Raw genomic sequence first — 131,396 nt, 5'->3', positions numbered from 1 at the left:
ATTTCATTTTCTAACTTACATGCTTTTCTGTAGCCTGGTTTAAAGAAATACGGTCATGCTGAAATTATATATTAATGCAGGTGTTAGGAGATCTTTTTTTAAATAGAAACAGATAAGATTGTTGAAAGTGAAAGTTTTTTAAAAGTCTAATGTACTTTCTTTACCATTTATCTCTTCTGCTTACTTCCCCCTCACTCCTCTTATATTGGGACAATGAAAGCAAACCAGTAGCTGTTGGTTTCAATTTCTAATCTTTTAAACTTTTTACTTGTTCTCATATATTTACAGGATGCTGCAATATTTGGATTGTAAACTCTGGAGGGGATTATCACTGCTGAGAACAAGCTACGGCCATTGTCATAAACATACAGCTAAGGGTAGCATAAAATCTTTACTTTACCTGTAAAGGGTTAAGAAGCTCAAATAACTTGTTTGGCACTTGATCAAAAGGACCAAATAATGGGAGAAGATACTTTCTGATCTGTGGGGGAAAGTTTTTGTTTTGTGCTTTCTTTGTGTGTTTTCTCCAGGACAGGAAGGAACCAGGGCAGGGAAAATACATCTCCTAAAGCCATACCTGAACTAAGCATCTAAGATTACAAATTGTAAGTAATAGGAAGGAAACACATTAGATTATGTTTTGGTTTAGCTTGTGAATTTTCTCTAGGCTAAGAGGGAGGTTTATTCCTGTTTTTTTTTGTTTGTAACTTTTAAGTTTTGCCTAGAGGAGAATCCTCTGTGTTTTGAATCTGATTACCCTGTAAAATAACCTTCCATCCTGATTTTAAAGAGGTGCTTTTTAAAATTTTTTCTTTATAATAAAGTTCTGCTTTTAAGAACCTGATTGGTTTTTAGTGTCCTAAAAACTCAAGAGGCTGGTCTGTGCTCACCTTGTTTGCTCTCAAACCTCCCCAGGAAAGGAAGTGAAGGAGGTTGGAGGGATATTTTGTAGAAACAGGAATGCCAAGACATCCTTTTCCTAAATCTTTGTCTAACTCACTTGGTGGCGGCAGCAGTACCCATCCAAGGACAAGGAAGAATTTGTGCTTTGGGGAAGTTTATAACCTAAGCTTGTAGAGATAATCTTAGGGGAGTCTTTCATGTGAGTTCCCATGTACCCCAGAGTTCAGAGTAGGGAGGGAACCCTGACAGCCATTATGCTAAAATTAGACTTTATATATATTGTGATAGACCTAGACCAGTTGGGTATAGCAGAAGGCAGATATACTGGCCAGTGGATTAACAGTTTTCTGTTCCCTGACTGATCAGAGCAGGGGCTACTTCAGGCTAATGAGAACACCTGACTCTAATTAACCTGCAAAGACTCAGGTGAGGCCATTAAGCTAATGTGACCACCTAACTCTAATTAAGGCCCTGCTGATACTATAAAAAGGGCTCACTCCAGTCAGGCAGAGGGGAGCCAGAGGACAGGAAGTGTGGCTGAAGGGCTGGTTAATGAAGATACCCTCAAACCATCATTAAGGGAGCCCTAAGGTAAGGGTGAAGAAGGGAGAAGCAGGAGAGCTATGGGGAAGTGGCCCAGGGAAATGTAGCAACTCTGGCAGTGAAAGGTTGGCTGCCAACAGCTGCTACCATTAGGGTCCCTGGGCTGGAACCTGGAGTAGAAGGTGGGCCCAGGTTCCCCCCAACCCACTATTACAGGAACATCTCCTGGGAGGGGAAGTCAGGCCCCTGTCAGGACAGGAGGCTAAACTGTTCTGAAATAAGCCCCCAGAGACAACAGGAGGAGATTTTAGAGACTTTGGTCATGGGCCACTACATACGGGGACTGCCGCCAGATCTCTGCAAATGGGTCTGCCAGAATGATCCATCCACCTACGATGAAATGCTCACATTGGTGAAAAGATGGATGACAGCCAGGGAATTGACCCAAATACCCAAGGAAGGCCCCTCATGAATCAAACATTCGACCCCGACCGTGGAGGGTCGGACGGCCAAACCCCCAGGAAGTCCTAGGTGGAAAAAGAAGGAGGTCGAAAACCAGTCGGGAACTCAGAAGGAAGGGGAAGGCCTGAGTGGGGGAAACCCTAGGACTAAACTCCCTAATCCACTTGATAAGGGAGTGACTAGAAGCAGTTATAGGTGTTATGGGTGCGGGGAGTTGGGGCACATAGCTGCCCAGTGCCCCAATGTTGTAAAGCCAATGTAGTGTAACCTAGGGAATGGGGCAGACCCATGCAGCCTACTCAATATTGTTGAGGTTGCAGTCATCCCACATATATATAAAGGCAGGTAAAGTTGAATGGGGTATAAACCATAGCACTCGTAGACTCGGGGAGTGCTATCACCCTAATTTCGGGTAAATTAGTGAAGCGCAGCCAGTTAATGCAGGCCAAGCGTACAGGGGTAACCTGTGTCCATGGGACTGTTAGCTACTACCTCATCATACCAGTAAAAATTGAAATTCAGGGAAATGTCACTGGGGTGAAAGCAGGGGTAGTCCCAAACCTCCCATACCCTGTGCTCATAGGTAGAGATTTCCCCAGGTTTGGAAACTTGCTCCCACAGGAGGAATTGGAGGGAGAAGAGCTCCCCGAACTTCAGGAGACTTCCACGGCAGAATGTCACCTCCCATTTTTTGCAGAAATGTCCCAGGAGCTATTCCCTGTCCCGGGGAAAGGCAGTGTCGGAGAAAAACTCAGTTCTCACTTTTTGTTTGGGTGCAGCAGAGTCAGATACTTTATTCTGTTTAACAGCTACAACAGGGAGAGAGTGCACTAGGACATAGGGTCTCCCCTTCCTAGACAGGTCTCTCAATAGGTAAACAATTACAACAAGAATTTATACTTTTGTTACAGATTATAATAAGCAACAGCTGCATTTTGTTTATACATAGGTCATCCTGATATCTTGTTTTTCTCACTTAAGAGACACCAGTCTACATATTGTATTATCTACACAAGGTCGAAAAACAACTTCTCACATAGTTCTTTTCCACTCACCTCACACAATCCTTGCTTCTACAAATCTCACATTACTAGGGTTACAGTTAGCCTAACTCTTGCTAACAGAGACTGTCATGCATTAAGATCCCCTACAAATCCCTGTCAGTTCTTTCTGTCCTTCCACAGCAGGAAGACCAAAAGAGAAAGAAGGGCGGCCAAGGCCTTGGGTATTCGAATCCTGATACAAGGACGAGGGTTGCCTGTGCAGGCAGACATACATGGGCAACTGAAGGGGAGGGACCTGAGACAGAGGAGGGGTCAGAGACCACTTCCAACCCCATCCTCATGGAGCCAGCCGAGAGGGCAGAGACAGATCCCTCAGAGTTCGGGCTGTTAAGCCCAGAGAGAGAGACTTTTGGACGGGACAAGGTGGAAGACCCAAGGTACGAGAATGCCAGGAAGGAGGTGGCTGAGATAGATGAGATACCCACAGAGGGAAAGGCCTGGGGGCCAGGGCCTTATTTTGTGATCAAGAGGAATCTCCTATACCAGGTCATGCAAATGCAGGAGCAAGAGGTACACCAGCTCCTAGTCCCCCCGAAACACCAGAAGGCAATATTAAGCCTCGCTCACAGTCACCTTTTTGGAGGACACTTGGGAGTGGAGAAAACCCAGGTGCGAATCTTATGCAGGTTCTTCTGGCTGTGGGTACATGAAGATGTCTGGTGGTACTGTGCCTCTTGCCCCGAATGTCAACTACACAGTCCTTATCCACATCTAAGAGCTCCTCTGGTACACCTGCCAATCATCGAAGTTCCATTCGAGTGGATCGCCATGGATCTTGTGGGACCGCCAAAGGTCACCAGTATGTGCTTGTCATCCTAGACTATGCAACCAGGTACCCAGAAGCTGTCCCCTTATGAAACACAGCTTCCAAGAGCATTGCCAAAGAATTAGTGGCAATCTTTGCCTAGGTAGGGCTACCAAAAGAAATCCTCACAGACCAGGGAACACCATTCATGTCCAAGTCGATAAAGGACTTGTGTTCCCTGCTCCATGTCCAGACCCTGCGGACCTCAGTTTACACAAACAGATGGTCTGGTGGAAAAATTTAACTGAACCCTCAAGGCCATGACAAGAAAGGTGGTAAGCAAGGATGGGAAAGATTGGGACAACCTACTACCGTATCTCATGTTCGCCATCTGTGTGGTCCCCCAAGCTTCCACTGGATTCTCCCTCTTTGAGCTGTTGTATAGATGCAACACCCGAGGCATCCTGGATATAGCCAAGGAAATTTGGGAAGAGGAACCCAGTGAGGGGAAGAACGTAATAGAACATGTACTACAGATGAGGGACCGGATAGCCCGGGTCACTCCCATAGTGAGGGAGCACCTAGAGAAGGCCCAAGAGACCCAGAGAACTTACTACGACTGTCAAGCCAAGCTTAGTCAGTTTCAACCCGGTGACCGAGTAATGGTACTGGTACCCACAGCCGAAAGTAAGCTGTTGGCCCAGTGGCAAGGGTCCTACGAAATAGTTGAACCTGTAGGGAAAGTAAATTTCAAGGTGCGACAACCAGGATGTCGAAAAGTAGAGCAGATATATCACGTCAACCTTCTGAAACCATGGCATGCGTGAAAGGCATGCACAGTGATTCGAGAAGAGCTGCACCCAAGGAACAAAAATCCTGAACAGGTGAGGGTGTCTCCTGATCTAATGACAGTCCAGAAGAAAGAGCTAACTGAGATGATTGCCCAATATCAAGACGTATTCTTGACAAAGCCAGGTTGCACAACTGGGACATATCACCACATCATCACAAACCGTGGGGCCAGAGGAACTATGATGCCCTACCAGCTGCAAGAAGCCAAAAAGGAGGAAATAAAAGTGGAAGTCAGGAAAATGCTGGAGATGGTGGTCATCGAAGAATCCCACAGTCAGTGGTCCAGCCCAATAGTGTTGGTGCCCAAACCTGATGGCACCACAAGGTTCTGCAATGACTTCCATCGACTAAACGAGATATCCCAGTTTGATGCCTACCCTATACCCTGCATAGACGAGCTAGTCTGGGGAATGCCCGGTACTTGACAACCTTAGACTTGACAAAAGGGTACTGGCAGATTCCCCTAGCTGAAGATGCAAAGGAAAAGAGAGTGTTTTCTACACCAGAGGGTCTCTTCCAATATACTGTCCCTCCCTTTGGACTACATGGGGCTCCAGCTACTTTCCAGCACCTCATGGACAAGTTATTACGCCCCCATACCAGTTATGCTGCAGCCTACTTGGATGACGTGGCGATTCATACCCCAGACTGGGAGACCCACTTGGAAAAAGTGGGGGTGGTCCTTGATATCTTTCGGCAAGTTGGCCTTCCGGCGAACCCTGTTAAGTGCGCTGTAGGGTTCATGGCGGCCAAATATCTTAGCTATGTGGTAGGAAAAGGCCTGGTAAAACTCCAGCTGAATAAGTTAGAGGCCATCCAAAGTTGGCCTCGGCAGAGTCGTAAGAAGAAGGTCCAAGTATTCCTAGGGATAGTAGGGTATTACCGGCATTTCATCCCCCATTTTGCTACAAGGGAAAGTCCCCTAATGGACACAGTGAAGGCCCGTGGTCCTGATCCAGTCAGATGGTCCAATGCAGCAGAGAGGGCATTCGCGGACCTATAGACTGCCCTCTGCAATAACCCCATATTGATAGCCCCAGATTTAAACAAGGACTTCATTCTACAGACAGATGCATCCGAGGTAGGGTTAGAGGCTGTCCTTTCCCAGATGTTTGAGGAGGAGGAACATCCAGTTCTCTACCTCAGTAGGAAACTCCTTCTGAGGGAACAAAAAACATGCAGTAGTAGAGAGAGTGCCTCGCCGTAAAATGGGCCATGGAAACGTTGCGTTATTACCTGCTGGGGCTCGGATTTGTCCTTGTGACTGACCATGCCCCTCTTCAGAGACTGTGGAAGTCTCTCACCAAATTCCTTGCTGGCCTATGATGAAAAGGGCTCAGTAGACTGTAACCCTGGCCCTAGAGAGAGAAGGGCTACATGGAGGGTCACAGTGAGCCACTGAGGCTAGCATAAACCGCCTAGAAGAGCAGGAGCCACAAAGGCAAGGTCAGAGCTCTGCCATAATATATATGGTTAAGCCCCAGATCTTGACTTTTAAGGGGTTATATCTATATATAATATAGATATATTTATATATAATATAAAACCCCTTAAAAGTCAAGGTCTGGGGCTTAACCTGAGCTGACATTTCCCTGAAACAGTTACAGATTGGACACTCTGTGTGCCTAAAGTTGATCCCATGAATTTGCCAATATGTTAATTAGATTTTTAAAGTTCAAATTCAAACAAACTAGATTGGCCAATTTGATAAGTGTTCTGGCCAATATTGGAATGGAATCTAGTTAGGTTAACTCCTTTTTTTTATTGAGTCCAGGGAGTGTTATCTTAATAATTTTAACATTAGGTCAGTTCAACTTTTACCTTGGACAGTAAAGAAATATCTTAAATTGGGACACTTAGTGCTCTTAATCAATTAACAGTTGATTAATCAATTGATACGACTAATCTTCTAGGCACGTACTGAAAACAAAGTTTTGCAAGCAATTGTCAGACTAGGACTGATATGCAGCAATTATAAGCTAACACACTACAAGTCAATAAATATATAACATTACATTTATGATCGATCCTCAGTGCCTTAGTATATCTAATACATTTGCAATACTTTTCTAAGGAGTAAGGAGAACTGACTTATGCAGGTCCTATCTTAAAGGCTATTGTAAGAGTGTGGTTCCTGAATGGTTTTGTATGAAAGGGACAAGGTTAGAAAATATCAAAAGCAAATTGCTTAAAGTGATTTGTTTTAAGTCTCTTGGGTTAATTTGCCTGGGCTTACAAAGGGGAGCATGCTCCTAGCATTAGTTAAAGTCCAAAATGTGGCTACTTGAGGCCTCACTAAAGAGAGTAGGCTCCGTAAGATATCCTACAGTAAGTGATGTTCAAGTACAGAAAGCAATACAATCTCCAAAATGAAATCTCCCTACTTCTTCTTAGTCCTGCAACACTAGAGGAAGGAGAGCTGCTCAGGCTGGTCTGAGTGTCTGACAGCTAGAGCCCTGTGAAGTTATTTTTTGTAATTTTTCATTTTGTGTGTTGGGAATTTCTTTTCTTTTTTGCATTCTCCCTCACAGCTGGAGGTCCTCTTGGGTGCCAGGAGGGTAGGGGTGGGGTGTCAGCGTTTACAGAGCAAGCCCTTCCCATACTCACCCCACAGCTGTGGCTTCTGCAGTTCCCGTCCTGTGAGTCTGGGCCTGGCTCTGGACATTGCAACTTGGTGCATGGAGTTATAAGGGTGGCTGGGCCAAACTTGAGTTATGAGGCCAGGCAGACAGGGTTATAGCAACACCCAGAGTGGTGAGTCGGGTCCCCACCTCACATGACAGCAGCTGCAAGAGCCACAGCTGCAGGGATTTTTGTTTTGTGTCTTTTGTTTTATTTGTGTTATTTTGCATTTTTGAACAACATGGGGCTCTACCAACAGCATTTCTGGATTCAACAGCCTACTCATAGATTCTGCCAACTCGTCTACTCCTGTAACCCTGAATGGAGGAAAGGCCATCCAAAGGGGTCCAGCAAAATTCTGAAGTCTACATGGTGGCCACAAGTTTATATAGGCTGTTTCAGGGCCTGGGGGAAGGCCATCCTCTTATTTTCTATTGGGCGCTGTTCAATTAGTGCTCAGATTTCAGCAGCCTTTGTTTTTCTGCTGCTTCTATCAATGGCCAGTAGATGGCACCAGTGTACAGGTTTCTTTGAGGTTTCCAGTATTTTGTTTACGTTGGGTTCATTTCAGCATTAGCCCAACTATTTGGAATTTCCCCCCTTTAAAGCAATTTCTTTTACTATTCCAAAGTTCTGCCCCAGTTAAGTGCTTTCAGCTTTCTGCACTCTTTTCCTTCTTGTGCTGTACAATTCCTGTCTCTTTTAGAGTGCAACAATCACTTACAATGAAGTCAAAAATCCCTTTTGGTTCCTCTAAATCTAATTGGATGCAATAAAGAAACTGAAACTCAGTGGGAGTGGGATCACTTAGTTGTCTAACCCAGGTAATGTTTAGTTTTGTCAGAAGTTTGAAAGCCTGCTTTAAAGAAATAAATCTTTCCAGAGAAGTGATCTAAAAGGAGCAAAATTTGGGCTCATCCTGATTGCTGGTAGAAAGAAATTACATAGCTTAGTGTCCACTCTCCCTGGCTCCACCAATGCAGCGGTGGCTGTGTTTGATCATTTGTGTTAATTTTTTATTCACTTATATTATCTTATGACTAAGAAGGTAATAAGGCGGGAGGGGGAAGTAATTGACATTTCTACAACTGACATATCCCTTTAACTGCTTTGAACAGTTGTTGAAAAATGGAAGCTGCTTTTATGAAGCAGCCAAACAGAGCTTTGTTTGGGTGATTTGGAGAATCCTGTGTGACTTGGAAAAATATGGGTGGCTAGGTCTGGAACTAAGCTGGATATGGTCCTATTTCCCTCCCCTGTTCTGTCCATTTCACTAGTGCACTGTTATGTCAACTCTCCCCTTTTGCAGATCAGTCTCCCACTTAGGTGCCAAGTAATAAAATAATTAACATCTAACCCTATCCATAAGGAATGAGGGCAGATTATCCCCTCACTTCACTCCCTTTGTGCCACTCAGGTGTTACGAAGAGAGGAAACCTCGCCTAAATTCCTCTCTGATATTCCACTATAGTACATAGCTCCTATAGGGTCATACAGAGGCGTGGTAACTGTAAACATGCGTACACATGGTATCTCTATGCTGCATTTTAAAACCTGTTGAAGAGAGTCTCAGAGCCCAGGTCTACACTCACACTTTACAGCGCTGCAACTGGGGTGTGAAAAAACACCCCCCTGAGCGCTGCAAGATACAGCGCTGTAAAGCATCAGTGTAATCAGGGCAGCAGCGCTGGGAGCGCGGCTCCCAGCGCTGCACGCTACACCCGTAAGGGATGTGGTTTACATGCAGCGCTGGGAGAGCTCTCTCCCAGCGCTGCCACTCTGACTACACTCACACTTCAAAGCGCTGCCGTGGCAGCGCTTTGAAATTCCAAATGTAGCCATACCCTTGGCTCACGCTATGGTGCTAAAAACAGCTGTGTAGACATTGTGGCTTGGTCTGGAGCTTGGTCTGGAGCTTGGGCTCTGAAGCCCACCCCTCATCCTTGAGCTTCAGTGCACAGAACATGGCCAGATCCTTCTTGCATGGAGCTCTTTCTGGCCCCTGGGTCTGACCTGGCTCCTGCAGCAAGGTGTTCTCACAGAGGCAGACCCATTTTACATGCCCCTCTTGCCTGCATTCAGTGCACACAATTAGGTGTAGGGCCCCTCTTCTTCCCTTTCAACATGTGCAGCAACCAATTATTTCTAGTTGCTATACCTCCTGCTGTGGCTGTGCAGGAACTTCCACAAATGGGAACTGGAACCCCTGAAGTCATTATAAGCCCTCCATATGTTGATTTGGGAGGGTGGACACCTCACAACCAAGGAAAGAGTTTGTGCCTAGCTGCTCGGTCACCCCTTCTTGACTGTAGAGGGTTTCAGATCCCACTTCTAGTACCAGTGACAGTGGGACTGCCCTAGGGTAGTTCTGTTGGTACACTCAGCACCTGCTCAGGTTCTTCCAATCAGTGACCCACAGACTGATTACTTCAAACAAGATGTCCCCTTCATGGGGTCTGGGTTATTAACTTTTTTTTTTTTTACAGTTACAGAATCCAAACCACTGATTTTAGGGTACGTCTATACTATGGGATTATTCAGATTTTACAGAAACTGCTTTTTGGAAACAGATTGTATAAAGTCGAGGGCACGCAGCCACACTAAGCACACTAATTCAGCAGTCTGCGTGCATGTACCGAGGCTAGCATCGACTTTCGGAGCGTTGCACTATGGGTAGCTATCCCATAGCTATCCCATAGTTCCTGCAATCCTCCCCGCCCATTGGAATTCTGGGTTGAGATCCCAATGCCTGATGGGACCAAAAATTTGTCATGGGTGTTTATGGGTAAATGTCACCAGTCAATCCTGCCTCCGTGAAAGCAACGGCAGACAATCATTTCATGCCCTTTTCCCTGGATTGCCTGGGCAGATGCCATAGCACAGCAACCATGGAGCCAGTTCAGCCTTTTTTCACTGTCACCATATATCTACTGGATGTTGCTAACAGACACAGTACTGCAGTGCTACACAGCAGCATCCTCTTGCCTTTGCAAGTTTGCAAAGACAGTTACCAGCTCTACTGTACCATCTGCTGCTTTGTAAATTGACAATGACAGTTACCAGTCATACTGTACCTTCTGCTGCTGTCATGGGTGCTCCTGGCCGGCCTTGGTGAGGTCGGTCAGGGGTGCATGGACAAAAATAGGAATGACTCCCCAGGTCATTCTCTTCTCTAAGTTTTGTCTAAAGGGAGAGTCAGTCCTGCCTAGAATATCAGGCAAGCCTACTAAAGAACCAGAGAGGCAAACAGCCGATCCAGGTCAGAGCCCCAGACATCCGCAGAAATGATGAGCCGCATGCCATTCTAGGGAGTGCCCCTGCAACAACCCCACTCGTTGCTTCCCTTCTCCCCCATCCCTTCTGGGCTACCACGGCAGTTATCCCCCCATTTGTGTGATGAAGTAATAAAGAATGCAGGAATAAGAAACAACACTGACTTTATTGCCTTCTGCACTTACTCAGCCTATAGCTGAAAATAGGAATCTGTGACAAGCACTGGGATAGAAGCACAGGCAGGACTGAATCTCCATTTGTGTGTAGGTCTTTGGCTGACACTGGTAAAATACAAAATGTCCCAGGATATGTATGTTGGGGGACAGTTCTAAACGGCAGCTTAATTATTTTATTTGCAGCAAAATGTAGAGGTCTAAGTATCTGATTGTGAGCCCTAGTAGCAAGGGGTAGGCTGGGGTAGGCGTGACCGCGTGGTGCTGCTGATTGGGGAGAAGCCTCTAGCTGCCATGATATTCCAGGCAGGACTGAATCTCCCTAAGACAAAACTTAAAGAAGAGAATGACCTGGAGTCATTCCCATTTTTGCCCAGGTGTCCCCAGCTGATCTCACCGAGGCCAGCCAGGAGCACCCATGGGACGACGATGACAGATACCAGTCACACTGTACCATCTGCCATCCGCAAGGGAAGGGAAGGGGATGCTGCCATGTAGCGCTGCAGCACTGCGTCTGCCAGCAGCATCCAGTAGACATACGGTGACATTGAAAAAAGGCGAGAAACTATTTTTCCCCTTTCCTTTCACGGGGGAGGAGGGAGCTGCCTGATGACATATACCCTGAATCACCGTGACAATGTTTTTGACCCTTCAGTCTTTGGGAGCTCAGCCAAGAATTCACATGATTTTCAGAGAGTGCGGGAACTGCGGGATAGCTACAGTCATCAGTCGCCTCTCCCTCTGTGAGCATCCATTTGATTCCTTGGCTTTCTGGTACACTTGTCTCAGTTCCTTAAGTTTCACGCAGCACTGTGTTGAGTCCCTGTTGTGGCCTCTGTCCATCATGGCCTTGGCGATTTTTTCAAATGCTTTGGCATTTTGTCTATTGGAACGGAGTTCTGATAGAACAGATTCATCTCCCCATACAGAGATCAGATTCAGTATCTCCCGTACAGTCCATGCTGAAGCTCTTTTTTGATTCTGGGACTGCATAGTCACCTGTGCTGATTAGCGCTCCACGCTGGGCAAACAGGAAATGAAATTCAAAAGTTCATGAGGCTTTTCCTGTCTACCTGGCCAGTGCATCCGAGTTCAGATTGCTGTCCAGAGTGGTCACAATGGTGCACTGTGGGATAGCTCCCCGAGGCCAATACCATCAAATTGCAGCCACACTAACCCTAATTCGAAATGGCAATACCAATTTCAGCGCTACTCCCCTCGTCGGGGAGGAGTACAGATATCGATATTAAGAGCCCTTTATATCAAAATAAAGGCCTTCGTTGTGTGGACAGGTGCAGGGTTAATTTGGTTTAACGTTGCTAAATTCAAGATAAACTCATCGTATAGACCAGGCCTGTGTCTCAAGTTCATGCATGCTCTCAGTCCATACAAGACTCCTGGTAGCTCTCCTTCTCTGTTCAGAAGACCCATTTGTCCTCCTGGAGCTGGGTTCAACTTTGAACAGTCAGCTATTCTCCCCTCTCAAGAACAAAAGGCCCTCAGCCCTTCTTGTGGAGCTGGGTTGTATTTCAAGCCATCTGCAGGGACTCAGCCAGCTTCTCCAGCCCAAGTGAGTTCCTCTACCTTGAGACTTGGAAGGTTCAGCCGTCAGAAATTTTCCTGTTGGTGTCTCCCTTGCTAGGATGAAGGGGGCAGAATATATGTTGGTCCTCTTTCAAGAGCTCATCCTGATTGGCTGGAAGTGAGGGGAGCCTTTCCCTACCTACTTTGCAAGGCTCTTCTGGCCCCAGGCCCTTAGAGTAGTAGTAATGAGTTTATCCCTAAAATAAAACTTATTCCTGGAACTGCATCTCTTCACCAATAGCTCCTGTTTCCTAGGTCCTTGCATCCATAAGACCTCCAAAAATCTTAGAACAGGGTGGACTGACCCCAGATCCTATCAGTCTTAACCTGTTATATTAGCCTTTGCACTCTATTTGGCCTTGGAATACCAGAGATTCCCAAAGAGATAGGAACAGAGGATTTAAGGGTTTATCCTTACTCCTCTTCTTGGGTTAGCTGATTTCATTAAGTGTTTAAACCAATCAATAAACATGGGGGGAGGGAAGGGGGAGAAGGGGAGATTCTAGCCAACTTTCTCCAAAACAGATGAATTGCAAGAATATAAACTGCTTGTGGTAAATTAGTTTCACCTAAAAAGATAGACTCTAGCTCAACAGAAATAATTTTTGGGAGGTCTATTGACTGTTTTATACAGAATGTCAGAATAAATTATCACAATGATCTCCTCTGACCTTGGAATCAGTGAATCTATAATGAAAATAGAGCCTGCATATTTAAGACCATAAGTTCAGCTCCTTCCTATAGAAGTTTTCATACAGCTTGGACTTATGTCTGGATCTCACTGGTCTGCAGGGATTAGTTCCCAGAGTTGTATTCTACTTTAAGTTGTTAAATACTATTATTTGACAGACTGCTAGTTAGACTGCTAAACACATTCATGTTATTGATGATACATCTAAAAATTACTCTAGACATTTTAAACAGAAAAAAACAAGTGCAGGGTACCTTCTTGAACCATTAGAGGTCACTGTTGTGTATGGAATGCCAACCTGCTTACACATTTCTTGCAAACACTACAGCATGGTTGTGCTCAGAAAAGTGACTATATAATGGGCCCCATTTTTACACTACAGATCTGGCTCCTGTAGCTCCAGCTACTCTTACTGCAACAGAGCTACCCAACACAACATTAGGAATGCGAGTTGGATGGTCTTCAGACTTATGCACAACCTACAGAATTGTTAATCCAGTCCCACATTTCAGATAGTGCTAAAAACAAAACAAAACAAAAAAAAACAGCTGGACCCTTGATCTCAGTTTTAATTTGTGAAGCTGGTAGCTAGAAAAAACCTTAATTGTAAACTGGTGATCTGATATTACTGAAAAACAATAGCCCCCACAGTGTCAATGTTAGACTCACTTACCATAGTATGGGCACACTCCACTACCTCAATTATAAATGAGCCGAGGTATCCTTCACGGGACAGATTTCTGCTTACATCCACTGAGGCCAATAGGGTTGCATGTAGATAACTGAGAGCCACATTTAGCACAGAGCATTTGGCAAGGCCACCAAACAAAGCTATCAGCAATACCCTCTGTCACAGCTGTTTTAGTAACCAGAGGGGAAACATCTGATTGTGTGGAGAAACAGCAAATCCTTCTATAGAGAGAGCTGGTATTTCTAACAAAAGATTGATAGCTACTTTAATTTCTGGCTGATATGCTCTGACCAGCTCATTTCAAAACATACACTTTCCTCTGGCCCTGGTTACAGGGCAGGGGGCTTTCAGAAATAGAAACTGCTACTACCATTAACTTCTTGTTACTAGTCCTGCCCTCCTTGTTCTCTCATTCTTTTCTAGTGGATCACCCACTTTTTATTCCTGGAATGAAAATGCCTTAATACTTTTCTTCCAACCTTTTTCTTTTTATTTATGCCAAACATGCTTCCAGTAAAGCTGATAGGTAGAACACAAGACAGATTTTGATTCCACCAGTGCATCCAGTATTTGTATCACAGGATGTTGTTCATAAGATCCCAGAGATTTTTGGGGGGTTCTGAATTCCCTGCATCTCATTAGGTTATTGTCCATTCTACAGCTGTAACAATCTGGATCCAAGACTATCAGAAGCAGACTTACGGCACACCATTAGGGCACTCCTTGTGTCAGGAGGTGATGTTTCAGGAATCTTAGCCACCTGCAGGCTTTCTGTTTGTACACAATCCAGCCCTCCAACTGGGAAGCATCTAAATCCAATCCCTTTCAGGACAACACAAACTCAGACCAGCATCCAAAGTTTCTCAACAAATCTACCCTTTTTTGGACTCTGTCTTCAATCGCCTTCCTCCAATACCAGAGGATACTTTCTAAGATTTGCGGCTTTTCTACACACTCAACTTCTTTACAGGAGTCCCTCTTTTCTCTGTGGTTCTTCCCTTCACAGTGAACTTTCTCCCCCTTTTATGAGGGCCAGGTGTCCATAAGCATCACTTACTGCCTCTTAGTTCTTTTCTTCTGGCTGAGAACCAATTAGCTAATTATTGTTTGCAGTACTGAAGAATAACCCTGTGTAGCTCATAAACTTGTCTCTTTTACCAACAGAAGTTGGTCCAATAAAAATATTACCTCACCCACCTTGTCTCTCTGTTAATTAATTATGGCACAGGTGTAACAGATATGACTAATAACTCCTTCCCATCACATTGACTCATTAAAACTCCTCATCATGCCTGCCAAATCATTTCATCTTGAATCCTCCCATTCTCTACACAAACCAAATACTGGTTTGCATGCTGAGTATTTCCATGGGGGCCTGAGGGAGGTGGATTCTTTCTCACCAGATGATGAAGTTACTCTGGAGATGCTAAGCCTGGAGGGTGCCGTAGCCTCTATGTCCCTAAAGAGTCTCTTTCTCTCTGAAGACTGGAGAAGAAAATCTGTGTAAATAGGTCACTGACATGAGGAAATCACAATTTAAATTCACCATGATAGAACAACTGGTGATTAATTCTGTCTTGTAACTAGCCCTGCAATTTTATTATTGAATAAAAATAATGTCAAAATATTTGTGATGTTGCTTTGTTTTGTGGGGGTTTTTTTGGTAATAAAGTTAATGATTTGATATAGGGTTAAAGTGTTTTTAATCTATTTCTCAGTTACTAAGTAGAACAAACTTCTAGTAAGCTATTGCAAAGCTGGTAGCTTTAAATAAATGAATAGTTAAATATATTTCAAAAGTCAGAATATCTCAGGCTGGAGCAGCTGGCATTAAAGTGTCCTAAATTAATTAATTAATACTTTTGAACTCTTAGTTGATAATTGGTTTCCTCACAATAACAAAATGTGGAGTTACAAAATTGCAGAATATCCTCCACTGTAGTTCTTCTCTTTCCTCAGGAATCTTGGACATTTCCTGGATTGGGGATGCCTGGGGAGTTCTCAGGAAAGCACCGCTCTCATTTATTTTGACTAAAAACATCTCCTTGATTTATGGCAACTTTAAAATATTTTCAGCTGTCCGCTGGAGAATTAAAAAGCAGTGAGAGGTTTGTGGGTTTTCTTTAGGAGGTGGGTAAGAGTGGAGTTTTATTTAATACTAGCTGCTAATCTCCTGCTGCCTTTTTTTAAATGATGAAAATAGGATTTAGACAACCTCTGGGAGGGGATGCAATCCGGCACCACTAACTCTGGTTCTTGCTAGAATACTAGCTTTGCTTCCTGATTTATATATGTTAGTGCAGGGCTGATTCAAGCACATCCATGGTCCCCTGAGAATCACCGCAGGTTTATCCCCTCCTCCCTATGTAATAATTTTTTCCTCCAACATCTGGGATTATAATTAAAACTGTATGTTGGCTGAAATAAAAAGCTACTATTTTGGGTGCGGAAGTGGGCTGGCGGTGGGAGGCTGAGAGAAGGCCAGCCGAGGGAAACGTACATTAGCGCAGCTTTGAGCAAGTTGTGGTGTTCAAGATGCAGAGAAACATTGTGGAGAGAAGGGAGGAAGCAGCAGGAAAACAAAGCAGCAGGCAGCTCTAAGTGGCAGGGCAGTGCCAGAATTGAGGGAAAGGAACTGCCACAATAAGGCAACAGGTGCCATCAGGTGGAGAGGGTAAAAGTGACAGGGGACCCAGAAGGAATCTTCTCACCTGAGCAGCAGGAGCCACTTGGGCAGAGGTTGTCTCAAATCAAGAAGTTCTTGAGGTCTGCAGCTGACAGGAAGGTGGGTGTGTGTGTGTTACAGAAAACCCCAGTGGAGGCAGGAGGTGGACAGCAGGTGGGGCGGGGGAGGGGAGTGCAAAGGAAGCCCTGGTAGTGGATCAGCCTTGCAAAGGTGCCAGAGGAAGCCCCATTTGGGGACAGGAAAGCAGCTCCATGAAAAAGATGAGAGCAGCTCAGGGGAGTAACCTGCTGTGAAGGAGCAGAGCAGTATCCTCAAAGGAGGAGGGGCCCTAGATCAAGCCCAACCAGGGGCTGCAGACCCCTGTCAGAAAGGGTCTGGTAAAAGGCTCTGATTAGGCAGGAACAGCCACCAGGAGGGGGTGGAAAAACTCCTCAGCCAAGGGCTACAATAGGAGCATCAGGTAAGGCACCTGGGAGGCAGGAGCAACAGCCTCTTCCTAGATAGTATTTTAATGCCTTTCTCCTTGACCCCCTTTTTTAACTCTTAAATCTTCCTTTTCATTTATATCCCACCAGTTGCGTGCGTGTGGCTGGGCTGGTGCCCCAGTGCTGGTGAGTGGCAAAATCTAGCCAGAAGGGTTTTGAGTCTTCAAGATACAGTGAGAGGTTCAGCTCAGCTTGCTCACACTGTCCCTTTGCATGCAGTACAGAGGGGGGGAAATGAGGAGCAGGAGCAGAACACTCTTTCTCACTGCCTCCCTGTGAGGGATCCCTCCCACCCCAGGTGCAGCCTGTCACCAGTGGATCTGCAGCTTCTGACACATAGTCTTGTACAGATCCTGCAAGATCTAACAAAATAACCAGGTCTTCAACCTATGTTAATCTCCCTGTTGATCCGCTATGACTCACTTGTTAATGGCATTTGTACAATTTCCTGTAGAGACTAAATGAAGGTCAAGGGGAACTTTATGAAAAAGGCTGACACACTGTGATGCTTCTGGAAGCTGGAACCGAACTAACACATTGCTCACCTCTGCTGTTGTTGAATGGAGAAACTGCCAGCCACGTGATCCAAAGAGAACAAGGCTTCTTACTAATGTGCAGCCTTCTGACATCTCTCTTCCTAGTCATTGGGTGACCAACAATTCCCATCAGCGATTTTCTCTCTTTTTTTCAATCTTTCCCCCATAAAGCTTTTCCCAAAGATCATTATTCACTGCATGTGGAAATGCCGGGAAGAATTTTGTCAATCTCTTTTAGCTGCAGGACTTGGTTAACCTGGATGCTTTATCATTAATAATAATAATAATAATAATAGTTTGTGTTGTGCAAGCGTCTAAAGGCTCCAGTCAGGATTGAAACTGCATTGTGCTAGGTACTGTACAAACACATACAAAGACTGTTCCTATCCCAAACAGCCAAGATGTGGAAAATGGGTGTGACAGACAAGAGGAGGGAAATGGACATAGAGGATACATGGTTATAAAAAAATGGAATCTAGGACAAAAGGAACTAGGACAGATTACAAAGGATGAATATAGGCAAACAACACAGGAATGCAGGGGCAAGATTAGAAAGGCAAAGCACAAAATGAGCTCAAACTAGCTATGAGAATAAAGGAAAACAAGAAGACTTTTTAATCAATACATTAGAAGCAAGAGGATGACCAAGGACAGGGTAGGCCCACTGTTCAGTGAGGAGGGAGAAACAGTAAAAGGAGACTTGGAAATGGCAGAGATGCTTAATGACTTCTTTGTTTTGGTCTTCACTGAGAAGTCTGAAGGAATGCCTAACATAGTGAATGCTAATCGTAAGGGGGGTAGGTTTAGAAGATAAAATAAAAAAAGAACAAGTTAAAAAGTTAGATGCCTGCAACTCACCAGGGCCTGATGAAATGCATCCTAGAATACTCAAGGAGCTAATAGAGGAGGTATCTGATCCTCTAGCTATTATCTTTGGAAAATCATGGGAGGCGGGAGAGATTCCAGAAGACTGGAAAAGGGCAAATATAGCACCCATCTATAAAAAGGGAAATAAAAACAACCCAGGAAACTACAGACCCGTTAGTTTAACTTCTGTGCCAGGGAAGATAATGGAGTATGTAACTAAGGAAATCATCTGTAAACACTTGGAAGGTGGTAAGGTGATAGGGAATAGCCAGCATGAATGTGTAATGAACAAATCATGACAAAGCAAGCTGATCGCTTTCTTTGATAGGATAAAGAGTCTTGTGGATAAGGAAGAAGCAGTGGATGTGGTGTACCTAGACTTTAGTAAGGCATTTGATACGGTCTCACATGATATTATTATAGATAAACTAGGCAAATACAACTTAGATGGGGCTACTATAAGATGAGTGCATAACTGGCTGGATAACCATACCATGGAAGTATCAGAGGAGTAGCCATGTTAGTCTGGATCTGTAAAAGCAGCAAAGAGTCCTGTGGCACCTTATAGACTAATAGACATATAAGAGCATGGCCAGCCAGGAGCACTCACACGATGATGACAACAGCTACCAGTCCTATTGCACCGTCTGCCATTGTGGAGGGGTGGGCAGGAGATGCTGCTGTTCAGCGCTGCAGCACCGCATCTGCCAGCAGCATCCAGTAGACATAGGGTGACATTGAAAAAAGTCAAGAAACGATTTTTTTCCCTTTTCTTTCATGGGGGGGCGGGAGGTGGGAGATTGACGACATATACCCTGAACCAGCTGCAACAATGTTTTTGACCCTTCAGGCATTGGGAGCTCAGCCAAGAATGCAAAGGTTTTCAGAGACTGCGGGAACTGTGGGATAGCTCCAGTCCTGAGTCCCGCCTCCCTCCCTCCATGAGCATCCATTTGATTCTTTGGCTTTCCGTTAAGCTTGTCAGGCAGCACTGTGTTGAGTCCCTGCTGTGGCTTCTGTATATCATAGCCTTGGAGTTTTTTTCAAATGCTTTGGCATTTCGTCTTTTGGAACAGAGTTCTGATAAAACAGATTCATCTCCCCATACAGAGATCAGATTCAGTATCTTCCGTATGGTCCATACTGGAGCTCTTTTTGGATTCTGGGACTGCATGGTCACTCGTGCTAATCAGTGCTCCACGCTGGGAAAACAGGAAATTAAATTCAAAAGTTCACGGGGCTTTTCCTATCTACCTGGCCAGTGCATCCGAGTTCAGATTGCTGTCCAGAGCGGTCACAATGGTGCACTGTGGGATAGCGCCCGGAGGCCAATACCATCGAATTGGGCCACACTAACCCTAATTCAAAATGGCAATACCTATTTCAGCGCTACTCCCCTCATCGGGAAGGATTACAGATACCAGTATTAAGAGTCCTTGATATCGATATAAAGGGCTTCGTTTTGCGGACGGGTGCAGGGTTAATGCAGTTTAATGCTGCTAAATTCAATATAAACTCGTAGTGTAGATCAGGCCTAAAGATAGAACAAGAAGCAATGGGCTTAAACTTCAGCAAGGGAGATTTAGATTGGACATTAGGAAAAAGTTCTTAACTGTCAGGGTGGTTAAACACTGGAATAAATTGCCTAAGGAGGTTGTGGAATTTCCATCTCTGGAGATATTTAAGAGTAAGTTAGATACATGTCTATCAGGGATGGTCTAAACAGTATTTGGTCCTGCTATGAGAATAGGGGACTGGACTTGATGACCTCTCGAGGTCCTTTCCAGTCCATGAATCTATGAATTTATACCATTAGTGCCCTACACAACTTCCAAATTATCTCAAGTAGTTTTGTTCCCCCGTTGAACCTTGCATCATTCAACTAAGTCATCAATGATTGGATAATTTTTTATTAAAGGTTTACAGCAGAAGTAAATTTTGAGAAAATATTTGGAAACACTTCTATTTGTGTATGTTCATTTTATTATGTTTCTCATGTATCTGTCTTTTTAGATTGATTATTCTTTGGGCTCAAACTCTGTTTTTGGAAAGAGACTAGCATATTTTTGATGCAACCATAATCTAAATAATAATAATAGTAATACTGGCTGTAAATTAATCACAGTTAACTCATGCGATTAACTCAAAAAATTAATTGTGATTAATCATACTTATAACAATAGAATACCAATTGACATTTATTAAATATTTGTGAATGTTTTCCTACAATACCATACCATTTTGTTAATTTTTGTTGATGTTTTCCACATTTTCAAATGTATTCATTTCAATACAACACAGACTACAAAGTGCACAGTGCTCAGTTTATACTATTATTTTCAATACAAATATATGCACTGCAAAAATGATAAACAAGAGAAATAGCATTTTTCAATTCACCTCATACAACTACTGAAGTGCAATCTCTTTATCATGAAAGTGTAACTTAGAAATTCAGATTTTTTTTGGTTATGTAGCTGCACTCAAAACAAAACATTGTAAAACTTCAGAGCCTACAAGTTCACTCAGTCCTACTTCTTATTCTGCCAATTGCTAAGACAAACAAGTTTGTTTACAATGATGGGAGATACCGCTGCCCTCTTCTTATTTACAATGTCACCTGAAAGTGAGAACAGGCATACACATGGCACTTTTGCAGCTGGTGTTGCAAGATATTTAAATGACAGATATGCTAAACATTCCTATGTCATAAATTAAAAGAATTTATATGAACTGAATTTTTCTGTTTTTTTATACTTGCGTAGTCTGTTAATAATTCAGTGAAATCTAAATTTTTTGCAATGGTACTTTCAATTGAAATTAATGTGAGTCCTGACAAACGATTTTGAGAAATGGTGGACCTCAAATAATTTTTTAGTAATTTCGGTTTTGAGAAACTGCGTTCACCAGAAGCCACTGATACTGGTAATGTTAAAATAATGTGTAATGCTATAGCAGAGTTTGGAATGAAAAAAATAATTTCTTGCTATACATTGTAATACTTTTAGAGGACAGGTTTTAGGACTTATTAGCTCAGATAAAGTTATTAATTCATCATACAATTCTACTCCATCAATGTCAGCAGCGTTATCAGTACTGAGCCCTAAATGTAGCTCTTGGCAGTGCTTCATGAGGCCTTCTTTGGAAAACTGATTTTTAATATTTCCAATATGGTAAAAAAAATTCAGAAGTTTCAAAATGACCATGCAACTGATAAAATCTTTCTTCAAGGGAAGTTTATAGCTATATCTAAAATACAGTAGATTATTCATCAACTGATGAAGACCAATCACTTTCAATGCATTGCTTAGAGCTTTCTTCCTGATTCTTGACTTTTTAAAAATACTTATTTGAAGTACGAGATAGTTTTTCTAATTCTTTTTGCCATTTCTCTCTCTGTTGCTGGTAGGCAGCACCGGAAAGTTGTTTTCATTTTTGTTCTGGCATTTTAGCCCTATAATCACTGGCACCAACACAACATGGAAATTGGCATGAATGGCGCTGATAGGGCAGCACAGTACATACAAGTAATCGTGATTCCTGATTTAATTAATCAATAACCATTAACATTTACACATTTATGCACATTCACCTTATGAGTGACTGTGTCAAGATGTGACATGATATTTTTCATGTTACGCTCCTATCACACTGCTGGAGATCTTTTGATGTTCATGTATTATATTTTTTTGTACATTGGTGGATTTTTCTGAAAAAAAAAAAAAAAAAGGATGGCCGAAATGCTGCCCCTGGAAATGCACCGCCCCAGACACGTCCTTGCTTTGCTGGTGCCTAGAGCTGGTCCTGGTCACATTTCCATGTCATGAAATTGAATGCATGAATGAAAAACAATTGCAAATGTTATTTAAAAGGAGCAGGGGGCAGGAAGGAAAAACATAACAATGGAAGCCCTCCAAAAGGATTGGCACAAAGACATGGAAAAAGTTGCTTCAAGTCTCAATGTATGCGTGAAATAAGAAAGTGGGGAAAAAATAGGAGCGCGAGTCTTAATAGGGAACCCTGGTTATTTCAACTAAAACTACTTTACCAAGTATTAAAAGTAAATCACTCTTTACCAAGTATTAAAAGTCTTTTCACTCTTGCATCATAAAAGTGACTCATTACATTTTTGTTTTTGTGCTCATTGTTGCCGATGTGATATGCACTTCAGTTATAGTAAATAAAACACTTAAGCCCATTAATGGTGCATAAAGTGATAGTGGTTTGATCCAATTTCCTCTGAAGCAACAAAAAAACTAAATTGCCAGGTGTGTTCATATGAATAGCAGATATGAAAATGAGAATTCTACTTATCACCTGAGGGGAAGGTTCATAAGAACAGGCAAGGTGTGGGTAAGAACTCTCACAGAAGCTGTTTCTTTTAAACAAAAGTTTTACTTAAAATTGTTCAGAAATCAAAATAACATCCCACCACCCCATCCCAGAAAAAAAATAAAACAGGCTCTCTGGTTATTCACTCAGTCATTCTTGTAAAATGTTCTGGGTGCTACTGCTGCTGTAATCTACAAATAACTTTCCCATTTTATATACTCAACAATAACCCTGCTTTTCAGAACTTTACTCTTGCATCTACCACTCCAAAAACCAGGGAATGGATTTCTCCTCATCCTAGAAATACTCACCAACAACATGTCTGTAAAATGTGTGAAACCATTTATTCCCTATTGCACTTGGGGTCTGTGCCCCTCCCCCCCTTTTTTTTTGGTGCCAAGGTGGACCCTAAAGATTATTACTAGGGGCCAATACTCTGACCCAGCAATCCCTTACTGGCATACCAGACATTCAGCACCTGCTCCCCTTTTAATGTACTGCTTCCTCTCATAATTACAGACAGGTACAAAACTTTGTCACCTGACTACCTACCTTCTTTTCCAGATCATTTATGAATATGTTGAACTGCACTGGTACCAGTATAGATCTTTGGGGAACTCTGCTATTTACCTCTCCATTGTGAAAACTGACCATTTTCCCAAGCCTTTGCTTCCTATCTTTTAACTGATCCATAAGAGGACTGTCTTTCTTATCCCATGACTTCCTATTTTGCTTAAAACCCTTTGCTAAGGGACCTCGTCAAAGGCTTTCTGAAAGTCCAGGTACACTATATCCACTGGATCAACCTTATCCCTCAAAGAATTCTAATAGATCGGTGAGACATGATTTCCTTAAAAATGCTGTTTTGTCTCTTCCCCAACAAATCATGTTCATCTAGGTGTCTGATACTTCTGTTCTTTACTATAATTTCAACTAATTTGCATGGTACTGAAGTTAAGCTAACTGGCCTGTAATTGCCAGGATCATCTCTGGAGCCTTTTTAAAAAAAAAAATCAGTGCTACAGTAGGTGTCTGCCAGTCACCGAGGACAGAGACTGATTTAAGTGACAGGTTACATACCACAGTTAGTAGGTCTGCAACATCATATTTGAGTTCCTTTGGGACTTTTCGGTGAATACCATTTGGCCCTGGTGACTTATTAATTTAGCAATGTCTTCCAAAACCTCCTCTACTGATACCTCAATGTGGGACAGTACCTCAGATCTGTCACCTAAAAAGAATAGCTCAGGTGTGGGAATCTCCTGCACAGCCTCTGCACAGAAGATCAATGCAAAGAATTCATTTAGTTTCTTTGCAATGACTTAGTCTTCCATGAGTGCTCCTTTAGCACCTCAATCATCCAGTGGCCCCACTGATTTTCTGGCAGGCTTCCTCCTAAAATTGCTGTTAGTTTTTGGGTCTTTTGCTAATTGTGCTTGAAAATCTTTTTTAGAGCACACTCATCCCTGCAGCACCTCCTGCTGGTCATCCTCGGGAATTAGCTCTTTGACCCAGAAGTGCCCTCTGCGGGCCAGTGATCCACTTGCTGTTGGCCCCTGTGTCCTTCCCAGGACCCCAGTGCCCTTATCTCAGGGTTCTGCCTCCCACAGTACCTCACAGTCTTACTGGGTTTCCCCACCTCCAGGGAAACCCCACCCCCTATCCCCACGTTGCCTCAGTCGTGGCTACTGCCAGTCTCTGTTTAGCTCCCGCGCCCTGGGGCGGACTGCAATCTATCAGCCGATTATCACAGGAAACAAGGGGTTTGGACTGGCTGCCTTTACCCACCCTCCGGCTGCCCCTCTGCAAGCCCAATATCTAGGAGGCCTAGAAGTAGGCCCTGCAGGCTAGGGAGTTGCTGGTCAGACTTCCCAGCTTCTAAGGCCTTCCCCAGCCCTGCCTCCCTCTCGGTCCCCTGGGTGAGTTCTGCAGCAGCCAGGCCTGTCTCCCTCTCAAGTAAGAGTGAGACTCCTCCCGCTGGCTTCCCTGGCGTTTTCATAAGACCCAGTTGCTTAATTTGGGGCATGGCCCAAGCTGCAGCCACTTCCCCCAATCAGCTGGGTTTTACTCCCTTGCCCAGCCCCAGCCCTCTGCAGGGCTTTTCCAACCGCTTCCAGATTGGAGCGGGTGTTCACCCCGCTACAGGTCTTCTAATTACACTTTTATACTTGACTTGCCAGATTTTATGCTCGGTTCTATTTTCCTCAGTAGGAGTTGACTTCCATTTTTTAAAAGATGTCTTTTTGTCTCAGATAGCTGCCAGGGACACTCAGAAGGTGGACTTCATCTTTCTATCCTTGGGATCCTTAGGGTAGAACTTCCTTCTGAGGGAATAACCATATCTCTGGCGAGGGATGCTACGGTGGCACCAACCTTTGGTGTCTCAGCAATAGACGCCCTTTGGTTTCTGAATGTTTAGAGAACCTGAAGTCACTCTTGTTAATGTGTGTGCTCTGATCCAGCTTGTTCCATTCATCCCTAATCACTCTCTTAAAGGAGGAGTGAAGGGGTCTCGCAGCCTCAGGTTAGGAAATTGAGGGGATGAATTTACTCTGAGGCTTACTCTCAGGAGCCTGGTCAAGCTGGATGTGAATCGTGGCAGCAACATTGTTGCACAGAGCTTGGAATTTCAAAGGTGAGGAAAAAATTGCTGCATTCTCACCCTTTCTGTTTAGATTCAGAACCAGACAGCTCATCTTCCTCAGTGGAGGAGGAGAGTCAGAGGACTCTGTCTCGTGGATTTTGTGTGTGCTTTTTCTTTCCTTCTTTGGAACCTTTTTAGGGTGCTTTGGGAACATAAACGCTCTGCTGAAGCTTTGGTGAGGCCTTTTGCTGCTTGCCTTTCATAGGGTCTTCAGCACTTTTGAGAGGTCTGTCTCAGAATCCTCTCCTGCTGGAACCCATTCCTCCTGGGAGTTGTCCGAGTCCTCCTGGTCAGCTTGGGAGGGAGTGGGAGCTGAATAGAAGCCCTGGTTCTTTCCCCAGGACTCTGAGGACCCATTTTAGACTTGGGGAGGGATTTGTGGCCCTCCAAGTTTCCCGTCTTCGTTCTCATCTTTGTTCTGTTGGGGCCTCTGAGACTTACCCCCTGACAATCTATGATCCAACCTGGTTTCCAGGCACCCCTTTCCTGTCCTTCCTTCTCTTAAGGGGGCAATGTCTTTTTATTTATATGGCCCCACTCATGGCATCAAAAGCAAGCTCCTTGTCTCTTTTTGGCCACAGGCATCACATAGTCATTCCCTTGTTCACCCCATCCCCTGGGCTAGCCAGAACCCTGCAACTTATGAAAGGGCACTCCCACAGGCCCAACATGCCCATCTCCTGATGGGTGAACTCTCTTGGGCTCTTGCTCCTTCTCACTCTCTGGTTGAGGCTTCAGTCCCCCATCCTAGTAGGGGCAATTGCTTTTCCAGTGTCCTTGCCACCCACAGGCATAACAATCAGTCAGCCCAGCCACCGGTCTCCTGGTCCTGGTACTGGCTTCTCCTCAAGCTCTTTGTGGCTTCTATTCAACTTTCTCCACAGGAGCTTTACCAGGGCCTACTGTTGCTTAACTAGCTTTCCCAAATAAGCCTGGAGGTACCACTGTGTCTCCCATTCCCTCTGTTCGTTCTCCAGGATTTCATGCAGCAGGGTCTTGAAACTTCCATGCTGTCTGTCAGTCCCCTTCTGCCGGTATACTGACCCCAGAGTCCAGCCTGGGATGGCACAACAATCATCTGGAAAGAAGACCTCTGCATACTCTGGATTCATTGTCCCCACCTTCAATATCTCTCCTTTACTCTCTCAAACACCTGTGTACCTGGGCAATCATCCCCACAGTCCTCTCTCCTCCCCTTATCTCAGGTGTGACCATGTGCCCACATTCTCCACCACGTTTAATGGGGTTCACTCACCACTCTGGCACATCCTGCTGGAGGTCTTTTGAATTAGCTCTGCATGGTAGTGCACACTCTTTGGGTGGTGCCTAGCTGACGTCACTCCTGCTCTAGGACCCACATCGCTCCAAGGACCGTGGCTTCCTCTTCAGTGGCACAGTCCTCCGGCCTTGCCACACACTGGGTTTCCCCCTTCGGTGGGACCTGCAGTCTGCTTTTCAGTCACTTCCCTTAGTGGCAACTGTAAATTGTCTGGCCACTTACTCGTGGGCCCACCATCCTCTTTGCCCTTGCCTCAGGGCCTCAGCCTGTAAACCCCAGCAGCCAGCCAGGAGCTGTCTCTTGCTCCCCAGTCCCTGCTTGCAGCACTTCTCTGTCCAGGGTGCTGGCAATTCTCTCAGCCCTCCAGAGACAGTCTTTCCTCCCTGAGCTCCCAGGAGAGAACTGCCCTCCTCTCTCCTACAGCTGAATTTTTATATGGGCCTGCTTGGCCCTGCTTGGCTGCTCCCTTCAGCCCTTCTCTGATTGGTTGCCTTCTGCACAGCCTTCCTTGGGCTCTATTAACCCCTCAGAGCCCAGTATGGGGCAGGCACCCAACCACAGTGGATAAAGGAATGCACCTGCCTGTCTGACTCCTAGCTTCAGGACCTAACAGAGTCAGGGAGGGAGGGAAAGGCTGGAAGCAGGCAGCCTCACCTATAGAGCACTTCTTGGATTAAATCCTGTGCTTTCTTGGCTACTCTGCCATGCCTGCAAAGGGCAGACAAGCTGGCAGGGCGATAGTGCAGCAGAGCTCAGGGATGGTTACTCCCCCAAGCAGTTAACTGACCCAGGAAGGAGAGGAAACTTGAAGAGGGAGAATGCTGCTCCCCACTGCCCAAAAGCTGGGTAGAAACAGCTGAAATTGCAAAATACAGGCAGGAGCAACAGAAACTGCCCTAGTCTGGTGCAGTGGAGGCAGAGAATCTGGCCGCAAGCAGGAGCAGAGGAGGTATGGCCAGAGCATGTGGAGCTGATCTGCCTCCACAAAGCTGCATAGAGAGAGCAGCCTGGATGCCCAGAATTGTGGGAGACACTGGGCTGCAGAAAGTACTCCATCCAAGCCCCTTAACCACTGACTTGTACAGTGTGTGTGTTAGTAGTGAACGGACTATTTCTACGATTATGGTTACTATGGCAATGAGTTCCAAATACACTGGCATTTAATTGGCAGGTGCTGGAACAGTGGCAATCATGCAACAGTTAACTCTGCTTGAAATAAGTCTAACTGAAATGGTAGCTGTAGTGCCTGTGCCCGGTGGGAGTACTTATATGGGTGGACATGAAGTATGTTACAGTTGTGCGAGGCTAGAGGGAGAGCAGCCTGATAAATTTCTCCAGTGTAAGCAAAGCCTTTTGAAAAGTTTCTGCTCTGTCATTATGTCCCTTTTTTCTCCAGGTGTAGGAGAATGAAGCAAGACACTGCCAGATCTCTGTATGTGTCATTTGACCCCCTTTCTCCTTTAGGACCAGAAAAATTAGTATCTGTATGATAGCACCTGGCACTAACAATGCAGCAGCATTAGTGGTTGTAACAATGTTGTAAGCACTAGTGTAGATGAGTTTGGGCATTTTTATCACAACACCATGAAAACCTTCTCTGAACAGGTGGTAAAAAAGTTCCCAATCCCAGTCTACAGTAGCGGCTTAGCACTGGTGCAGCAGCACTGTTATTGTAACACATTTACTAAAGTATTTAGTGTAGATGCACTGGGGTATTTTGTAGCTGTTTTTCAGCACCATTGCATCTATTATCCATGGCATAAATTCCAAGGTAGATCAAGAACAGACATTTTTGTGTCACAAGGATAGCTATTGTGACAGATTTTCATTACCAATCTGCCTGGGCCACAGCTGATCAGGCTGAGCCACCAGATCTTTTCAGGGAGGAGATGACGAAGCACACCAAAGGTCTAAGTTTTAAAGTTTTATTAATAAAATAATGAAATACAGCAGAGTGTGCTGGGAACGCTCCCATGTCACTCAGGGGAAGAAAGAAAGCATTAGAACCCCAAGCCCTAACCCACTTTCATACTCACACACACACTACCCACGACTGGCCAGGCCTGGGTATAAAGTAAGAAGAAGAGGGGGAGGGTGGACGGGAGTTCTTGCCCTGGGCCCAGGTCGTCTAGGGAATCCACTGTAATCTCCAAATTGCTCCAGATCTTGGGAGGGTTTTTAAGTCTTGGGTTGCTCTGGGGGTGTCATTGTCCAGGACCCTCTGTGCCTAATGCTCTTTGTACCACTCCCAATTGGCTTGCTGTGGCCTTCTCGCCTGCCCAAAACACATGGGCTCTGGAGAATTTGTTTTCCCTTCTGTTAGCCTTCACCATTGCTACCTTATTCGCTCTGTTTTTGCTGCTATCTTTGAAGCTTTGCTTCACTTAGTTCTCCTCTTCTCATGACTGGGCAGCTGTAGATTTCTCGTCGAGCCCATGACCTTGGGCTGGGGCCAGAGTCTTATCTTCACACAGAGCTAGCTAAAGTGCTGAGTTAACCTGTTCTCTGCTTTTTTCTTTCTTCCTCCCCCGGCCCCCCCCATCTCTTGGCCTCTCATACTCCTGCAAAGGAATCTTCCATTCCCTACTCACACAAATTTGACCCTCCCCAAAATGCTTTGCGATGGTGGCAACAGTATTAGCCAAATACAGTGCTCATCTGCCTTCCCCAGGGACTTCCTGAGAGATGGGGCCATTGGGATGTGATACTATTTTCTTAGTGTAGATAAGGTCTTTGAGAGAGACAAGGTGAGTGAGATAATCGCTCTTATTGGACCATTTTCTGGTGGTGAAAGGGACAAGTTTTTGAGGTTATGCAGTTCTTACATAGAGATCTTCTTCCTCCTGAAGAAGAGCTCTGTCAAAGCTTGAAAGCTTGTCTCTCTCACCAAGAGAAGCTAGTCCAATAAGAGAGATTTTTCTCATCTTCCTTGTGTCTCTAACGCTATGTCTACACAGCAACTAGACACCCTTGGCTGGCCTACACCAGCCAACTCAGGCTTGCAGGACATGGGCTTCAGGGCTGTTTCATTGCTGTGTGCACTGTGCTGAAGCCTGAGCTCTGGGACCTTCCCATCTCACAGGGTCATAGAGCCCGAGCTCCAGCCCAAGCCCAGAAGTCTACACAGCAATGAAACATCTCCGCAGCCTGATCCCTGCAATCCTGAGTCGGCTGACATGGGCCAGCTTAGGGTGTCTAGTTGCTGTGTAGACATATCCTAATATCCTGGGACCAACACGGCTACAACAACATGGCATACAAGGTCTTTGAGAGCACTTTCACTTCACACCCTCCAGCAACATCAGGTGAACAGACCTTAATGATTCTGCAGAATATTCTCATGGTTCCCCCTAAGTGGTAAATTCATATCCCATTAACATTTAAACAGGCCAGCTCTTGAGTGACGGGAATTTTCCTAACTACTGGTATGACATAAGACCAAAAAGCTCTTAATTAGCCCGACATATTCACAATTATAAACACATAAGTAAAAAAGTCATTGGTACAATATATGTCGATTACAACCAAAAATGGAAAGATTATTTATTGCCTGTCATGGATTGTGTCACAGAATTTCATAAAGTCACTCAGAATTTAAATTAGACTCATAAAGCTAATCCCTGGAAAATAAAGACACGGATTTAGCATTTCAGCTGAATTGATTAAACTCATTATTTTTTCATTTCTCTAAATTATAGCAAATCTGTTTTTCAAAGGGAAAAAGTTTCTAAGGATCTGAGAGTTGTTCCAATGAAATTCTTTCTTATCCCATAAGGCCGCCACAAAGTAGCTTCTTTATGGAGTTATACAATCCTCTGCAGTTTTGAGATTGGTGTGAATAGGAGTTTTATAGACTGTAGAGGTGAAACATTTGGGAAGGAAATGATGCTACATGTCAAACTCAGCTACCGCTCTGGAAATTGTTTGGTTGACAACCTGGTGACAGGTAATCCAAAAGTATGGATATCAGAGGAATGGGGAACTTCAGCACCCATTGGGATTGTCCTACACTCATGCAAATAAGAATACAAGGACATTTAACTCCTTAACACCAGCGGAATTGGGATCTCCTACTGTCAGTTTGTCTAAGTATTTATACTATGCTCCTCACCGTGGCTGAAGTTTGAATTCACATGTATCAGTGTAAATTTGATTCCTGACCCCAAAGAGTTAATAATTTGACATCAATTTATGCTGAATTTACAGGTGAGTTGAATGGTTAATTATGTTGTGGCTGCTCTCCAAAATCTTGGCACACGTTTGCTCTCTCAGGACTTCATACATTAGCAATAACCTAGTATGCTTAGATAAGCACTAACTAGGGTGACCAGCTGTCCCGATTTTATAGGGACAGTCCCGATTTTTGGGTCTTTTTCTTATATAGGCTCCTATTACCCCCCACCCCCATCTCGATTTTTCACATTTGCTGTCTGGTCATCCTAGAACTAACCTAACATATGCTGTGACATACATGTTTATGCCTCCTCCCCCTTCTTCAGTGGGTTTGAGATGTCATTAGAGTCAGTGAGTAGATGTGGGCTGGTGTTTTTTTCCAGAATGCTGATGACACCCAGCATTGTCGGCCAGGCTCTTGGCCACACTGGCTGAAACTGGCCACATTAGGCAGGGGAGGAATCCCCTTAAGTAGGGGAACCCTCTGGCTGTGCAGCCCAGATAGCCTGCAAACTGGCCAAGATGCTATCTAGTGCTGCAGAGCGGCAAAGATGCTGCCCAGTGTAGCAGCTGTGGCCAGGCAGAAGCGGGTGAGGCTAAAATACCATTTTTAGCCTACAGGTCCTCCGGTGTGGCTCCTCAGTCTTGTACCAGTTGTTGCATTGTGGTTCCAGAATTTGACAGCTGCAAAGGTGGCAAATACCACATTTGCCTCTTCACTGCTGGCCAGTATCTCAGCCAGTTTGCAGGCTGTCTGAGCCTGTCTCTTCAGCTGATCTGGACTGAAAAATGCAGGTGGGTATCTTTAGTGGTGGGGTAAGACTGGCGTAAAAATGAGAGCAGGCTGGTGGGGGGTGATCATGGTGTATTGAGAGAAGCTACCAGAGAATATGGCTGATTATGGGATTCCCCACATGAGTGGGAGTGTTTGGCCATCATTTGTTACCAAAGCTTGCAACACAGAGATCTGGTTAGATTTATGCAGCACAGCCCACATACCTGAACAGGCATTTGATTGTGTGAGGTTCCTGTTGGAAACCTGAAGAAGTGAAGTTTGTTCTGTTTTCTTGGTAACTGGCTGTTTTATGTTGTCTGGGATTTGCTTTTGTTGTGTTGTGTTTTATTGCTCTGGTTTGTAATTATAATGGGAGACTGATATTGGTGTGTTTTATTATGTTTACATTGAAAATAAATAAATATTGCTTCTTTTAAGTAGTGGGGGTGTAGAAGTGTGGAAGACCAAGTGAACCAACCCATGTTACCTTCATCGTATTTGCCATTTTCCTGTTAAATTTCCTCCTTTGAAATACAAGTGAAGAGGCCAGATGTATACAGTGGGAGGTTTTCCAGATTCATTTTTTAAGAAGTGAGGTGCAGCCACAGAGCCGTGTCCTTTCTCCACACATAAGATCAGCATCACCATTGAAAACACACTCCCAGCATAGACTAAAATACACTAACTAGCAAGAGCTGGTTGTTCTGGCCCCAGCAACTTCTAATCCCACAATATTTTAAAGAATGATCTGACACTTGACACCTCCAGGCCTTTTATTTCAAAATGATTTTTCCAGCAGTATAGACTTGATTGAATTTGGCTGGCTATTGCCACAGAAGAATGCACTGATGAGCAATGTTAAGCAACATGCCAAGAATGATGTACATACAATCATCTTCCTGTATTTCATATGTAATGCTGACACCTTTCTCTAAGATGGCAAAATGATGGGACCACATGTCTAATGGATGTGGCAGCTCATATGTAATGTTGGTGACCGAAGCAGAGACCTTTTCTAAACCTTTAATGTCCAATTGTGCACGTCTCCTCAAATGTTTTGGCCAGCTCTATTAAAACAAGTTCAAAGTTATCAGACTGGAAGCAGATTGAGCAGTGAAGAATTATGGCCTCTACTCTACATTATCTGTGTTGATGTGACTATGAGATCCCATTAACTAGCTACAGATGTTCTATAGTTCATACATTATGTGGCCTTAAAATAAACTGTTTGGCAATCCTCTCCATGTGATATCTGACTGATTTTCCACATTCTTTATTATAGGCTTCTCCTTTACAGTAACCAGACTTAACAATTGGTTTCAGTGTAAAAACAAAGCCAGACAAAGGACACATTTGATTCCGGTTTGGATAATGGGGAAATACTGTGAGAACAGCCATTGATTTCTCTATAACCAGAAGTGAAAAGTCACTTTCCTGCACATGTCATGATGGTGCCAGCAGAAACTGACTAGCCCTTCCCAACGTGTCTAAAAGGTTTCAATGGCCCATAGTGGGCATAGCCCTTCCTGGTAGCTGCTGAGAAAAGCTGACTGGGGATGAAGGTGAATGGGGAAGAGTGACCACATGTATTTTGGCGAGGTTGAGAGCAAAGTTTGTATGTTTTTATATTTTGTTTCCCTCATAGACCTAGAAGCCGGGAAACAAAGAGGCAAAAGACATTATAATTATTTTTAATTTCTGTCTGTCACAAGTAAGCAGAGACATCTGAAAGTGTGAAATAGTCCAAGTTCCTGTAGGGTGTAAATACTAAACAAAAACCAAAGGTGGTTTTGATTTTGTCCTTGGCAAATCAAAAGGTGAGTTTGCCAAAAGCAAACCCAAAATAGGGCTGCCCGAGTCTGTCTGTCTGTCTCTCTCTAATAAGTAGATGAGATATGTTCCTCAACTGTTGTTTAAGGTTGACTATATTAAGGGAAAACACTCTGATAATAAAATATAACAGAGCTGTGTAAACAATTATGACTATAGATAGATCGATCAATGTTTCTAAAGCTCCATTTAAAAAGCTGAAAAAAATGTTTAAATATAGCTTCATATGATCAACCCCCTCCCCCACAGTTTTGTGTTAAATAGCTATTTACATGGTTGACATTAATCAGCTCCAAAAGGAGCCATCATGGTCATTGGGCCAATGATAATTATTTTTAAGTCTTTTTGAAATAGCCTTAATGGTTTCAAAAGAACCAGAAAGTTCTCTTAGGTCAATAATACAGGTTTTAACAATACTTTATAAACAAACAGTTTGCGATCTATTTTGTCAATATATATTTCCATGAAAGGCTTGTAATCACTAGTATAAAAGCAGTTTAAAATTAACCAACATACCCCAAAGGATTTTACCAATGGGATTAAGTAACACTAAAGCTGTGAGACAAGGAAAAAATAAATGTCTCTTCTCTGTTTTTTACTACGTGCCTGTGTTTTGAACCTGGAGACATCTCATTAATGAGCTACATCCTTAGTATGACTTAGCTGTGGGTTGTGTGTGTATTTATACAAATAGATTAGTTTGTAACATTAATGTTAATGAGAAACTTGTGCATTTACAAGTGCATAGTAATGTCCTTCCTTTGCCAGCAGCTGGCTGTGCGTCCCTTGTTCCACTAGTTTTCCATTATTAATCACTGCTATGACATCAGCATTCTGGACAGTCGTCAAGCGGTGAGCAATAATAATGCAGGTTCGACCCTTCCTGGCGTCGTCCAAGGCTTTCTGGACAATCTGAAGACAAATGCAGTGAAAAACTTGTTATTACTTGGAGAATCTTCCCTTTCATAGGTAACACCTTTGCCTTTGAGCGTTCCTCACTGGGGTTTAGGAGTCAGGACTTCCCATGCATGAAGGAGGCCTCAAGCAGAGGGGCCTGATATTACAACTTTTATTTGTGTGAGTAATTCCACTGAAGTCATTGAGACTACTCTCATGAACAAAGGCTAGCAGAATGAGGTCCAAAAGGATGTAGTGTGGACCAACATAAAATTTAGATTTACCATGCAACACAACTAATTTGCAGAGGTGTAATCAGTTGTCTGTGATAGTGGCTGCTTACCAAATGTGTGTTATATTTGACACTGCATGCTGTCTGTTTCCAACTACATGCCAAATTTAGAGAAACTAACAACCTCTGTCCTCCCCGCCATATGCCCTTGTCCAGGTGTTTGTCAGTTAGACATGCACAATACTTAGATCAGTTTGGAGAAAGCAGACCAGCTAAATACATAGACATGACTAAAACTTGCATGTTCATTGATAGTATCAGCAATGCCAGACACTTCTTGTTAGCCATAAAAATCCAAAATTCAGGATCCTGACATCTGGCTCACAACTGGATGGTGGTTTGCATGGTGGCATTTTTCACTTCTACTGCATCCCCATCCAAATGAACTGTTTATTCATCCCTGTGGAATCTGCCCCCTCTCCTGGAGATGGTGGATGCAATGAGGAAGCTCAGCCAGCTGAGCAGCAGAGGATAGCTGAATTACTCTCTCTTCATTGCACAACATCTCCGGAGAGGTAGGAGGTGTTGCTGAAGCCTTTTTTCCAAGGCAGCTGCTCCTGTGTGTCACCTCTTACCCTCTGAATGCAGGTTGATCAAAGGGCTGGGAAGTGGACAGAGGCAGGATAACATTAAATTTCTTCATTGTTCCATTCTGTCCTGACAGCCAGCAGTTCTACTGGCAGAGCAGATCCCTCTTGCTCTCTGTAGCAACACCTGTTCACCCAGATAGAGCAGGAAATAGTGCAGAAAGAGACCACTTTGCTGCTAGTGCTGCTGGCTGAAGGGAAGAGGAAGGAGCCTTCTCTAGTAGATCACAGTCTACTGTTTGAAGACACCTGTCTCAAACTCAAAGTTGCTAATTGTGAATGGGATTTTCCAAAGTGCTCAGCATTGGTCTAACTGTGAACCCATTCAAAAAGTGCCATTGACTTCATAACTGACTTTGAAGAAACTGAGTCAGGCCATGTCATAAACAGATAGCTAAGGTTAATGTCTCTTTCACCTGGAAAGGAGTAACCTGAAACACCTGACCAGAGGACCAATCAGGAAACAAGACTTTTTCAAATCTGGGTGGAGGGAAATTTTGGGGTGTGAGTTCTTTGTTCTTTGTCTTGTGTCTGACCCTCTCGGCTCTGAGAGTGATTTTTCTATCTCCAGGCTTTCTAATCTTCTAATTGCAAGTTGTAAGTACAAGGATAGTAAGACAATAGGTTTATATTGTTTTTCTTTTGTATTTACATGTGTGTAGTTGCTGGAGTGTTTTGAATTGTATTCTTTTTGGATAAGGCTGTTTATTCATTTTTTTCCTTTAAGCAATTGACCCTGTATATTGTCATCTTATTACAGAGACCATTTTATGTCCTTTTTTCATTCTTTTTATATAAAGCTTTCTTTTTAAGACCTGTTGGAGTTTTTCTTTAGTGGGGACTCCACAGAATTGAGTCTGCAGCTCACCAGGGAATTGGTGGGAGGAAGAAGTCAGGGGGAAAATCTCTTTGTGTTAGATTTACTAAGCCTGACTTTGCATACCCTCTGGGTAAGGGGGAAGAGAGATTAGCTCTCTCGGTACTTGTGTTTCCAGGACTGGAAGCAGGGAATCTCCTAGAGTCGTCCAGGGAGGGGAGCCTGGGAGGAAGTAACAAGGAAACAAGGGGAGGGGGCTATTTCCCTTTGTTGTAAGACTCAAGGCATCTGAGTCTTGGGGTCCCCCAGGGAAGGTTTTGGGGAGACCACAGTGAGCTAGGCACTGTATAATTCCTGGATGGTGGCAGCATTACCAGGTCCAAGCTGGTACCTAAGCTTGGAGGTTTTCATGCTAACACCCATATTTTGGACGCTAAGGTCCAGATCTGGGAAAAAATGTTATGACAGGCCAAAACTGAGGAGTTCTGAAAATCCCATTTTGTCTCAAGCCCCAAGTGTTGCTGGCTACCATGAGCTCCCAATTTAGACACCAGGAATAGAAGGCAATCTACACCTTGCAAAAGCAGGCCATAGACAGAGAGTGAGCTAAGGATTGTTCTGTGGAACTTTCAAAATTGTATTGTAGATGGAGTGCCTGTGTTCTTGCAGTGAAGTGTTCGAACCCTGTAATTTTGTGTGTATTGCAAATGGTAGAATTCATATTACTAACCTTTTCACTTTCTGTGTCAAGAGCAGATGTGGCTTCATCCAGAAGTAGTACTGCTGGCTTACGAACTAGAGCACGAGCAATTGCTATTCTTTGTTTCTGACCTCCAGAAAGTCGTGCTCCTTTATCACTCACTCGGGTATTATACTTCTGTATAAGTAAATATTCATTGTGAATGAAAGTTAGAAACAGAAAGTTATATTTTAATAGTAGATAATGTACTATATTAAGCATTTCCACCGTGAAAGAAAAAAGAATAATGTAATTGTTTTTAATAAAAAATAAAATTTAATAAGATTTTATTAACTGTTTGAATCAAAATGCATATCTACAGCTACATGTATTGATAACTACTCTGTAATGAAAATACTTTTCAGCATTAGAAACAGACTAACTCCCAGGTGGTGCAACCATTCATGTGTCTAGTCAAAGACATCTGTACTTCAACATATAGATCTCAAAAGACTTTTATAATTTCAAGGCCCTAGAGACACACACTCAGGAGGTGACCCTTTATTTCTTACACATCCAAAACTTTCTTCTAAGTATATTTTCAAAAACTAGGTGGTAAAGAAAAAGAAATATTGTTTTTTTTTAATTTTCAATTCCATTTTCAATTCCATGCAACTTTACAGGAAGCCCGATTTCTTTGGGCTTTTCCAAGGTCTTTCTCCACTTTGAGAACTAAGTCCGTGGCAAACATGAAGGTTAAAATGTACTTGAAACATTTTACCTTTCAGATAAGATTAGAACTAGAGAAAGTTTCAGCCAAAAAAGGAAAAAGAATTGACAAAGTTTATGAGGAAATGAAAATAAAGGTTTAGAATCAAATGTCTCTTTTATAGTTGTTATATAACATCACTGTGGTAGAGGAAAACAAGAAAACTGGAACTCAGATTTTGCCTTTGAATTAGCTAATTATGACTGCGTCTGTGTTAATACATATTGCAAGTTACATTTTTAAACATCAGCTTCCTATTTTCCTCTTTGAGAATTGTATCTACAAGAAAATAAGCTTTTCTGAAAAAAAGTAAAAGCATATTGTTTTGCATTAAGGGGAGTTGCTTCGATAGGTCACAGTGACTATTTACCCTACACTGAGAATGGAAAGACATTTTCATTTACCTCTGGGAGATTTTCTATGAAGGTGTGAATATTTGCTGCTTTAGCTGCCTCTTCAACTTCCTCCTGACTGACAACCCTACTGTTGTCTCCGTACTGGATATTTTCAGCAATGCTGCAGTCAAACAAAAAAGGCTCCTGTGACACAATACCCAGTTTGGACCTTAACCATTGCAAATGCAAAGTCTCGGTATCGAATCCATCTGCAAACTAGAAACAGAAAAAGGGAAAAATCATTCCCTGCAGAATGCAATACTCCTCCTCAGGATACAATGTAAATGTGAAACACGAATCTGTAAAAATCCTCTGACCTGTGTTAGAGTTACAGTAAAAGTAAAGTGGTCAGTGAACCACTTCTGATCAAATAATAGATGACTAGATCTTTCATCCAAAATTGAACTGAACCAAAACTCTTTGAAAATTCAAAAGAAGATCAGATAACCTTTTCCTCTCAGAAGTATTTTTTTTTGTGGACATCTGCTCTGCTAGCTTCCGTAATAGATGTGGAATTGCCAATCTATAATGAGATGTGCCAGAGAATGTCCATCTTTACTGATGATGACAGGGACCAGAGATCTCATGAGAAAGTCTGTTCATGAGCTTCTTCGACCGAGACGGTTGAAGAGCTCCAATAAGAATCCACATCTTTGGGCATTTATTCAAACATCCTTCGACTCACCATCTCTAGATTATTCTTCTTGGAGCTCCCATCATCATTAATAGGACTTTCATCAAAAGTCTCATCAAGTGATGAATTAGACCTCAAACTGTGTCATGTTAACATGACTACAGGACTAGTGACAAGAGTTACATTATGGGACGTATATTCTAATGCCCCCTCCAATATATCAAGTCTATCAACAAAGAGATGCAATCTAGTGATCTAAAGCCTGGACGGGGAGTCAGAAGATCCAAAGTTCTACTCCCAGCTCTACCTTAAGCAAGTCCCAAGTCTTCTCTGCAGTACCTGGACCTGTAACAATACTCATCCACCTCAAAGGGGTGTTGTGCGGATGATTTAATGTTTGTAAAATACTTTGAAGAACAGTTCTATAAACTCTAAGCGTTAACAGCTTCACAAATCTCTTCTTACCACTTGTCCTGCCATAGGGTCATAAAATCTCTCCAGTAGCTGAATGGATGTGCTTTTGCCACAACCACTGCTCCCCACCAAGGCTAGCATCTGTCCTTTATTAACCTTCACGCTTAGTCCTTGCAAAACATGAGCTTCTGGTCTTGTAGGGTATACAAAATGGATGTCCCTGAATTCAATATTGCCATCAAACTGACTCTGGAAATGGTAGAAAATATAAATGTATGACAGAAGACCTGTCTATCCTGTACAGAAGCATCAAACACAACTCAGTATGGTCATTTAAATAAAGGCGTTGACAAGTCAGTTGGAAATGGTATGGCATTTTCAAACCCAGAGCATTTTTGTCAGTTTATTATTGCTTAAATATGCAGTGACATGGATTGGTATCTTCTGTGTAAAGGGCCTCCTTGTTGAGTGGCTCTTTTCTGCATCTCTCTCATTTATATCATTCCTTTTCAGCCTGGTTCGCAAGGGCTATCATTACTTTAGGTAAGTAAACAACCCTAATACCTCTCTTTTATGTCATCAATACATATGATCCAGACACTATCACTGGGTGTGGAAAACATAGTTCCTGTCCCTGGGAGTTCACTGTCTAAATAATGTAATTTAAACACACAGTACACAGGATGAACATAGTACAAAGTGAACATCAGATCTCAGATTGGGTTAAACATTTTTACTTTGGTGGATTATTCACAGTTTTCAAGGACAACTATGTTTTAAGTGTAGGTTTGAATAGGGAAAGGGTAGCTGATGTGCTCTTTTATGTAGGAAGGGAGCTCTGAGTAGAAGAGGTAGCAAGGAAGAAGATTTGAAGACAAGGGTGAGTGAAGGAGATGTTAAGAGAGACTATGGGAGCCTTCTCTGATGCCTGGGGGATGGACAGCTCCAGGACCACAATACCAGCACTGTGAGTACAATGGACTCTTACAGCACCGAGAGAACTTCCAAGGTTTAAACTCTTTGAGCCAAATCTTAGCTTCACTAAAGTCAAAGGCAGCTGCTTCACTGGCATCAGGATTTGGCCCAGAGTGGTTTCACTTTCAATTAAAGCCTTTATCCGCAAGAAGATATTTCCCTGGGAGCATTAGCAGTCTGGGCATGTGGAGCTGATTCAGGAAAGTAGTCAAGCACATGTGTGACTTAAAGTTGTGCACATGAATTACTGGCATGCTTACAGTATGTGCCCGAGTCCTTTTCTGAACCAAGGCCACTATCCAAAAGCTAGAATTCAAAAGCAATTTCAAGTTCCTAAAAGGCTGGCTCTGCTTGTAAAAGCGTTTATGGAAAGCACTGAGAGACAATATGAAATGTGTTCAGTTTACAAATACAAAGATGAGTTTCCAACTGTAAACACTGGACTTTGAGAGACAAGCTGGGTTCTTTCCATCTCATGTATAATCACCAGGAACAAAAGGTTCTACAGGCCAACTTACATCCTCATTAATACTTGGGCAACCTCTTTGACTTGAATGAGGTTACACAAGTGTTGTATGCAGTGTTGTTAGAGCCACGTCGGTCCCAGGATATTAGAGAGTCAAGGTGGGTGAAGTAATATCTTTTATTAGACCAACTTCTGTTGGTGAGAGAGAGAAGCTTTCGAGCTTATACAGAACTGAAGAAGAGCTCTGTGTAAGCTTGACAGCTTGTCTCTCTCACCAACAGAAGTTGGTCCAATGAAAGATAGTAACTCACCCACCTTGACTCTGTTACACAGATGTAACTGACTGGAACTTAGCAAACGCGTCTGCTGATAATGCACAAGAAGGGACAGGATCTAACTCACACTCTCCCCAGATGCATAGTTTACAGGACTAAAAAGCAGTGAAAACACACTTGTATTGCTAAAGAAAGCAGTTATAACTCTGGGCTTGTCTTCGCTACCTGGGAGATCGACACTGCTGCAACTGATTCAGTGGGTGTCGATAGCAGAGTGCTCTCTGATCGACTCTGGTACTCCACTGGAATGAGAAGAGTAAGTAAGTCGATGGGAGAGCATATCCCATCAACACAGCACAGTGAAGACACTGCGGTAAGTCGACCTAAGCTACATCAAACCCAGTAACATTGTTCACGTAGCTGGAGTAGCGTAACTTAGGTCGACTTATCCCAGTAGTGTAGACAAGGCCTCAGAATACACCCAACGGACAGAACCGGTGAATGAAATGTCATTCTTCCAGTCATTTTTTCAGAACAGAACTGTACTTAAAAGTATTCTGTTAATTTCTCAAGCCAAAAGAGAATATAAAATTATTAAATTATTGCTGTTAAATTTTACCCTACCTGTCTGATCCTGTCTTCTGTGACATTGCAAAAGGCAATTTAACAAGATTAATACAATTAAGGACAATATAGTACCACTAGGTTTATTAGTTTTAAGGACTTTCTGAATTGCCTTACCAGTTTTGTACCCTCTTCACTATAACTGTCAACTAAGGGTTTCCGATCCAAAAGCTGAAAGATTCGTTGGGCAGAAACTTTAGCTTTGCCAAAATCTGGTGCCAAAGAAGTGGACTGCCCAACATTCATAGCACCAAATAGAATTGAAAGAAAGGCTCTGAAAACCAAACACAAAACATCTTTCAGTTCATCTAAAGAGAGACTTTATTATTGTTCATAAATTATATTGTTTTCCTTATTTAAAACGAACAGACAACACTATATATAAATCTGAGAATTGTGACTTTTTAGAACTTTATGGCTTAGAAAAATTACACACAAAGGTTTAGAAACAGAGGTTTACAGCTACAAATATTTTTATGGGTGACTAATGGTATGTAATTTCTCCACTCAGAAGCATTTCACAAAGCCCGTTTGAAGTGTCAGCAGTAAAAGTTTCTCCACAGTAAATAAACTGAGCCAGGCTCTATACATGCCAACACACCTCTTGCACTATTGCCTCAGTAACTAGACTATACACAATAACCATGTGTTGAAATCACTGCCTTTGGACCGATGTGTACTCACATAAATACATTTTCAAAGTTTGTATAACAATTAGCAATGAGCCATGTCCCGAATCTGAAGATTGCTGCATCAAGAAAGTAGTTTGCACATTGGGCTATTCCATAGATAAGTCCATATAGGGGGGCTTTTGTTAGAGAGTCCCTGATAAAAGAAAAGATTCATGTTAAAGGAAAAAATTGTCATGAAATGCCAAGAGCAGAGACTGGCTGGGAGAAGGTCAGATCTTTGGACTAGGGGTGACAAACCCTATACCTCACTCACTCAAAATATAAATAATAATAATTAATAAAGCTGCTTGCTCGAGGGTCCATGAAAGTGCCTCCAGAGAGAACTTATGGCAAATGAGATCCCTTCATCCCAACTAGCTGTTTGTTGGATAGGATCTTATGATAAAATTATCTTTAATACTCAAAACATTTTAACACTTGAATGCTGGTTCCCAGAATAAATATTTATGGATGGCCAAAGCAATGTGATACAAAGCAAATTGATACTTTTGGTAAGTCTCTTAAGATCTTTGAATGCTTGAATTTTTGGACACTTTGGATAAATATAGTAGTCATGATGGAAAAGTCAATGTCTACAACACAGCATAACTGAAGCACTGCAGATATTGCCTGCTCTGAGTACAGGAGGAGAAAAAGTAGCAACTCAGACCCCACTGAACAGTGGTGACTTTTAAATGGTGGCCAATGTTGTTGTGTAGGATGGTAAAACTGGATCACCTTAATTATATGCAGACCTTGCTGTGACAAAGAATCTGGTCCTAGTTCTGACAAAATGATTTTTCAACAGAAAATGCAATGTCTGCACATTTGAAATTTTCCATTGGGAAAAAAGTAACAAAATATTTTATTCTGGATTGGTTTGACCTGAATTGAAATATTTCTGCTTTGCACCCATAGCCATGTGACTCCGATAATGTATTATACCACTTAGTCAGAGGGGAGACCACACTGCATCCTGGGAGATGTAGTCCAACCAAGGAGCCTGGCCTATAAGAGAGGCAATGTTCCAAAACAGGGAAATGCAGTTTGATGTTGAACTAGATAGAAACAAAATGTTTCAGATCAGTTAAACAAAAGAAAAATTAAATATTTCAATTATTTGGGAATATAAAAATATTTTGTTTGGAGAAAAATGCAAAAATGGAATGATTTGCCATTTCTAAATAGAATTTTTTCTAAAAAAACTTTTCTTTCTGTGAAAAAATTTGATATATTTTCACATTTTATCCCACTTCAGAGCAAACAGAGGTTGAAATATTAGAAATTCCACAGGATAAAAATTCAGATTTTTACTCATCTCTAGTGCTCATATATTTTTAAAATGTTTTCCAAAATTATTTCTCTATAAATCATAATATTGTGATACAATGACCTGCCAGGACTAGAGACAAGTGCTAAAGCTGAGAATCCCATTTCTCCAATGAAATATACATTTTTTTTCTCATACTGATGATGGTTTATAGAATATCGAAACATAAAACTGTCATTGGCAGAGGACTATCATTTTCAATCCCTGCTTTTACTTAAAACATATTGTTAGGCCTGAATAAAAATATAGCAGACAAAATTAGGTATGCCAACCTAACCAAAGTCAGGCTAACAAAGGTTTGTGGGTAATTTCTGAGTGGAAAACACTAAGAAGCAGCAGCATGTTTTACAAGCGCTGGGAAAAAGTAAAATAAAAAAAAAGCTGCATTTTTGGCATAGTACCAAATGTGCTGTGTTCGGGCAGCTCCTTTAAAAAACTAATAAAAGCCCTAGTTTCCCAGCCTCCTTGTTTTCACTCCCTGGTTTTGTTCTTTGTTTGTTTTTAACTTTTTTACATTTTTAACTTTAGGCATGCATGTATACTAAAGGTGTCTAGTTTCTAGTTGTTAAAAAAAGGGAGTGGGTTGCTCCAGTGAATAATTTATGATGCAATGAAACTGTCTATATAGGCTTATACTAAAATGTAAAAAGGGGGCTGGTTCTCTCTAAAAACGAGCTGCTTTTTATTGATGCGTGCACTTGTCAATAAAGAGCTTTTAATCGAACCTTGCTGGTGTTGCCTGTCTCTCTCGCGGTTAGACAACAAACTTTGCCGTCGGGGTTAAAGTCCCTGACATCTTTGGCGACTCCGCCGGGACCCGTCTGACTCTCCGGCGGGAGATCGAACCCTGAGGCAATGCAGCGCGCATCCTCCAGTTTAAAGAAGCCTTGCCTGCTAATCTAATCTCTGCATTGGCAATAAGGCGTGTTCTGTAAACCAGCTAAAGCTCGTAAAAATCCAGCAACGTGTACCTACCCTTTAAGTAGGGTCCAGGTTGTCGGGGTTAGAGTCCCTGACAATATTTAAGGGGAAAGAAACAAAATGGATGGTAGATCATTTCATTTAAATAAAATGGAGACTAGAAAACTGTCGGACATATTTGAATATTAGAAATTAGCCCCTGCAGGGGTTAGCTTGTAGAGAGTGACTGAAAAGGCCAAAGGGGGAAAAGAAATGCACCTTATTTCAAGACCAGCAAGTTCTTACTTGTAGTACAAATCATAATACACGGTGACATTATGCAGTATAAAGTCTTTGCCACTTGACTTATGAAGCTCATTTTGCTGCAGTGCTTGTGAAGAAGTAAACATCCCATATTTATGTTAATAAAAACTTTATACCAGGTCATTACATTCTCTCTCACTCACAAATATTACGTCACTCACAACAGTATCTAAGTATGTATTTTAAAGAAACTGAGTAAATACTTTTTACCCTGCAAAAATCTTTTCAAATCAGGTATGTGTTTAATATTTTCATTCTGCAAATGAATGTAATATGACTAAATCTTGAGTTGCTTTAAATTAAGAAAATATGTATTCATTGCTTTTAAAAAACAGAATTGCTTGAGAGCAAAGCCTACCTGTATGGACTATTCAAACTTGCATTATATCTCTCATAGAATGTATCTTCACTAGTTAATGAAGCCACAGTTCTTATATTTTCAATCACTTCCGTTGAAATCTAAATCGGGAGACAAGACAGATATGAAGTATTCTCTTCTGCTTGAGTCTACTCCTACCACTACGTATTTAGCACATCTATAGCACTTTTCATTTTTTGCTCTCCAAGTGTTTTTCTTTTAATAAAAGGAGATTAAGTATCGTTCTCAGGGAAACTGAGGCACAACCATTAAATTATTTGCCTATGGTCACACAGTGGTCTTTCTACTAAGCCAGCATGGCTGCTATGTGATTCCTAAGTACTCCTTCCGGACCTGTACATTTTGTTGTACAGCAGCATTAGCTGGCACTACAGAAGCCATTAAAAGGTAAGAAGTTATCCCAGGCAGCAGCTCACTGGAGGGCTGCATGCTACCTTGGTTATGCAGCCTGAGCAGCACATTGAACTGGGTGAGACTCACACTCCTACTACACACCCCCAGTGGGGACTCCTGCTCCTGCTTCTGCCAGGCTTCCCCAGCCATGTGCCAGGCCCACCCAGTCCACCCCTCCTTCAAACCAGGCCCTTCCCCCACATACTTTGGCCAGGAGTGACTTGTATCTTAACTTTTCATTTTCTGGATTTCAGATGTTTAAATGTGCATGATCTTTAGCCCCCCACCCCCACCTCCCCGATCCTGGCTTCACTGGAGGGCAAGGCTCATCTGAGAGGCTCAGATGCTTCAAGAAGAGCAGAGTCCCTAGATCCCAGCTCATATGGAGGAGCAGCGCTCCCCAAGACCCAAGCAACACAGAAGGAGGGAATTCAGGGCTGACAGCCCACCCCCAAATCCTCAACTTCCTCTGCCACCCCTCACACTCCCCCAATCCCCACCCTCCCCCTTATTTGAGCCCCCAACACTTCTTCCCACCCATCCTCATTTATCCCCCTCCTCATGTACCAGCTTCCTCCTTTCCCCAGCTCCAGGCCCCACCCCCACTCCTACTCCACCCCTTCCCCCAAAGCCCTCCCCATCCCCAGTCTTCCCACCCTGCTTTTTCACACCCAGTTCCTCCCCCTCCCCCGAGTGCACCTCATCCCCACTGCTTCCCCTTTCCCCCCAGCACCTCCTGCACACTGCGGAATAGCAGATTGTGGTGGGCAGGAAGCACTGGGAGGAAGGGGGAAGAGTTGATCTGCGGGGCCACCGGTGGGCTGGAATAGCTGGGGGAGAAGGGAGGGAGCTGGCTGTCAGTGGGTGCTAAGCATCCATCAATTTTTTTCCACTTGCAGAGTCAGCACCTATGCCCCCATCCCTTGCTCCAGACCCAAAACAGTGCCCTTCTTCCCATTTACTCTTACACTGCAATCACCCCTTGTAATTAATTTTCTTTTCAAACACAGTTTAAGAGCCTGTGCTCAGAGTCCATTTCTCCAAATTAAAACAAAAGTTTACATTTTGTTTTCAGATTTCTGCTCAGGGTGGGCTTAGAACTTCAAAGCTGCTAGAATCTGTGAAGTTAATTTTTCCCCCTCGAGGCTGTGGGGAACCCCATACTCAAATGATCCCATCTTTGGATCACTCACCCTACGCTTTCATGACACATAGCTAATTTCAAGACAATCTGTGTAAACACACAGATTTTAGCATACTAAGGCCTTGGCTACACTGGCGCTTTGCAGCGCTGCAACTTTCTCACTCAGGGGTATGAAAAAACACCCCCTGAGCACAGCAAGTTACAGCGCTGTAAAGCACCAGTGTAAACAGTGCCCCAGCTCTGGGAGGGAGGCTTCCAGCACTGTAAGTTAATCCCCACAGGGAGGTGGAGTACCTGCAGCGCTGGGAGAGCTCTCTCCCAGCACTGGCGCCGCGACCACACTCGCACTTCAAAGCACTGCCGTGGGAGCGCTCTCACGGCAGCGCTGTACAGCTGCAAGTGTAGCCATACCTTTCGTAGTCAACCTTTAAACAGGAAGCGCTTCCCCACCTTAACCAGAGCAGAGCTGGTGCTCAGTTATAATGCTGTATAAAATTAGAAGGCCAGTGGAGCAGAGGTGCTCCACACATACATCAGCATCATAATAGTCTCAGAGAGCTGTGAAGTGGCCCATTCATCTCAATAAGATGTTCTCAGCTCAAAGTGAACACCCAGCCTGAATTCAGACAGAATCTAGCTCTGAGGAGGGTGACCAGACAGCAAGTGTGAAAAATCAGGAAAGGGGTGGGGAGTAATAGGTACCTATATAAGACAAAGCCCCGAATATCGGGACAGTCCCTATAAAATTGAGACACCTGGTCACCTAGCTCTGAGATATATGAACTGCTCCATTCATGCCAGTGGGTTTTCCCCTTCCCCCTTCCCAGGACTATAGAGTTTCTGACATGCCTATTCTCAACTCCTCACCCCTCTCTCAGCAGTGTGTTCTTGGGGCATGCTCTGAGCATGCCTGTTCTAAGCTTCCCACACAGAGGACCCGGACTTCCCTGATCCAAGCTCACCTAGGGAGAGGTAGAGAGAGGGGGCCAGACTCCTTTAGAGGGACAAAACATCCCAGATTCCAATGCATGTGAGGAGGTAGGGAGAGGGGCTTAGATGTCCCCAGAAAGCAATGCCTACTGCAGACCCTGGCTCACATGTGAGGGGACATGAAAGGCAGATAGATCCCCATGGCTGGGCAAGGCAACTTCAGAGCCTGGCAAACAGAGGGGAGTCAGGTGCAGGGCTCAGACACCTCCAGAGAGGCCCCCCCCAAATTCCACCTCACATGCAAGGGGTGGCTAAGACTCCCCTAGAGAGTTAGGGGGACCCCAAGTTCAAGCACACACACAAAAGAGACAGAAAGGGAGAATGTGGAGCTGCCCCTATTCCCGCCAGATCCTCTGCAACAAACCCCCATGTCTGCCTCCCAGTATCCATTCCCCAAACCCAACCTCTTCTACCACCCATCCCCATTTATCTCCCTCCCCATAATCTCTTCTACTCCACGCAGCCTCAAACCCCTCTCACCCTATTCCCCTAACTCCTCCATCCCATAAAATGCTCCTCTCTTGCCAGCAAGAATTTGCACACCTATTTTTTTAAACAAAAATACTTTGATGACATTACACCTCCCTCCAAAATAGAAGCCTGATAGTAACAGATTTTAGTAACATGCCAGCCAAGCTTTCCCAGGTTTTCAGCAAAGGGGGGCTGTGAACTGTCACTAGCTAGGGGAGTTCAGGAACAAACACTTACTGTGCATCTCTTCAGTCTATCCAGCCGCTTTGACCATATTCTATCTGTAAATCCTTTGGGGTTCGCTTTACATATGTGCTCAATAAAAGCAGCAAAGAGTCCTGTGGCACCTTATAGACTAACAGACGTTTTGGAGCATGAGCTTTCGTGGGTGAATACCCACTTGGTCAGATGCAAGGTATTCACCCACGAAAGCTCATGCTCCAAAACGTCTGTTAGTCTATAAGGTGCCACAGGACTCTTTGCTGCTTTTACAAATCCAGACTAACACGGCTACCCCTCTGATACGTGCTCAATGTAACTTATAGAGTGCTTGACCTTTACTCAAGAGCCTAAGTGGATGGCCAAACTCTCTTGCTAATAATGCTCTGAATCCTGCTTCCCCCAAGTGGCTAGTGGATGCCATGCATTGTCTGGGGGTAACCCTCAAGTGAGTGAGACCCTTGTGTCAGGATCAGACCCATGGTCTGATCTCTAGATGTGGGCAAAAAAACATTACTAGAACGAACCTTTAGAAAAGTGGATTATTGGATGGGAAATGGTATCTTGTGAACCTCTTGGTCAAATGACCCAAATTTGGATCACTACATGTATCTTGTATCCCCATAAGGTTCACCAGTTTATAGTGGTGCACCTCAGGAGATGGCAGGGCAGAGTTAGTGACCCAAACTTGACATCTGTTGAGCCAGACGTTCTGGAGATATAAGACCTAAAGCCAGCCATTTTAAAAAAGGGTTTCTAGGTGGTGGGTGCATGCTCCAATACATCTGTTAGTCAATAAGGTGCCATAGGACTCTTTGCTGCTTTTACAGATCCAGACTAACATGGCTACCCCTCTGATACTAAAGATAAGTTAATTACCCCCCCTCACCTAAGACAAAAGGAATTTTGAACTGAGTGGCTGGAGATTGCTACAATGTGCGAGTCATAGGAGGTAATTTCATTTTGGGAGAAATGCAATCAAAGCATTTGGATGAAAAATTGGATGCGTAAACTTTCTTGGAATGAAGATTGTCAAACCTCCAGGATTGTCCTGGAGTTTCCAGGAAGTAAAGTGTGTTGGTGATGTGAGGACATGTGGATCACTCTGAGGTACGTGAGAGAGCAGAGCAGAGCTTAGGACAGGAGGAACACTGTGTTTGCCACCCTCCAATGTCTGAACAAATGGAGGAGCTAGGTGTGTACCTTCAGGATCCTGTGTGCATCAGTACAGTGCAGAATTGTGTCCCTTATATCCTTAGCATGGGCTGCATTAGAAAGGGTATTTTCAGTAGTGAGCTGTCATATGAGCAATCTAAGCATTTATTATCTGTGCACACTCCAGGCAAAGTGAGTGTGCTCAGTGGCAGATGGAGCTGTACTGAAGAGTGGAGGAAGTAGTTAGCTCTGCTTGGTAGGTGTGTTAGCGAGATCTGTGGATGACTTGGAGATGTGTGACAGAGCTGTGACTGGTATATGAAGAGATCTATGTGTGTGTGTGGAAAGGCAGGAGATGCATGTGTACCTTCAGGATGAAGTATGTCTCAGTTCTATGTGGAATTGTGTAGGTTATGTTAGTAACAGGGCTCGGGGCTTTAATTACAAAGGATATTGCCAGCTGTGAGGTGTGAGCCTTACACTTAAACTGGGAGGTGCAAGTCCCAGCTCGCATAGATGTACCCACTGTGCATAGCTAGGGTGGCATGAGCAGTGGCTTGAGCTAGCTGCATTGAATTTCAAGGCAATATGAGTAACTATGTGGATTTTAAAGCAGTAAGAAAAGTCATCCTCAACCTTAACTAGAGTGGAGCTAGCATCCCACTATAATAGAATGTCTCTCTTTATCACTGCTTTATTTAATATATTTTCAGAGTAATTTCTGTAGAAAATCATCACTGACAATGTTGTCCTTAAAACGATATAACATTATACTCATTTAGTTTATATTGGAGATCTTACTCGTCCAGCCTCTTCCAAAGCTTTTTGATCTTTTGATGCATGACCAGCTACAGAGCTCAGCCGAATAGCATTTGCAGCAATAATGAAAGGAATGCAGGCCAGGATAAGCAAAGTTAATCGCCAGTCATATACAAAAGCAATAATGATGGCGGTCAGAAGAATACAGGCAGTCTTAGTCAACAAGCCAAGTCGGCTTCCAGTAGCCTATTAAAAGCAAAAGAGTCCAAAATTAGAGTTAATTCCTGACACACTAAATATAGATCAAATGTATGAAATCATTGTTCATTTAGGATCAAATATTCAGAGGGAGAACAATCATAAAAATGTTGTGCATTTAAAATGGACAATTGTATATGCAAAACCCCATGTGGACAATTAAATATGCAAATACCCCTAGCTGTGGGTGAGGTTCAGGAAGCCTGATGAAAATGTGGCCACCTGGGCTCAATTCAACAAAAAATATCAGGTTCCTCCTGTGCTACAACAAGGCACAGAAATCATGAAGAGCCAACAGCCTCTAATTTGGGGCATTTCAGTTATTGGGTGCCCAGCTTAAGGCATCTAGGGCTTGATTTTCATAGGTTCTGTATATCAGCTGAAGATAATGGCAGCTGCAGGTTCCTTTAAATAGGCACTTTGTTTTCAGCAGTGTTAGCAGCAGGAAATGAGCTTTCACACCAAAGAGCTCTTCTCTCCCTGAGGATCTGCACATCCATGTAATCAAGAAATATAAAAGTGATGATTGGCACATGGGATCTGTGTAAACTGTGACAATACTCATGGCTCAGCTGAGCAAATAGTGGATTTTCCAGCTGGGGGCCAAACTGGAAAACTGGGTGAGGGGGAATTGATTTGATTAGATCTGAAACAATTTAAAAAAAATTTTTTTTGTTGAATAAAAAATAATAATTTCAAATTGACCAAAACATTTTGATTGACTAAAAACTCCCCCCACTCCTCCCCACACAATTTTTTTGTATTGATTGGCCATTTTTCAGTATTTTTCTCCCCTTTTTTATTTGGTCAAATTTGAAAATGAAAGGCCATTTCAAAACAAAAGTAGAAATGGCATATTTTAAATGGTCAAAATGAAACATTTAGACTTAAAATAAAAAAAATTAGTGGGCAGCTCCCTGCATCCTCTGCTCCAGCTTACGTCCGCCTCCTCTGTGAGCGCGCCGCCTGCTTCTCCCCTATCCCTCCCAGCACTTGTGTCACGAAAGAGCTGATTTGCGGGGCAGGAAGGGAGAGGGGAGGAGGAAGAGCGCGGCGCACTGGGGAAAGAGGCGGGGCTGGAGAATGGATTTGGAGAAGGGATCCAATAAGGACAGGGAGGGGCGGAGTTAGGGCAGGGACTTTGGAGATGGGGTTGGAATAGGGGCGGGGCCAGAGTGGGGAAAGGTTGGAGTTGGGGAGGGGAGGAGCGGGCACCCGCTGGCACCCAAGAATGTTGGCGCCTATGCTTTGAGACTTCAGCTAGCACAACATATGGCTCCCCACTTACTTAACAGTAGCCGTGTTGGTTCCAGGCTATTAGAGAGACAAGGTAGGTGAGATAATATCTTGTATTGGACCAACTTCTCTTGGTGAAGAAGACCTAAAGAAGAGCTCTGTGTAAGCTCGGAAGCCTCTCTGTCTCACCAACAGAAGTTTGCCCAATACAAGATATTACCTTACTCACCTTGTCTCTCATGCCCTGATTTTCCTTGGTTCTCCAGAGCAGGGGTTCTCACCCTTTTTCTTTCTGAGCCTCCCCCCCCTCCAACATGCTATAAAAACTTCATGGCCCATCTGTGCCACAATAACTGGTTTTCTGCATATAAAAGCCAGGGCCAGCATTACGGGATAGCAAGCAGAGCAACTGCTTGGGGCCCCATGTCACAGGGCCCCCCACGAAGCTACATTGTTCAGGATTTGGCTTCATTCCCATGTGGTAGGGCTCAGGGCCCTGGGTGTCAGCTCCATGAGATGGGGCTTTGGCTTTCTGCCCTTGGCCTCAGCGAGTCTAATGTTGGCTCTGCTTGGCGGACCCCCTGAAACCTGTTCGCAGCCAGTTGAGAACCACTGCTCTGGAGAATGCAATGTTCTGATGTTCATTTTGATCTATTAAGTTGTTTTATAGTTAGGATCCCATGCATCACCTTCTTCCTGTTTTACCTTGACAGCTGGGATGATGGACCTTATCTTCAAGAATTAAGATGCAGTTTTTAAAGATTCAAGTAATTGTACGTTCAGTCAAATCTTTGATTGATTCTCACTCTGTGCTGGCCAGTAAAGAGGAGATGGGAGGGAGTATGAAATCTAGTGAGTCTGAGGATCTAGTGAATCTGGGAGTTGAGGAAGGATTTTTCTTTTTTAAGACAAGTGAAGTAGAAATTTAATGTTATTTTAAACTAGTGAATAAATCAGGAAACTTATTACTTTTTCTCATGAGTGAATTTATTTTAAAAAAGTATGGCTGATTCTTTTTCTTCAGAATTTTTTTGATGGGGTCATGTGGTAAGGAGGAAAGAGGAGACTGGCAAATTCTGCAGAATTTGCCACTTACCTGCAGGATTTGCAGTGGCTCCTATACTATCCCACTCTCCAAAGTCACACAGTCCCTTGTGCTTCTGCCATCACTGATACTCTGTATTAATGACAATTCACTTCACCATAAAGCCCACATGAACAGGCTTCCTGTGTATGAAATGCAGTGGACAGAGCTGGGAAAAAGAAATCTACCCATGTCAACATGAGGCCAGGGCATTGGCTGCAATGCAATTCTCCCACACTACAGCCCCTCCAAGCAACCTAAGTGGGGCTTTAGGGCCGCTTGGTACACTGAAGACTTTCCTCCATCATGTGGTTTAAGTGGTGCAGAAGTGCTTACACTGGCCCTTGGACATGGCTTACTTTTAAAGTTAGTAAGGTGTTTACTTAGCCGCTTACAGCAAGGAAATGGAAGGTGTAAGAACATCTGCCGAAGCTTTGATAATCGTTATAATTTGGACTAGTAAAACTGTTTCCAAGACGTTGATAGTGTGCTATTTAAATGTGTCAGCCAGTCTCCAGAGTAGATTTAACAACTCATTTTCCAAAATAACTTCATCATCCCTTGCCAACACTGCAATTCCTTTTTGCAAGCAAAACGTAAAAACAAAAACAAACATATCCCTTTAACTTGTGAAGCATCTGTAGCTAATCTGGTTAACAAAACCCCTATGGCATTTTTATGATCGTCGTACCACCCAATCTCCTGCAAGGGAATAGATGGTTTAGTTATTTTTGCTTTTGCAAGTGAAATGTTCTTACCGTAACTAAGACTTGTCAGGGTCATTAGTACAGAGTATGGACATTTAAAGCTTGACTAGCATATGTATGTGGGGAAGAGAGAGAGACAAAATAAGCACTAAGATACTCTTCTTTTGTGATGAATAACATTTGTCAGATAAACTGAAAACAATCTTAAAATAAACTATTCTTACCCTCAGAAGATTAAACTGTTAACAATCCATGTGCTAACAACTGCAAAGATTTTAGAATTTAGAGTCAAGTATGTGTCATGTACCATAAGGACAGGTTTCAGAGTGGTAACCCTGTTAGCCTGTATCAGCAAAAAGAACGAGGAGTACTTGTTTTATATTACACTGACTTCTGTAGAGCTATTTCTGATCGATATGAGTGCATGTGGGAGGAGAATCAGCTTTATTATCCTTAAAGGTAGTAGAAAAGAAGGAGAGGTTTGGGGGTTTTGCAATTTTCCCTCTCCTCCTCATCCCCTTAGAATGTTCCTATGCATATGCAGAACCCTGTGATACCAAGCGCTACCAATGGGTATGCAGGGTGCCTAATCGTTCACCCACAGAGAATCCTCTGCAAGGAACAAATAGAGGTGTGTCCTTTCCCAGGGATCCATCAGGAGGGAATATCCAAGGACATGTTGCAATAGTATTACTGTAAATCATTCCTGATCCGGATAGTTATCTTGAGTAGAGAAACCACTGTAGTGAACAAAGATAATGCTTTGAGAACCTTTACCTGTTATGATATGGTCTGTTTGCTATGGAGTTGAATGCAAACAGACCTAAACCTATTTATCTAAACATTTATATCATGACCATCAGGGTAAGATAGAGATTTAACTTCTGTTTTGTTAATGTTTGCAAATATACCAATGCACTCAGATACATGCATGCTTTATACACTCTTCAGCATGGTCGACATTGAAAGAGATGGCATCAAAATTAGACAGCTCTCCTACCAGCACTGAGTTAATTCATACATGCTTTTGCTTTATTTTGTTTCGCATGTGTGCTCAGAGACTTGCCACTTGTGCAGTATTGAAGTGTCACTAAAATGATGGGTTCTCTCGAAGCTGTCTTGGAGGGAGACTCTACACAGGCCACATGGAACCAGGAATTTTCATGGTGTTATACAAACATCAGCCCACAAAAGCCACCTGGCTCACATGGCAGGAATGCTGCATATTTGCTGTCTATCGCTCTTACCCAGAAACGAGGCCCGTACCTGCTGAAGCAATGCTTTGAATGACAAAGTTCGCAATCTCTTGGTCAGAACTTCCCCAGACTTTCCAAACATGAATCCCTGAAAAGAGAGAATGGGAAATACAACAGTTGAATTGTATGTGCTGGGCTGTACAGTCATATTTAGAACAACCTGCTGTAAATATGATGATATTTCAACTGTTCAGCCACACATTTTACAGAACCTACACAGTGTTTTGGGATAGGTTTCAGATGTTAGTTTAAAGCTAGTGAAAGGTATCACACACATTCCTGGAAACTGAAGTTTCATCATACTGCCCCACCCACATGCTTCTGCAGCCAGCTGCAGAGGTCAGCAGTGGAGCCATCTTCCCTGCTTACTCATTCCTTAGCCTCACTACTCACACTGCTATCTAACACTGCCAACTGGGACGGTGTTTTTTGTAACATACACCCCAATGCAGTGGAACTGGGCTGTGCCCAAATGCATTCTCCCTAGGACACACAATGGTCAGCAGCATCTTTCAGGCATTGCTGCCCTGGGCTGCTTTGTAACTGGCATTCAGGAATAGTAAGGTTCTGAATTCCATACCAGCCATTTGAGCCATTCAGTGGCTTGGCTCTGGAACAGTTTCTAAGAAACATAGTGAATACAAAGTTGCATTATGTTCGGCGGTGAAAGTAACTTGCAGGACTTACCGGTACTGCCAGGGTCCTGAGGGGGGCGTGGCCTCATCCAGAAAAGGCATGGCCTCAACCGGAAGAGGCGGGGCCTCTCAAGATTTAAAGGCCCTGGGGCACCGGCTGTGGCTGGGAGCCCCAAGGCCTTTAAATCAACCCGGCTCCCAGCTGCAGAGGTGGCTGGAAGCCCCCAGGACTCACGGGAAAATTAAAGGGCCCGGGGCTCCGGCTGCCACAGAGTTCCGGGCCCTTTAAATCCCCACAGCAGCTCCAGCTGGGATTTAAAGGGCTCGGAGCTCCCATGGCTGCGGGGAGCCCCGAGCCCTTTATATCCTGGCCCTAGCCCAGCCGCTGAACCTGTGGGTGGGATTTAAAGGGCTATGGGCTCTCTACAGCGGCGGGAAACCCAGAGCCCTTTTAATCCCAGCTGTGGAAGCAGTGCGGTCCGGCACAGCATACTGGCTCTTGCTGGTATGCCGTACCAGACCATACCAGCTTACTTTCACCTCTGATTATGTCCCCAACATACCTCTCAACGAGATCTGAAAATCTTGACCATAATGTATGTGACCAGATACTCAGCTTTCACTTTTCAATGTAGTGAAGTTTACCTGGATGATGTGTGTTACTAAGCTGATCACTGCCAGTACAAGAAACATTAGAGAAAGCAATGTGGTGTTTTTGCTCCTTTTTTCAGGATCTGTTTCTTGAAAAGCCTATGTAAGAAAAGCACAAAGTGACCACCAGTTACAATAGCTCAGAAACACTGTAGAAACTATTGAACTTCACCTTCTCTCAGCTCTTCCTCAGCACCTGAACTCTGCCACCTCTCAGCTTTCTGTTGCTGGCCAGGAGGTCACTCCACCTCTCCCAGCTGACCTGCCTCTCATCAGCTGCTCCTTCTCCAACCCTCCACCAGACCCTCTTCTCATTTGCCAGTGAGCTTCAGTTCCACTAAAGTGCCTCCAGGCCAGTACTGGGTTTACAATGGCACCTGTGGTGCCATAGAACCAGGCCCATGCTCAGAAAGGGTCCCAGACTGCTCTGCTTGCACTGTACCCTGAGATATCCCCAGCCCGCAGGCTCCTGCTCCCACCCAACCCACCACTTGCTCCTCTCGGTTTGCCTGCCAGCTGGCCAAGAGCTCCTCTCCACTCCCTGCCCTCACTCGCTGGCTTCTCTCTGCCTCCTGGTTGGACCTCAGTGCACCTCTGGCTCTGGGCAATCTCTGCTTCCCACTTTCTCTCTGAGCTGCCTGGGACTGATGCAGAAGCCTGGCCCATCTCGTCCAGTTCGGGGGGAAGAAGAAACAGTGTTGGAGGCTTGGCTGGGCCCTTCCAGGCACATGGGTCCTGAGGGAGCCCAGGTGGGGCAGACCCTGGCCTGGCTGATCGTGTCACTCCCGAGGGGCCGGAGTGATTCCCCGCCCCAGGACAATGGTGTCTTAACCTGGCAGATACAGCTGTCTCCCAGCAGGGCCAGTGCGTGGGGCCAGGAGGCAGTGCATGGGGGAGTGGGTCTCTGGAAGGCCTGGGGACGTGCTGGGCTGTGAGGGGGTGGGAAAGATCTCTGTGTGTTGGGGCACTAGGGAGGGGGGTTCTGTGGGGGTGCCGGGCAGTTGTGGTGTTGTGCAGGCGCTATGCATTTGTGACACGGTCTGGGGGAGGCACTGGTCATAGTGGGTCCGGGGGGGCTTTGGCCATAAGGAATCAGTGTGTGTTCCAGGGTTGGGCAGGGAGGGCTGTGTGACGTGGCAAGGGCCCACCCCCGAGGGAAGAGGCTTGGTGCCAGCACAAGGGCGGGCAGACCATTGTGCATCTGGCAACTGCTGGTTTGTAAGTAATGCCTTCACACTGGGCTGGGCCGAGCGGGGCCACCTCTGCCATGCCAAACCCCATTGCCCCTCGCTGGCTCCTCGCTCGGGGACTGTGTGACAGATTTCTTCCTCCCCACATCCCTCCCCCCCGGCCTCTCGTACTCCTGCAAAGGAATCTTCCATTCCCCACTCACACACCTTTGACCCTCCCCAAAATGCTTTGAGATGCTTGCAACAGCGTTAGCCACACACAATGCTGACCTGTCTTCCCCGGGGACTCCCTGAGGGAGGAGGCCATCGGGGTGTGACAACTGAATCCCCTGCACCATGCTCCATTGCCCCCATATGTTTGGCGCTGGGCCCAGAAAAAGTTAATCCAGCCCTGATTCAGACTGCCACTTCACCAGTGCCTATCTGCCTTTCACTGAATGCTGTCACTCCGTCAGACCATCCACCACACCTCCAGCTGACTACAACACCCCTCTTCTCTTGCCTGAAGATAAAAGATTCCCTCAACATCTTGCTCCAACCATTCTCCCTGCCTGCTGCTCCAACTCCCAGCAGCTTTCAACAATCATATACTGGAATCCACAGGAAGACTCCATTTCTTTCCAGCAATGATTCAGGAATCAAGGGGTTAATTATTCAGACAGTCTCATGGATGTCCCTGGTACTTACAAACACGTTGGAATGCAAGGTACCTTGAAGGAGCTTACTGTCCGAAGAGAACAGGTACAATGCAAAGAGCAGGGTCAGGTACAAGGCAGGGAGCCTGCGCAACAGTGGAGCAGGGTAAACGAAAACTGAGTTTGATAAGGGAAGGTGATTTGCTTCTCTGGAAAGGTGAAGTCACTCCAAATACGGGGCTGGAAAATAGTCAAGAAGTCCCAAGTGGGGAGAGGAGATCAATGGCTTGAGCAAGTTCCTGCTGAAGTCAATGGAAAGATTCCTGTAGAGTTCAGTGACAGTGGGAGTAGAAGGAGGCTCTAAGGCATCTCCAGAGAGGACTAGCTGGAGGGTCAGGCAGGATTTAAAGTTCTGCATTTGTGCCTGGTTCAAGTTAGTTTACCATACAGTTCTGAACTTACCCCAATGATTTTTCCAAATATAACTGCAAATGCAGGGTAGACACCACCAGAGAAGGCAGCAGCAATCACGCCAAAGAATATATGCAGCCACTCAGGTTTGTTCAGAGCCAGGATTCTGGAATAAGGCACAGCAGGGAGATTTTCCTCCTACATAAGAGATAAAATTCAACTCTTCATTGAAAGTTGTGGAACATGACAATTTCCTCAGCTAGGGGGTAAATTGGTAAACTGTCCTAGCAACTGTTCATAGATAACTCGCCCCAGCCTCCAATGTACACACTGAATGAGCAAACGTATTGAAGATTTGCCACTCTGTAATTTAAGGTCTTAAAACTGCTATTGCAAAGAAGAAAATCTGCAAGTATAAATTTAACAAAAGGCTAACAGGGGTGAGTAGGTGGGATGGGGTCTATATAGTTCAGTGAAATGTCAAATAGGGTCAGTGACCTGGATTGCAACTTTAACACATGAATCATTATAACAACCTAAAAGTCTCACTGTTCTTTTTATGCTCAGATCAATCTAGTTCTGCCTCTGTTAAATGCTAGTGGGTTGGCAGTAATACAATTGGGTCAACTTATGTCAGTTAGTCTTTGTCTTTTAAAAATCACAGACTATGATTCATTATCAGATGCATGGACAAGGCATATGAAACAGTGATTTAGGCTTCATCTCCCTTGAAAAATACTTGGCAGCTCAATTCAACTTCACTGAACTATTCAAAATGCCCATACATTTGTTGAGGAAGTTGTGGAAAATGAAATGAAAACATAGGAACTGGTACAAATTATTAGATGAGGTTCTGAGCCAGTTGTGATGGCCTCACCTGGTTATCTTTGCCTGTGTTGCAGATACTGGAAAAGCCTGTCCAAACTTCAACCATACAAGCCTGCTGAATTTTGTGACATCAATAATTTCATGTCTTCCCATCTGATTTCTTCACTTTACTGAATGTATTTAAGGATCACAGGGCTGGCTGGGCTCAGCTTCGCCCTCCAGGCTTTGTGACCTGGTGCACATGATTGCAATGCCACTCTCATAAATTCAGCCCGGTTGGCCCTCTCATCAGGCCAAACCTGAGCAATGCTGCAATCTCTGAGGTTGCAACACCCAGAGTAAGGAGCCAAGCCCAGCTAGCCATGCGTGACAGGAGCTGCGAAAGAGCAGCTGGTGTCAAAATCTGCGGTAGACACTCGCCCTCTGATGTAACCCCCACCTCACAGCTGGGCAACACTCCCTCTTCCATAATCCTTGTCCTGAACCCCATTTTGGATCCCCTAATGTAGCCTTCCCCTACAGCCAAGCAATTCTCCCTCTGTCATACCACCTATCCTGGCCCCTACCCCCCTCAACTCCTTCTGATAAAGCCCTCTCTGTAACTCTTGGACCCCAAATCCCCCCACTTTTTTACCCTCTTCTCTCCAGGGGCTGCATGATGTGGCTGTGATTTTTGGGGAGCTATCAGTTTGCCACCCCTCCCCTGGACCTGTCTGCCCTCATATCCTTCCCTCAGCCCCAAACTGCACCTCTACACTCCTCTGCCCCCATTTCCTTCCCCAGACCCTCCAACTCCTTCTTATTACATCCCCAGACTCCTAACCTCTCCATTTTACCTCCAGCCCCCAAACCTCTTCACCCCATGGGTTGTGTGTAGGAGGGTTGTGCGTTTTTGGAGGGGGTGTCTTGGTTTACCACTCCTCCCCCTCCAGTTGCTGGTGAGGGGAGTTCCCCAGCTGTTTACATCTGGCTAGAATATATGGAATCTTAGCTCTGAGCTCCACCAAACCCCTGATGGAGCCCAGCGGCAGGGGAGAGCATTGGGTCTAGGAGTGTCTTACGAAGTCTCTGGGTCATAACAGATAATTACAAATAGGGTCTGAGCTGAGAAAAGTTGAGAAACAAACACAAACATCTAGCAAGGTTAGGTACGTTATGGATTCTGATACTGTATTCAATAAATCAAACATTTTATTATTATTATTTGAACATCTTAATAAAAAGATAACTAACAAGCATAAGCTCCTTAACACAATATTGTGTAGCAGGTTAATTCTGTCTCAAGAGGTCAGACTGATTTGTTTAAACCTGTGTTTTCTCTGAAGATTCCCAATTCAAGTATTCACCCAGGTCAAAGCTGCATATGACAGGATCATAGCAAATGTGGCATGGCTTAAAGCCTTTTTAAAAAAGAAAATATAATGACCTTTGTTCCTATTCTCACAAGCCATCACTAAACTTTAGGATTAAAGTGAATTTTAACTCTAACCTCTTTCTCCTTCATTTTCTTCTTCTTTTCAGACGACTTTTTCTTAGAAGAGGTCTTTCTGCTTTTACACCTTCTGGATCTCTTAGGAATGCTTCCCAGCTCAATGATTCCTAGTTCTTCAAAACCACCAAGATCAGTCAGGTTCTCCATCTTGAGATCTTCTAGATCCTCTTCCTCATAGTCTTCATCTTCTGTCTCTTCATTGCTTTCTGACATCTCATTTTGAATGCTTCCACCATGACCCTAGTGACAAGCAAGGAACAGTGATACACAGTCACAAGACAGTTTGCAGCAAGGGGAAGGAACAGTATACTTGGTATGGAAACAAACAAAATAACAACACTTTGGTTATGTGGTCACTTTCACATTGTAATTTGTATAGGCCAAGTTCTCTGCCAGTATAAGTTGGTGCAGTTGCAAAATACACCAGCAAAGAATTTGGTTCTGTATGTTTTCCACCCCCCACTATCTATATAGCTCAGTCAAATCCAGGATCTAACAGTTCTATGATGATGTCATCCAACTCTTTTGCTCAGTTATGTTTTTGACTCATTACATTGGGTAAATGTGAAGCACTGCTACCGGTGAAAAACAACCACTTCCAACTCAGAAACAAGATTGACTGATCAACTTTCACTAAACTAGAAAACATGCAGAAACTGCAAAGTGAAAATGGCCCAGCTGTATGAGTGCAGAACTTGCATGTGTCAGCAATAGTCTCAGTGAGATCATAGGCGCCAACACTGTGGGTGCTCTGTGGCTCAAGCAGCCACCCAAAAAAAATAGGGAGTGTTCAGCACTTGCACGGCAGGATAAATCTTTTGTGGGTCCCAGGGCCTGGATTGTGCCCCCACCCCAATGCCCTGTCCATCACTCCGCCCCAAGGCCCCTACCCCAATTGGCCTCTTCCTCCCCAAGGTCCCATCCACACTTGACCCAGAGGCCCCACTCTTGCTCAGCCTCAACCTCTTCTCCCTGAGGCCCACCTGTGCTCTGCCCCTGCTCAGCCTCCCTGTCCCCACCCCAAGCCCTGCCCACAGGTCACATAGGAGGAGATGGAGAGGAGCACCTACCAGGAAATACAAAAATCAGCACCTGTGAGTGAAATATACAGATAATGGTCTGGAGTAGAGAGATGACCAGTAAATCTGAAGCATTTAGTCAGGAGTGCTCTATCACATCTCATTTCCTGCTGCAGCACAAGAGAATAGTAGACACCCTTCTGTGTCATGAGTTGACTGTGTGTTCCCTGTTCAACAACAACACCGTTTTGAAATCCAGTAATAATGTCAGCTGTCCGGATTGTGGAGAGCCGGTGAGCTATCACAATGGTGGTACGTCCAGACTTAGCCTTACAGGGGGAAAAAAACCAGAGAGATTTACTTTAAAATGTGGTGAAAAAACTCCAGAAACTCCCTACCTAACAGCACAGTGATAGTGTGGAAAATACAAGTGTAAAAGCCCTGCTGAATCTTTATAGCTGATCATTATTTCCATGCCTGCTGTCTGATTTAACAACCAAAGGACACTTCTGATTATAAAATCCACATTTATAATAATGACTGGGGAAAGTGGATTAATTTTATAGGCTGTGCATGTACCCATTGCCTATAGCTAAGGTTCCCTGACACTTCCAGTTGTAAGACCTGTTGTTAGATGCTTATAACCTTGCCAAGATTTAATTATTTGGGCTGAAACTTTCCATGCTGGTATCTGCCTCAGGTTGTGGTTTTTTTTTTCTAATTTCAGCAAAAATGGTTCAATGATTTCTCAGAATGAGGTTTGAGCAAAATATTGTTGTTTTGCCCATATTAAAAAATACTTACAACTGTTTAACTGAGACGTTTTATCACCTAAATGCTTGAGAGCAGGGATTTGAAATTTGGAGGAGATGGGCATGTCTCACTGGTATCAGGGATGTGCCTTTTACCATTCCCATGAAAATCTGCCCATATTTGGCCCAGTTATGAGGCTCTGAAAAATCTCAATTTGCATGTGCTCAGTAGAGACTTAATAGAGTTCAGCAGCTAAATTCCCCAAAGAAACAGTCTGCTTTGAACACGCTGCATTGTATGACAGAAGTGGTGACCAGATCACAACACTAAAATATCAGGACACATTGGGGTGCCGTCAACCCACCCACAGTCCACCCCAGCTCCTACCACGCTCTGCTCCCACTCTGCACCAGCTCTGCCCCCTCCCCACTCTGCCCCCCCCTTTCTCATTCACCCTAATGACAGGAGTGCACATGTGCCATTCCCACAGAGTGACTAAGCATGTTCACTCCAAGATTGTAAGGGCTGAGCAGGACTTTGCCTGCAATTTCTCCTCCCTATAGTCAGGGGGAATTGTGGCCCCCGGCACAGAAAACAAGAGTAGGGAGAGCAGAAAGAACAGTGATTACGGAAGGAATTGAAGTTATGCAGTAAAGGATGCTCTTGTCTGCAGGAAACCAGGCTTATTTGTTGGAGAATTTGTAAGGTGTGTAGTGAATGAGGCAGGGGATTGCAGGAAAAGAAAGGGTGGTCTCATTATTGTTATAGCAGCTGAATACTGACCTAGAGAATTGGATTCTAGTCCTTTCTCTGTGCTGAGCATTCACTGAAGTCAATGGGAGATGTGCTTTTAACATATCTAGTGCTGTATAATGCAAAATTCTCTGAAATATTGAGTCCTGGGCATCACAGATCGTGCACCCAAAAGTAGTATGCACTTTCAACAATAACATCTCCGTGCCTTAGTTTCCCTTCTGTAATATGCGAGTAATACTACCACCTTACCTGTCAGGGGTGTTGTGAAGAAAAATTCATTAGTGTTTATGAAGCACTCAGATACTAGAGTGATGAGAGGTATAGTAAAGCCCATGAGGAAGTTAATAATTTTGTTTTCATAGGGTTTAAATGGCATGGTGGCATACATTGAGTGCTGAGGATAAAAAGAAATATTGACTAGCACTGAATTGTGATGTGAGGCAGGATGGGTGCAGACCAACATTAAAGCAGATGACTTCTGTCTACATACAAATATCTTGGCAATCAGGAATGACGCTAACAGAAATAGAGCCTGTGATTGCTTTAGGGTTGCCACCTGTCTGGGTTTTATCCAGATAGTCTGGTTTTTGGCTTCTGTGTCCAGGTGCCATTTAGGGTTTCCAGGTGCCCAGTTTTTGGTGACCTGGCAACCCTATGGCACCTGAACCAAAAGCTCAGTTACTGCAGGGTGGGGAGAAGTGCCGGTCATTAACGCACTAACCAGCCTCTGCTCAGCCTGGCTGCTTCCTACATGCAGGCAAGCTCCTTGATTCAGTCCAGCGAGCAATGGGGTGTGTGGGTGGGAGAGAAGCGAATGATGGAGGCAGGGCCTCAGGGGAAGAGGTGGAAGGGGGGTGGAGCATTAGAGGTTTTGGAATTTTGATTAATATCATGACACCAAAATTTTGAGCATGCATCCCTATTGATTTCAGTGCTCTCCTTGAAACCAGTGGAGAGCTGTGCTTAAAAATGGATGGCATGCTATAGCCTTTAATGTCAAGCTTGGCATATGGTTGTTGTGCTTCTTAATACTGATTGATAACTCTAGCAATAGGATTCCTACCTTATCAAGAGTTGCTTGCACAATAGATTCACTCTGAGTGTCCAGAGCAGACGTGGCTTCATCCAGCAACAGAATCCTGGGATTCCTTGCCAGGGCACGGGAAATAGCAATTCGTTGTTTCTGCCCTCCGCTCAGCTGAGCTCCCCTTTCCCCCACGATGGTGTTAAATTTCTGAGAAAACCAGAAGAGCATCGAGATTGCAGAAAGGGTCAGTTGAAATCCTTTTACACTTCCACCCCCATCTTATTGTTACTATCACAAACAGAAATTCCCTCTTTTAAAAGTTTTATGATGGATGCTCCACCAAACGCTTTAAGAATAATTACTTCTAAAAGAAGTTTCTTGACCAATTACATTCAGTGTTTTTTTCCCCTTGAGGCAGAGGGCAGTTTAAAATTTCTAATGATCGATTTACACTTTTTTCTGTGTCTCACCTTGTAGTTGGCCAGGAATTAGTATGTGATGTGACGGTTTTCTATTAGCTTAAAGAATGTACTCTAAAATTAGATTTTTCAATTATTATAAAATAGAAGCAATTGAAGTGAAGAAACAGACAAACTAGACCTGGCTGAAGGAATCCAGCCATTTGATTGGCTAACAATAACAACCAGTGACTACTCAGGACCACATCAAAGCAATTTTGTTTGCCAATGTCAACCCAGTTTAAAAAACAAATAAGGACAGGAATATTGAAAATGGGAAAAGATAGATAATACCTAGCAGAAGAAAACAGAATAAAAACAATCTGGTAAATTGAAAAATCTCTCATTGTCCATAGAAATTCCTTATCCACCCTATTAAAAAATGTTGCCACATAACATACAGTTAGTATTGTAAAATAAGAACATTGTGGGCCAAATTGTCAATTGGAATAAATGACAAAACAGCAGTGAAAAGCTAGTGAAGCAGCATCAATTTGCACCAGCAGAGAATTTGGGCCACAAAAATTCAGAAGAACTGAGAGAGAAACCAAAGAATTTGTCATAGTTACAACGTGCTCAGAAGTACGTCAACTCACATCAGGCAGTCTGGATATAAAATCAAAAGCATTGGCTTCTTTAGCTGCTTTCTCAATTTCAGAATCAGTAATACCCTCTCTGCCCAGCGAATGTTCTCAGCTATTGTTGTAGCAAACAAAATAGGCTCCTGGCATACAAGGCCAATACGTTCTCTTAGCCACTTTATATTAAGTGTCCGAATATCTCGTCCATCTAAGGTAATCTGAGTGGAAAGGCATAAATGAAGAGTTTAAGGAAATGTATTATGTTTAAAATAATTAGTTGTTATAATGGTATAATAATAATAATTGACTTAAGTATTTGTTTAGCAGCTTCTCACATGGAACAAAGCGATAACATTTAAACAAAATGACCAGGAAAAATTAAAAATATATCTTCACAATCACCTCAAACTAGAGGAATGGAACGAGCAGGATAAACAAAAAGGATATCCCCAAATATTTAAATCCAAATTTTGACTTCCCTTAATATCAGTAAAGTCATATCTAGGTTTTTACAATATTCTCATCATTATGGCATACAAGTAATGAAAAATCAGATTCAGAATTTCTTTGGATGCTACATGTCTTTTGCTCTTTTAAGAATCCAATTTTTTGTAATGTCCTTTTAAAGTATAGGTGTAATCTAGTCAGGAAATTAATCTTCATCCTAGTAGCCAGGAATATCCACAGTTCATCCAAACTAACCTCTCCTTGGACTGGATCATAGAACCTCTGTAGCAGCTGAATAGCAGTACTTTTGCCACAGCTACTGGAGCCAACCAGAGCGATGGTCTTCCCCGATTGAACTTTCAGGTTCAGACCCTTGAGAATCTGGAAATATAATCTTTATATGTTAGTCCAATAAATATAGAGCTACTTAAATAAATGGTTTGTTTAGAAAAACATCATGATCAAGTCAATAATGACAGGTCTGGTCTAACAGTGTACTGAACTCCCAGGCCTGCTTTCAGTCCTTTGTTCCAAGCCGGGTTGGAAAGCACCTTGAAGATGACAAGAAAAATTTTTTATTACTAATAACAATTTTGCTTTGTTCTATTCTTATTCTATAAAGACTGCCCTAAGAAAAACCCTTTTGCTCTGAAAACAAAGTGGGTGTTTTAATATCCCCAATGGAATGAAGAGTCAGGGTTTGACAATCTCTAGAATTTACTAGGGAGGAATTAGTTATGGAGTAATGACACTTTTGTTGCAATGTTCACATTTAGGAACATTTTACCTCAGTCTGTTTATCCCATCTTATAAATGTCTAGTATTACTAGTGGTCAAAATATTTGTCTCCTATGGGAACTCTTATGTATATTGATATTTAGGATGATTTATGACTACACATTTTTTTTCAATAGAAGATCAAACCAATAGTAATATTGTTCTCCTCTCCTTATGCTATACCAGAAGAGCTCCAGTTTTCCCGTAAGCTAATAGCAGATAAGCTTTGGTATTTGCTTGACCAAGGAAGAGCATCATTCTCCACCCCTTTAACATCATTTCTCATCAGGATCATCCCAGCTCTAACCTCCCTTTTTAGGTAAGGCAAGAAAGGGCATGTCAAGGTAACGCTGACAATAACCAGAGTCTTCAGCTCTCTGTGACCCTGTTCATTCCAAATTTAGGTACCAAATAGACATTGCCTTGATCTAGTCTGTTGATCATCTTTGGCTGGTGATTGATGAGAACCAGGTATCCAGGATGATTCTTTTAGCTTTGCCAGCTACCTCTGATATCATTGATAATGAGCCACTGCTCACACAGGGTGAACTCTGGAAGGGATGGATGGAATCATTCTTGAATGTCTCCATCCCATTCCAGCCACAGGCCCAAAATGTGGCTCATCTGGCCCAGGGTTTCTCTTGTGATGTGAGATTCTGTCTTGTCACCCTCCTGCTCAGTTTGTATGCAAGACCATTAGGGGAAGACAGTGAGAAAGTACAGACTACACTGACTTCAGTATTCAGATAACATAGCTCTAGGTCTCTGATTCATCAGACCCAGCTGGGAGAAATTGACTGGCTTAGCCAGCAAGTTACAGGGTGGGTTTGATGCAGGCAAGTCAGCTGTGACTCACCTCAGAGATGATTGAGTTTACGCTTGCAGGTTGGAGGAACCCATCAGAAGAAATGGCAGAGCTAACAGCAGCACACTCAGGTGAGTTTGTAACCTGTTCGATCCACAGCTGCTTTTGCACGCAGGAAGCAGTAGCGGCTAATAGCATTTTGTTTGTCTCTTGCACTTGGCCAGAAGGTTCTGAACTTTCAATTCTGGTACAGGTGTCAATCCAGAGAGAAATATTAGATTACTGCAAAGTACCATACATGGGACTGTACAATAAGATGACTCTCCTCACAAACTTCAGCCGGTGGAGAGTATGGCAGTCTGTTTCTTAGAGGGCATTTTCTGTAGGGAGAATCTTGCCTCCATGCTCTGTGATCTGCACTGGCTTCCATTTCATTGTTAGGAGTGATTTAGAATAATGGCTTTAACCAACAGGCCTTAAAATAGGTTGAGTCCTGGCTATCTCCAAGATTACCTCTCCCCACATGGGATATCACAGCAGCTGAGATCTTCTGAAGCACGGACACAAACAGCTTTCTGGGTTTAACCACATGAGGGCTGGAGGTGAGGCATTCTTGGTGAGAGAGCTTGAACGAAGAATTTGCTTCTGATTCAATTCACCAGAGGCCAAATTTACTCACCTTCATGTTACGCTATAAGCCCCATTTGTTCTCCCTTGCTTTTTCCAGCAGGTGAAAATGAAGAAAAGGTGGATGATGGTGATGAAAACAAAGCTTTAGTTTTGGGAGGACATTCATCCTGCATTGTTGTTGTATTTTTGTAACTAATATAATAACATTTAGCTCTTACATAGTACATTTCATCCATATATCTCAAAGCACTTTAAAAAGGAGGTCAGTATTACTATCCTCATTTTACAGATGGGGAAACTGAGGAAGTGACTTGCCAAGTGTTACTTTGCAGGCCAGTGGCAGAGCAGGGAATAGAATCCTGGTCTCCTGAGTCCTCACCCAATGTTCTTTCAACTAGACCACACTGTGGTACATAAATACCCAGAGTACAGGATGGGGACTTTAAAAAAAACTGAATTAAAATAAACACATTACATTGATAAAATATCAGTTTTCTTTTAGGTCACACAGATAATGACAGCAGCTTTTCACTGCAAAGATGAATTTAAAAAGATCACTTACTTTAACATCAGGTCTAGATGGGTAACTGAAATGGATGTTTTTGAATTCAATCTCTCCTTTGAGCTTATCTGGTCTGTATCCTTCCTTGGCACTGCTATCTATAAGACGGTGCTGGAGAGAGATTTTGAAAAGGTATCACACATTTGTGTGATTTTACAATTATGGGTTTAGATGGATAAGTTGTTTAGGACAGTAAAATAAACATTGCAGCACTACATAGCAGTTTAATTGATCAACGGTTGCTGTATTTCACCCCAGACAAGTCTGCCTACCAGTGGAATGCAATCCTCGTGTATACCCTGCAAAGCATTTTGGGATAGGAGACAAGGAAAGAACAGGAGTAACTAGAATAATAAAACCTCAACTATACCCTAAATCATCCATCTCCCAACATTTACAATGGGCCCAAATCCCTCAGCTCCCTCTCAGAATCCGCCTAGGCAGAATGTGGGTTGAGAATCAGTTCTTAGAGGAGTGATGCAGCCTGTAATTGTTGGTTGGCTTAAAATGCACAAGAAAAATAAACAAATTGGGGATTTATTACAAAGTCTTCACCCCTAAAAAGATACCATCATCCTGAGGCTCCCTGGTCTGAAGTCCAATGGAAAATTAGCCTGGCGCTAAATATCCTGACCTGGAATTGCTCCTTCACTTCCCATGTTGCTGATCTCTGTTGGACTAACACTTTTCAATGACCCAGTAATCTCCAGCAGAGTTCAAATCTTCTCTTAGAGTAGGAATGGGAAGTTTAAAGAGGACCTCTTAGGCTCTCTCTGCTCCCAGCAAAACCAAAAATAAAACCAAACCCTTTTCTCTGAGTTCTGGTTTCTGATTGGTTCTGGTAGTAGCTTCCAGCTTGTTCTATCTCCATTCAGGACTCTAGGCAATCTGGGAAGCAGAGTTCTGAGCCTCTGTAGCCATCATTGCTGTAGTTCAGGGCGAGTCCCCTAAAGACTTGCTTAGTGTAATAGGTCAGGAACAACCAACTCCAGAGGTGGTTACACAGAGTTTGATCACCCTTAATTTAGATTATGTGGGCAAAATTCCGCCCTTTGTTATATCCACACAACCTCACTGAAACCGATCGGCATTTATGGCCATAACAGAGGACAAAACTCAGCCCTTTGTTCTAACCTAATATGAACCTGGGACTGCAGATATATAACAAACTACTGTACAAAATTCTAAGAGTTAGTCACTGAAAGTGTGGCATCCCTATTCCCCAGCAACAGTATCACCAAAGCTTTCAACAGCACTGTTAATCTCCAGATCAAAAGCAGTTGAACTGAAATCATGTCCACTTCATATACTTGTATTTTAAAGAGCAATGTCATTTCACTTAGCTCTTCACCACTTACTTTAAAAAATAAATGAATGAGGGAGTGATAAACCTAACAGGAACGAGGGCCCCAACCTATAAAGTTGAGCTATAGATCTCAATTTCCCCCAAGTTTGCAATAAGCTCATTTAGGACTTCGGTTAAGGCTCGTGTCTCCTCAATATGAGGAGAAATGTCGTCTTATTTTTGTTTTCAGTGGTCTGAGTCTATGGAGTTCATCCACTTTTTGAATTTTTTGAGAAATAAATCAGAAATTTGATACTGCTAGAAAAAAGACATTAAGTACCTTACTGATAACCTTGTACACTTCATAGGCAGCACCTCGAGCATTGGCAAGACTCTCCAAGTGTGGGGAGCCCTGGCCAAGAGAGAATGTGCCAAGGAGCACAGAGAAGAATAACTACAGGGAACAAAAACAGGAGCTATCGTATACTGGTTCCAGACCTGCAGTTTCTCTAGTGTCATGATAATCCTGGTAGTTCTGTAAGAGCTTTTCCAGAAAAAAAATATATATAAAAAAAGAAAATCAAAACTAAAATTTCAGGCTGCATTTTTCCAGCTCCTCCAGTTTTTATACATTCCCTGGATTTGACACAGGAAGTGGTGAATGTAGCTATTGTGTGCATCACATGCCCTTTAACAGTTGGATTAGCTTTTTTTGTTGCCCATGCATTCATTATCTCCCATTAAGAGAACAAATAGTGAAATTAGACATCTCTCCATCTCTTTGCAACATTAAAAACCTCAGCATCCTGAGAGAGAGTTAATCCACAGTTTCCTGAGGCCCCAATCCTTCAAAGTGCATGCTTAACATTATGCCTTGTGACTAGTTCCACTGAAGTCATGTTCTCATCAGAAGTCAATGGGGCTACTCACAGTGCATAAAGCACGTACCTAAATCTTTGCAGGATCAGGGCCTTATTCCTTTCCAAAGGAAAAATAATCTAAAAGTGTTGGTGAAGTACAATAATCCCTTGCAGGGATTTAAAAAAAGAAAGAAAGATGGTCTCATGGCTGTGACACTGGCAGACCAGGTGCCAGCTCATGCCAAAACTCCAGTCCTCCCAGAATGCTTACAGATGCATAGCTGGAAGCCAGATCAATTCACTTGTGTATTATCATAGAGCAAAGTGATTCTTAAATGTATAAGAATGTATTTGGTGTTTAAACTTCATGAAAACTAATGGGATGTTAATGCATTGTTTTAACTAATGCATTGTTTTCACTTATCTGGATCCTGTTATAATGCTGTAGCAAACATTCACATAGTGTATGCCCCTGTCAGCAAATAACCCATCAAATGAGAAAGAAGTCTTGTTGAATGCAAATGAAAAATTTAACAGAAGGTCAGAGACTCCAAATGCATTCCTCACTCTCCGCCATCAAAGGAAAAGCCCACAGGGGTACTGACCCTGTCAGCTTGTTTTCTGTGGGAAGAAAACTATGAGTATGGATTCTGGGAAAAATCCTTCATCTCTGCACTGTTTGGATTCTTACAGGGCAGAATAAATGAACATGGAGATGGAGATTCCCTGAGGGTATGGCTACATTTGGAATTTCAAAGCACTGCCCCGGCAGCGCTGCGGGAGTGCTGCCGCGGCAGCGCTTTGAAGTGTGAGTGTAGTCAGAGCGGCAGCGCTGGGAGAGAGCTCTCCCAGCGCTGCATGTAAACCACATCCCTTATGGGTGTAGCGTGCAGTGCTGAGAGCCGCGCTCCCAGCGCTGCTGCCCTGATTACACTGACACTTTACAGCGCTGTATCTTGCAGCGCTCAGGGAGGTGTTTTTTCACACCCCAGTTGCAGCGCTGTAAAGTGTGAGTGTAGCCAAGGCCTGAGTTATTCTGGGTAGCCTTGAGAGACTTTTGGGAAACTGGCACATCACTACATCTCTGCTACCATTTGGAATTATAGACTGACTCATCTGTACATATATTTTATCTACTTTAATCTCTCAATAACTCTTACCTTTTCTTAGCTAATAAACCTTTAGTTAATTTACTATAGAATTGTCTACCAGCATTGTCTTTGGTATAAAATCTAGGATACCAATTGATCTGGGGTAAGTGATTAGTCTCTGGAACTGGAAACAACCTGAATGTGGTGTGATTTTTGGTGTAAATGACCTTTTATCATGAAGTCAAGTTTGTCTGGCTGGCAAGATAGACTGGAGAGTCTGTCCGTGACTCCATGGTAAGACTGGTATAGTGATTCAGGAATTCACATTTGTTACTGGCTTGGTGAAATCTAATTATAGAACACACTGCCAGTTTGGAGTGTCTGCCCTGTTTTCTGACTGCCTGCCCTGAGGCAGGCACTCATGGTCGTGAACCACTCCAGACAGTATGACAGTGACCAAATGAGATATTTGTTATGGAACTTTAAGGTCTTAAATATGTAGATTCAACATCTCTGTTGATTTACATTAAACATATTTTAACATTTAATCTGATGGGTACTTTGCGCCCGAGTAGAAATTATGGATCCTTTGATGCAGTACTTAAACAACAAAGCATTTTCTCTAATTTATAGACCATTTTAAAAAAGTTTGCCTCAGTGGATCGACTATACTGTGCTGCACTTATAATTAACACACGTCCTATGTCATAATTTTCTTTCTCCTCCACTGTGAGTTTGGTTCCGTACCAAAATGCAAGACCATAGGCTCCAAATAAAACAAACTCTGTGAAACCCAAAGATGTGTAGGTGGTAATGGATTTTTTGACTCCAACTTTCCTAGCATTCTCTAGGTTAACATCATATCTGAAAACAGATGATAAATGTTAAATTTGGTATGTACCCAGATGACATTCAGTTCCTAGCTTCCTCTCATGCTTCCAGGGCTTTCTGCCATAAAAATCAATTATCCAGATTCTTAGATGGTGTGAATCAACACAGCTTCATTGATTTTACATCAACAGAGGATCTGGTTCAATAATTGTCAACAGTAGGTCTGCCTTCTGGTGTTATTTCACTGAATGTGGCTGCTCTGAGTAAATTATCAGGCACACAGATAAATATGATATGCTGGGGAACAGTTAACACAGCTTTTGTAAATGGAAATTGTGCCTCACCAATCTATTAAAATTCTTTGAGAGTTTCAGCAAGCGTGTGGACAAGGGTAATCCAGTTGATATAGTGTACTTGGACTTTCAGAAAGCCTTTGACAAGGTCCCACACCAAAGGCTCTTAAGCAAAGACTTGGGATAAGAGTGATAGGAAACAAAGGGTAGGAATAAATGGTCAGTTTTCACAGCGGGGAGGGATAAATAGCAGGGTCCCCCAAGGATCTGTACAAAGACCTGTGCTGTTCACATATTCATAAATTATATGAAAAAGAGAGTGAACAATGAGGTGGCAAAAACTGCAGATGATACAAAACTATTCAACATAGTTAAGTCCAGAACTGACTACAAAGAGCTACAAAGGCATCTCACAAAACTGGGTGACTGGGCAACAAAATGGCAGATGAAATTCAATGTTGATAAATGCAAAGTAAGACACACTGGAAAACAATCCCAACTATAAATGAAAAATGAAAGGGTCTAATTTAACTGCTACCACTTAAGAAAGAGATCTTATAGACATCATGGACAATTCTCCAAAAATATTTGCTCAATGTGCAGCAGCTGTCAAAAAAGCTAAACAAAATGTTAGGAACCAGTAGGAAAGGGATAGCTAATAAGAGAGGAAATATCATAATGCCACTGAGTAAATCCATGATATGCCCACACCTCAGATAATGTGTGCAGTCCTGGTTGCCCCATCTCAAATAAGATATATTAGAATTAGAAAAGGTACAGAGAAGGGCAACAAAAATTATTAGTGGTTTGGAACAACTTCCACCTGAGGAGAGATTAAAAAGACTGGACTGTTCATCTTAGAAAAGAGATGACTAAGGGAGGATATGATAGATGTCTAGAAAATAATGAAGATAAAATGAATAGGGAACTGTTATTTACCCCTTCATGTAACATAAGAACCAGGGTCACCCAATGAAATTAATGGGTAGTAGGTTTAAAACTTACAAAATGAAGTACTTCTTGACATAATGCAATCAACACCTCATTGCCAGGCCAAAAGTATAACTGAGTTCAAAAAAGAATTAGATAAGGTCATGGAGGCTAGGTCCATCAATGGCTATTAGCCAAGATGGTCAGGGGTGGAACCCTATGCTGTGGATGCCCCTAAACATCTGAGTGCCAGAATCTGGGACTGGATGACGGGTTTGATCATTCAAAAATTGCCCTGTTCTGTTCATTTACTCTGAAGTATCTGGCACTGTTACTTGGAGTTCTTTCAACCCAAAGCTCTTGGTAACTTTACTGTGTGCGAGGAGGTGTCAGGAAATAAGTAAGGGGAGACATGGTCATCTGACTAACAGATGGCTGGCACAAACAGGACAACACAAGAGTGCTTTCACTTAAAGCTAAACTTTTCTAGTCTCAAGCACTTACATACATCTGCAACAAGTTAGTAAAACACCCCCCAACCCTTGATAATTACCAAAGCTGAGTGTGGCTTTCGAGTGATACAGTGGCAGCCCATCTGCTGCTGGGGAACAGAAGATGCATCCAGAGGGAGAGACCAGTCCCGAAGAGTCCCCAACGAGTCCTCTTATTTATACATTAGTAATAGAATGATATGTCCCTTAAAGAAACCTTGTTAAGTAAGCAGTTTCAAGCAAGAGGTTCCTTCTGATTATTGATTAACCAGGTGTGGGTCTTTCCAGAGCTTGCAGCCTTGAGACCCCAATAGATATTCCTGAGGGTACATCCTGCTCTTCTAACATGTATCAGCAACTTCAATACAATTCTTATCAGGAAGGACATGGGGTCAAGCTGCCCCTTCCGTGGCACCCCAAAACCCTCTCCCCTCCTGCCTTGGTCAAACTGAGTTTGCTGAATGGCCAATTTACAGCTTGCTGACTAGGTCTCTTTTTAACAATAAACCATAGTGGTTTTAGGCACTTTACTGGTTTGCCAAAGCCTCCCCGTACAGTTCTGGACACTGCCAGAAGACAGGATTCTGGACTAGATAGACCATTGGTCTGACCCAATATGGCCATTCTTATGTAATATTGGAAAAATTGGCCTGAAATCAACAACATGAAAGTCAATAAAGACAAGTGCAAAGTACTACACTTAGGAAGGAAAAATCAAATGCACAAATACAAAATGGGGAATAACTGGCTAGGCAGTAGTACTGCAGAAAAGGATCTGGGAATTCAAGTATATCACAAATTGAATATGAACCAACAATGTGATGTAGTTGTGAAAAAAAGATAATATTCTGGAGTGCACTCAGGAGTATCATATTTAAGACATGGGAGGCAATTGTTCCACTCTACTTGTGTCATAAACAGATAGTTAAGGGTTAATAGAACAGGAGTACTTCATGTCTCTTTTGCCTGTTGTCATAAACAGATAAATAAGAGTTAATAGAACAGAAGTACTTCATATCTCTTTTGCCTGTAAAGGGTTAACAAGATCTGTGAGCCTGGCTGTCACCTGACCAGAGGACCAATCAGGGAACAGGAATATAAGAATATATAATATAGCAAATACTTTCAAATCTTGAGGGAGGGAAGTTTTTGTGTGTGCTGTTAGTGTTTGGTTGTTGTTCACTCTGGGGCCTCAGAGGGACCAGACGTGCAACCAGGTTTCTCTCCAATCTCTCCGATACAGGCTCTTATAAGTTCAGAATAGTGAGTACTAGGTAGATAAGGCGAGTTAGGCTTATGTTTGTTTTCTTTATTTGCAAATGTGTATTTGGCTGGGAGAAGTTCAAATTTGTATTTTGCTGAAAGGATTTTAATTTGTACTAGTATACTTAGGCTGGGAGGGTATTCCCAGTGTCTATAGCTGAAAGACCCTGTAACATATTCCATTTTAAATTTACAAAGATAATTTTTACTGTTTTTCTTTCTTTAATTAAAAGCTTTTCTTGTTTAAGAACCTGATTGTTTTTTTATTCTGGTGAGACCCCAGGGGACTGGGTCTGGATCCACCAGGGAATTGGTGGGGAGAAAGGATGGAAGGGGGAGAGAAAGGTTAATTTTCTCTCTGTGTTAGGATTACTTTCTCTCTCAGGGAGAGTCTGGGATGGGAAGAGAGAAGGAGGGAGGAAGGTGAATTTTCCTCTCTGTTTCAAGATTTAAGGAGTTTGAATCACAGTGATCTTCCAGGGTAACCCAGGGAGGGGAAGTCTGGGAGAGGCAACGGTGAGGGAAAGGGTTTAATTTCCTTGTGTTAAGATCCAGAGGGACTGGGTCTTGGGGGTCCCCGGGCAAGGTTTTTGGGGACCAGAGTGTATCAGGCACTGGAATTCTTGGCTGATGGCTGCGCTACAGGTTCTAAGTTGGTAACTGAGCTTAGAGGAATTCATGCTGGTACCCCATCTTTTGGATGCTAAGGTTCAGAGTGGGGAATTATACCATGACAACTTGTCTCTGGGGAGGCCTCTGCCAGAGTAGTGTATTGGCTTAGGAAAGGTGTGGACAAACTAGAGAAAGTCTAGAAGAGAGCAACAAAAATGATAAAAAGTTTAGAAAACCTGAGGAAAGGTTAAAAGAACTGGGCATGTTGGTCCTGAAAATTGAAGACTAAGCAAGGACTTGGCTAACAGTCTTCAAATATGCTAAGGAGTGTTACAAAGAGGATGGTGATCGGTTGTTCTCCATATCCACAGAAGACAGGACAAGAAATAAACAGGGTAATGGGCAGCAAGGGAGGTTTAGGTTAGATATTAGGAAAAACTGTGTAACTATTAGGATAGTTAAATACTGGAATGTGTTACCGAGGAAGGCTGTGGAATCCCCATTATTGGAGGTTTTTCAGAACTGGTTAGACAAACACCTGTCAGAGATGGCCTAGGTATACTTGACCCTGCCTCAGTGTAGGGGGCTCGAATTGATGATTTCTGAAGGTTCCTTCCAGACCTACATTTCTAGGATTCTATGAATATCAGTTCGCAAAGGGAAGAGTTAGTGCTCACTCAGTTTTTGAAGAAAAAGTGGTTTAGATAAAACTAAACAAGTAAACAGAAGCCAGAATCTTCTTTGACTCCACAACTTGGCAGTAGTTCTCTCCTGCTGAAAGCTGTTGGAAGCCAGGAACTATTCTCATAAGCTAAATTACCAAGACATATGCCAATAGCAAGCAATCAAATACAAATTAAGTACCATATTATGCAAGTAAACACCTGTGAGACAAGGACAAGGATTAACAGTTAGCTAATGAAAAAAAATCATTCTCTTTTTGCTTGTGATTCCTTTACAAGCTTATGGTTTACCATCAATCAATAACAGCTTCTGTTCACTCATTAGCTATTTAAGCCCCTTTAGCATCTCAAGGGCATTACAGAAAGCACCGCTCAGCCCAGCAATGTTCTCATAACGTTTCAGGAGGACATTCTTGTTCAATGACATGCTCAGAAGCTTTGTAAGAACCTCTTGACACGTACATTATGTACAAAAATGCCCTGACCAAAAGTAGGAATGCCCAAAATGAATGGCAGTGTTTACGCAGTAGTGAAGATATCCTAAAATGATGTGCAATTAATTTCTTCCACATAAACTGCTCAGATATCATTGGTGCTGTTCAGATTAGAGCAAGAAGAGGATTATTTTCAAAGCACTAAGCATTTAACTTTAAGCATGTGGGTAGCCCCTTTCAAATAGATGACACAAGAAAGTGATAGGCAATCTTACTTAATGTCATGATCCAGTAAAACATGAGCTTAACTGTAAACACTTCAATCAATGATTTCAGTGGGAGTGCGCATGTGCTTAAAGTATTTGCAGAAATGCTTTGTTGAACTGGAGCCTAAGAGAAGATTGCATTTTCTATAGCTTCAGCTTCCAAATTTGACTTCAGGTTAGTGTCAGAGGGAAATTGGGCCTTACAATGCCCCTCCATGATGTAGGTTAACTGAGTGATTGCAAATGTTCATGAGTGACAGAAAACATCTCCTTCCATATGATCATAATTATCTTCATCTGAACTTCTCAGCTGTCTGGGGGATAAACTGATCATCTTGGATTTTTTTAAAATAACCACATCACTTTCTCTAATATTATGTACAATCAATAATTAGTTAAAAAAAACTCACTTTGCTAATGCCTTCATCTGTCCATTGAAAGCAACAACTGTTCTGATAGAAGTCAAAATTTCCTCTGCCACAGATCCTGCTCTAGCATAAGCAGACAGCTCTTTTGTAGTGAATGATGCCAGGAACTGGAAAATTCAGAGGGTAGGGGAAAGGGAAAAGTATTTAATGGAAATCTATTTAAGTGGTGTAAATTATGTACTGATACAAAGAGTGATCAAACACTTAGGGAAAAAGCCTAGAATTTAGGAGACCTGGGTTCGAGTCCCCACTCCAACACAGTTTTCCTGGGCAACTTCAGGTAAATAACTTCTCTCCATGTTTTACTTCTCCTTGTATAAAATGGGAATCTGCTATCTTGCATGGTGTTGTGAGGCTAAACACAATGAAGCTTGCGAGGCACTCAGAAACTAGAGCAATGGAGGCCATGTAGTCAAATATCAGAGGGGTAGCGGTGTTAGTCTGGATCTGTAAAAGCAGAAAAGAATCCTGTGGCACCTTATAGACTAGCAGTTAGTCTATAAGGTGCCACAGGATTTTTTGCTGCTTTTACAGATCCAGACTAACACGGCTACCCCTCTGATACTTGACACCATGCAAGGCACTGCATTTAGCCGTAGGGAGTGGAAATCCATCAACCTCATGAAGAAACTTGCACAAATACAGACAGTTATCTTCCTTTCCAAATGCAAATGGATGGACATCATACCAAATGGACTAAAGGTAAAAAATCCACTGCTATCTACATACTACACAGAGAGAGATTATGCCACATTCTATCAAAGAAACTGAGGAACCATCTGATCAGCATCCTATACAGCAAACAGGAAAACATCAAAAAAGAGCTCTCCAACCTGGAGACTCTCATTAATAACCAAACTTCCATACAAACGGACTTCAATAAAATAAGACAGGAGATCTACATTTCTCACTTCACCTTTCTACAAAGTAATAAGGACTGTAAGCTGTTTAAACTCCTACCTGCCACCTGGGGCCACAACCATGGTACCCCTAACTCACCCAGCAATATCGTCAATCTGTCCAACCACACACTCAGCCCAGAAGAAAAATCTGTCCTATCCCGGGGACTCTCTTTCTGCCCTGCCACCTCCACCAACATGATACAGTTCTGCGGCAATCTGGAAGCCTACTTTTGCCATCTCCGACTCAAAGAATACTTTCAGGACAACACTGAACAGCGCACTGATACACAGTTACCCTCCCACCAACAGCACAAGAAGAAGAACTCCACATGGACTCCTCCTGAGGGTCAAAATGACAGTCTGGACCTATACGTTGAATGCTTCCGCCAACACGCACAGGCAGAAATTGTGGAAAAACAACATCACTTGCCTCAGAACCTAAGCTGTGCAGAACGCAATGCCATCCACAGCCTCAGAAACCACCCTGACATTATCATCAAAGAGGCTGATAAAGGAGGTGCTGTTGTCATCATGAACAGGTCTGACTACCAAAAGGAGGCAGCCAAACAACTCTCCAGTACCAAATTCTACAGGCCACTTCCCTCAGATTCCACTGAGGAATACACTAAGAAACTGCACCATCTACTCAGGACACTCCCTACACTAACACCGGAACAAATCAACATACCCTTAGAACCCCGACCAGGATTATTCTATCTACTACCCAAGATCCACAAACCCGGAAATCCTGGATGCCCCATCATCTCGGGCATTGGCACTCTCACTGAAGGACTGTCTGGATATGTGGACTCTCTACTCAGACCCTAAGCCACCAGCTATCTCCGTGACACCACTGATTTCCTGAGGAAACTACAATGCATTGGTGACCTTCCAGAAAACACCATCCTAGCCACCATGGATGTAGAGGCTCTCTATACAAACATCCTACACACAGATGGAATACAAGCTGTCAGGAACTGTATCCCCGATGATGCCACAGCTCAACTGGTTGCTGAGCTCTGTGCCTTTATCCTCACACACAACTATTTCAAATTTGATGACAATATATATCTCCAGATCAGTGGCACCGCATGGCCACACAATATGCCAATATTTTTATGGCTGACCTGGAACAACGCTTCCTCAGTTCTCGTGCACTCACGCCCCTTCTCTACCTACGCTACATTGATGACATCTTCATCATCTGGACCCATGGGAAAGAGACCCTGGACAAATTCCACCACGATTTCAACAGCTTCCACCCCACCATCAACCTCAGCCTGAACCAATCTACATGGGAGGTCCACTTCCTAGACACCACAGTGCAAATAAGTGATGGTCACATTAACACCACCCTACACCGAAAACCTACCGAACGCTGTGCCTACCTTCATGCCTCCAGCTTCCATCCCAGGCACACCACATGATCCTTTGTCTACAGCCAAGCACTGAGGTACAACCGCATCTGCTCTAACCCCTCAGACAGAGACCAACACCTACAAAATCTCCACCAAGCATTCTCAAAGCTACAATACCCGCACGAGGAAATAAGGAAACAGATCAACAGAGCCAGACGTGTACCCAGAAGCCTCCTACTGCAAGACAAACCCAAGAAAGAAACCAACAGGACTCCACTGGCCATCACATACAATCCTCAGCTAAAACTCCTCCAACGCATCATCAAGGATCTACAACCCATCCTGGACAATGTTCCCACACTTTCACAGGCCTTGGGTGGCAGGCCAGTCCTTGCCCACAGACAACCTGCCAACCTGAAGTATATTCTCACCAGTAACTGCACATCGCACCATAGTAACTCTAGCTCAGGAACCAATCCATGCAACAAACCTCAATGCCAACTCTGCCCACATACCTACACCAGTGACACCATCACAGGATCTAACCAGATCAGCCACTCCATCACCAGTTCATTCACCTGAACATCCAGCAATGTAATATACGCCATCATATGCCAGCAATGCCCCTCTGCTATGTACATCGGCCAAACTGGACAGTCTCTATGGAAAAGGATAAATGGACACAAATCAGATAATAGAATTGGCAATATACATAAACGTGTAGGAGAACACTTCACCCTCCCTGGCCACACAATAGCAGATCTTAAGGTGGCCATACTGCAGCAAAAAAACTTCAGGGCCAGACTTCAAAGAGAAACTTCTGAGCTTCAGTTTATCTGCAAATTTGACACCACCAGCTCAGGATTAAACAAAGACTGTGAATAGCTTGCCAACTACAAAACCAGTTTCTCCTCCCTTGGTTTTCACACCTCAACTGCTAGAACAGGGCCTTATCCTCCCTGATTGAACTAACCTCGTTATCTCTTGCTTGCTTCTTGCTTGCATATATATACCTGCCCCTGGAAATTTCCACTACATGCATGCGACGAAGTGGGTATTCACCCACGAAAGCTCATGCTCCAAAACGTCTGTTAGTCTATAAGGTGCCACAGGATTCTTTGCTGCTTTTGGAGGCCATGTAAATAACTTAGCTATCTTATACTATAGGTCACATGATTTGAGGACTTCAATGGCTCAGACATAGGTTTGATACAGGAGTGAGTGGGTGAGATTCTGTAGCCTGCATTGTGCAGGAGGTCAGACTAGATGATCATATTGGTTCCTTCTGACCTTAAAGTCTATGATTCTATGAGTCTTCCTCCACCATTTTCAGTGGTTGGGTGGGGGAAAAGGGGAGAGAAAACAAAATACAACCTATAAATGGAAACACTTTGTAATTTTTTCTGTGCATTATAAGCAATATCTACTAATGTGGTCACAGCTGATGAATGCTGATCATCCTCTTCCCATGTGGTGACTGGTGGTGACCAGAAGGAGTCCAGACCTCCATGGCATGCCAATGGCTGCCTGCCAATGCTCAGTATAGACAGAGCCCTGCAAATTTTGGGGCAGGAGCCAGTGGAATAGGAGAGGGGCTACTCTCCATGCTCTCCAAACTTTAGGCTCATGTTGCTTTGGGGTTCACTCCCTCTCAATCTGTTTTTAGAGGTAGAATTCTTATTTGTTTTTCCCCAGCACTTACGATTGATCCAACTGCTGCTGCTGCAGCTAGGAGAGGGCTAACTGACAAAATTACCAAACTCAGTTTCCACCCGTAGATGAATTCTATAACAATCCCTGTCAGAAACGTGGCAAAGAATTGTACAAATATACAGATCTTGTCTCCGATGCCTTCGTGGATGGTGTTAATGTCACTGTTAATTAAAAACAGATTTGTTAACTTCGATGAATACCTCCTCCTCACACATTTTTCTCTTTTGCTGGAGAGAAGCTTGTCAGAAGTTCAACTGTTCAAATCATTGGGTAGTACGAATTTTGGACATGGATACTGAACAGCAGTAATGGGTCTTTGTGGGGCTAGGAACTAGCAGATCACAACTCATTTTCTGTGATGTAAGCTCTGGACAGACTTCTGCCATTGCTACTCCTGCTCATTCACATGTGACCCACTTCATTTATGCAATATACAAAAGGAATAATCCATACAAAAACAAAAATTCACCCCCAAAACCTTTACATTACTTTTTCCTCTAAGTTCCTCTAAATATCCTATTGTCTTCAATTTTGTTATTAGATTTTAACATCTTTGAGACAAGAAATATTTCCATTTTGCATTATATATAGTGACAAGCTCAGTGTTAGTAAATTATTATTTGGAAAATCATTGTGTGTCACGCTAATTCTCTCTTGCTATTTACATATATGGGAGCTAGGATTGGTGAAATTCAAGCCTTTCTCATTCCCTTCAGGATTCAGATCTTCCAAAACCTGGGCATATCCCTCCCTGCAAAAACTAAATCTGGAGAAACTCTGCATACCCTGATCATACCTTCCTCTGAAGCCTGCACAAGGGACCTAATCCAAAGATTCCTAAGTATTTTAATTAGTTTTGGATCAGGTTCAAAATAATAACACAGTGCTCATAACTATGAGTGCAATTTCATTTCATACAATGTCAGGGCTTTCAGTGTTTGTAAACTAGCTGGAGACAGCAGAGCTGTTTAGCTACAGTAGTTTGCAAAATAGCTCATAGACACTACAAAGCCAATGTCAGAGGATAAGCCCTCGCAGTGGAAATGTTACTGAAACTCTGAAAATGAAGTGAAAAATTATAATGAATTCCTCCTTCCGATAGCAGAAATATTTTGGGTCTTAGTTAAAAAGGTTTCCTGGAAATTCCCTGTAGTTAATTCTATAAAGGTAAACATCAGACTTCTTTTTGGCTCATGTTTCTGGTGCATAGATAAATAGAGCCTTCTCACTCTGTCAGTTGGGTGTTCAATGTTCCAATCTGGCTGGTATCAAACCAAGCCATCTCCTGGTGAAGTACTGCGAAAAAAAACTTTTGGCGGATTCTTGCTGTTTGTCTTGCAGCTGAGGTCAAAAATGTCCCGACTTGGATGGTGCTCAGTATCACTGCAGCAAAGCCAATACCCGCATAGTAGTAGGCAAACCTGGAGAAAATTGCTGGTGGTTTCTCTGCAGCTTGAGGTCTTCAAACCAATTTTGAGGATTTCAATAACTCGGTCCTGGGATAGGGGTGGTTATAAAATTGAATGGGTGGGGTTCTGTGGCCTGCCTTGTGCAGGAGGTCAGACTAGATGATCAGATTGGTCCCTTCTGACCTATGAGTCTATGAGTCTATGAGTAAATAGTAAAAGTCCATAAGGTCAATTGCATCTTGCAAGATAAGTTAGACACATCAGGTCATATTCAACCCTGCTGAAGCCAATGGGATGTAATTGAGGGCCAAATTTGGCTTACAGTCTAATAGACAAAAAAAATATACAAACTACACTGTGCTATTCCTATGAAAATAATTGCAGAGGTTCTTACCTGGTCATTTCAGCTTCTATATCCAAACCTGGAATTGCTGGACAAGTAGAGCTACTATTCATCACAGCTGAAAGATTAACTGTAACAAAGAAAAATATTCAGTTTTATTAGAACAGGCATAAAACAAATCATGGAGGTTTTAGGCCATAATCTTATGGGTGTTTTGCATGACAGTACACTCCCTGCAACAACACTGTAGATTTATAACTCTCATGGTGGCCATCATCCTTTCAGTGGAGGATCAAACAGGGCAAACTTCTGAGTCAGCTCAGAGGGTTACTGTAGAGTGATGTCATGGATTTAGCTCACTATGTCAAAGGGCACTGGTCAGATCATAGCTTCATCTGATCTGACCACCTGATTCCAACAGTGGCCAATATCTGATTTTTCAGAAGTTAATAACTCCCCCTTCTACCTCACACAAGGCAAAATTAGTCCATGCAGACACCATAAGGCTGACTTTTATGCACCACTTAGGTTCCACCCAAGCCTCAAAACTGGGCCCAAGTGAGGTCCAGGTGGTAGCTCAGCCTTTTGCTTGATATCTACAAAAGGGTAAATTTCATTAATAATGCACCTAACCGAATGTGTAAAACTGTTCAAACCTGGGAGAAACAGAAGACCCCTTCCAGGGGTCAGCACATATATTTTAGGGTAAGTTATGATTGCCATTATCATAAGCTTAGCTCATACAGAGGAAAAATAGAATTAATGGTCCTATTTTGTTGTTTTAAAAATCCCATCACAGAACTTGATTTGGTGACCTCGTTGAGCAGTGAATTCCATGGATTAACTATAAGCTATAGAAAGTAGTAAATCATTATATAGTTACCAAATGTACTGCTCTGTAATTTATCAAGTGTCTAGTTTGCTACTGTACTATACAGCAGGGTAAAAAGGAAGGACTGCTCAGAATTCACTATGCTCTTCATGGCTTTTAACACTACAGCAGTACTCCATCCTGAACCTCTGCTATTCCAGTAAATAAGAGACCCTAACAAATATTTTCAGAAGTTGAACAAATTTTATTTACCTGAAGACATATTTACTGCTTGGCCAATCATCACAAAGCTGTTTGTCATCTCTCCAAAGACAACGATAATAAGTGGCAGCCCTGTTCCATTTGCTACAGCTGCAATCAAACCTATTATCATCAAAATGATATCTAGCCAATCGGCATACGCAAACTACATTAATATAAAGAAAAAGGAATTAATTGAAGATTGACAAATTCACATAATTGTGACAATATCTTACTAAGACACACAGAATAGGATTTGTTTTTACATAGCACCATTAGCAATTTGGGTATCCCAAAACACTTTGTGAAGCAATGAATTAGATACTGTGAAGGCAAACATAACACATGGGATACACTTTGAAAAAGCTTACACACCATTTTAGGTCAGTTTTTATTGAGGGAGTTAGGACATGTTGGCAGGATGAATCCCCTAATCCGCAGAAAAAAGAACGTATCTAACATTACCTGTGCAACTCACTGTCTCTCTGTGTGCATTCTACTACACCACATATTTACTCAGTGCATTTAAAATGTAAACAAGAACAGGTAGTTGACAAACATTTGGCTGCTGCTTACCACCAGAAACGAGTATGTAGCAGTTATCACATTTAAGAAAAACACAGCACTTGTTTCTCTGGATAATTCATGAGACATGCATGAATCGTAAAATTATCTCCAGTTGAGAGACCCAGGAAAAGGCCCTTTTACCGCACATGCTTCACTTCAGTCCTTAACATGGGTGAATTTCACTCTGTCATGGTGCTAGTGCTGAAACATCGTCAAGCACTGGCAGTTAGCTGTGGGGGGAACTTTGCACAACAGACCATATTTTTAAAGAGAGGAGTCTGAGACCAATGCACAAAAATGGCTGTGCGGCAATACAAAGTTTTGCACAGACCTCTTTCTTCTCTTTCGAAATGCAGTACTGTGGTTGCACATTAGTCTGTTACCATAATGTACAACAGGCAAAGAAAAGGAACAATGAGAAATAGAAATCAAACCAATAAACTATGAACTAACCAATTTCAAAATGCCAACCATCTTTTCCTTTGACTCCTCATTTTTCTTTCTAAAGAGATTAATACAAAATTAATCCAGATCCTTTCTTGAAAGGCAGGGCAAGAAATTTAACAGCGTATTAAGATCAAGGAACCCCTACTTTTTCTTATTCTTCTGTAACTGGTCATTTTGCTCAGGTTTTTCATCACGCTGGAAAGCAGGATTGTCATAGCCATTACTTGCAGATACTGTGGAGAGGAAAGTAGGTTTTGCTTTCACAAATAGCAAGGTCTTTTAAGTCAGCTTCCTATGAAGCAAATTACATCCCTTTCTGAATTATCAGAGCACCAAAACAGTTGATTTTTTTAAAGCAGGAAAACCATATTTTTCTCATGCTCTTGAAACAGCTCAGTAACTTTCAATTTTTTCCTCCCCAAAGATCACATCTAAACTGAGAACAAACATCATTTGCCCAAAAAACTAATTTTAACGGAAGTCATTAAAGATTAACTTGGGCCTCAGTCTTGAAAAACCTGAGGGAATGCCTAAGTGTGTGTCTACATTAGAAGTGCTACAGTGGCACAGCTGCAGCTATGCTCTCTGTAGCATATCCACCTGCTAGGTTGATGGAAGAGTTCTTCTATCAACCTACTTGTGCCTACATTGGGGCTTAGGCCGGCTTACCTGTATATCGCAAGGGCATGAATTTTTCATACCTCTGAGAAATGTAGTTAGATGGACCTAACTTTTAGGTGTAGACCAGGCCTTTGTCTTTGCAGGATTGGTGCCTTAGAGTGGAACAGGCATCTTATTATTTGTTGGTGTTTCAGTAGTACCTACAGGCCTCAACCCTACTGTGCTATAGCTGTATAAACACAAGCAAAAAAAGAGGAACTCTGCCCAAAAGAGTTTATAATCAAGGAATAAGATGAGAAGCAACAAGTGGATGAAAGAAACAGGCAGAGGAATCACAACAGAATAGTGAGGTGACTGTGAACTACAGGATAAAAGATGGTCACAACACACCAGCTGTCTATCCTATCTCAGCCTGAACTATAACTACTGTGTTTTCCATCACTAGTTTTTAGAACACCTTTGTACAGACTTACAGGACGCTCTTATCTTTGTTATGATTATATAAAATACTTCAAATGCAGTAAACTGGCTCCTGACTGACACAGTGGAGCATTTGCACACTTAGGCCCCATTGCTGATGCATGTAAATAACTTTACGCGTATGAGCGGACACATTGAAATTCAATGGGACTACTCATGTGCATAAATGCTCGCAGGATGGGAGCCGTAGTTATTTTCAAACTAGAGTGACTCACTAGGCACACCAGGGTCACTTAAGCTGGGAGAAACTCCACACAGAGCTACGTCCAGGCAGTGCTGTGATTAAGTTAAAAGACAATATGTGTATTCAGTGGTAGCTATGAATATTTTCTGAATGCTGTTTCCTCCACATAGCTCCCCAAGAAGGGTCCATACTTTCTGGGTAAAGACACCACAGAAGAAAGCTTAATAGCCAGAGTAGCATGATTTGTGGAGGACGATGGGAGGGCTGATCTGTTTTTCCATAAAAATCCCTCATGGCTATCAGACAAGATTCAAAATGTGGCTTAGTTTCGTGGCAATGGATACATCCTTCCAACAACTAGCCTAACATTCAAAAGAAGAAACAACTAACTGTAAAACTTACTAGGATTAGGTGGTTCCTTTTCTATGTAATTTATGAAATCATCCTTCATGGTGTTGTATGGTTCTTAGACCTGCAGAAGTAAATCACTTTGGGTAAAATCTGCATACACAAGAAAACAGCACAATCTTTCAGAGACAATAGCCATTCAAAGCGTTCACATTAAGATATGTTTACGTTTCTTTATTAATTGTTTCCTTTTGACAACTTTTCTTAGGAAAGAAAAAATATTTATCATTACATACTACTTTTACATCAGGGTAAATTACTTTTCTAAAGAACTATATTCATTTTTAAAAATGAGGACAACAGTGTGACCTGCTTCCTGGGGATACCCAGGGCTGTGGCCACTTGCCCTTATCACAAGAAAGCCTTGTCTGTGCCCAGTGGGGGTCAGCTCCCCAACTCCAGTGGACACAGGCAACACAAGCAGTCCCCTCTAGGCCTGCACAGACCCTGCTTCTCTTTACACGTTAGCAATAGGCACATTTCAACCCCCGAGCTCTCCGAGCATCTCCCTGGAGTGTGAAGCCCCTGCTCCACTGCAAACTCACAGTATTTACAGATTTGCTGTTTGGAAAGGAACAGTACACCCCAGCTTACCAGTTCCAGCTCAAATCACCTCTTTGCTTAACACACGACACTTAGATACATTTTACAGTGAAAACGAGCAAAAGTTTATTTAATAAAGTATACACGTAACTCTTCCTTTCAGTGCTGGCTTAGTACATGAATGCAGTGCAAACAGGAGAGGGGTACCTCATCGTTTTTTGATAGTTCCAAAGTTTCGGTCACCCTGGGCTCATTTCGTGCTGCTGCTGGTAGGTGCCTGCCTCCCTCTCCTGGTATGTTAAAGGATCAAGATACTTGGTGGAACTTCCAGTGAGACAAGGGATAATCACACTAAGGCTGTGGCTACAGCACTTGAACTCACAAATAATTCAAACTCACACAAGCAAACACATTAAAAACAATAACTATAAATTTTATGTAAGGACTTGACCAAAGAGAAACAGACAATTAGTGAAAACATTAAATTATTTAAATGATTAGAGATCAATAATGCTTTGTAATTACTAATGGCTCTGCCAAGAGGCACACCAGGTCACATGACCACATACTCTCTGAATGTTCCTAAACAAAAGTCTCTCTTCCCACACCCACCCCAGTTCTGTCTGTTCCCCATGTCTCAGGTGGTACATGTGGAGACACTGCAGGCCTGTAAGGAGATGCTGTTAGAAACACACTTTATTATACTGGGAATTGGCAGTGCAGGTCTTGATGATCCAGGTAGATGAAAATCCTTCCGCAGATGCAATGTGCATTCATGTTGCAAAATTAGGGCCTTAAGATGCTGATATCTTCCCTGACTCAGGCCCTGCTACCAGCCTGATTAATTGTCCCCTTCAGTTGAGTGTTCAGAGCCACTATAGCTGGCACAGAACAGCAGTCATGAATGAAAGAAGAAAACGCCTCTCTGGGGCGGCATTCAGAAAAAGCAAGCAAGCAAAGGAAGCTTTTCTATCTAAGCAGGAAGGAGCTTTCCTGAGATACATAGACACAAATGTTCACAGTGAGCCTTCTGGCCCCAGTGAGGATGTGAGTGGTGAGGAGATGCCTGATCTTCCAGTTAGTCAAAGTGCAGGTGGAGCAAACTGCAGCATCCATATCCCCATCTCAAATGGATGTAACCATGCACATTCCTGAAGAAAAGTGTAGATCGGAGAAGAGTGTGGTGGAGGTGCAAGAAACAGCTGCTACTGAGTTTAGTTCCTTAAGTCTAGATGATCCAGGACTGTGGACCCACTTGAGCAGTAGCCTGAGGGACTTACTTGTACTGCATGGGCCACAGCAAGTGAAAAACTTCATGTTCTCCAAAGACAATGAAAATAGAAGCTTCCATTCAACACATTACTGGTGACAAAGTGGAGAGGCCATGGCTTACGTACTTAAAAACCCAGAATGCTGCATACTGTTTCTGTTGCAAACTCTTCCAGTCTAATGTTCCAGCCACATTTGGTTGTACAGGAACAAAAGGACTGGAAAAACATGGCTAGAAATTTGGCATGCCATGAGACAGGAAAGGCAGCAAATCACCAGAGAGCATTCCACAGTTGGAAAGACTGAGATGAGATTAAGGTTAAAGGACTCCATAGATGATCAGCATCAAGAGAAAATTGCATCAGAGTCTCTTTACTGGCAAAATATTCTGAAAAGGCTCATTGCCATTGTGAGAATGCGTGCTACCCAAAATCTAGCACTGCATGGTACTTCAGATCAGCTCTATGTGCCAAGCAATGGAAACTTCCTTAAAATTGTGGAGCTGAGAGCTGAGTTTGATGCTGTACTCAAGTGGAGATGATAAGGCCTATCAAACACCAAATTGGGAAGATAGATGATGCCATTATGGAGGATAATTCTATGACAGGAACTGTTCATGGGAGAACAGAGGCAGAGGGAAATGGAATCACCAGAAACATACATAACTTTAAATTTCTGTGTGGCTTAGTGTTGTGGCATGACATACTGTTTGAAATAAATGTTGTAAGCAAGATACTTCAAGGTGTTGACCTTGATACATCTGGACCAATAGAACAACTGGACAAAACAAAGTCAAACCTACAGCCTTACCAATCAGATGAGGGATTTCAAAACATTCTGAAGAATGCACAGAAGTTGGCAGTGGAACTTCACACTGAAGCTATTTTCCCATCCATTCAAGAATACAAGAGTCACTGAAGAAGAAAACAATTTGATTATGAAGCATGGGATAATCTCATAAGAGACCCCAAACAACAATTCAAAATTGAATTTTTTAACCAGGTGCTAGATTGTTCAATATAGTCAGTTGAAGAACGTTTCATGCAGCTCAAGGAACACAGCAGTATATTTGGGATGTTGTATGATATTCCAAAACTCCTCACTATACCCGAAGAAGACCTACACCAGCAATGCAGGGCACTAGAGACAGTGTTGACACATGATGACATGCGTAATATTGATGCGAGTGATTTAGGTGATGAACTGAAAGCCCTTTCAAGATACATTTCAGCAGGATCAACTCCAAAGGCTGTTCTGGAATATATGTGCACAAATAAGATGACCACTCTCTTTCCAAATGCTTTTGTTGCTCTGTGCATCCTTCTAACACTTCCTGTAACAGCTGCCAGTGGAGAACGCAGCTTCTCCAAACTGAAGTTAATAAAAACACATCTGTGCTCCACAATGACACAGGAGAGGCTGGTCGACCTTGCAACCATCTCAAAGGAGCACGAGCTTGCCCAGACTGTGGACTTTTAGAAAGCAGTTCAAATCTTTGCAACTAAGAAGGCATGGAAAACTATCACTTTGATTATTCAAACAGATAAAAATGCCAGTGTTTACAGAACGTAGACCTTTCAAAGTTTTGGCCCAAGCGAGGGGGCATGGGGATGTCATTTGAGGTCCCCACCTCAGGTGCCAAAATGTTGTGGGCCGGCCCTGGACAAAACCCCCTTGCTAAGGGATGGGAGTGACACTACATAGCCAAGTAGTACCCAGCAGAACTATTGGAAACAAATACTTACATATAAAATAAAATCCTAACACACATTCTAGAAACTAGACTTAATTAACTAAATACTCTCATGTCCAATAAAGTATTGTGCCTAAGTGCTTTCCTGCCAGACTGTGAACCTTTTTCCATGAGAGAAGACATGCTGTCAGCTTGTCTCCTAGATGAAGGATGCAGTGTGTCCATCTGCATTCCCAGATATTCCCCACAATCCATTGTCATTACTCATAAACAGGATCCCTTGCTGCTGTTTATGTCTTCCTGTAAATCTGGTAGATTTTGCAATCTTTCAGCTGGTGTCAGGCTCAGTGTGGCAAGCAAGCATCCATGTGAGACATAAAATGGCCAACACACATGACCAGACAGAGAGATAAATGTCTGCAACCTCCTGCTTAAAAGGAACCTATGTAAGACATGACCTCTTGGTTACCTGTCTTAACTCCAAGGCTTTGAGATCTTAATTTCCAATATAGATACATGACTCCTTAAATATTATCCACCCATACATTGCAAAATGATTAGCCAGTAGGCTACTGGCTCTTGACAGAGATCTTACAGGCAACCATTTAGTAACTTAATATGCATATATCTGACCACTGCAAAACCCTGTGCATCCCCTGTGCTCTATGTCAGTTGGCATCAAGGGATTCTTTGGTCACACTCAGCTAACCACTTTCATGGTTTTTAATGGCAAAAGAGACCATTAGATCATCTAGTCTGACTTCCTGTATAACACAAGCCATAGAATTTCACGCCGTTACCTCTGTACTGAGCCCAACAACTTATGTTTGACTAAAGTATTTCTTCCATTTATATCATGATCACGGTCATTGTGCAAAGATTCACAATGCTTTATCCTTTCCAAGTATTATTAGATTGATTAAATAATGGTGGAATTCTTTGGAAACAGATGACTAACATTCTATCACCAGGGTTTTCTTCCTTTATATGGCATGTATGTATGTTTACAAAACAGTACATTTGAATCAGGGTCCAACAGCTCTCGAGACATATTAAAAAATTAAACAAAACTAAAGCTGACATATACATCTAAACAAGAACATTGTGTGCAAAATCCTTATTCTACCCTTCAGCTTCCTTTTAGATCAATTTCTAGTATATGTTGTTGTCTGGATTTTAGAATTAATTTATTTCAGTTTATCTTTTAACTTTCTGTTACGGCCATTAGTCTCACTTTTAGTTTGGACATGCACACAAACTCCTGGGGATATAGGTTACTATCAGGACGACCATACAGATGCAAATGACCATTGTAAAAAGGATTACACTTATTTATGTGCTCATTTATCACAGCCACTTTCAAAGACAACCTACTTCTTACCACAGAGAGATGAAAGGCGGGGTGGGGAGTGCAAGAGACAAAGTCCCTTGTAGGGTTTCTTCAGCTTCAATATAGCCATAAATAAAACCATAATGACAGTTTTCTACAACTGCAAGGTCCCTTCACCTCTAAAGTAAACACAGAAAGAGGCACAGAAACAAAGAACTTTATAGGATCTCCTCAACTGCACTGCGCCTACACACTTTCTATTGGCAGCCTGGTCCCTAATGGACCACTTAACATTTACATGCAGCCACTAACAGACAAACAAAAAACCAGAAGGCTCCTCCAGGGCAGTTGCATACAGAAGTAATATCTTGCTTTTTAAGGGGATTTATAGAAGATCCCTCAGCTTCAGTGCAACAAAAGGTAGAACTAGTGACCCTATAGTTGAGGATCTCTCAGTTTCAGTGCCTTCAGGAGAGAGGTATTACCCCCTGGGAGATACCTCAGCATCAGGGCAACAACACTATCACCCGTAGCATCCCTCCACGTCAGAGCAGCAACACTGCCACCTCTAGCAGCCCCCGCTTCAGAGGGACAAAGGCACCAGTACCGCCCGCCCACAGTGGCCACGAGCCCTTTGCTGTCAGGCCCGGTGGCCAGGGCTCCCTTGGCGCAGGTCACTCCGAGCTGCCATTGGCCACGGAGTGAACAGCCCCCAGACACGCGGCCCCGCTGCCCGCGTGCGGCAGCCCGGGGAGCGCCGCTGAGCCCCCGCGGGAGGAGAGCGAGGAGCGGGGAGAGGCTGGGCGAGGGGGTCGCTTGGACCCGCCGCTGGCGCCAGGGTGGCTGGAGCGTCCCCATCGCTCAGCCCTGGGCCAACCCCCGGCCGCCTCCTGCCCGGGGCTGGAGTGGCTTTGGGGGCAGGTAGGTGAAGCCTGGCTCAGAGCTGGGAGAGATTCCTCAGCAGGAGACTGGCCCAGTCCCAGCCCGCTGCTCCCAGCCTGGGTGTGACTGCGGAGCGCCCGCACCTGCCTTCTCTCACCGACCCAGGCAGACTCCCCGCTGTGGTGTGTCCCAGACGCTGCTCTGCCTAAACCTCAGTGCCGCTTTCCGCTGCTCTTATAAACAGCAGGCTGCTGCCTACCGCCCACTTTTCAGCTACCTTGTTTCCCTTCCTCCCGGAGGATCAGGTTTCAAGGTAATGCTCTGGGGCCCCCTTTCCACATCTCCTATCAGTGACTCCTTCCCCACAGTTACCCCCTGCCCAAAACAAGAAAACCATTTCTGGTGAAGACATGCTGCTGTGTGGACCAGAAATGGGTAAAAGGACTAAAGCTTCCCATTCTGGTTCTTTCCTGCTTAAATGATTTTAAATGTTTTTTAAAAGGTTCAAAGAGGTGATTCAGAAAGCACCCCAAAGCTCAGATTGTCTCAGTTACTCTGGGAAAACTTATGCAGACTTTACAGTACCCTGTGGCTCCCCACCTCTTTCCATTGTGCAAAAACAAAATCCCTTAATTATCTTTCCACCCATCTGGGCCCTGATATCATCCTCATCATGCTGGAATCTGAGTGCACACAGGTTTTGGAAAGTCAGAGAAACCAGTGGTAGTTTTGTCTGATTATGTCGTTCAGGCCTGGGCCCTGTGTGATGAGTCCCTTTTTCATCCCACCGCGCCAAGTTTCAGGGTAAAATGATATAATTCCCTTTGAAAGAAAAGGCAACATTTCCCATTGCTTTCTTCACCCACCCACTCCACCCTACTACCTTTTACTTTACAGATGGACTTCAGTATTGCTCAAAACCCTACACTGCAAGTCTGTTTATTTCTAGGGTCCCAAGCTCTCATTATCATTACATTACTTTTTGGAGTCAATGGGATTTCTGCCATTTCAGTGGGAACAGGAACAACTTTTGCATCCACACTAGGCAGGGATGGCTCTAGGGATTTTGTTGTCCCAAGCACGGAGCCACCCCTGGCACTAGGAGCATTTTGCCGGTGTAGTATACTGGTATAGCTTTACTGGCAAAGACTTTTCAAGAGTAGACCTGGCCATAGGTTTAGTTGTGGTCATGGTTGAACTCAGATACCATAGCAATGAATGCAATATGACAGTGTTTCCCAAACTTGGGATGCCGCTTGTGTAGGGAAAGCCTCTGGCGGGCTGAGCTGGTTTGTTTACCTGCCCCATCCGCAGGTTCGGCTGATCGTGGCTCCCACTGGCCACGGTTTGCTGCTCCAGGCCAATGGGAGCTGCTGGAAGTGGCGGCCAGTATGTCCCTCAGCCCACACCGCTTCCAGCAGCTCCCATTGACCTGGAGCAGCGAACCGTGGCCAGGGTGAGCCGCGATTGGCCAGACCTGCGGATGGAGCAGGTAAATAAATGGGCCAGGCTAGCCAGGGGATTCCTTTACACAAACGGCGTCCCAAGTTTGGGAAACACTGCCATATAAGAATATACGCAGAATTAAACAGGAAAATCTTGACCAGAAGTTTGAAGATGCTAAGCACCCACAACTCTTATTTGAAATCTTGAGGAGTTGCTGGGTGCTTGGCAATCAGAAAATCAGGCCATTTTACTATTACAGTAGAATCTTGATTTTATGACCACCAATCTGACGAACAACCAGTTACAGGAATAATTTTTCCTCTCCGCTCCCCGATTGGGGGGAGGAAGCAGAAAATCACAGCATGAATGTGATCTCATGAAGAACAAGTTGACATCTATTCACATTTGGAGGCCTTCAGTGTGTTGGAAAATGTGTTGCTGTGGTTTATCAAAATGCTTTTCCTCCAAAAATAAAATTTTGTCAATGTTGACACAGTCTCACAGAAAGTTTCGATTTTGATGAAATGGCATTTTATGATGGTAAAATGTTCTATCATCTGAAAAAAACTGACCAGCTGTAATGTTAATAAGCAACTTTAAAAAGTAAAAACCAGGGAAGCAAAGGGAAAGTGAGAAGAGGAGAAAGAGAAGAGTTGGCAAATAATTCCTGTTGTAACCTGGTGAGATATAAGGGCCCCACTTATCACTTGGTAGAAGACTAGGGAAAGTCAAAGCAAATTCCATTATTTTTTTAAACCTCCTCTATAAGTAAAAGATTATCACAGTTATTTAAAAGTTGAACAGAACTGATAGTAGTGGACTGAAAAAAACGTGATGGTAACTAGAACGGACATAAGCTTATACATAAAGCTTCAGTATTTAACTGTCATGATCCACAACACTATAGTTTACAATAGTGTCTTTGCAGTATTTTGGGCCATTACTTTAGAATACTATAAACTGTTTTGTTTATGATTTAAGGAAAGTGTGAGCTTTGGAAGGAAGAATGCTATTTCCCTTTTTAGGTGTTCTATTTTATGAAACCACTCAATTAATTTTAAAAATCATCTTTGGTTAGAAATAGACAGTCCTCAGGTCCAAATGTCAGACTTTGAGGCCAAAAGCAACAACTGGATCATCTAGTCTGACATGTATATCACAGGCCACCAACACCCAGGCATTAAACCGAACAACTGAAATTAGACCAAAGTATTAAATCCCTCAGGAGAGTAAACTGTCACAGGTAGAGAATGAGAGACGCGGAGGTGCACCAGGTATGGCAAGGAATTGAGTTAATAAGATATACCCTGATGATTCTAATGCAAGAACTGCACCATACACTGCAGAGGAAGGCAACCCCCTCCTGCCCCCAGCTTACTGTCAATCTGACCTGGGAAAGGTGCCTTCCCAACTCAATGTATGGTGGTCAGTTAGATCCTGAGCACGTGAGCAAGAGCCAGCTGTCTAAGCACATAAGAAAATTCTCAGTGACACCTGAGAGCAGCAGTCCACCTCATCCAGTGTCCCATCTCCAGCTATGGCCATCTCTGATGCTTTAGAGCAGGGGTCGCCAATGCATCGCTGCCGAAATGCTGCCGAAATTCAGCGGCATTTCGGCAGATGCTCGACCGCCGCCAGGGTACTTCGTCTGGCCCCGCCAGATGAAAAGGTTGGGGACCACTACTTTAGAGGCTGGAGATAAACCCCAGAATACAATGGGGGGGAAGGGATAGCTCAGTGGTTTGAGCATTGGCCTGCTAAACCCAGGGCTGTGAGCTCAGTCCTTGAGGGGGCCATTTAAGGAACTGGGGTAAAAATTTGTCTGGGGATTGGTCCTGCTTTGAACAGGGGGTTGAACTAGATGATCTTCTATGATTCTATCCCTGCAGGTGACCAGATGAATCCCTTAAGCATGATATTTTAGAAACATGAACCAGAAGGGACACTCAGGGCTGTGAGGCCAGCTCCCCTAACCAACCACATCATATAATCTCACTCATAAATTTGTCCATCTCTCTCTTAAAATTAAGTTGCTTGTCCCAGCAACTCCTATTGTGAGGCTGCTCCAGAACTTCACAGTATTTGATTGCCCTTCCGAGAGGCAGCTGCTAATGGGAAGGGCCTAATCACTACAGTGCAGCATCAGTCAAGTTGAGTTAACTAGCATCAGCCCTAACTGGTTAGACCGGAGGGTGGTATCTGCTTAAAGGAAATACTGGTTACAACTGGAATATATCCACTATAGCATTCATAAAAAACAAGCTAAGGTTTCACAGGGTGGCCTCGTTTTTGTTTTTGTTTTTTGCTGATACAGACTAACATGGCTACCACTCTGAAAGGTACACTTTGTTTTCCTGACGTGATTGAGCTGAAAATACCCCAATGTGTGGCAACTCTCAGATTAATATATCTGCATGTGGCAATGGTAAAATAACAGATACTGTTTTTTGGCTTAACACCCCCATCCTGATATAGCAGGCAAATACCAGGAAGATAGAATTTCTTTCTTGGGTGCCTCTCACAGCAGTACCCAGACCTGGTTGGTGTTGGACAACTGTTACAGAGTTAAGAGTTTGGTGGCTAAATCCTACCTTCAGTTACAACCATGCAACCCATGTGGGGTTAGAGTTCTGTCACTGAGGGCAGAATTTAGCCCATTGTACCAATTCTAGTTGATAGTGTAAGCTATTACATTTTAAATAGAGACATAATTAGTACTCCCTCACCACCACAGCCAATAAAAAATCCTTCTGCTTTAATATTTGTTAAAAATCAGGAGCTGAAGAGGAAACTGATGACACAACACTCTGAAGTTTCCTAGGTCACCTCTACAATCCCAGCATCCCCCCATCACACGCACCTTCCCTAGTTCTAGGGCATTATTGTGAAACATAAAACACAACATTTATTATGACATTTACAGTCTGGAGGTAGCACCTCAAGGCCCCAACCAGAGAACATGGCCTCATTGCACTAAATATTGTACACAGATATAATTAAAGATGGTCCCTCACAAACAGCTTATTATCACAAGCTTTTCAGTTCAAATGTTGATCAATACATAATGATAAGTATGTAGACCTGGAAACATGACTGATTTTTCACTGATAATATTTTATATGTACTTCATTAATTTTCTGGCCGTTTAAATTAAAGATGGATACTGTAGCTAAGACAATTCTGACTGATGTTAACTGTTTCCCAGTTATTGGCCATCTCCTCCAGGTTGTGCTACATAAACAGCAATGGTGGGTGTCCATGGCATATTGCAGGGCCTAAATTTCAGCCTGAGAACAGCTCTGGGTTGATGCCCCAGTTATGATATAAGATTCTTACCCTCTTAGCCCAACCCCTGCCTCAGTCACCTGTGTTAAACCAATTCACTCAGGCTCTGTACACACGAGGATGATCTTGCCCATTAATTCCTTCTTCACCTTGATCACTTACAAGTATTTGGATAATTCAGACACTTTCAGGAGTTCCTAGTTCACATCTGCTTTAGTTCACATTGAAGTTCACTTCTGCGTAAGGAAAGAGTCTGGCAGATCTCTCAGATCACCTCTTACTCAAAAGGGGCAGGACGTAGTCTTGTGGCTTTTTTAGGTCAATGTAGTTTATCTGTTACTATAAAAGGGAAGAAGAGGAAACACCCTGTGTGTGGTGAGAAAATAAGCTCTTTACCTGAATGTACAGCACGCCTGAATGGAGCAATAGGTAGGTGCAGCACCATACACTGGGGAATCATATGTTTAATATTTCCTCTAAAGACGACCTATCAAATTCTGTGCCGGTTTTGCTGGCACCAGTCTCGGCAGAGTGTGTGACCCAGTGGCTGTGATGAACTGACTCAAAACATTCCTTCTGGAGCCTCCACCAGCATGGCTCCTATGGAACCTCTGACAAACTTGAAAGTTGCCAGTTCTGCAGCATGAGTTATAACCCTGGAGCAAGGCTGGCCTTACCATGAGGCGAACTGAGGCCAGGGGCGGCTCTAGGCACCAGCAAAGCAAACAGATGCTTGGGGCAGCCCAGTGGCAGGGACGGCAGCTGGCAGGGATCCAGCCTGGGAGCTGAGAACCAACAAGGGGCCCTGGGAGCTGTAGTACCTTGGTTAGCTCCCTGCCTATAGAGCCAGCTCTGGAGCAGGGAAAGAACTACATTTCCCAGCATTTCCTTGGCCGCTATCAAAAAGAAAGGGAGGAGGAGGGAATATGATAGCTGAAACCTCATGCTGTAGCTTGCTGTGAATGGAGAGCTCACGGCTAGAGCGGGGTGGCACTGTGAATGGGGAACAATTGCGCCCAAGGAGTAGAAGGCTTTGGCCCAAATATCTCTTTCAGAAGACATCCCCAGACAGGAGTGGTACCAGAGTTTCTGATGCCCTAGGCAGAATTCAGGGGGTGGCATTTTGTGCGCTCCCCACGGGGTGCATGGGAGCTTCCAGGTTCCACTCCCATCGCACCGCTAAAGAAGGACCCTCCGCCGAAATGCCACAGGCGACAGTGGCAGTCATTGAGCTGCTCAATTGCCTGCCGCTTTTTTCTGCGGCACATTGGCAGAAGGTCCTTCTTCGGCGGCGTAACGGGAGTGGAACTGGAAGCTCCCATGCGCCCAAAATGCCGCCCTCCGAATCCTGGCGACCTAGGCGACTGCCTAGGGTTGCCTAATGGAAGCGCCGGCCCTGCCCCCAGACTGGATTAGGGTGTGACCTAATGGATTAGGGTGTGACCTGGTGTGACCTCACCTTGCAGCCCCCAAAGAAGGAATTGGGTGGACTAAATGGACAGTGCCCCTCTCTATCTGAAGCCTAGCAAAGGGTGATGTGTGGATCCCACTAGAATTTAAAATGAAAAGTAAGGGAGGGGAGGCTCTGGACCTGGGCATCTTTAGATATAGTACAAGGCATTTAGGAGGATTTCCACTTCTGAGCCATGGAAGCAGAAATTGACATTTCCTTTCCAGATTTAGCTAACATTCAGAAAGGGAATCTAGCACCTGCCTTTCAGATTTGAACACCTCAAAATTCAGGAGTGCTCAAACTCAATTTGGGCAGCTGTTACTTCATTTCTCCCAAATCAAATATACTGATCCACTGTAATTTGCTGTAGAAAATGTAAGATAAAATTGAGCAAGAAATGCTTCCCAGTAGTTATTAGGACTGTGTTAGACCCCCAAGTGGGGCCCCAGGGCCAGACTACGGGTGCTCCGGCCTCCACCCCCCAACGGATTTTTCCCCCAGCCCTCAGAACTGTATATCTGCTCTGAAAGCAGAACTTGCAACAGGAAAAGCAGCCTTGTGGTTAGCCAGCCTGAAGAGACACAGTTCCCCTCGCGACGGTTGCTTCCTGAGTAAAGATGTTAAAGCCCGTCTGCCTCCCTTGTATGGGCATATGTCACTCGCAACCCCTCAATTGGCTTATGACAAACTATGACGACAAATTTACTATATATTGCCGGTCCCCTCCCGGGGACGGGCAGAGAGACCCCGAATTCCTGTCGAAACCGTATCCAGGCCTGATCACCCTGCTGAAGGCTCTCTCGGCTCACGCGTTTCCTGAAGCCTAACCGTTTGCCGGCCGTAATGAAACTTTTGTGGTTTGTATGTGTAAGTATAATTAGCTGTTAAGTATTCTGTACGGATAGATAAGAGGCGAAGACTGATTCTAGCCGCCCTGAGACTCCTGCTAGGGGAAACCCGTTGACCAGGAAATCTCAAAAGCAAGGGGGATCAGTTAAGCCTCACAATTTATTTAGGGAAATTAGTTGCTGCACTTATGATTACTAATAGCACCAATATTATTTCTACTAACCCCTGGAATGATTTAGATAACTATTGGGATTTAGAAAAATACCAGGGCCAGCTTTTATTTGTAATTGCAGTATTTGTATTATTTGCTTTGGTAGTGTGTTGTAAGCCCCAGATGTAACTGATCGTGTTCTCCCTTATCATTATCTGTGATTCATTTAATAAACCCTTATTCTCTTAAACACTAAGAGTGATTGCTTGCGTGCTCTCCGTCGCTACCCGTGGGCACTTGACACCCCCCCCCAGGGCATCCAGTGATCGAACCTCCGCCCTACCCCAACGCTCATTACCCGGTAGATAACGGGCACCTGGTGGCCATATTGGTGGAGCAAGGGGCGAGAGTAATCAGTAATCAACAGACTGGAATTGCTATTTTAAACAGCCATTGCTTTTTTTTTTTTTTAGTTTTATTTGTTTAAAAGAAAGACTGATACTGCATTGGCAAGTTCTCCATAGAAACAAAGAGTGGAACAAAAGAATAATAAAGACACTTCAACTTTTCCTCATTTATGGAGGACAGTCTTATAATATGCATCCAGATATCCTCCAATCACACAAGCTGAAAATTGTTCCATTTTACTGCAGTTCTGTGAGAGAACCAAACCTATCTGTGTTCCGTGCACATCCAAAATTCCTGCTGAATGACCCGCCCTGGGAGCAAGTTATCTGTGACCCAGGACTGGGGCGGAAGAAGGGTGCAGGTGAGGGGAGAGCCCAGGGCTGGGGTGGCAGTGGGTGTGTGGGTGGGGGGGCATCGGTGGGGGGAAGGTGGGAGCTCAGAGCTGGGGCAACACGGGGTGTGTGTGCTGGGGGAGAGCCCAGGGCTGTGATGGAAGGGGGTGCAGGTGGGGAGGAAAGCCCAGCCCTGGGGCGGCAGGGAAGTGTGGGTGGGGGGAGGCCCAGAGCTGGGGCGGCAGAGGGTGCAGGTGGGGAGGGGACAGCCCAGGGCTGGGGCAGCAGGGGGGGATGCAGGGGTGGGGGGGAGCCCAGGGCTCGGGTCAGGGCAGCCAACATTTTTTTTGCTTGGGGCGGCAAAAAATCTAGAACCGGCCCTGACTGAGGCAGCTGTCTCAAGTGCCAGCCTGTGGGGGGGCACCACTAGGACTGAGAGTGTAGAAAATTGTGTCTGCTGCTTGTGCATTTGTATTTTCTCTGCTCTAGATCGAGGGTCGGCAACCTTTCAGAAGTGGTGTGCCAAGTCTTCATTTATTCACTCTAATTTAAGGTTTTGCATGCTGGTAATACATTTTAATGTTTTTAGAAGGTGTCTCTCTATAAGTCTATAAACTATTGTTGTAAGTAAAGTAAACAAGTTTTTACAGAAGCTTCATTTAAAATTAAATTAAAATGCAGATCTTACCAGTTTAGTGCAGTGGTTCTTAACCTGGGGTGCATGCACCCCCTGGGGCAGGGCCAGTGCAAGGATATTTTGTGCGCTAGGTGAAATTTCCACCTTGCGCTCCCCCCCACCCCCACGACAGCAGTTCTTTGAGGGTTAAATCCCAATGAGCCTTTATAGATTCCAGCCAGCCTGTCCTGGGGCCAGCCATGCCCAGAGACTGCTCCCCAGACCAGGTTCCCCCCTCCCTGCCCCCGGAACCCCTGGAGGGTGCACAGCCCCCCCCATGAGCCCTTCCCACCCCACCCAATTGGCCTCCACCCCGAGTCCAGTCACTGGCTTCACCGGGCTTGGGCCACTGCAGCAGCTCGGCAGGGAGGAGCCGCCTTCCAGAGGCACCAGAGAGCCAGAGAGTCTTGCTTGCGGCCGCAGCCAGCCCCAGCCATGGAGGAGCCGGCGCGGTGCAGGAAGGGCAGCAGCACTGCAAAGGCGGCGGCGCCGCTAGTGGGGAGCAGCCGTGACCCAGGGCCTCCCAGAGGATTCAGGGGGCCTGGTGTCTTTGGCGGTGGGGGGCCCCTGACGCTGAATTGCCACCGAAGACCCGGCACTTCAGAGGCAGGTCCCGGAGCGGAAGGACCCCCCGCTGCCGAATTGCCATGGAACATGTTCTGGTGGCCAGACCCCGCGAGAGTTTTCCAGAGCCCCCCGAGTGACTGAAGGACCCCACTCCAGGGGTCCCAAAAAACTTTCCTGGGGATCCCAGCAGGACCCAAGGCTGGGACAAATTGCTCCACTTGCCCCCCACTCTGGGTGGCCCTGCTGTGACGCCCCCCTCCTGCCCAGGCTGCGGCCTGGCACCCCCCCGCCCTGCGGCCTCCTGCAGGCTGCAGTGGATATATGCAGGTTCCAGCCCCCATGTCCCCCCTGGCTCTCCCCTCACCTAGAGTTACCATATTTCAACAATCAAAAAAAGAGAAGAGAGCCCTGCCCTAGCCCCTCCCCCATCCATTCCCTCCCACTTCCCACCCTGACTGCCCCAGTCAGAACCCCCAACCCCCCCCTCACTCCTTGTCCCCTGACTGCCCCTTCCTGGGACCCCTGCCCCTAACTGCCCCCCAGAACCCCACCCCCTACCTAAGCCTCCCTACTCCTTGTTCCCTGACTGCCCGCTCCTGAGACCCCCCCCATCCTAACTGCCCCCCTAGGACCCTACCCCCTACCTTTCCCCTGCCTGCCCCAACCCCTCTCCACACCCCTGCCTCCTGACAGGACCCCCAGAACTCCCAATCCATCCAACCCCCCCCCTGCTCCCTGACTGCCCCCAGGACTTCCCTTACCATACCCATGCTGGTCAGACGCTGGCTCCACGTGGAGGCAAAACTCCACATGGAGTGCTGAGGCAGCGGGAGGGGGGGAGCTGCTGGAGGGGCAGCGGCGGTGGCAGCTTACACTTCCGGGAGCAGCAGAACCCAAGTGCAATGAGGTGGGAGCCGGGGGGCATGCCTGCCCGGGCTGCGGCCCGGTGGCCCCCCCGGGGGAGGTGTCATAACTTTAGTCCCAGATTTGAACCTTAGCGTCCAAAATATGGGGGTTAGCATGAAAACCTCCAAGCTTAGTTACCAGGTCCAAAATATGGGGGTTAGCATGAAAACCTCCAAGCTTAGTTACCAGGTCCAAGCTGGTAACTAAGCTTGGAGGTTTTCATGCTAACCCCCATATTTTGGACGCTAAGGTCCAAATCTGGGACTAAAGTTATGACATGAGTGGCAGCGGTTACGGGATAGACAGAATCCAGAAGCCAGTAGGAATATTATATTTTTCTTTTCTCTGCTAAGGGCTTTTTAGCAGAGAGAAACAGTTTGGTTTTAAAAGGGAACCAGAGAGAATTTTTTTTTCTGCTCTCTCTGGCAGTTTGTGGCTTGCATAGTAAGCAAGAAGCCATTAAGAGGCTGTTAAGGGTCTTTTGTCACACAATAGCACTCCCATTAGGAGTCAATTACCAGCACTATATACATGCAAATAAAGTGGTTTTTCTGGTTTGCTTTACATTGAAAACAAAGGGCAAAAGCCCTGTTGCTAGGCAGACCCCAGGAGGCAACAGAGCCTGCAGTTCAGAAGATAGACACCGGAGGGCACCCCAACACAAGAAAACAGGAACCATGCCTACCAAGACAAGTGTTTTGGGGCACTCTGGTCCCCCTGAAAAACCTTCCCTGGGGACCCCAAGACCCAAATCCCTTGAGTCTCACAACAAAGGGAAATAATCCTTTTTCCCTTCCCCCCTCCAGGTGCTCCTGGAGAGATACACAGACACAAGCTCTGTGAATCTAAACAGAGGGACTCCCCCCTCCCTGTTTTCCAGTCCTGGAGAACAGAATTACCGAGAGTTAATCTCTCTTTCCCCCCTCACCCAGAGGGAATGCAAAATTAGGCGAATAAATCTAACACACACAGATCTCCCTCTGACTTCTTCCTCCCACCAATTCCCTGGTGAGTACAGACTCAATTTCCCCGAAGTTTCCCAGTAAAGAAAACTCCAACAGGTCTTAAAAGAAAGCTTTATATAAAAGAAAGAAAATTACATACAAATGGTCTCTCTGTATTAAGGTGACAAATACAGGGTCGATTGCTTAAAAGAAATATGAATAAACAGCCTTATTCAAAAAGAATACAAATCAAAGCACTCCAGCACTTATATTCATGCAAATACCAAAGAAAAGAAACCATATAACTTACTATCTGATCTCTTTGTCCTTACACTTAGAAACAGAAGATTAGAAAGCAGAAACTACTTCTCCAAAGCTCAGAGAAAGCAGGCAGACAGAAAACAAAGACTCAGACACAAACTTCCCTCCACCCAGAGTTGAAAAATCCGGTTTCCTGATTGGTCCTCTGGTCAGGTGCTTCAGGTGAAAGAGACATTAACCCTTAGCTATCTGTTTATGACAGGAGGCTCCTGCAGAGGATGCATATGGGTGGCGGTCCCTGTGCATCCCTCGGTTCCCCCCACGCCATGCTTGGGCTCTGCAGCTCCTGGGAGTATGAGCCGCTGCCGCCCCTCCCGCAGCAGGCTCGGGGCCCTGTGCCCCAGCGGCTCACACTCCCGAGAGCTGCAGGACCCGAGCGCAGTGAGGGGAGAGCCGGGGGGGCGTGCCTGCCACCGGTCTGGGGTCCCGGCTACTGGCCCCACTCAGCCTCTGTTGGCCTGGGGTTCTGTTCACTCAGCCAGCCACGCGCTGAGTGGGGCCGGTGGCCGGGACCCCGACTGGCAGCCGCTTGCCAGGCAAAATGGGCTTGTGTGCCAAATGTGGCACGTGTGCCGTAGGTTGCCAACCCCTGTTCTAGATACACAGAGGTGGTGGAGTGCTCTGCTGGAGGAAGGAGGGCATAAGAGACATAACAAGTAGGCAGGAGAAATGGTGAGAGGGATTAACAGAAAGCAGCAGGAGCTGCAGGGAGAGAGAGAGGAGGAGGAGGAGCTTCTTATGCCTTTATCTGTCCATTGAAAGCAACAACGGTTCTGATAGCAGTCAAAATTTCTTCCACCTGTTCTAGCACAAGCAGTCAGCTCTTTTGTAGTGAATGATGCCAGGAACTGGAAAATTCAGAGGGTGGGGGGAAGGGGAAAATATGTTATGGAAATCTATTTAAGTGGTGTAAATTATGTACTGATACAAAAAGTGATCAAGCAGTTAGGAAAAGAGCTTAGAATTTAGGAGACCTGGGTTCCAGTCCCCACTCCAACACAGTTTTCCTGGGCAACTTTGGGAAAGTAACTTCTCTCAGGGTACGTCTACACTACGAGATTATTCCGATTTTACATAAACCGGTTTTATAAAACAGATTGTATAAAGTCGAGTGCACGTGGCCACTCTAAGCACAGTAATTCGGCAGTGTGCGTCCATGGTCCAAGGCTAGCGTCGATTTCCGGAGCGTTGCACTGTGGGTAGCTATTCCATAGCTATCCCATAGTTCCCGCAGTCTCCCCCACCCCTTAGAATTCTGGGTTGAGAGCCCAGTGGCTGATGGGGCAAAAATCATTGTCACGGGTGGGTCTAGGTAAATGTCGTCAGTCATTCCTTTCTCCGGGAAAGCAACGGCAGACAATCATTTCGTGCTCCTTTTCCCTGGATTGCCCTGGCAGACGCCATAGCACGGCAACCATGGAGCCCGTTCAGCTTTTTTTTTTACAGTCACCTTATGTGTACTGGATGCCGCGGACAGAGGTGATACTCTAGCGCTACACAGCAGCATTCATTTGCTTTTGCATGATACCAGTTGTTCTGTACCATCTGCTGCCAGTGTAATTTGGCAATGAAATGACGGTTATCTGTCCTTCTGTGCTGTCTGCTGCTATCATGGGTGCCCCTGGTTGAGATTGGCCGGGGGCGCAAAAGCAAAACTGGGAATGACTCTCCGAGTCAATCCCTCCTTTATGGTTTCTAAAAATAGAGTCAGTCCTGCCTAGAATATGGGGCAAATGTACTAGAGAAGCAGTGTATCAGAGAGCACAGCTGCTCTGTGTCAGATCCCGCAGAAATGATGAGCTACATGCCATTCACAGGGGGTGCCCCTGCAACAACCCCACCCATTGCTTCCCTCCTCCCCCAACCTTCCTGGGCTACCGTGGCAGTGTCCCCCCATTTGTGTCATGAAGTAATAAAGAATGCAGGTATAAGAAACAATGAGTTTTTAGTGACATAAAATGAGGGGGAGGCAGCCTCCCGGTGCTATGATAGTCCAGGCAGGACATTAAGCAGTGTGGGGGAGAGGAGCACAGCATCCCACTGCTATGATAGTCCAGGCAGTACAGGATTGTTCTTTTCACATGAAAGGGAGGGGGCTGATTGAAGCTCAGCCCCTAGTTGCTATGATGAAGATGGTTACCAGCCGTTCTGTACCATCTACTGGGAATGACTGGGAGTCATTCCTATTTTCACCCAGGCGCCCCTGGCCAGCCTCACCTGAAGCCAGCCAGGAGCACTCACGGGTTCATAAGAAGGACGGTTACCAGTCCTACTGCACCGTCTGCCACCACAGAAGGGAGAGAAGCGGATACTGCTCTTCACTGCTGCAGCATCACGTCTACCAGCAGTCAGTAGACATAGGGTGACACTGAAAGAAGTCAAGAAACGATTTCTTTCCCTTTTCTTTCATGTGGGGGGCGGGAGTGAGTAAATTGACTAGCTATTCCCTGAACCATGCCGGACAATGTGTTTGAACATACAGGCATTGGGAGCTCAGCCAAGAATGCAAATACTTTTCAGAGACTGCTGTGGACTGTGGGATAGCTGGAGTCCTCAGTACCCTCTCCCTCCCTCCATGAGCGTCCGTTTGAGTCTCTGGCTTCCCGTTAACGCTTGTCACACACCCCTGTGTAGCCTGTAGATTTTTTTTTTCAAACGCTTTGGCATTTCGTTTTCTGTAATGGAGCTCTGATAGAACAGATTTGTCTCCCCATACAGCGGTCAGATCCAATATCTCCCATACGGTCCATGCTGGAGCTCTTTTTGGATTTGGGATTGCATTGCCACCTGTGCTGATCAGAGCTCCAGGCTGGGCAAACAGGAAATGAAAATCAAAATTTCGCGGGGCTTTTCCTGTTTACCTGGCCACTGCATCCGAGCTGAGATTGCTGTCCAGAGTGGTCACAGTGGTGCACTGTGGGATACCACCCGGAGGCCAATACCGTTGATTTGCGGCCACACTAACCCTAATCCGATATGGTAATACCGATTTTAGCGCTACTCCTCTCATCGGGGAGGAGTACAGAAACGGATTTAAAGAGCCCTTTATAGCGATATAAAGGGCCTCGTAGTGTGGACGGTACAGCGTTAAATCGGTTTAATGTTGCTAAAATTGGTTTAAACGCATAGTGTAGACCAGGCCTCTGTGTTTCACTTCTCCTTGTGTAACATGGGAATCCCCTATCTTGCATGGTGTTGTGAGGCTAAACACAATGAAGTTTGTGGGGCACTCAGAAACTATAGTAATTATAGGTCTCATGATCTGAGGACTTAAATGGCTCAGACATAGGTTTGATACAGGAGTGGGTAGGTGAGATTGTGTAGCCTGCATATTGCAGGAGGTCAGACTAGATGATCATAATGGTCCCTTCTGATCTTAAATCTATGATTCTATGAGTCTTCCTCCACCATTTTCAGTGGTTGGGTGGGGGAAAAGGGGAGAGAAAACAAAATACAACCTATAAATGGAAACACACTGTAATTTTTTCTGTGCATTACAAGCAATATCTACTAATGTGGCCACAGCTGATGAATGCTGATCATCCTCTTCCCATGTGGTGACTGGTGGTGACTGGATGCAGTCCAGGCCTCCATGGCATGCCAATGCCTGCCTGTTGATGCTCAGTGTAGACAGAACTCTGCAAATTTTGGGGCAGGAGCCAGTGGAGTAGGAGAAGGGCTGCTCTCCATGCTCTCCAAACTTTGGGGTCATGTTGCTTTGGGGTTCACTCCCTCTCAATCTGTTTTTAGAGGTAGAATTCTTATTTGTTTTTCCCCAGCACTTACGATTGATCCAACTGCTGCTGCTGCAGCTAGGAGAGGGCTAACTGACAAAATTACCAAACTCAGTTTCCACCCGTAGATGAATTCTATAACAATCCCTGTCAGAAACGTGGCAAAGAGTTGTACAAATATACAGAACTTGTCTCCAATGCCTTCGTGGATGGTGTTAATGTCACTGTTAATTAAAAAAGAGATTTGTTAACTTTGGTAAATGCCTCCTCCTCACACATTTTTCTCTTTTGCTGGAGAGAAACTTGTCAGAAGTCTAACTGTTCAAATTATTGGGTAGTAGGAATTTTGGACTTAGATACTGAACAGCAGTAATGGCAGTTTGTGGGGTAGCAACTAGCAGATCACAACTCATTTTCTGTGACGTAACCTCTAGATAGACTTCTGCCATTGCTACCCCTGCTCATTCACATGTGACCCAATTCATTTATGCAATATACAAAAGGAATAATCCATATAAAAACAAAAATTCACCCCCAAAACCTTTACATTACTTTTTCCTCCAAGTTCCCCTATGTATCCTATGTTCTTCAATTTTTTTATTAGATTTTAAGATCTTTGAGGCAACGAATACATCGTATACAGTGTTAGTAAATTAATATTTGGAAAACTATTGTGTGTCACGCCAATTTTCTCTTGCTATTTACATATGTAGGAGCTAGGATTAGTGAAATTCAAGCCTCTCCCATTTCCTTCAGGATTCGCATCTTCCAAAAGCTAGGCATATCCCTCTCTGCAAAAATTATATCTGGAGAAACTCTGCATAGCCTGATCATACCTTCCTCTGAATCCTGCACAAGGGACCTGATCCAAAGATTCCTAATGATTTTAATTGGTTTTGGATCAGGTTCAGAATGATAACACAGTGCCCATAACTATGAGTGCAGTTTCATTTCATACAATGTCAGGGTTTTCAATGCTTGTAAACTAGCTGGAGACAGCAGAGCTGTTTATCTACAGTAGTTTGCAAAATAGCCCATAGCCACTACCAAGTCAATGTCAGAGGAGTAAGATATTGCATTTCACAGCATAAGTCCTTGAAATGGAAATGTTACTGTAACTCTGAAAATGAAGTGAAAATGATAACGAATTCCTCCCTCAGATAGCAGTAATATTTTTGGTCTTAGTTAGAAAGGCTTCCGGGAAATTCCCTGTAGCTATTTCTATAAAGGTAAACATCAGACTTCTTTTTGGCTTATTTTTCTGGTACATAGATAAATAGACCCTTCTTACTCTGTCAGTCGGGTGTTCAGTGTTCCAATCTGGCTGGTATCAAACCAAGCCATCTCCTGGTGAAGTACTGTGAAAAAAAACTTTTCGTGGATTCTTGCTGTTTGTCTTGCAGCTGAGGTAAAAAATGTCCAGACTCGGGTGGTGCTCAGTGTCACTATAGCAAAGCCAATACCCACATAATAGTAGGCAAACCTGTAGTAAACTAGTAAAAGTCCATAAGGTCAATTGCATCTTGCAAGATAAGTTAGACACATCAGGTCACATTCAACCCTGCTGAAGCCAATGGGATGTAATTGAGGGCCAAATTTGGCTTACAGCTTAACGGACAAAAAATAAATATATAGAAACTACACTGCTATTTTTATGAAAATAATTCTAGAGATTCTTACCTTCTATATCCAAACCTGGAATTGCTGGACAAGTAGAGCTACTATTCATCACAGCTGAAAGATTAACTGTAACAAAGAAAAATATTCAGTTTTATTAGAACAGGCATAAAACAAATCATGGAGGTTTTAGGCCATAATCTTATGGGTGTTTTGCATGACAGTATACTCCCTGCAACAGCACTGTAGATTTATAACTTTCATGGTGGCCATCATCCTTCCAGTGGAGGATCAAACAGGGCAAACTTCTGAGTCAGCCCAGAGGGTTACTGTAGAGTGATGTCATGGATTTAGCTCACTACGTCAAAGGGCACTGGTCAGATCATAGCTTCATCTGATCTGACCTTCGGATTCCAACAGTGGCCAATATCTGATTTTTCAGAAGTTGATAACTCCCTCTTCTACCTCACATAAGGCAAAATTAATCCACACAGATACCATTATTAAGTTTGCCGATGGTGCCAAACTGGGAGGGATTGCAACTGCTTTGGAGGACAGGGTCATAATTCAAAATGATCTGGACAAATTGGAGAAATGGTCTGAGGTAAACTGAATGAAGTTTAATACAGATAAATGCAAAGTGCTTCACTTAGGAAGGAACAATCAGTTTCACGCATACAGAATGGAAAGAGACTGTCTAGGAAGGAGTACGGCAGAAAGGGATCTAGGGGTTAGAGTGGACCACAAGCTAAATATGAGTCAACAGTGTGATGCTGTTGCAAAAAAAGCAAACGTGATTCTGGGATGCATTAACAGGTGTGTTGTGAGTAAGACACGAGAAGTCATTCTTCCGCTCTACTCTGCGCTGGTTAGGCCTCAGCTGGAGTATTGTGTCCAGTTCTGGGCACCACATTTCAAGAAAGATGTGGAGAAATTGGAGAGGGTCCAGAGAAGAGCAACAAGAAAGATTAAAGGTCTTGAGAACATGACCTACAAAGGAAGGCTGAAAGAATTGGGTTTGTTTAGTTTGGAAAAGAGAAGACTGAGAAGGGACATGATAGCAGTTTTCAGGTATCTAAACGGGTGTCATCAGAAAGAGGGAGAAATCTTGTTCACCTTAGCCTCTAATGATAGAACAAGAAGCAATGGGCTTAAACTGCAGGAAAGGAGATTAAGGTTGGACATTAGGAAAAAGTTCTTAACTTTCAGGGTGGTTAAACACTGGAATAAATTGCCTAGGGAAGCTGTGGAATCTCCATCTCTGGAAATATTTAAGAGTAGGTTAGATAAATGTCTATCAGGGATGGTCTAGACAGTATTTGGTCCTGCCATGAGGGCAGGGTACTGGACTCGATGACCTCTCGAGGTCCCTTCCAGTCCTAGAATCTATGAATCTGTGGATAAGTCTGACTTTTATGCACCACTTAGGTTCCACTCAAGCCTCAAAACTGGGCCCAAGTGAGGTCCAAGTGGTGGCTCAGCTTTTGCTGGCTATTAATAATGCACTTAACCGAATGTGCAGAACTGTTCAGACCTGGGAGAAATAGAAGACCCTTTCCAGGTGTCAGCACATATATTTTAGGGTAAGTTATGATTGCCCTTATCATAAGCTTACTCATACAGAGGAAAAATAGAATTAATGGTCCTATTTTGTTGTTTTAAAAATCCCATCACAGAACTTGATTTGGTGACCTCGTTGAGCAGTGAATTCCATGGATTAACTATAAACTATAGAAAGTAGTAAATCGTTTTACAGTTACCAAATGTACTGCTCTGTAATTTATCAAGTGTCTAGTTTTGCCTTGGAAGGAGAATTAGGCCCAAGCTTACTAAGAAACAATTAGAAATCAAATTCAAAGGCTTTATACAATGTGGTCATTTGAGTTTTACTAATTGGTTTTTATTGTAGCAATTGCAGCTGTGGTGGGTATTAAAACATTTTAAATGCAGGCCAAGATATTCAAAAGTGACTAGTGATTTTGGGTGCCCAACTTTAGATACCTTAAAGGGGACAGATTCTTAGAAAGCATAGAGCATGTATCCTCTGAAAGTTAGGCCTTCTACGGTGGGCCCCCAAAAGTGAAGTACCAAAAGTCACTAGTTCCTTTTGAAAATCATGACCATAAATAAACAAAAGCTACTAGAAGTGTGTGGCCAAATAAATGAGCCATTTGATTTTTATTGCAATGATAATATAGGCCTGGCACTGTACCCTAAAGCTCACCAGACACTGGCTCATGTGGAAAGAGCAGGCTACTGCCAGCCCTGGAAAGCAGTCATTTATATTGTATCATTTGTGTGATCCTGTGCCTAATTAAAGGCCTGGTCCCACAAACGCTCCTGTAAGCAGCCCCAATAGAATTAACAAGATCACTCATGCGTGAGAACTACGTGAGTCGAAAGGGTTTGCAAAAGCAGGCCCCAATACTTTACTAAAGATAGAATCATAGACATGTAGGGCTAGAAGGTACCTCAAGAGATCATCTAGTCCATCCCCTTGTGCTTAAGCAGGACCAGGTAAACCTAGACCATCTCTGACAGGTGTTTATCCAACCTGTTCTTAAAAACCCCTGATGACAGGGATTCCACAACCTCTCATTGGAAGCCTATTCTAGAAAGTAACTACCCTTATAATTAATTTTTTCCCTAAGATCTAACCTAAATCTGCTTTGCTTCAGATTAAGCCCATTATTTTTTGCCCTGTCTTCAGTGAACATGGGGAGCAATTGATCACAGTCTTCTTTATAATAGCACTTAACATACTGGAAGAATGTTATCAGGTCTGCTCAGTCTTCTTTTCTCAAGACTACACTTACCCAATTTTTTAACCCTTCCTCATGGGTCAGGTCTTCTAAACCATTTATCATTTTTATTGCTCTTCTTCCAATTTCTCCACATCTTTGTTAAAGTGTGGCACCCAAAACTGGAGACAGAGCACAAGCTGAGGCCTCACCAGTTCCAAGCAGAGTGGCACAATTACCCCCGATGTTTTACATATGACACTTACAGTAATATAGTCCAGAATCATATTAGCCTTTTTTGCAACAGATCACATTGATTCATATCCAGTTTGTGATCCACCATAACCCTATATCCTTTACATCACTACTATCACCTACTTAGTTATTTCCCATTTTATAGCTGTGCATTTGATTTTTCCTTCCTAAGTGTAGTACTTTGCACTTATCATTAAAGAATTGGTCTGAAATCAACATGATGAAATTCTGTAATTTGTCAAGGCTGTTTTGAATTTTAATCCTATCCTCTAAAGTGTTAGCAACCGCTCCCAGGTAGGTGCTATCACAATTTTTATACACACACTCTCCATTCCATTATCCAATAGACAGCTCATGTTTTTTAAAAATATAATTCCTGGGTATAACATCACACCTGTGAATGATCAGATTTAATTAATCAAAACAAGCACTTCCTCTATGTCTGAATGCCACTTGGGATATGTTTCAGATGAACCCACAAGGCCAAGACAGAAGAATATTTTTGAACATTTTGATCCATGTCTTATATAAACTGAAAACAGGAACGTTTGGAATGCTGGATCTGTAATTTCAATGTTGGAGTCCGGTGATGGCACCATTATTCAAACTTAATTCTTGGGGTTTATATTATTATGTTGCTGGCTTTATAGCCTCATAATTATTAAAATGATAAGGTGTTTTATATTGTCAGGGTGATTTACAAACAGACTCATTACTCCTTGCAACACCCTCAAGAAAGAGCTATTATCACTCCATTTTATAGAGAGAAAGAGAGATTAAATGACTTGCTCAGGGCCAAAAAAGCAAATTAGTCCAGGTTGGAGGATCAGAATGAAATTTCTGACTCCTTGTACCTTATGGTCAACCCTATAATTACATCCTAATTCATCGTGGCCTATTGGAGTCTAAGCCTCTAATCCTAAAGCCTGCCTTTGCAGGTGCTTCTAATAGCTTATACTTTAGGTTAAGCATGTCAAAGCCTGGGCCCTTTCTGGGGTCAATGGGTTTTGGAAAGTCGGAGTAGAGAGTCAGCCCATTTGCAAACACCCAGGATAAAACCCCATGTTCGTCATTATAAACATTTTTGGATGGTAGCTTGAGCTGTTCCGCAAGGGACTGAGGTATAATAGAAAGCTGACACTTGGCCTGGAAACTGTTTCTTGTTCAGAGATGCTCTTTCCAGTGTTTTAGTTAAAATCCATTTCAACTTGTCCCAATTATGGAGATTTAACAATTCTGCTCTGCTCCACATTTGCATTAATGTTTACAATAACGATAAGGGCATAGTGATCTCCTACTAGTCTAATGGCAGGAGGGCTGCAATGAGCATGAACCATTATGGAATCTGAATTCTTTAAAAATCATTTTCTGAACTTTGACTCATTCATTCATCAGCTGCACACTGAGTAAGGCAGGGCTCAGCGTGAACCAGTGCCTTATTCAATAAGGCACAGATTCAGGATGAAGAACCCTGTTCCCACTTAGGGTATGTCTACAGTGCAATTGAAGCTGTGACGGTGGCATACTTAGACATATCTGAGCTCTCCTATTCTAGCTAACTTGGGTACCAGGAGCAATGAAACCATAGCAGTGTGGGCTTCAGCACAAGCTGTACAGCCCACCTGGGAATGTACTCAAGCAGCTAGCCTGCACAGAAGCCCGGGCTTCTATGTTTTCAATGCTCTCAGCCCTTGAGATAGCTAGATTAAAAGTATTCCTAGCCAGACTGCAATCATCCCGCTAACTGCAATGTAGACATACCCTTTGGCATCAAAATGAAATAGATTTTCAAACGTGTGTTCAGCACTTCATGGGAGCTGCTGAGTACTGAAGATTTTTTTTTTTAAATCTGGTTCTTAATGTCTTTGAGTGCACATTTTCTAAAGGAGTGCATGCTTTGTACATTTTGTCTATCGCTGTCTAGCAAATGGGTTTTGTATTGTTTTAAAGCTCGTAATGAAGGATATTCCCCCCCTGTAATTTCTTAAGAGAACTTCAAACTTCTAAAATTACTCACTCAAAAGTCAGGAAATACCAAATTAAAGATGCTTGTGCTCTGGCCACCTGGGAGCTGGATTGAAACCACTAGCTGAGCTCACATCACTGAAGCTGGTACATAAGAATTTATTTGGTTACTGCCAATCTGAGCTGGCCTCATACTGGTAACCTGGTACTAACTCCTGCCATAGGAACTCCTTGTTACATTGGGCAAGTCACTCCATTTCTCAGTGCCTTATTTTCCTACCTGTAAAATGGAGATAATACATCCTTTAGCCCACTCTCTATCAATATGTCTATTTAAGGTATAAGCATTTATGGATATATATATAGTGCCTCACACAATGGGGCCTGATCTCAGTTGGGGCCTGTAGGTGCTATTGTAATACAAATGAATAATATACATTAACAACACTCCAGTTGACATCAGGAGGAGCAAGACTGGGGCTCAGATGGGTAGAGTTCCGTCTAGCATTACCAATTCCCAAAGCCAGCCAGTAAACAGCCTACAAAAACCTCTGCTTTAGTTTTTGGAATGAAAGTAAGTGAGCCTGGATATAGAATGAATGAATAACCAATAAAGTCATCATAAATTTTCAACTTCAAGATGGTATTTTGGGAAAGATTGGCAGGGATTCAGCTCACATAATGTTGCATAAACTCTTCTAGGACACAAGAAACCTGATTATTAGTGGGTCTAACCCTGGCTTCCATCTAATGCAGATGCACATTGTTCGCACAAACACCTACCTGCATAGGCGATGCTTTGCATGAATAAAACAAATCCATTTCTGCATGTATAAGGTCCATCTATCAACTGCAAGGAAGCATGTTCATGCACATGTGTTCATAGGTTTCAGAGAATCAGGCCTCCAAAGGCAAATGAAGGGTAGCAATTTGTGCTCAAGAAAACGTAAACATTAAAAAATATTGCCAGGTGTGTCAAGCTCCACTTCCCCGAAGGAATTCAAAATTACTTTTAAAATCTGATTTGACTGGCGCTTTGTTTTTAAAATGTTCATACAGAAGCTTTTCCATTCACCTTAGTGTTATGTGAACTTCTGCACGGCTTGCCCTGCTGTTCTGGTGATCATTTCTCATCAGAATGGCTACAGTGGCTGCGGTCCTTCATTGGCAGTGTTGTACTTATCAAGGCAATGAAAAAAACACTGTTGGTGCTCACTCAAAATCTCTAGGATGGAGCAATTTAGAGGAACAAACTAGTTTAACACAATATTGTGGCTGAGAATTTACGAATATAAAAGTTATGGCTGCCACACAGGGCTACACTTTTATACACACTTACATGCTGTGATGATGCCATATATATTGCAGCCCTCTCTCCGCAGAGCCTGCTGTCCCGTGGCAGCACTGCAGCGCTTCCCAACTGGCTGCCTGGCACACACAGCTACCTTGTGGTTCATGTTCCCAGCAGCTCGTGGTTTGCTGCCAATCTGTCCTACCTCCACCTACCAGACTTCCCTTCTGCTGCTGCTTGTCTGCTCATAAGCTTCCTCTGCCAGTCACATGGCTCCTTACCTTGCTTTCCTCTTCCAGGCCACTCCTCACTGCTCTGGCATTCCTCCCCTTCTCACTATCCTAACACCCTGTGTCCTTTCTGAACCTTCCTTCAGCTGCCACTAGATTTCTCTCCCCTCCCATTCTTGATTTTTTTGTACAAGAATTCAGGCTCCAAGGGGTTAAAGTAAGTGCACTCAGTGCAGTCATCTGTATGTTCTCACATGCAATTTGACAGGATACAGCTCCACAGCTTCATCCAAGAATTCTTACTTTTTAGGGAGAAACTGACATTATCTGCTTGTCTGTTACAGCTGTCTCCCTGCTGCATTCCTTTTTCCCCTCTCCTTTCTGTTTGTCCTGTGTGGCTGCCCCTCCCGGCCATTGTGCTAACTAAAGTCACAGCCCTATTCATAGGAATGGCTTGTACAGACTAACTGGAGCCATTGCTCTGCCTAGGGAGGGGGCTTCTTGTTTCTTTGTTTGGCTCCTTTGTTCAGAACCGGGCTTGGTGTGGGGGGCGCTACCCAGAAATGCAAGACCTGAAGTGGCCAACTAATTAAGCATATGAGTCATACCTGTGGCTCAGAACATGCCCAGGCATGCCTATGCTTACCTGCAGCCTTTCCCTGCCTTCTCTCCTCCCCTGTATCAAGAGGAGCCAATCAAAAGTACTGGTGGGAAACTACCTGAGTTTGCCTTTAAAGCCGGACATTTTCTGATCAGACGTCGGAGAAGGTCCTTGCTTTGCCACCTGGTCTGATCAGCTAGGGGTCTCTGGGGGGCCCTCTACCCACTCTTGTTTGTTTTTGAGCATACCCCTGTTTTTTTAAACTCCCCTCCCATGAACAATGAATTTGTGCCTGGAGATCTCCTGATTATTGTAAGCGAATCGAGTCTTCTCTCCATCCTCCGATGCTACTGCTGTTCCTGCCTCTGTGCTTGCTGCTGTCCTGGGGATTGGTAAGAACTCCCTCTTGCAGACTCCCCCTCTCCTAGCTGTTGGCCTTGTTTCCCCAGCAGATAGACCCAAGCTAACTCCTTGGTCCGTATCTGTAATCTGTTTCTTGCTTCACAGCGCCTTTGCTGCTAAAAATAAGCCTGTGCCGCTGCTAAGCTGTGCCTTCCTGAACTGTATCCTGGGCCGCCAGCTTGCAGCTGCTCCACTGCTGCAGGCACCCTTGCCCCCGGGGGCTGTACCCTGGGCACACACCCTCTGCCCTCTGGAACTGCTCCCCCTCCCAATCAAAGAACCGGCATAGTGTAAGGTGCACCTATTAGAATCAGGTTCTTAGTCTAGATAAGTTGTAATTTCATTTTGCATAGCTGTGGTTAAGTTAGGTTTAAAGAATTGTTTGTATTGTGCTCTGTAAGTTAGCTTTAAAAAAGAATTGTTGCATTGTGTTCTGTTACTTGCTAATTTGTGTAGTCTTGGTTAAGTTGGATCATGAATAAGATTTTGCTGTGTTCTGTATAATTGTGGTTAAGTCTGTCTTCCCGCTGCCCTAACCTCCCTCCCAAGCTTGCCCCTGTCTTCCCCAGAGCTCCCCAGTCACTCGTTGCAGTCTCTCTGCTGTTTAAAATTGCAACCTGTCTGCTCTCTGTGCCTCCCTGAGTTTAAATCTCCTTCCGCAGCGCCTCTGCCTTTGGTCTCTGCTCCACCACATGCTCCTCTCCCCCATCCCCCAACCTCATTCCTCTACCACTGCCTTTGTCTCTCTCTCTCTCTTTTAATCCCTTCCCCTGCTCCTACTGCTGCCAAACCTCATTTGTATTACTGAAGTCTAGCATAAAACCCCATTGGTTACCTTTTTTCTCTCTGACACACCTCACATTTTACATTTACACCACTGTGACTCATCTTTACCTAGAGTTGTTGGTTATTTAACACATTTTACCCATAACTGTTAGTTGGTTATATGCTGCTGTGACACACCCTTTACATAGACATTGTTAGCTACCTGTTACATTTATACTTCAGTGTTAATTGGTTACCAACTGTATTGTACCCCACTATTGAAACCCCCTATACTAGTTACTAAAAGAAACCCCTCCCCAATTGTCTACCTTAACAAACCCCATACCCCTCACTATTGAATTTTCCCTGTTTTTGCATTTTCTTAATAAAGTTTATTTTGCACCGCACCAGTGCAGTAGTTGTCCCCCAAGATCCCCTACCTGCTGGCAGGGTCACTGCTCTGTGTTGTTAGACTCAGGTCAGGGAAAATGTAAAGCCTCTGCCCCAAACTCTGGAATTTGGGCTTACAGTATTCATCCCTGGGCTCTCACTTCTGAGAATGTGACAATTCCGTCCCTAGACCTTCCACCTCTGCCCTGCTTGCACTTTGTGTTGCAGTAACATTGCAAGTCAGTAAGGGAGGGTGGGGGTAGGATGAATCATCCCTTTGCGGACTTCTCTAAAGCTCTCACATAACAAAAAATGTCATCAAACTTCCCTAGAAGCAAAGCAAAACCAAAACCAAATCAGCTTTCTCCTGAGCTGCACAGTAGCTCTCAGCTTCAGGGGAACTTTTTTAGAGGGCCTGAAAACATAGCCTTGTTGATGTTCTAAGGCAATAACAGAGCTGAACGACACAGGACCATGTATTGTGGTGACAGGTTCTCTGGCCCATCCCCGCCCCTCTTCCTTGGCCCACTGGCTGAACTGAATAAAGTGCAGAGAGTCTTTATTTACACATACACAGTTCTCCCACCACCAGTGTTCAGCTATATGCGAGGCTTGCAGGGTTAGTTCCCTCTTTCTAAGCAATCAGCCCACAGCTAGGAGACTGACCTTTTCCTGGCTGGACTTTTCTTCTGGTTCCCAGCCCTTATAGCTGCTGGCTTGTAAGGCCAGCAGGTGGAGCCAGTCCTCAGGCCAGGCCTCAGGTCTGATTCACCAGCCCCAATCTATTTATCTTGATTAGAGCTGGCTGAGCAGTGGTATTTAGGTGCTTTTGCACCAGCACCCTGCTACAGTTGCACAACCTGAAATTTTTTTATTTTAAAATTAACTATTCATGATCCCACTCTTCTGGAATTAACGAGCTTACATCTCTACAGTGGTTGTAACCTTATACATATTCCATGCTATATTATTATTTATATTACTTATATAGTTATATTATTTATGATCAGAACCAGAGCCACATTGTGTTAGGCCCTGCACAAACAAACTGAATCTTGGTTATGTTAATTACCTATATTATTGATGTTTACTGAATGTAGATTCAATAAGGAAGTGTGTCAGTATTTTATTGTATGAAAACAGACCTCCAATCCATTTTCTAAAGCATAAGAGATCTAATATTGTCAGAGAAGGGATGTCTGTTGGAAACTTTTATTGTCTCTTTATCATACTGGCAAACCAACATGTGAAAGGTTATTTACTTTATGATTACACATGTTTTTAATGCTATGTACTTTGTTCGCTTAGCCCTTCCTCTTCTCTTTCAAACTATATGCTATCAACATAGGAGGAAGAGAATTGTAAGTGAATCAGTTTTAGAAATATTTATATATAACTTCCTGAAGTAGGTCATCGAGCATGAGATTCTGGCTGAGTAATGTCAGGTCAGTTGTGAATAATACATTCACAGTGAATTTTGATGACTACCGTTAATGTAAATTTGTTTGTCTAGTAGCGTTGCCTCCCTCCCTGGTTATCGTAATGAGAAACAAGGAGTGCATTAGGTAAAGTAACTGAGACTGAAATATTTCTAGATAAACAGTAAAATGAACTTGGGGAAAAAAATCCAGGTCCCAATTTTTTTTCTAATCACTTTAACTTAATTGGAACTAGAAAGGGACCCAAAAGAAGGTATATTTTCAGAGGGAGCTTTAAATGAAGGAAACTGGATTGCTGATGCTATGACTTATGACTTTGTGTCTAATATGATATGGAACAGTTTTAATTAGTTTTAAGGCCTAAAAGATTATTGTTTTATTATTCATTATTTTCTACTGTACATTTTTGTCCTTATATTTGGTATTAAATAATGAGGCAATATTTTTAATTTACAATATTTGGACATATTAATACCACGTGCACATGATTAATAATGGCCCAAGGAAAGAGAGAGGATTTTTTAACTCTTTCCCAGTCCAGTTGCCCAAGATGCTACTCCCACAATTCCAGCAAAGACAAGCTCACAGATTCCCTGATTCATTGAGCTTCCCACAGCTTCATTGACTCAGTTCTGAATAAAAAGGAGATAAGACAAAACAAATGTGTAAGTACAAACAGCAAGATCTTCCTTCTGTGCTTAACATAATATTTCTCCAGTTAACACTCCTCCTCAGTAAATACCATGAGATAGATTTTCAAAAGCAGCTAAAGGATTAAGAAGCTCAGGTGCTTCTGAATATCTCTTGCTCCGTTTTTTATTAACCAGGAGTAACTGTGTGGGACTTTGAATGGGACTTAGGCTCCTACATTGCTTAGATGTGTTTGAAAATTTTACCAAGACCCAGTGGAACTTGAGTTCCTAAATTTCCTATTTTTTGAAAATCTCCCCATGTAGTTTAGTGAGCATCTGGGTGAGCAGGAACCCAGCTATCCCCTTGCAAAAAGGGGGCAAGGCTGTGACAACCAGAGAATACTCAGAACCAGGACATCTTCACTGCTACCTTAGACAGTGTCTGATCCCCATGAGCAACAATGGCTCTGTGTGATTTATGAGTTGGCAAGGCCTACTAAGCTTAGTTTCTAACCATTGCAGCCTGGTTGCCCCAGGTATTGAATGGGGCTTGGGGAAAAGATTAGGTAGGTTGATGGAGTGATGTGGGTGAAAATCAGAGGCAAGTTGCATAGGGACCGAGGGTATGAAAGACATTTAAAGTTCACTCTGAAAACAGCTTCTTTTAGGTCCCAATCCAACTCCCATCAAAACCAATGGAAAGATGTCCAGGCTTAAAGGGGAATTAAATCGGGGGCCTTAATTAACTGTTAACTAAATCCACAGGATTCAATATGTGTTACTATAACAATATATATTATTTTAAAATCTAAACTACTATTTCTCTAAAATGAAGCATGCTTCACATAATACTACATACTGTTTCTCATACTTTGCCCATTTGATTTGGGTTGATTCTAGACAACTTGAGATGAATGCAATTCTGATGACTTCCCTGCTATCCCTTTTTCAAACACAGGCATTATATTTTAATTTTAGACAATGTCTCTTCACTCCCCAGTCAGCACAGTTGGAGCACCCGGGGCCTTTTAAGGGTGAACGGAAAAGGTTTTGTAAATGAACAATGAAGGAATGATCCCCCAATACGTGAGTCAATTATAAGAAATACTGAGCATTGTCTTTAAAAGCCACCTTTGAATTCAAACACCAAGATGTGCATGTAACTAAATGGAGTGCCAGTGTGATCTGACTGTTATAATCCTCATCTTTCCTTCACCTTCTACTGTTTGTTATCTCATACATGGTGTCTTTTCTTATATTATTTTTTATGCTCCTCATAGAAGGGACAATGTCTTTCTGTGTTGTACAGCACATAGTATATTTTGCACTAACAGAATAAATGACATCTCAGGACAGACTGGCGTACCGTCATCAGGTGTGACGGAATTCTGTTGTGAGGTTTAACAACGTCTTCAAATTTCAGTGGCACAAAGAAATAGTTAAATAAATATTAAACAAGAATGTGGGTGCAAATTACATGCAAACCAGTTCAAAGAAAATTACTTATGGATAGGTAAAAATGGACATTATAAAATAGAGAAATTTAAGTAGGGTATGGATTAGCCAGGCTACGAGTCTAAATAACACCACGTTCCTCACATTCAATTAGTTATTTCAAATATTTCCCATGTGTGAGAGTGTGAAGTTGAATATTTTATAGTATACCCAAAATATGTATTAAAATTTACTTGGCCAGGGCACAAAATTAAGACAAACTAGGACTTTTTATACTCACCCAAATAAAGGGGAACTTGCTTTCCTTTAAAATCCACGATATTTCTTTCAAGCATAGAGCTAATAGTGATGTCTTTTCTTGGCTAAATACTAAAGTGATTATATTCTACCTACCTGAAAATGAGTGACACTACATCTCTGCCATGTTTACTTTTATGTACCCTGGTACGTGATTTTCAATCTTTACTATCTAAGGATCTTATTTTTATTACTATCTAACAAAATGCTACTGTGACAGCTAGCTAGTTTAGCACTTATATGGTCTCATTAGTGTTGTTACTGAAGCCCAGATTCTCAAAGATATTTTGCTGCTAATTTCAATGGGAATTAGGCACCTGAATAGCTTTGAGTATCTGGGCCTGACTTCCTTCCAAACACTAATGAATTTATCCTCGGAAGGAAATTTGGAATGTGGGTAATTGATGTGTATTTGCTCTAGAGATAGGATGGAGTCTTTTAAGAGCAGATGAAAGGACCAAGCGATGCTCTTGCCCCCACCCTATCCAGTTCTAATAAGAATCTAATTAATTGTTAGAAGAACACAGCTGCCAGCAGTCCTGGATTTTACACTCCAACCCATGTATCTTCACTAAGTTAAAATAAGGCAAAAGTAAAAAAAAATATATTTACAGAACTAGAGCAGAGACTTTCCAATCCCTCATGCTGAGGTCTTCTGGAAGGAATCCTGGAATGCCGCCTACATCTCCTACCTCTGTTCCAATCAGCCCCATATCCTGTGTCAGATACAGCACCAAACGGAGAAAGTTTGCTAATAATTTCAAAGCCCTCTTAACAGAACAGATGCCACCCTCATTGCCGAGAATCCTAGCTATATCTGGTGCCAACCAACCTTTTTTTTCTGTGTGTGTTTTCCTATGCCTAAAACCAGGTTTCAACTGGAAATACCATGAACAAGCTGCTCAATGATTTGATTAAATGTCCCTCATTTTCACCATTTTGCGTAAGAGATCAAACTTAATTTTTAAAATTATATATACGGCACCATAGCTATGCATGGAGTTTTGCTGCCAAATACAAAGCTCTGTGATGAGTATGCAGTCTAAATAAGGCAAAAAACTCATGATGGGATGACAAATTAAATATGTGGGTGTAGTTACGAGTACACAACATAAAAAAAAGGGGGAGGTATGCTTATTATTACTTAGAGTTGCACCATGCAAAATTTATGCAAGCATTGATGCAGGCCCAATATTTCACATTTACACACATTTGTTAGAACAGCTTAGATGCCTGCCTTTGAAAAGATAGCCCTTACAGATTTATACCAAAGATCTCATCTCTGTTCTGTATCTGCTTGCAGAAGTCCCATTGACTTCACTTGGGGGTTCTAGCGGTTGTACACTTATAGGATACCCAGCAGAGACTTGCACTGCAGATAATAATGTGGTTGGAGTGCAGTATTAGAATACCTATTAGCACTTTCCTTTTTCAAAGGACCTCACAAAGGTTAATCCACGATCCAGTTCTAAACAGCTCGCGTGATATTTCAGAGGCCCTGGGTCCTACTCCTAGTGAAGACTATAAAAGTTTTATCAACCTTAAAGTTGTCAATGTACCTTCTCCCAAACAGAATTGAATTAATGAGGAGTTAAGTGGAACCTTGACTGAGAAGCTCTTGTTAGCTAACCAGGATTTTATTTCTCTTGGGGACCAAGAACAGGTGGCCCCAGTCAATCTTAACTTCTCTTCATTACATTTTATCAGTGGGAACTAGGTCCAGGCCAAGCTTACATGTTTTTAACAGTCTTGGTCTTCAACAATAAGGAAAACAATAAGAACTGAGAAAAATTTGAATTGATGAAATACAAGCAAGAAAAATATTGCACAATTTTTGAGTTATCTAAGGACAAATAAGTATCTGATTTTTTTAAGCATGAAAAATTGGGCTTTCCTTGAAAGACTAACTCAAAAATAACCCAATGTAAGGTTACTAAATGTACCAAAAATTTCACTCTCAGCTTGAGACCAAATGTGAGGTTTCAGGGCAATGGATTTTTTTCATGAAAGTTGGCAGTGTCTGAAAATAAAGGTTGATAATAAAAATGCTTTTTTCAGCCTCAGTGCTACAATATAATGACACATACCAAAGCTGTTTTACAGATGTGGATATTTTCAGGGGGACCCAGGCATTTCAGACTACATTCTAAAATAAATGACTAGTGGTTTTGGATGCCTTACTTTCTGTGTGTCCTAAGTGATATGTCTTGGAGGGGCCTGATTTTGGAAAAGGGGCTGAGCTCCCACCATCTGGAAACAAAGCCATTTTAAGGTGTCTTAAATTGGACAGCTAAAATCCCAAACACCACAAGTAACTGGCCATTTAAAAAAATTTAGGCCCAGGTATAATTCTGAGTAGCTCAAAGCACTTCCCCTCAAGAGACATACACTGTTTCTATACAAAGAAAGTTACAACTGGATCAACTATTCTTTCCTATCAAACTGAAAATTACAAAACACAGTGACAACCCACAGCAAGTCAAGCCTTTCAGGGGCACCATATCATACAACGTTACCAGGAGATTTCATAGAAACTCTCAGCTGCTAACTGTGCAGTTATTATCCTTTGTCATACAGAAAATATGTATCCAGTTCCTAGGGAAACATTTAATTATTTACAGACAATATCGTGATTCATTAAGTTATGGTCCATGTTAGGAATGTGTGGAGAAAGAGAACTGTGACTCCATGATAGTGGAGGTGGTTCTAAGATAGTGGTGGTTCTAAGAGCTGATATGGCTGATTCAGTCAGAATTCCTCTGGGGGAGCACACATCAGAGTGGGAGCTGCAATACAGGGTGCAACATTTGTCTTACGATGGGAGCTCTGCTCTTCCTTGCTTCCACTCCTTTCCGGTCCCTTTGGATAGCATTTGTACTTCAACCTGGGGAGTACAAACCCTGTGACAAGCCCAAGCAGAAGTGCAGAGGGATGGGAAAAGGCTCCTTGCATCCTTTTCTACCTTGCCAACTCTCTTGCAGGGCCAGCAACAATATAGCCCTTTACTTGTACTGTAACTTTCCATATTTCCAAATTTACAATACACAATATATTGCACTATGAAACGGGGCTGGTTTGGGCATTTTTGGTGTTGAGTAATACATGATCCACAACTTAGTAATCTACCATCCTTGTAATGATGCACACTTTCTCCAAACATTGACTCATGGAATGGTGCCTCTTACTGTATATCGTGTCATTAATGTCTATATACAGAAGAGAGTGGCTAGTACATTGAATTTCTCAAGCCTGGAATTTCTCAAGCACGTGACAGCACCAGCACAGTCCATAGGCATATTCATCTTATTCACATTTTTCTGTCTCAAATATCTATTTTTAGGAGATGCATTGAGTGGGTTCTTGCACATCGAAAACATCCAGTCTGTTACTCTCGTCACATCATAGTCATTCATGTTAATTAAATCTATCCTTAAGTAAGAAACTACCAGTATGATCACATTAAAACAGTTCCCATGATTTCATGTAGTGAGCCACTGGATGGCACAATTGCTCTACTTAAATAATGCCAAGCCAGTTTTTCTTTTACTGAATAAATAACTTGAACAAATAACACGAACAGTCTCAATTTGAACTACTTCTCTTAAAAACAATGTACAAATGTAAATCCAACGAGGTACAGCAAGGAAGAAGCACAGTGTTTGAATCCATAAGTGTATAACATTCTGCAAAAACTACTAATTTTAACGAATAAAAAATATATTATTTGAGCGATAGACAAATGACAGAACTCTGCTTTCATTTACACCTGTGCAACTTCATTAACTTCAAGGGAGTAAACAAAAGCAGAAACAAAGACAGGTAAGTCTTCAGTGGCAATACAGAAGTTTAACAGAATGAAATTTGGCCTGGTTATTATCCTAAAGGAATATTCAAATTCATAGGACCTAATTCAGCTCTCATTGAAGTCAATGGGAATTTCACAGTTGAGTTTACTGGGACTATGATTTGGCTCCTCATGTTTCCAGGATGTTATTTATTATGAATACACAACACAAACTATTGTATCTAGCTGCGTTGGTGCTGGAACTAGGAGTGCTGGGGGTGCTACCGCAGCCTCCTGGCTTGAAGTTGTTTCTGTCATACACAGGGATTGAGTTTGGTTCAGTGGCTTTCAGCATCCCCACTGTACAAATTGTTCCAGCTCCCAGCCTTGCTGTAGTTCCCTTTTTTAGAAAAAAGTAAGAAAGATGTGAAATCGATTTTACATATGCAATGGTATGGAAGGTTTAGGTTACAGGCTACAACAATCTGGTGGGCTATTGTGTTATTGGGAATGGAAAATTCTATAGAGGTGACAATTCATCCCTGTGTAGCACAGTGTCCATGCACCACAAATCTCACATAAGATCTCAGGTTTAAGTGTAACTAAAGAGGGGCACAGTCCTTGTGCTGAACCTGTGCACCAGGGTGAATTTCGCCATCAGGCCCTGCTGTTGGAAGTTGTATCTAATTGGGTGTATTGCTGACTTCCATAAGGTGCATGAGAACAGGTATCTCCTCACACAAAACAAGGCACAGAAGTGGAGTCTAAGTGTTTGACTTTAAATTGATTGGCTTTAAAATTTGTAAGGCACCTATAATCCCAGACAGGCCCTGTAAAAACGAACGGAAATAAATATAACCATGAAGTTGTAAAAACACAAAACAGCTATGGAGATTGAGAATAACTCGGAATTTACATTTGGAAATAATGGCACATGGCCAGTTTAGAATATACATTTCTCTCTCTCTCTCTCTCAAAACAAAAATATCAATTTCTTGCAATTTCCCTGATCTATTGGCCCAAACTGAACCTGAAGCTGACAGTGCTGGCTAGTGGATGATTACTCTAAAGTTGGAGACTCCTCGGGTGGCATAGATCCAATGCATTGTAAAGGACGATGTTGTAACTTTGCAGTGTCACTGAGTCACTGTATAAATCAATGTGCTGATTTACAGGACTTGTACAACAATTGAGAAGATAATAGTTGATACAGAATGAATAGACTAATTTATTCTCAGGGCTCCTCTGATGCCACAATCTGCAACTGATTCCTTAGCATGAATTAAAGCTCATGGTTACTTACAGCCAGCTCTTTACACTGCATATACTTTGGGCCTGATTCAACCACAGCATTACTCCAGCTTTATAAATAGGGTCAATCAAATTTGTGGCCGTGAAAATCATGTCATAGACCATGAAATTTGATTTCTCCGATGAAATTTGGCCTTTGGCTGCCAGCTCTGAAGGCAAAGTGGAGATCAGTGGCTGATGGGCAGGCACCTAGCTCTGAAGGGAGCACTGCTGCCAGCAGTAGCATAGAAGTAAGGGTGGCGGTGCCACTACCCTCTAATAGGCTTGTGGCTCCCTTTTGGGTCAGGGCCCCCAGTCTGAGAAATGCGGCTGAGAAATCACACGTTTTTGTGGCTTGATCATGGCATAAACAACAAATTTCATGGACGTGTTACACATCCACAAAATTTGCTATTTATGCTGTGACCCCAACCCATGAAAAATGCGGGAGTTCTCTGAAATTTAAGTAGCCCTCTATTTATGAATGGAATTCACACTGATATAACACTGGAGTAATGCTGTTATGATTCTGCTCTTTAATCTTTGTGTTTTCACAATTATGAACTATTCAAAGAGTTAAGGATTTCACTGACTCCACTCTCTACGTTGCAGATTTTGAATGAATTGCAGATTTTGTCTCTCACTGTTGTCTAAGAAATAAACTTACTGGCGTATTTTACAAAACACAAACATTGAGCAATATATTTGGGGCTCATCATCTCTCTCAATGTGCCAGTACAGTAAGTGAACATTCTAATTATCCAGCAAATGAACAGTTACTCCTTATTTGAGTTTCCCCCTAATATGGCTACACTATTCAGGCTCCTGTGCTGAATTAAGCCCATTATAAATCTTGGGTGAAATCCTGAGGTCATTGCAAGTCAAGGAGAGATATGCCATTAACTTTAATGGGAACTTGGATAACACTCTCCAGTTTTATTTATAATACAAAGTGTTAGATGTCTTTAGGACATGCATCTCATCAATACAAAGAATGTTGTGTTCCCAAAAACAAAAATTAGGCCTGGATCCAACAACTGATGGCATGGACTGGGCACACCTCTGCACCCAGTTGCAGGATTTAAAAGGAGAAACACTTTGTTCTGTTTCTGAGAAGTTTCATCACAAGACCAGAAAGTTCACCTGTGATCTTGAATTCTATCATGTTGCCATATCAAATAATTCAATGAAGCAAATGCCATGGTCTGATGGCTTATTGTAGTGAATCAAATGTCCAAAGATGGAATGTGGCTATGAAAAGGAAATACACTTGACACCTGCCCAAATCCCACATTTGCACATGCAGTCCATGGGATCACACACCTACTCTAGCTACTCAGGAGTACATGCAAGAGCAATTTTTGGCAGGGGTGGTCATTGCATCCATGTTTGGAAATTTGGTCCAATTTATTTTAAAATACAAAGAGGAAGGTTCAACTTAATATACAAATAGGGCTAATAGTACACATTTCCAGGATATGTTCAGCTCGTGCACTAATTTGGACTCCTAGCTCCTTCCTTTGTCATAAAATTTCCTCGCCCTATATGTCAAATGGAATTTAAATGCACAAATAAATCCCTAAGTAAAACACAGTCACCGAGGAAATTAAATACAACTAAAAATCTTTTCCCATCTCACCGTACCCAGTATTAGTATTATACATTCTGAAATAAACAGTAAACTGAGGACTCCTCCACTGTAACACATTGACATGTGTCATTCACTGAGATCTTTACTTTTTTCAAAATACAGAATTAAAATTAGTCCAGTTTCAGTTTAAATTGTCCATCAGCCTCTCACTTTAAAACAAACTATATTAATTTTGTAAAACAAATCCACTTCATGTTTGTTTGTCTGTTCAGGGAATTATACCACCTTAATTGCTGTTGTATCTGAGTGCCTATTTGTTTAACACTACTGTAAGTGATACCATGTTTTACACAGTTTATAGAACTCCAGTGCTGGAATCTTATGTTTAATATTAAAGGTAGCTTTTACCCTGTAATTTGATGATTAAATAGAGTAAAATGTTGTACAATGGATTAAACTTTCTTATACTTACACATTTCTAGGCCAGAATGCATTTTTTTAAATAAACCCTCAGTCAGCCACTAAAGGCCCAACGCTTCCTCTCAGTTACAAAGGTGCATTTGCTTTCACCTCTGAATTTTATGAGAGAAGGGTTTGCCCCTTACAATTCCATTTCAATAAGCAAGATGTCACTTCTGCACTATTATAGTTCAAGCAATGTTGCAGAAGCGCTGGGGAGAAAAATCACTTTTCTATGACCTTGGGCAACACATACACAATTCTGGTTTCTATTGTGTCTGGCCCAAGGTTTCTACATGGAAAAACTAAACTGTTTTTTCCGAGTCTGCTCAGTGCATGTCAGTTATGGCCTGCAGCCATACTATCCTGGATTGTGACCTCCCCAGATCTTAATGGGTTTGGTCCTGTTTAATACTGCAATGAGAAGCCACCAAGAAACCCATCATTGAGTAGGAAGTGATATTAGTGTAGGTGGCATTCTTCAACCTAGAGTCAGTGCTATTGCACAAAATATCCCACTAGCAGAGCAGTAGGGGACACTGTGCTGATGAGATGAGTTGTTAAGCCCAGTGTACTCCTTACAATTCACTATGTGTAATTACATTCTAGCTACTTAAATTCCATCTGCAGTTTCAACTGGATAAGCAATTCTTCATATCATCCTGTCCTGAAGTATTGGGTAGTGTTACTATGCATAAACAGCTGTTGCAGTCCAATATATAAACATCTGTCTTTGAGTACAGGTGAAATAATTTCTGTTAAAATAAACCAAAAAATGAAAACAAAAAACAAAAACCCAAACAAAAATCCCTGATACAGGTATTATATCCAGGCACAACTCAGCGGAAGACAACAGTGTTGCTATAGATCAGTGGTTTCCAACTTGTTGTCTGCAGACCCCTGTGGGTCCGAAGACTATGTCTAAAATTTCCAAAGGGGTCTCCACCTCCATTTGAAATTGTTTAGAGGTCTTCAAATGAAAAAAAGGTTGTAAACCACTGCTATAAATTAACAGTGTCACAGAGAGCAGAATTTGGCTTATAATTTGTAAAAGTGCGTTGGGTTTCTTTGGGCTGGGAACTTGCTAGCTATATAAATAACATGTTCTTGTAATGTAACACACACACAAGTTTGTTATATAAAAATTGACCAAGACATAGACAAGTCAAATAAAAATAGTTAAAATAATGTCATTCTGATTGTAAAATATGATTTTTAAATTCTCCCATTGGTATATGCAGATTTAAGCACAGATAGAGGAGAAATAGACTTTTTTAGGCCCTGTCTATACTAGAAAGTTTTGGTGCTTTAACCATGGTGATATGGTACAACGTCCCCATCTAGTGCTGATGGAATTACATCACTAAAAAGTGCAGACAAATTCAAGTTAGAAAGAGAAAGTTACTCACCTTGCAGTAACTGAGGTTCTTCGAGATGCGTGTCCGTGTGGGTGCTCCACTCTAGGTGACAGTGCATCTTGGCGCCGTTGATCAGAGATCTTCAGTAGCAGTGCCTGGTCGGGACACACATGCTCAGTTGGTATCTCCAGTCTTGTTGAAATATTCCTGAGTGTGTGCATCCCGCACCTTCCTCGGTTCCTTCTCTATTGTGGAGAATCATACTAGTACTCCAAAGTAGAGGGGAGGAGAGTGGGGAGTGGAGCACCCCGAGGGACACACATCTTGAAGAACCTCAGTTACTACAAGGTGAGTAACTTTCTCTTCTCCTTCGAGTGCTGTTCCTGTGGGCACTCCACTCTAGGTGAATGTGAAGCAGTACCCACTATGGCTGGTGGGATTTTGGAGTTGTGTGAGACACAATGGTAGACAGTACCATATAGTCGACTATGGTGTTTGCTGTGGTATCCTGTGATAGCATAATGTTTGGCAAATGTGTGGTTAGCTGTCCACATGGCCGCCTTGCATATATCTGTAACAGGTACGTTGTGGAGTAAGGCAATGGATGTTGACATTGCTCTAGTACAGGTGTAGGCAACCTATGGCAGGGTGCCGCAGGCGGCACATGAGCTGCTTTTCAGTGGCACTCACACTGCCCAGGTCCTGGCCACCCGTCCGGGAGGCTCTGCCTTTTAATTTAATTTTAAAGGAAGCTTCGTAAACATTTAAAAAACCTTATTTACTTTACATACAACAATAGTTTAGTTATATATTATACACTTATAGAAAGAGACCTTCTAAAAATGTATGACTGGCATGCAAAACCTTAAATTACAGTGAATAAATGAAGACTCAGCATACCACTTCTGAAAGATTGTCAACCCCTGCTCTAGTAAAATGAATCCTAACACTCTCTGGTGGTTGAACATAATGGGTCTGAAAGCAGGATCCCCCCTTTCCCTGCAAACCAGCAAAGTTATAGTGCCATCACTTTTTTCTCTGAACCATGCCTAAGCAAGCAGTTTCACCCGCTGAAAATTTGGGAATCCATATTTATTTATTATAAAT

At 43.2% G+C, this 131,396-nt stretch overlaps 1 protein-coding gene across 1 annotated transcript; it reads right to left on the bottom strand.

Moving 5' to 3' along the window:
* Positions 1-33,924: 33,924 nt before the first annotated feature.
* On the bottom strand, positions 33,925-115,762 carry LOC115644949 (ATP-dependent translocase ABCB1-like). Its single transcript, XM_030549378.1, is given in 32 exon segments — positions 33,925-34,122; positions 36,534-36,680; positions 37,656-37,862; positions 38,746-38,943; positions 41,152-41,308; positions 41,719-41,859; positions 44,618-44,718; positions 49,812-50,016; positions 52,967-53,049; positions 54,321-54,398; positions 55,591-55,679; positions 57,865-58,030; positions 60,150-60,392; positions 61,321-61,500; positions 63,744-63,914; positions 64,762-64,847; positions 64,850-64,964; positions 65,449-65,574; positions 67,968-68,078; positions 69,593-69,706; positions 71,746-71,752; positions 71,897-72,067; positions 77,417-77,541; positions 81,397-81,568; positions 82,637-82,828; positions 83,211-83,247; positions 84,052-84,081; positions 84,244-84,397; positions 107,780-107,951; positions 109,019-109,220; positions 109,408-109,473; positions 115,645-115,762. Coding segments are annotated over 32 exon segments (4,362 nt in total).
* Between the last annotated feature and the right edge of the window lie 15,634 nt (positions 115,763-131,396).

The sequence above is a fragment of the Gopherus evgoodei genome, chromosome 2, assembly GCF_007399415.2.
Source record: "Gopherus evgoodei ecotype Sinaloan lineage chromosome 2, rGopEvg1_v1.p, whole genome shotgun sequence".
Taxonomy (NCBI): Eukaryota; Metazoa; Chordata; order Testudines; family Testudinidae; genus Gopherus; species Gopherus evgoodei.
The sequence above is the reverse complement of the archived record's forward strand: the minus strand, read 5'-3'. Positions and strand labels throughout refer to the sequence as shown.